This window comes from Pelodiscus sinensis, chromosome 9, assembly GCF_052426305.1.
Source record: "Pelodiscus sinensis isolate ZL-2025 chromosome 9, ASM5242630v1, whole genome shotgun sequence".
NCBI classification, from domain to species: domain Eukaryota; kingdom Metazoa; phylum Chordata; order Testudines; family Trionychidae; genus Pelodiscus; species Pelodiscus sinensis.
Window position 1 is genome coordinate 27,950,917 of NC_143060.1, and position 144,179 is coordinate 28,095,095.

Here is a 144,179-nt window from a genome sequence, read left to right on the forward strand (position 1 = left end):
GAGAAGCCAAAATGGCTGCTGACCTACTACTATACAAAGCTGTCACTGATGGATTAAATGAAACTTGAAGAAGAGGGAAAGGATTTAGAAAATGCATGATGTTCTGTACCTGAGAAAATGTATTTGAGAGGTGGGGAGGACCTATCACATATCACAAATAATAGGAACAGCACTCTAGACCAGGACTGCCAATGGTCTTTGCAAACATTTTGTGTAATTGATATAAATTGACTAAAGTTCTATAATTTAAATACTATTGATGTTTTGAATCTAAACTTTATTTTTACTGCCACTAATTTAAAGAAAGGGCTTTGAATAGAATGGTGGAGGTCCACATTATTTTGTTAATTTACTTCCCAGCAAGGATTGTTCTGTTATCAATGGTATATGTGAGCTGAAATGGCTACACATTTAGACACTTTTTATTGATTATGATTGCAGGAAAGGACAGTTGCAGGAAAGGACAGTAATTTACTATTGGCAAGGTTAGTTTCCAATATATTGGATATAAAATGGCATTTGGAATATGCAATACATCAGTCCCAAAGTGCCAATAAAATTACTGGATGGTCAGATATGGTATTAAGGAGAAAGAAACAGGCATCTCAAGAAAGCTATCTGGAATAGATAGATTATGTTCTAGGGAGCATGATGGAGGAATCTTGGATCAAAGGAACAAAATATCCATCCTTCCAGATGAAACCACTGTTCTGTGAAATATGGTAATTTATGTGGAAATTGTCAGTCCCTGAGTTCTCAATCTTTTTCTTTCTGAGGACCCACCAACATGCTATAAAAACTCAACAGTTCTCCTGTGCCATAACTAGTTTTCTGCATATAAAAGCCAGGGCCAGCATTAGGCAAGCACAGAAAAGGGAGTTACTCACCTCGTGCAGTAACGAGTGTTCTTCGAGATGTGTGTCCCCGTGGGTGCTCCACTCTAGGTGAAGGGTCGCCCTGAGCCGCAGATCGGAGCTTTTCAAAGCAGTTTTCCCCCTGTTGAGCCACGCATGCCCAGAGGGCGTCTCGAGCCCTTCCCGCCCTCTGCAGCGCGCGGCTCAACCCCCTCCCTTTCAGTTCCTCGTCTCCGCCCGAGTAGTTTAGACTCCGTGCAGAGGGGAGGAAGGGAGGGTCGTGGAGCACCCACGGGGACACACATCTCGAAGAACACTCGTTACTGCACGAGGTGAGTAACTCCCTTTTCTTCTTCGAGTAGTGTCCCCGTGGGTGCTCCACTCTAGGTGACTAAAAAGCAGTGTTCAATATATGGCTGGAGGGAGCCGGAGTCAATGTTTAGCGGTGGTAGAGAGCACCGCTGTTGCTACTGCTGAGTCCTGTGTAAGCTGCGGTAGGATTGCATAATGTCTGGCAAACGTGTGATCTGAAGACCACGTTGCTGCTCTGTAAATATCCCTTAAGGGGACATTGTTCAAAAAGGCTGTAGAAGCGGCCGTGGCTCGAGTGGAATGCGCTCTTGGGGGGCACGGTAGTGGTTTATTGCCCAAAGTATGACACTTGACTATGCATGTGGAGATCCATTTTGAGATTCGTTGTGATGACAGGGGTGTTCCCTTAGAACGCTCAGCGATTGATATAAAAAGTCTTTCGGATTTACGAAATGGTTTTGTTCTTTCCAGGAAGAAGGCAAGAGCCCTCCGAATGTCCAGGGTATGCAGAGTGGCGTCCTTCTGTGATGCATGCGGTTTCGGAAAAAAGGTAGGTAGTACGATTGGTTCATTTACATGGAATTCTGTACAGACCTTTGGCAGAAATGTTGGATGAGGTCTAAGTATGACCCTATCCTTCGTAAAAACTGTGTAGGGGGGTACTGCCATTAATGCCCCAATTTCACTCACCCGTCTAACAGACGTGATAGCCAATAAGAAACAGACTTTCATAAAGAGAAATGGGAGTGGTACTGTAGCCAGAGGCTCGAAAGGAGGTCCAGTAAGTTGGTGGAGAACAAGATTTAGGTCCCATAAGGGGGGTGGTGCCTTATGGGGTGGGTATACGTTGTGGAGCCCTTTAAGGAATCTTTTAGTGATAGGATGGGCAAATATGGAGAATCCATCAATGGAAGTATGGAACGCTGTTATTGCAGAAAGATGTACTCTTAAAGAAGAAATTGAGAGTCCTGATATTTTAAGGTCTAGAATGTAGTCCAAAATCATATGTAATGGTGCATCACGGGGTTCTATCCTGGTTCGCTGGCACCAGAGGGAAAATCGAGTCCATTTCTGTAGGTAAGTTTTTCGAGTGGACTGTCTCCTACTGTGGAGGAGGATATCTTTCACTTGTTGGGAACAGTGATTTTCTATCTCCGAGAACCAGAGAGTAGCCAAGCCTGGAGGTGTAGGGTGTGGAGCTGTGGATGCAGTATCGCTCCATTGTTCTGAGATATTAGGTCTGCCCGGTGAGGTAGCGGGTAAGGAGGGTGAACTGCTAGCCTGTACAGGTACGGGTACCAAGTTTGGCGGGCCCACGACGGGGCTATCAGGATGACTAGGGCTCCGTCTCTGCAGATCTTGCGTAAGGTTTTCGGGATTAACGGTATGGGGGGGAAGGCATAGTGAAGGGGGGCTGTCCATTTGATTAGAAAGGCATCCCCTAGGGAATGTTTGCCAAGACCTGCGCGTGAGCAGAATTGGGGGCATTTGGCATTCTGGGTAGATGCAAAAAGGTCTATGGATGGCCATCCCCAATGGTTGAAGATTGAGTTTGCGACCTCCGTGTGTAACTCCCACTCGTGATCTGAGGTGAAGTTGCGGCTGAGTGAATCTGCTCTGGTGTTGTTCACCCCGGGCAGGTAGGATGCTACCAGGGTGATCTGTTTGCGGATGCATGAGTTCCACAGGCGGATAGCCTCTGCACAGAGGGAGCGGGAGCGGGCTCCGCCTTGCTTGTTTATATAGAACATCGTGCAGATGTTGTCCGTTAGAATGCGGACCGTCTGATTGGCAATGTCGGGGGCGAAGTGTGCGCAGGCATTCCTTACTGCTCGCAGTTCGAGGAGATTGATGTGTAGTCGTGCCTCGGATGGGGACCACCTTCCCTGAACGGCTTGGTCGTTCATATGTGCTCCCCAGCCAAGGAGGGAAGCATCTGTAGTAATCTGTACAGTGGGTTCGCTCTGTTGGAATGGAACACCTGTGAGAAGGTTGTTCGGTATCGTCCACCACCGTAAGGAAGCAAGGACGTTTGGTGGAATAGTCACCGTCTTGTTGAGGGAGTGTCGTGACGGTATGTATACACTTGCTATCCAGAGTTGGAAGCATCGGAAATGCAGACGAGCATGGTGGACAACGTAGGTGGTGGAAGCCATGTGGCCCATTAGTTGGAGGCAAGTAAGAGCTGTCGTGGTAGGAGTTGTAAGCATTACACTTATAATTTCTTGTATCGTTATGAAACGTTGCCGAGGTAGGTATGCTCGGGCTGTAATTGAGTCCAGGCGCGCCCCAATGAACTCTATATTTTGAACTGGGTGCAGTGTTGATTTGCTTTCGTTGAGTAGAAGGCCTAGACGATTGAGGAGTGATGTGGTCGTACTTATCATGGAGGCAGTTTCGTCCTGTGTTGAGCCCTTCAAAAGGCAGTCGTCTAGGTAGGGGAATATGATGACATTCTGGCGTCTGAGGTATGCAGCGACGACTGCTAGTACCTTTGAAAATACCCTCGGAGCTGACGAGAGGCCGAAGGGGAGGACATTGTATTGGAAATGATCCTGGCCGAGAGTAAAGCGTAGATAGCGTCTGTGGGCGGGATGGATAGTTATATGGAAATACGCATCTTGTAGGTCGAGGGCTGCGAACCAGTCCCCTTGATCTAGCGCAGGAATGATTGTTGTAAGTGTGACCATTTTGAAGCGTTGTTTCTTGAGAAACCTGTTCAGTTTGCGGAGGTCTAATATTGGCCTCCAGCCTCCCGTTTTTTTCTCGATCAAGAAGTAGTTCGAGTAAAACCCTTTCCCGTGGAACTCTACTGGTACTTTTTCTATGGCTCCGATAGAAAGGAGGCGGTCGATCTCTTGTTTTAGTAGAGTGTCGTGAGAGGGGTCCCTGAAAAGGGATGGGGTAGGGGGAAGGGTAGGTGGAGTAGTGGTAAATGGGATAGTGTATCCTACTCGAATTATTTCTAGAACCCAACGGTCCGATGTTATGGATTCCCATTGTGGGAGGAACGGCCGCAAACGGTGGGTAAATAGGCAGCCATGCTGTGTTATTGCTAGATCGTGAGGGAGGTAGTGCAGACCCTCGACCACGACTTCAAATTTGCTGTTTGGAGGACTGGGTAGTTGGTGGGCGACCTTGATTAGGTCGTCTTCTCTGAGGTCGTTGCCTTGGCCTAGTGTCCTCATAGGGTCTCTGTGGCCGGTTGTATTGCCCATATCTATAACGATTGTACGTATTATATGGGGTGTATCGCCTGCGTTTGAAGGGCGGTGTATACATGCCTAGTGTGCGAAGTGTGGTTTTCGAGTTCTTACTATTATGTAGCATTTCATCTGTAGAAGCTGCAAATAATTTTTGTTTATCAAATGGCAAGTCTTCTACTTTTGGCTGAAGTTCTCGGGGAACTCCAGATGATTGTAACCAGGAAGTTCTGCGCATGACTATCGCAGTGGCTGTAGCTCTAGCTGCTGTGTCAGCAACATCCATTGCCGTCTGGAGGGCAGTGCGAGCGATGGTGTGGCCTTCGTGGACTATTGCTTTCAAGATGGCTCTTTTGGACTCAGGGAGATGTGGTATCAGTTCTCCGAGCTTTGAATAATTATCAAAGTCGTGATTCGCTAAGAGGGCAGAATAATTTGATATTCTTAGTTGAAGCGTAGAAGAGGAATATATTTTCTTTCCAAAGAAATCTAGCTTTCTATGTTCTTTGTCGGTACTGCCATTCTTGTATTGCGGTATCTTCGCTCTTTGCTGTGCAGATTCAACCACTAAGGAGTTTGCTTGTGGATGCGTAAAGAGGAAGTCATTGTCTTTCGGTGGAACAAAATATTTCCTATCAATCTTTTTGTTAGTCGGTTGGATGGATGCTGGTGTCTTCCACAGATCTTCAGATGTTTCCATGATTGCCTCATCAATCGGCAGGGCAATTTTACTATGCAGCGTAGGATGCAGGTTCTTTAATAAGTGATGTTGTTTCTTTTGTACTTCTTGTAGGGAGACATGCTGACTTGTTGCTACTCGCTTAAATAGCTCCTGGAACTGTTTGAGGTCATCCATCGCTACGGTATCTGATGGTATCACTGCATCGTCCTGTTGGGCAGTCAGGTCATCTGGGTGAGTGACATTTATAGATTGAATGTCGGATTCATTATCCGAAAAGCGCTCCTCCTCCTCTTCCTGCTCTGTGTGTGATGCAGGGGGTAGGGGCTGTGGATGAGGCAGACCTCTCCGAGATGGTGTGGAGTGGACTGAGGACCGGCGTCTGTACGGGTCCCATTGGTCCCAGGGCCCCCATTGGGGTGGATAAGGTGGGGGCGGGTAAGACCAGTAGGGGTGCCATGGGTTTTGTTGCGGTCCAGCCCTCTGATAATAGGAACGAGTCCCCCTTGGCGACGTCTGTCGCGAAGAATATGTCGTATGGCGGTCATCCTCTAGAAAGGGAGCGCCATGAAAGGACACTGGGGACACAGATCTGGCAGGGGAATGCCTTGCAAGGGATGTCCCTGGTGAGCAGTCAATGGGAGGGGGGCAGGGCTGCTGCTGCCTGCTGTGAGAGTCAGACGGAGTCTTAGAGAGCTCTGCAGCAGACTCTCGAAGAAGCCTCTCATTGTCTGTTGCCGGTGCCGGTGCTGAGCTCTGGTTTGTGGCCGGCTGTGTATTAGACATGCTTTGTTGCGGTGCGGGTTGTTTTAGCGGTGCCGTTCCTTTAAGCGGCACCGGGGTTTTTCGCGGTGCCGGGGCTTGCAGCGGCGCCGCGGTTTGAAGCGGCGCCGGCTTTTCTTTTCGCCCGGGTTTCTCAATGCGTTCCCGGGAGGGCTCAGAAGCAGCGCGCACCGGCGCCGATGTAGACCGGGAGGATTTTCCCTCTGCTTTATTAGCAGGGGTCCTCGGGTTTCTTTGCCCCTCTCCCTGGGTTTTGGGAGAGGAAGAAGGCGGGAGAGAGCGAGATGGTGAGGCTCTCTGCCTTGTAGGTTTCGTTGGCAGGGGAGTTTCGTGCTGCAGTTCCCCCTGCTCTGAAGGCTGCAGAGTCTTATCAAATAAAATCATCCTCAGGCGGAGCTCTCTATCTTTTCTAGCTCTCGCCGTGAGGGAAGCACAGTGTGTGCAGCTGCGGGGCGAGTGAGCTTCCCCCAAGCAGCGGATACATTTCGTATGGCCGTCAGAAGCCGGCATAGGCTCGCGGCACTGGTCGCATTTTTTAAAGCCTGAGGAGGCAGACATATCTTGCTGCTTGTTTCTTTAAAGTGTTGGTATTTCGTTTCTTTTTGTTTCATATGGTTTATGTGTTTTTCTCTGGCTGAGGAGCCAGGAGAGAGAGAGCTCCGGTTCACCCGGGGCTCCGGTCTGAAGGGAGTTTTAGTCCCCGAGGGGGGATTTTGTTGTCAGTTTCGTTCTTCTTATAAAAAAATATTTTGTTGTTATTATTTCAAAGAGAAAAATAAGGGAAACTAACTTGGAGTAACAGGGGAAAAAACTATGTAACCTAACTAATAGAAAATACAGTCTGAGAGACTGTGAGGGAGCTCCTGCTCGCTCCGTCCGCTGACGAGGGCGGTTAAAGAGGAACTGAAAGGGAGGGGGTTGAGCCGCGCGCTGCAGAGGGCGGGAAGGGCTCGAGACGCCCTCTGGGCATGCGTGGCTCAACAGGGGGAAAACTGCTTTGAAAAGCTCCGATCTGCGGCTCAGGGCGACCCTTCACCTAGAGTGGAGCACCCACGGGGACACTACTCGAAGAAGAAATTGCCTGTGTCTCCATGGCATGAGGCCCCTATGAAACTATGTTGCTCAGGGCCCCAGGCATCAGCCCCATGCGGAGGAACTTCAGCTTTCTGCCAAGGGCCCCAGTGAGTCTAATGTTACCTTGAAACCAGCTCCTAGCCCCCAAGGTCCCCCAGACACCTGGATGAGAACTACTATTTCAGAGGACAATGGCTACCCATCATACTTTATGCATCTAACCAATTATATATCATTCACCGGGGAAAAACTTCCTTCTTAATCCCTGAGGCTATTCAATATCAAGAAGCATGAAATTTAATTGTCTTTAGGTGGCATAGCTGCAAATATTACCAATTTACTGAATCTATCCACAGTACTTGAGTTGCTGATGTGAATTCTATAAACAGACTATGTGTTCTGTGAAGTAGTACTGTACTTCCTTTCACTTGTTTGACTTTACTAGACTTAATGTTACTCTGTTCTTTTAATTTGTGTAAACAGAGGCTCTGGTGAGTTTTCATGACACTGTTCCATTCAGGATACCTTGTTTTAGTCTGTGCTAATCTGGATACCTTATTTCTTTTTTGCTGGGTCATATATCGTTGTTTCTGTGTCTCTCATTCACACTAGTCCTGCAATGGGGATCTCATTGATTTCAGTGAGGGGCTGTGCATGGGTGTTTATTTGCAGAGCTGGGGGCAATGTTGTAATTCCCACTGCTGCTTTAGTCATCTTCATTGTCATTCTTGACTTTATCAACCTCTGTAGCCTGGGAGAATGGTATAATAGAATTTCTCTGGGCAAGGCTCACCAATCTGATTAGAAGGTTCTAGGTTTCATCCTGTATACCCCAGATTACATATGATTATACTTCTGGAGGTATGTCTGGGGGCCCACAACAGCGGCCACACTCACGATGAGGATAGTACCAAATTACAAGAAGTTTTATTATGACAGGTATTAAGATGGCAAACAGAACAAAGCACACAGCAATGATTACATGAATTGACTGAATCACCTCTGAGGGTAACATGAATACAAATCTGTGTATTTGTGCTTATCTAAGTATACAGAGAGAATTACCTAATATAAAAACTATACTCACATCCCCTTTTCCCAAAGGCCGAGTGTGGAAGGACCAGCTTCCCTCCCCTTATGGGACCTTGGTACTGGGAGGAGCAGGAAACTTAGAAACAGAGACTGAGAAAGAATAAATAAAGTAAAGAGCTTACAGGAAAAAATACTTGAAGTAAAAAAGATAGATATATCTCGAGCCCCAGCTTCCTTATTCCTGCAACTTTTATCCCTCTTTTTGTGTCATTACTGCCCAGCCTTTGATAACCAAAGCCGGAGTTCCATTCCCTAAGATTTTGTGAGTACACATACTTGATTGGATGATGATATTGGGACATCTTTTGAATATGCATGAATGAGACTACCTGCTACTGCCTTGGATCCAATCCCGGACATGGAAAAAAATGGGAGTTTTGTGGTTAAGTGCATCAGGACCTGCTTCCTTAATTCAAGAGGATGGTTAGCAGGGTCTGGCAGATTCTGAACTTACTTAAGTATCACAAGCTCACAAGGAACTGAGTCACACATATCCACTTATGTACTGACCCAACTGACAATTTTGCCACAGGGTCTTTTATAATTTCTAAAAAGATATTAGGAACAAATAATTTTCTAGAAGATACATTAACCTTTTCTTATCCCAGTATACTGCTAAAACCTTGTACTACTAGCATTCCTACTAAAATATATGAAAAAGAGATATGATAGGAAAAGACATAGCTTGGTAGGCTACCCTTCAACTTGCTTACTTTTATTTACTTATATTTTAAAATGTCTTACCAGACCAATGGGGAGAATCCTGACTTTTGTCTGGAACATTGAGTAAGAACTGTAGTGCATCATGGAAAAATCATGGCTAAATAGAGATAAACAAAAGTCAAGTAAGCATTTTGGTTTAAAACCAATTTCCACATTATCATTAGCTTTTTTGGTTTTTACTGTTGGTTGTGATAGAAACAATATGGTTCAAAACATTAATAAATGTTCACTGTTATTACTTCATTTTTAATGTTTGACAGTAGTTTAATTGTACCTTGTTTGCATGACTGTAACGAGCTGTGGGTGTAAGCTGGTTTAAAGTAAGAGAATAATTTATTATTGCAACTATAAATCGGTCATTTACCTTCTTACTTAACAAAGTTGGCTGTTGATGTTGTATAAGGAACAAAGAGAATGTTTATTCCTTGTCTCATGATGTTGCTATTGTTGATCTTAGCCTTAAAGCTCCTGAATCTAAGTAAAGAGAAGACCACACACTTTTTAGTTTTCAACTTCATTTGTAAATAAAATTCCCTTTCACAGAGCTGAAGAGATGGCTCCTTAAAACAATAACAAAACTGGCATTATACTGGTTGCCTTCTTGACAGTGAGCAGAGCTAAATGAATAATTCAGAGAAAATAATTTATTCAAAAAATATACCTCTTCCCCTTTTATCCTCTTTCCCTTTTTAGATTTTTCTGCTCCAGTCTGATGGAGGGAGAGGGAGATTGCCATAGGGAAGTTCTACACATAATGGCAGATCACACAGTCCTGGTCAGCTCTTCCCATCTGCAGTGTACTTGCACATACAGTTGGGCAGCACCTTTACTGCTTCTCTATGTGCATTTCTCCCTCTTGCACAATGAAACCAGTTCTCAGGGACCCAGATGAGTTATGAAGTATAGGGCTAGATTTATCCTTTATTGTCACTGGCTAGCTACGTCTACACTGGCATGATTTTCCGGAAATGCTTTTAATGGAAAAGCTTTCCGTTAAAAGCATTTTCGGAAGATCGCGTCTAGATTGGCAGGACACTTTTCCACAAAAGCACTTTTTACAGAAAAACGTCAGTGGCCAATCTAGACACGCTTTTCTGCAAAAAAGCCCCGATCGCCATTTTCGCGATCGGGGCTTTTTTGTGGAAAACAGTACTGTGCTGTTTACACCGGCCCTCTTGCGCAAACAATTTGTGCAAGAGGGATTTTGCCTGAACGGGAGCAGCACAGTATTTCCGCAAGAACACTGACGATCTTACATGAGATCGTCAGTGTTCTTGCGGAAATTCAAGCGGCCAGTGTAGACAGCTGGCAAGTTTTTCCGCAAAAGCAGATGATTTTGCGGAAAAACTTGCCAGTCTAGACACAGCTGTTTTGTTTTGAATGCTGCCAGTCACACAAGCATTGATGTCTGTATAGGTTTAGGAGCTTCAGGGGGTAGCTGAGTTAGTTTGTTACAGAAAAAAACAACAAATGGCCTGGTAGCATTTTATACTCTAATGTGGGCTGTGCCCACGAAAGCTCATGATACCATCTACATGTTTCATTAGTCTATACCAGGCCATTTGTGCTACCAGGCCATTTGTTGTTTTTTTTCTGTATGGGCTAAGGATGTTAAGTATCAGGTAACTGACTAATAGAATAGTCAATTCTAAGGATGCTAAGGGCTAAGGATGTTAAGTATCCAGTAATTGACTAATCGAATAGTCAATGCAATGACTATTCGATTAGCTGATGGGGGGCCTCTGCCTTTGAAGCATAGCAACAGCACTAGGGTTGTTGCTACATTTCAAAGGCAAAAGCACCGCGTGGAGCCCGGGGTCAGCTGGGGACTCTCCCACTGACCCTGGGCTCCGTGCAGCACTGATGCTTTGAAATGGCATGGTGGCATTTCAAAGCAGCAACGCCACATAGAGCCTGAGGTCAGCTGGGCTTCCTGTGGCATTTAAAAGAAGCAGCGCAGAAGCCTGGGGTCAGCTGGGGACTCCCCAGCTGATCCTGGGCTCCACATGGTGCTGCCGCTTTGAAACACCACATGCAGCCTGGGGACACCCCAGCTGGACCTGGGCTGCATGAGGCTTTTCAGAGTGGCTTCAAGCAGTGCTTCCACTTTGAAGTACCCCCCTTTTCTCCTCCCCCCTTAATGCCTCTATATGATAAAGGCAGTGGGGAGGGGATGCGACTAGTTGACTATCCTGTTGACTATCCAATAAGCATTTGCTTATCGGATAGTCAATTAGTCCATCACATCCCTAGTATGGGCATGTCTACATAGCAGGATAAAAGTCAAATTAAGCTACAAAACCTCAGCTACATCAACTGTGTAGCTGAAATCAAAATAGTTTAAATCGGCTTTTTGCGCTGTCTACATAGCAAGAAGTTGAAAGAAGACTCTTCCTTTGACTTCCCTTATTCCTTGTGAAATTTAAAAAAACAATGAATAGTCTAGTAGCACTTTAAAGATGAATAAAACGTGTAGGTGGTATCATGAGCTTTTATGGACAAAACCCACTTCTTCAGATGACTGGAATATAATGAGTCCAGATTCAAGGATAAGGAAGGGGGGGGGGGAGGGGAGGAGGAGAGGGGATGAAGAAAAAGAGAGATAGTGAATAGATAAAACTTAAAAAACAACAATCAGTCTAGCAGCACTCTACGGACCAACGAAATATGTAGATGATGAGTAGATAGTTCAAGTAGTTACAGGAGTCTGTTAAAGAGCCATTAGCACCTCCATTGTTTGTTTGGTTGCTTAAGCTATTAAAAGGTGGAAGATAGGGTGTGAGCCATCCAATATCCTTGTTTAGACCATTAGCATAAAAATTAAACTTGAGAATGAAGTTAAATTCCAATCCTTCTCTGTGTATTGGCTTCTGAAACAAAACAGCGACTTGAAGATCCATTAATGAGTGTCCAGGAAGATTAAAGTGTTTTCCAACAGGGTTTTGTGTGTTGCCTTTTTGGATATCTGATTTGTGTCCATTAATTCTTTCCTGTAGAGATTGTCCAGTTTGGCCAATATACATTGCAGTGGGGCATTGCTGGCATTTGATGGCATAGCTCACATTAGTGGAGTTAAATGAGCCTTTGATTTGGTGGCTGATGTCACTGGGTCCAGTGATGAAATCATTAGTATAGATGTGTGTGCAGAGTTGGCAGCAGCGCTGATTGCAGGGATGAGTTCCAGGATGGAGGTGGATTGTGTGGTTATAGGAAAGAATTTGTTTGAGGCTAGGTGTTTGTTTGTAAGCAAGAAAAGGCCTTGTGAAATGAGGGTTTTGGGAGTCAGAGTATGAAATCCTCCAGCTTGCTATTATTTTTAAATAATGACTTGTGGTATAAACACGCTCCTTGTTATTTCAGAATAACATCAGTTATTCCAAAATAATACTGCTGTGTAGACATATGTGTGCGTGTACTTGTGTGTGTGTGCGTATACGTGTGTTTGTGAGAGAGAGAAAGAGAGTCTTGTCAGCTATCTTTGGGGGCTCAGACTATCGCTTATTGAGGTATAATAAATTAGGTTAGACATAAAAGACATATCTATAGTCTCTGAATTATTGACTCATATTTCTAAGAAGGGACAGTCTTATTAGGTATGGTTTGTGAAGTATGCACTTAATATAACCACAGGGTATAGTAAAGGGATCAAATATAAGATATTACAGAGACCAGGCTACACAATGAATTTTGACACTTAAAAAGAAGGCAGGAATGTATATTGATACTAAGAAATGCATCCTTTTGATTTTGTCACTTCTGAATTAAGGAAGAATTGAATGAGTCAAACTGTTCTTCTCTAATGAATCCTATTGTATAGGATTTGCTACAGTAGCAGATGGATAAATAACCATCAGCCTTTTATATCAAGGAAGCCTGTACACACAGAAGATGGATACATGCTGAACTTTTGGTACAGGCAGTCCCCGGGTTACGTACAAGATAGGGACTATAGGTTTGTTCTTAAGTTGAATTTGTATGTAAGTCGGAACTGGCTCTAGATTCAGCCGCTGCTGCTGAAACTGACCAGGGGCTGACTACAGGAAGCTGGAGGCAGAATTGCTCTGCCCCCAGCTTCCTGGAATCAGCCACTGATCAGTTTCAACAACGGCTGAATCTCGAGCCTGGGACAGAACAGCTGGGCTGTCAGGTAGGTCCCTGCAGGACCAACCCGGCAGCACCCCAGCTGCTCTACCCCAGGGTCCACAACAAAAGCCTGGTCTCCTGGGGGGGGGGGGCACTAGCTGCGCCCCCCCGCCCAGCAGACCAGGGACATGGGGAGCAAAGCTGCAGTGGCGGCGGGGTGCTCTGGCAAAGCCTCAGAGGCGCGGGACCCGCCGCCGCTGCAGCTTTGCTCCCGGTGCCTCTGGTCTGCTGGGGACCGTCTCCAGCAGACCAGGGACACCTGGAGCAAAGCCGGGGAGGCGGAGGGGTCCCGCGCCTCCGCTGCCGCTGCGGCTTTGCTCCCGGTGTCCCTGGTCTGCTGGAGAAAGTCCCCAGCAGACCAGGGGCACCTGGAGCAGCTTTTCTCGCCCCGGAGGTCGAGGTGGCGGGACTGCTGCGCTCCTGGCGGTCCCGCTGCCTGCGAGCTCCGGGGCGAGAAAGCCCCGTTTGTAAGTGCGGATCCGACATAAGTCGGATCCACGTAACTCGGGGACTGCCTGTATTGAAACAAAATATCGTCTTCTGTAACATTTATCATGTTAACAATATGGTTCTTAACTTACTGTGTCGCAACTGGTAATATTTTCCTTTTACAGATCTTTGAAATTGCTTAACCAGATTCATGCTGCTTTTGTTTCTTCTTGATAGGTAGCAACAACCGTGTGTGATAGCAATGGTTATCTGCTTCTGCCTTTTGTCACAAGTGTTTTTGGTTGCACCATGCTGTTTAAGCAAAGTCCATGTTGCACACGAAAGGTATATCTACAGAGCAGCATTATTTCGGAATAACTGATGTTATTCCGAAATAACAAAGAATGCATCTACACAGAGAGCCAATATTTTGAAATAATGGCGAGCTGGAGGACTTCTTACTCTGACTTCTGTAACCCTCATTTCACAAGGAGTAAGGAAAGTTGAAGGAAGAGTGTTCTTCCTTCGACTTCCTGCTGTGTAGATAGCACCAAAAGCCAAATTAAGCTATTTCACCTTCAGCTACACACTTGGGCTGTGTCTACACTGGCCCCTTCTTCAGAAGAGGCATGCTAATTTAGAACTTTGGAATAGGGAAATGCGCGGGGGATTTAAATATCCCCCGCGGGATTTAAATAAACATGGCCGCCGCTTTTTTTCCGGCTTGGGGAAAAGCCGGAAAAGAGCGTCCAGACTGGCGTGATCCTCCAGAATAAAGCCCTATTCCGGACGATCTCTTATTCCTTTCCAAGCCGGAAGAAAAGCGGTGGCCATGTTTATTTAAATCCCGCAGGGGATATTTAAATCCCCCGCGCATTTCCCTATTCCAAAGTTCTAAATTAGCATGCCTCTTCCGAAGAAGGGGCCAGTGTAGACGTAGCCTTGATGTAGCTGAAGTTGCATAGCTTAATTCAACTTTTGCTCTGCTGTGTAGATGTGCCCAAAGGGGAAATGGTGAGGTGCCTATGACTTACTCTCTCTGTAATGAAAGACTTTACCTCAGTTATCTGAATTGCCTTAGATGAAGGGTTTCAGAAGAACTTCAGGAGGGTGTTTAAAATTGTAAAAAATGTAACTTGCTTAATCTCTCTATATATGTTAGAGGTTTTTATCTGTGTTGTTCTGCAAGCCTATTTGTTCAAGAACTTTCTAAATGGTAAAAGCTAGAACCACTAAATTTGGTATGCAAATTCCTTGTGTCATAACTTAAAGCAAGGTCAGGGTTTAGTTGTGCCAGGACAACTGGAAACTGCATACCAAATTTGGAAAGGGACTGTTTTCCATAACATGCAAAGGGAGGGGCTGCTATTTGGAGGGATGCAATACTGAGTGTCCACTGGGGCAGCCACACCACCAAGGAAGTGGCCAGCAGGGCTGGGGCTCCACATTCTTGCCTGCCAGCATGCTGGGTAAGTAGCCCCCGCAGCCCCAAACCTTTTCTCACCCTTCTGGCTCTTGGTCACAGCACTGGAGGGTTGGAAGAGGGGGAGGCCCCTGGTGGCTAGGGGGAACTAGGTGGGAGAGAAAATGCCCCTGGAAGCTGGAGGAGAGTCGGTGGGGGGAGGAGAATACCCCTGGTGGCCAGCACAGCTGGGGTGGGGGGGAGAAGAGAAAATGCCCCTGGCAGCCAAGACAGGGATGGGGGGAGAGAAAAGGCTGGTGACCAATGGGATACCCTACCCTGACCCCTTCTCACCCCCCAACTCATCCATACACCCATCTGCCACAGTCGCCTGACTGTCCCCCGCACATCTCCAAGGCCCTGCTCTGACTCCGGCATGCACACACGTATGCATGCACAGAGACACTGCTCTGCCCACACCATCAGTTCCCTGCCCTGAAGGATCTGGGCCATGCCAGGTAAGTTTGCTAGTGGATATAAAAAGATTGGAGGTAGAGTCAGGACCCTTTGGAATGCTTAGATTAGTAATTAGATTTTAAAATAATGTGTTAATTAAATAAGAAAACTCAGCCAGCATGGGACCATCATAGTTGCTACCTGAAGGGGCTTCCATCTCTGCCACCAAAGGGCAGTGCTTTACCTCAAATGCAGCAAGCAGCAGCAAGAAGCTGACTTTGATTATGGCAACAAATCTGACAGAGCAGAAGGACCTGTAAAGGTGCTTCAGAGGGATTTTTAAGAAGCTGTGTAAGTCTAATCTTCTTTTACTTACCATCCAAGAATATCTTTGTTTTGTGTATAAAGCTGGGTGTCTGTGGTCAGAATGAGATCTTCTTCTACCCTTTTAGTAGAGGAGTACTCTAGCCAGCACTTTCTAGAGATTTAGTGTTAAGTATTCATTGTTAGGTATTGAATGTTTAGTTGCTATATTGTTATACTGTTACATATTATAAAGTCGTAAGTGAATGATTATGTTATCAACTGAAATTGTTATTGTATTACTCTGTTTTTTATTTGCCACACCACTTCATTCCCTTATTATATCTATCTCTTTTCTTTTATTGTAACCACTCACTTGCAAATAAATATTTTTACAGTTTTCAAAGATTTACTGCTTATTTGTCTATTCTTGATCGGAGGGATATATCTATGTCTTTTCAAGGGTCAGCAAGGCTAACTTGCTTCCCTGGCAATTCCTTTAGGACAGGCCACAATGTTTTTAGGCAACATTGATATAGTGTAATTGAATCAAGAATCTTCTGGTAACATTTAGCCTTCCTTTAACCCCATTTTGCCCAAAGTTATGTTGTCATTTGTTTTGCCAACACCAAAGGAAAATATGAGTGTATTCTGCACATAATATTTGCACGGTGAAAACAACACCAACAGAAAAATAGTAAGTTGTCTGTGGCCTGGTCTTCATTATAAAGTTAGATCAACATAAGCTGCTTTGCAAAGAGCTGCCTTGCATAGAGTTTGCACCTAGTGTGTATATGCATCTACACTTATATTTGTCTCCTATTGATGTAAGCTACCCATTATGCCAACATATTAACATTGCCTCCCTGACTAGCCTTGAACCATGGTTAGAGAGCTCTGTTTGTCATGGATGTTATGGAAACCAGGGAATCTGTAAGTTCCTCCAATTTCCATGGTTTTTGCAGCAGTGTGGCGGATCTCAGGGGGCACCCAAGCAGTTGGCATGTGGACCGCACATTGGCTGCTGTTAGAGCCATTCACGTGGTTACATGGCCAGTTGCATGGGCTGCTGCTCTTTCTAAAATGATGTAAAAAAATTATATATTCTCTCTTGTTTTCCTGTCAGAGTATAGAAAAAATAACACTAACTTTTACAGAAATATCCAGGAAAAATAATACAGGTTTTCAGCATTTATATTATTTGTTACTATACAGATACATCTCAATATTTATATATTTTTTACTCCTTTCAGTAAAAACTTTCTGCTAACAATTCTAGTACCAATACAGGCAGTCCCCAGGTTACGTACAAGATAGGGACTGTAGGTTTGTTTTTAAGTTGAATTTGTATGTAAGTCGGAACTGGCTTCCAGATTCAGCCGCTGCTGAAACTGACCAGCGGCTGACTACAGGAAGCCCGAGGCAGAGTTGCTCTGCCCTGGGCTGCCTGGAATCAGCCACTGATCAGGTTTAACAGCAGCTGAATCTGGACACCTAGGACAGAGAAGCTGGGGCGCTGCCGGGTAGGTCCCCGCAGGGGCGGCGCTGCGGGGACCAACCGGGCAGCACCCCAGCTGCTCTGCCCCAGGTGTCCCCAAGTCAGCCGCTGCTGAAACTGATCAGCGGCTGATTCCAGGAAGCCCAGGGCAGAGCAACTCTGCCTCGGGCTTCCTGTAGTCAGCCGCAGATCAGTTTAAGCAGCGGCTGACTTGGGGACACCTGGGGAAGAGCAGCTGGGGTGCTGTGGGATTGGTCCAGTAGCACCGAGGAGCGGCGCTGCAGGACCAACCCAGCAGCCCCAGCTGCTCTACCCCAGGCGAGAAAAGCCTGGTCTGCTGGGGGACGCACTAGCTGCGCCCCCCAGCAGACCAGGGAAACCCGGACGGCGGGACCGCGGAGATGCGCAGCGGTTCTGCCCGCATCCTCCCCAGCTTTGCTCCGTGTCTCCCTGGTCTGCTGGGGGGTCTCCAGGAAGACGAGGAGCAAAGCTGCGGAGGGGCTCGGGCAGCGGGGCAGCCCAGGCGTGCCTGAGCCCCTCCGCGGCTTTGCAAAGCCTCGGGGGAAGCCGGCAGCGGGACAGCCCAGGCGTGCCTGGGCTGCCCCGCTGCCCGAGCCCCTCCGTGGCTTTGCTCCGCGTCTTCCTGGTCTGCAGACCAGGGAGACGCGGAGCAGCTTTTCTCGCCCCGGAGTACACAGGCGGCGGGACCACGAGGTCCCGCAGTCCGTGTCCTCCGGGGCGAGAAAAGCCCTGTTCGTAACTGCGGATCCGACATAAGTCAGATCCGCGTAAGTCGGGGACTGCCTGTATTTGGCAATTCAGCATAACCTTCAATAAAAACAAAACAAAACAATTTATTGGAAAAATACAACCTGCATACTATTATGCAAATAAAGGACCTTTATCAAGTCATCATCCAAGATAAGAGTAGTCCTGTGGCACCTTAGGTTATGTCTATACAGCAGCATGTCTTCATGGAATGACATAGTCTTCACTACAAGCCTTTATTTTGAAATAATGTCAAGCTGGAGGACTTTTTACTCCAACTCGTGGTAACCCTCATTTCATGAGGAGTAAGGGAAGTCAGACGAAGACTGTTCTTCCTTCAACTTCCTGCTGTGTAGACAACGTCAAAAGCTGAATTAGGCTCATTTGACTTAAGTTACACAATTGACATAGCTGAAGTTGCGTAGCTTAATTTGACTTTAGCCTTACTGTAGACATACTCTAAAGTGCCACAGGACTACTTGTTGTTTTTAAAGTTACAGACTAAAATGGCTACCCCTCTGAGGCTATCCAAAACAGATTCACTTGGCAGTCCCTAATGTAGAAATAAATCTGTGGCTTTTTTTGTAGTGTAACGGTGTTTTATTGGATTACTATTCTGTTTTTGGAACTATATTTGCAAATATAAAGCTTTTGTATTTATATATTCAATGTCTTTAATGTAAAAATAATATTTTGTATGGTGTGGCGTCTCTAATGACTTGACATAGCTCAGGGCCTCACAATGCAATACTCCCGCCCTGACCCCATCCTTCCTGTTTCCAGCACCCATGGTGAGCAGTGCTGCCATTCCAAGGTGTATCCTACTTAGTACTTGCAGGGTTAAATCCAGGCAGCTCCAGTTCTTCATTGGAGCCCGGATTCCCCCCACCAAACCTGCCCTCTTCAACAGTACTTTGCAGAAACTCCTTCTTTTCAAAGTCTGGCACTTTATTTTCCTGGGCGTTACCCCCGGCGGGTTCCCCGGAGCTCTGGTTCTCTCCGCCAGCAGGAGCTCACCCCCCCCCTTCTCTGACATTTCAGGGAGTTGTCCGAGCTGTGTTATTGGCGGCAAAGCGGTGACTTTCACTTTCGTTTCTTCTCTTCCCGGAGTCTCCCCGGCGGGCGCTCTCGCACGGTAAGACCCGCGCCCCCGGATCTGGGTAGAAACCCCGGAGCTCTTACAGGGCTACGGCTTGAGACAAGGGTTGGGGTTCACCTGCTGGCAGGCTGCTGTTGGGAAACCTCCCTTTCGCTGATGCGAGGCTCTAACGTGGAGCCGGGGCCAGGCGTTGCCGGATGGTCTCATCGCCCTTTGTTGCGTTTATAACTTGCACCGGCGCTTCCCTGCAGCAGTTCCTGCTATCGAACTGTGCACTGGCGCTTCAGACCCGACCTGAGACAGATAGACCAGATATCGATCCCCTTAGCCAGCGGGATGCTGCATAACCCAGACGAGGCTCCAGAAAACCAGCTGTGCTGTGCTGGCCCAAAGAGCCCGAATGAGACAAAACCGAGGAGTCCCGTGGCGCCCTAGAGACTATACTGCCAGCTACCAAAGAGGAAGAGGTGAAAATAGCATCAATCAGTTGATGTTACACAGCATCCCCGCTTAGCTAAAAGCCCTGCTTAAAAGAAATCCCCCTGAACATGTTGGCAAACATGCTCACAGAGAGATCTAGGAGGAGTTGGCATTCTGCAGAGATGGACAGTTACAGTGGCTGTTGAATAGAGAGGTTACAATGCATGTATTTTTGTAAACGTGTAACCGCGGAGTCCCCCCCCTCAGTGGTTACATGTCTATATGTAGCCGGTAGGTGAGCATGGTGCTAATGCTGTGTATTGGCTCCTGCCTGCCCTCCCTATGTGCTGCTGCCTCAGTGGGAGGCAACAGGGTGTGTGTGTGTGTGTGTGTGTGGAAGGCAGCATGCACAGAGAGCCATGTGCATCAGCTCCCGCGTCCTCCCTATTGCCTCTGATACAGGGGAGGAGGGGCTACGTGTAACTATGAGGGTTAACCAATGAGCCCGGCTCATTGGTTAACTGTGTACACAGGTACACATTCACTTTCCTACTGTTGAGTAGGGATGTGAAGGACTAGTTGACTATTCGGTATGCTTATCAGATAGTGGACATGCTTGTGCCTCTATCAGAAAGAGGCAGCTGGGGTGGTGGGGAGGAGCAGGTACTTCAAAGCGGCTGTGCCGCTTGAAGCCTGGGGCCAGACCCCGGGTTCCAGCTGGGTGTCCCCAATCTGTATGCAGCGTTTCAAAGTGGCAGCGCTGCATGGAGCCTGGAATCAGCTGGAGACTCCCCAGCTGATCCCAGGGTTCCCTGTGGTGCTGCCACTTTGAAGCATCGTGGGGAGCCCAGTGTCAGGCTCCTTGCAGCTTTCACCTTTGAAGTGTAGCAATAGGCAAAATACATAGACTGTTCGATTAGTTGCTATTTAACATCCTTACGGGTGAGTGCCTGAACATCCCATTTTGTGATATAATCATATAATGACAAGACAGATAGTAAAATACTCCCTCTACCAACACTTTAACCAATGCTCACAGAAGGGCAAAAATCTGTTCTTTAGTTATGCTGCTGTAATGATGAGAAGTTGTGTGGCACTTTAGGCTATGTTTACACAGCAGCGTTATTTCAGAATAATGAATGTTATTCGGAAATAACATTGTTTGCATCGACACACAAGCAATTATTTTGACATAATGTTGAAATAATGTCCTGCTGGAGGACTGCTTACTCCAACTTCTGTAACCTTCATTGCACGAGCAAAAAGGGAAGTAATAGGAAGAGTGCACTCTTTTGAAATAAGTGCTGTGTAGACGTACACAAATTCAGAATAAGCTATTTCAACTTAAGCTACTCAATTAGCGTAGCTCAAGTTGTGCAGCTTATTTCAAGTTTAGCCCTGCTATGTAGATGTACCCTTAGAGACTAACAGATTAAATGTGGATGCATACATGTGTATATTACGATCTTGTTCAAGTTATAACTATTGGCATGTCACAGAAATATAATGCATGATTTATTCAAAGTGATTGCATCTTTGACTCTTTAGTTATCTTGCACATTAACAGTTAATAGTGAATGTGTTATCCCAGTGTTTCTCAACTAGTGGTACAAGTACCCCTTAGGGGTACTCGAGAAAAGTCTGGGGGATACATCAACACCACTGAAATTTGGAGAAAACTTAATTTTTGTTATAAGTTTTACAGTGTTATATTATTTTTGTACTTTTTACACCCAAACATTTCATCACCTGCCCAGCTACGATTAAGTTGTTTAAACAAATGTGTTGCAATGGTAGAAACAATTTTGTGTGTCTGAAAACTGTAGGTACTGGGGGTACTTATAATGTTTTTAAAGGAGTACTTTATAAAGAAAAGGTTGAGAAACACTGTGTTAACCTAACACTAGCTCTATCTTCAGGCTGGGTGGAGAAATTCTTAAAATTTTAGTGATAATAATTGAAATCTTCATCAACTTATTCATGTCAATGTATTTAAATATCAGAAAAATTGGCTCACCATTGCAAGAGAAGTCAGTTTTCATGTATCCAAAACATGGAGTGCTGGGTCTAGTTCTTCCTGATACACAGGAAGCATAGCATATGTAGGAACCACTTCCCTACCAATAGTAGAATGTCGAGTTTCCTATTTTCTGTTACATAATTCTAATGTATTTGGAGAGAGGAATACTTTTGGAAATCTTGTGAAGAATGTTCTTTTTAAATTTTCTAAGTCTGGAGACAAGACAAGAACATACAGGGAAATATAATTGCACATTTCTGAGCAAAAACTGTGCATTGTGCCATACAGAGATTTGTTAATATGAAATCAAGCAATAAGTGGTCTTGAAAGTTCTGCATATTTACAGATAAAGGATCCAAAGAGTAAAGGACAGCTTTATTTTTCTTTATTTCTATAATGAAGAATAATAAACCATCTGACATGATACTCAAAACTTTGAAATCCAATATAGGCAGATCCAAATTGTCTAAAGGCATTCCTTATAAAAAAAAAAAGGCAAGCCCCCACCTCCCCAACCTGGCTGTACAACAAAGATTTCTTTTGACAGACTAATCAGTATGAAAAAATAGCCTCCCTCCCCCAGAAAATATTAAGAGAACTTAAAAAGAACAATTGTTATCAATCAAAACAACCACTGCAGTGAGAGAATAAATGAAATATTGCAAGGCAAGGTGAAAAACACAAATAACATTGATGTGTTCGTTAATTATTTCCACTTGTCACACAGGTTGCAGAATTATTAAACCAATCTTGTATGGTTAAGGAGTCAGTAAAAAACCCAGGAAAAATGAAGGTCTACCAATTTGTAGGAATTCACTGATATTTGTAATAAAAATCCTTAGTTTAAAAAATATAATTAAATTAAAATAATAGTGCAATATATTTTATATAGGCAGCACAACTGGTGATGGCTTTTTTAATTTTTTCTTCTTCTGTGCTTTTTAGTTTTGTATAACTATGAGCCTTGCAAACCCTATGTACTTTGCTCATGCAAGTAGCTTTCAAATTAGGGTTCGCAGGACTGGCTCTGTGCTTTCAACTGGTAGGGTTGCCAGGTGTCCGGTTTTGAACCGGACAGTCTGGTATTTGAGGGTTCTGTCTGGGAAAAAAATTAAGAAAATACCAAATATATCTGGGTCAGTCCCACTCCCCGCCGACTAATTCTTTCCCCCTGCTGTCCCCCTCAGCCAGCCCCGCTCAGTTCCCCCCCCATCCGTCCTGGCAAGCTCCACTCCCCCTGGTCCCCTCCCGGACAGACCTGCTTCACATTGGCTGTTCCCCCCCAATATCCCCCGGCCAGCCCCACTGCTCCCAACCCCCCCCGCCAGCCCTGCTTTCTGCCATGTATACCCCAAATTAAATAAAAAGCAAAGCAGATAAGTTTCACTGTGACTAAACAGCAGAATAAAAGAGGCAGTTAGAGGCAAAAAGGTATCCTATAGAAATTAGAGGTCAGATTCTAGTGAGTAAAATAGAAAGGAGGATAAACTGTGGCTAGTCAAGTATAGAAATACAATAAAGCAGGCCAAGAAAGAAATTGAAGAACAACTAGTGAAGACATAAAACAGGATTTTTTTAATACAGCAGAAGACTGCAGAATTTAATGGGGATAAATTCCATCTTTGGTGATTTGAGTTAAAATAATAATACATTCCTCTTCTTGTTGCACTTGTATTTGTGTAACATCTCTTTTGTCTTTTTAGATTAAGAAGAATGGCTGCTGTCGTATCTAGATTAACACAAGATGAAGTAAAGCAACTGCAAAATCTGTTGGGAAGCAGACACTTCACTCTTCTTTATAAGGGAAGCATACATGGCTATAATGCTTCTGTATTTCATGCCAAGTGTGATGCCCAAGGGCCAACTTTAGCTGTAGCATATAATGGAAGTGGTTATATTTTTGGAGGCTTTACATGTAAGAGCTTTAGTTCATCTGGAGTGTACATAAATGATGAGAAGGCTTTCCTCTTTAGATTAAAAGAGAAAGATGGTGTGCTCAGCCCATTGAAAATTCCTGTTAAGGCTTCAACAGGTGCTGTATATGATCATAGTTCTAATGGCCCTAATTTTGGAGGTGGAGCACTACAGTTGCTGGTCCAAAATACGGCAACAGCAGCAACAAGTTCCAACAACACCTACACATACAATGTTGCTGATTTGCATGGAAATGATGTAGGCCTTATAGAATGTGAGGTGTATCGAGTTGAAGGTAAGTTGATGTCAAAAGAGAAAATGTATGCTGAGGAAATTATAGCTGTGTACTTTTAATGTTACATGTTGCTTTCCCCCTAGATATTAGCAGTTTCCTGGAATCTCCATGGAGAAAGATTACATGGACAACTGAGTAAGTTAACTGTTGTAATCTATCACTGCAGTGATCTGTAGCCACCAAATGCTGTGGTGATGTGAGCTACTTAAGGAAATAACTACATGTTGTTAGAGTAGACAGACTTGTATTATATGAGATACTTATCTTAGGTATTAATAAGGCACCTATAACCATAGTGTCTGAGCAGTTCACAATCCGGGGATAAGTCCAAAATGATGATTTCAGAACAGGTCAAACTTGAATGGGTGATGAATGTCTGAACCAAACTAAGATACATGAAGAGCTACACTTACTCTTAGCCACACTAAGTCTGCTTTGGCAGAGACTTAAAATGATATTCCAGAGGCAGCAGTGCAGGGGAGAGAGTAGAAGAGGTGGCACCCACCTGCCGCACTGTGCTGCTGCTTCTGATACAGAGGCAGCAGTGTATGTGGGGGGCATAGACAAGTGGGAGGGCTGTTTACAACAGTGCAGGTTAATCAATGAGCCCAGACTCATTGGTTAACTATGTACACATTTACACTTTCACTTCCCTATTACAGACCATGATTAAGAAGGTAGTTACTTATCTGGGCAATTCCCAGAGTGGCATACTTATAGCGTGGCAAATAGGGTATGTCTACACTACCCTCCTAGTTCGAACTAGGAGGGTAATGTAGGCATACCGCACTTGCAAATGAAGCCCGGGATTTGAATTTCCTGGGCTTCATTTGCATAAGCGGGGAGCCGCCATTTTTAAAACCCCGCTGGTTCGAACCGCATGAGGAGTAACGGTAGTTCGAACTAGGAAGCCTAGTTCGAACTACCTAGTTCGTGCCCCGTGTAGCCGCGCTGCACGGGGTTCGAACCAGCGGGGTTTTAAAAATGGCGGCTCCCCGCTTATGCAAATGAAGCCCGGGAAATTCAAATCCCAGGCTTCATTTGCAAGTGCGGTATGCCTACATTACTCTCCTAGTTCGAACTAGCGGGGTAGTGTAGACATACCCATAGTGTTTTTGAAACATTTAGAAAACATTGTGCATCTCAGCATAGAATTATAGAAATGAGGGGCTGATAGGGACCTCAAAAAATCATTTAGTCTAGCTCTGAGGCAGAACTAAATATACCTAGACCAAGGGTTAGCAACCTATGGCATAATTTTCATTGGCACGCAAGGCAGGAGCTCAAAAAATTGAAGCCTGCTGTGGCTTCAACTGCCCCCAGATTCAACATGCCACAGCAGCAACCTGCCCACCCGCCACAATCCGGCCTCAGCCCCAGTGGCAGCTGGCCCCCCATGTGGCCCTGGCTGCCAGAGTGTCCAACTGAGCATCAACCCCGGGCCAACAAAAACAAAGTTATAGTGCACAAAAAATTCTAATCGAAACCCACCTACCTTCGCAGCAGCACTCACTTCCTCCTCCTGGAAGGTGAGTGTTGTGGCTGCTCTCGCTTATGGCGATTGGGACCAGGACAGGCCCAGGGCCGTGTTGGGGCTGGCTGCTCAGGCAGCTGCGCTAGTGGCTAGAGCCACATTGTAGGGCCAGCTGCCGTTAGGGCTGAGGCCACATTATGGGGCAGCTGCTGCCAGCATTTCAGGCCTAGAACACGTGGCAGGCGGGTGGGTTGCTGCCGCAGTGTATTGAAGGCACGACCAGGTGGGTGGCTGCCGTGGGGTGTTGAAGCCATGGCCGGGGATGGGCCAGGGATTGCTGGTCGGCTGACTCTGACAGCCAGGGCCACATTGGGGGCCAGCTGCCACTGGGGCTGAAACCGCATTGTGACAGGCGGGCAGGTTGCTCCTGTGGCATGTTGAATCTGGGGGCAGTTGAAGCCAGAGCCGGACAGGTTGCTGCCGGGGTATTGAGACTACAGGCTGGCAGGTTGCTGCTGGAGTGGGGGAGGGCTGAAGCCGCAGGAGGGCAGGTTGGAGATGGGGATGGGACCGCAGCTGCATTGGGGGGTGGCTGCTCAGGTGGCTGCTCTGGCATGCCATAGGTTGCCGAACCCTGACTCAGAGGCTTGAGTGCTGCTTAAAGTATCCAACTGTGAGCCCAAGATCAGAGAACTCAGCAAGGCAAAGCAAGGTCAAGGATCACACTAAACAGTATGATCTGCATCTTAATTTATTTATATATGAAGCTGCTGTAAGTAGGACTATTATTGACTTTAAAAAGTATCACTGGCACGCTGACCCATAAATAGATGTGAATAAGTTAAATCTTGGCATTCCACTTCTGAAAGATTGCTGACCCCTGACCTAGACCATCCCTGACAAGTGTTTCTCTAACCTGTACTTAAAACCTCCAGTGGCTGGGATTCTGCCTCCTGCCTGGGAAGCCTATGTCAGAGCATTATTATTCTTATAGTTAGAAAGGTTTCTGAATATCCTAACCTAAATCTTCCTTGCTGCAGATTAAGCCCATTACTTCTTTTCTTGCATTCAGTGGACATGGAGAGAAATTGATCACTCTCCTCTTTATAACATATTTGAAGACTGTTATCAAGTCCTCCCTCAGTCTTATTTTCTGAAGTCTAAATATGCTCAGTTTTTTTTTAGCTTTTCCTTACAGATCAGGTTTTCTAATTTTTTGATTATTTTTGTCAATTTCCTCTGGACTCTTTCCAATTTGTCAATGACTTTCTTAGATTGTACTGACCACAACTAAACCACAGTCCTCCAGCTGAGGTCTCACCAGTGCAGAGCAAAGCATGACAGTTCGCTGCATTTAATATTGTCTCTCTGAGAAACTGAAACTGCCATCTCTATGGAACTTCCTTTTCCCTTTCATTTTGTTCCAATGGGATATTATCTACCAGTTCTCGTAGTTTGATGTCTGTTGTCCTCATTCTGCTGTTTTCACTCCTTCCTTTCCTTAGAATCATGAAATCTATCATTTCACCCAAATTCCTTTACCTATTCTTCCCTGTTATTCTGAATCAATCTAAAATGATTGCTCTCTACTTCCTTCTTTCACTGTCTGAAACAAAACATGGTCTCCAATACAGTCAGAGGACTTGTTAGACATTTTTTGTTTTGCTATATTACTTTTCCAACAGATGTCGGGGTAGTTAAGCATTTTCCATGAAAAAAATGTGCTTCCCCTAACCATGTATGCTGTACAACGTTAGCTGTACAGGATGTTCTGTCAAAGATGCCACTTGTCAACAGTGTAAAAAGACATCTGTATAAAGCATGCCACAGTCCTCACTTTAAAAATCAGGAACACGAAGTCACTTGTGCCTTATGCCATCCCTCTGAGTGTAGAGAATGGCTGTTTACCTCATCCTATTCAGAAACTCTTGCTGTGTTGACAGCTGTACTCCCAGGCAACAGTCACACTCCAATGGACCTGTGCTAAATATTGGTTCAGCAGTGTCAGTTCTACCTGATTTTACTTGTTTGCGATCTTTACACAATGCACAGCCTACAAGACATAAGCTGCATTTGGTAGTTTATAGTGCCTGTACTTGGTTACCGGAATACATGTGTAAGGCATGACAAATTCTTTGCTCTCTATACATAGGTAGTAAAAACGGATTCACTCAAGCCTCTTACTATGTTTTAGTCTTCTAACACTTTTTGCTTAATAACTTTTAGTCTACTTCTAAGCTTGTTTGAATGAATGCAACTTTTCTGCATTACCTGTCACAGGGTCAGCATACAGAGATAATTTTCCCCTGTGACGTGTCAAAGCAACAGTTTTAGGCAGCATTTGTTGAATGTATTTTCAAAATTTTCAAAGTTGACCACTGATTTGGAGTATGCAGACGTGTCAAAGCAACAGTTTTAGGCAGCATTTGTTGAATGTATTTTCAAAATTTTCAAAGTTGACCACTGATTTGGAGTATGCAGACTGAGACATCAGAGGCCAGATTTTTATAGGCACAGAACACCTATAAACTCCCATTGACTTCAATAGAAACTATTGGTACTCAGCACCTTCTGAAAATCAGGCCTGAGGGTGTTTTAATTGGGCATCAACAATTAGAGGATATCATAGTTAAAGATCCATTCCATATGTAATATCAGCATAAAATCCTGAGCATAAAGTGATTTGACTCTGTGTGAAGGTCATACTCTGAGAGATCTGGTTCTTCTTCAGTTGCTCTTGCATGCTCTTTACCCATGTTATCAGGAGGCTTTCCAACATTCTATTAATGCACGGACAGGTACATGTTTTGATTCTACCTGATGCAGCTATAAGGCTGTCTCTGAAATGTGTGGATTCACAGGATTGAGCCAGATCTAGGAACTTCAGAACATGATGCCTGGTGTAACCATGGTCACTCTGGGTGTGTGTACACTGCAGCGTTTTTCCAGAAAAAAGGCCATTTTTCTGGAAAAACAATATTTGTGTCCACACTACCATGGAGTTCCTTTGACAGAAAGTTGAAAGAACAGAGGTTTTTTTCTGACAGTGGTAAACTTCATTCTACGAGGAAGAAGCCTTTTTCCGAAAAAGCTTTTTATGAAAAAGTCATGTATGGATGCAGAAAAGGGAGTTATTTCGAAAGAAGAGGCCTCCAGGAAATAAAACAGGTGCCCTGGTGCCCGTGCCATCTAGACTAATCACAACTTAAATGCGAGATAGCGTCCAATCAATGTGGACGCTATCTTTCAAAAAAGCACATCGCTTTTTTGTTGCGCATTTGCCGTGTGGACGCTTTCTTTCAAACTCAGTTTTTCTGGAAGATATCTTTTAGAAAAGCTTCCAAAAGAAGCTTGCAGTCTAGACGTAGCCTCAGGCTGGTGCAAAGTCCTCAGTAAATTGTATGTTTTATGATAGTTAAAGGTGGAGTATATGGGAGGATGTGGGGATGGAAAATATTTACAGTTTCCTGATTTCACTGTGCCTATATGCAGTGCAAAACATGTGCTGTGATTTCATGGATATTTAACACTATACAAATCTTTTTGTCTTACCAGGGAAAGAGAGAAAATAATGGAGGAAATCAGGACTTACAAACCTTATTTAAATTCAGTGCCACAGATTCGGATTTTGGTCATTGGTCCAATTGGAGCTGGGAAGTCCAGTTTTTTCAACTCTGTGAATTCTGTTTTTCGAGGTTATGTGACAAGCCAAGCCATAGCAGGATCTGATAACACTAGTGTGACTACACAGGTAAATTTTTGGTTCTAATTATATAACATCTAAACCAAACCACATTTTCTTAGTTAAAAATCAACATTTTCCCCACTAAATAGGAAATCCAGAAATAGTCCATGATTGTCCCCACTGAATTCCATGCATCTGCTTGTGAGGAGAAAGGTATTAACTCAATGTTTTCCAGCTATGTATAATTACATATTACTTCTCCCCCCTGCCCCCAATAGTACAGAACTTACCCAGTTAAAGATGGAAGAGATGGCAAGCCTCTGCCTATTATCTTCTGTGACACAATGGGAATAGAAGAAAAATCAGGAACTGGTCTGGAAATTGATGAAGTGTCCAACATAATAAAAGGCCATGTACCTGATAGATACCAGGTAGGATTTCTGCAATTCTGTGCAATTCAAATAATATCTTTAAATGTTTCTTTACATGTAAAAAAATATTACGTCTTACATTTAATTACAGTGGAACAGAGTATCTACTGTGTGTAATATATTCTTGCATATGTGGTACTATGCAGTAAAAGCTTATGAGTGTTGATCTCAAGTAAGATGCATTTGAAAAGTGATATACTATGGCAAGTTTGTGTTTAAGTCCAATTTTGCACTGGCCTGTACTTTGTGCAATCTTTTACAGTCATGCTAAGTTGATGTGTAAATTGCTGCGTGGGAACTGTTTGCCAACCATTTTATTTGGGTACAAGCAAAGGGAGAATCAGCCACAAAGTGTAGCTGGTTGAAATATTTTGAACAAAAATGTTTTAAATAGAAAAATGGATTTTAACTCCCCAAGTTTCTGGTGTCTCTTAAAATTCTTTTTTTTTTTAATTGAAAGATATTTACTAAAAATGCAATCAATTTCATTATTGAAATGATTCTCTAAATTTTTGTATTTTTTTTCCAATTGGAAACCTAATTTTCAGGAACTGAACATTTTAATTTTTGTGTGTGAAAGAATTTGAAAAATGAGGAATAGGTTAGCTTGGTTAAGCAGAAACAATCTGTCATTTTGAATATTTTGAAAACATTGTTTTAAAACATTGTAAAGAGCAACTTCCATATTCAAACTTAGTACAGTGTCTTTTGCCCTGGCTTTTTGTCTTGTCTAGTAGATGGCTGCTGCCTATATAGGCCATTCTAAATACTAACTTTTGCACTGTGCACGAGATGCAGACTTTGGCTACGACTACACTGCACCTCTCTTGTGCAAAAGCCTATGCAAATGAAGCACAGATTAGCCTATTGCTACACTTCATTTGCATAATTAATTAGGGGCCGTTTTTGCACAAGAGGCTTTAGCACATAAAAGAGCTGTGTAGACAGCTCCATTTTGCGCAAAATTCCCCTCTTGTGCAAGAGCCGTTCTTCCTGAAAAAATGAGGAAAAATGGCTTTTGCGCAAAAGTGGGGTTATATGCAAAAAGGCGCCGTCTACATAGCTCCTTTTTGCACAAAAGCCTCTTGCATAAAAATTGCCCCTAATTAATTATGAAAATGAAGCTCGGCAAGATAAGTGAGTGTGAAACTGGGAATTAGGAAATCCTAAATTTTAATCCTGACTTGACCACTGCATAGTTGAGTGTAGATGAATTATTTTATCTCTCTGTATATCAGTATTCCTCCTTCTAAAATGAATTAATAATACTTGTCTCCCTGCTCCAGAGGTGTAGTGTGGGAATCAGTATTTGTATAACCCTTTGAATATTCAGTTCTTTGGAATTATTATTTATTATTATAAAACATTTCCTTGCAGTTTAATCCAGCTGCCACACTTCGTCCGGATTCTCCAGGCTATATCAAGAATCCTTCTCTGAAGGATCAGATTCATTGTGTTGCATTTGTTATTGATGGGTGCAAAATTGAGATTCTCCCTGAAAAGCTGGAAGACAAGCTGAAACAACTTAGAAGAAAAGTGAACCAGTTTGGTATGTTTTATATATCCTAATACCACAGAACAGAATGAAATGGGCCTGCCCAGGAGGTAATCTGACTTTCAAGCCTGAGCCCATTGCATTATTAGGGGCCTGAAGTACTTCTAGGAGCCAGTGTTTATCTTTGATGTGGGAGGAGGAATTGCCACATATAGCTATTGAGGTTTACATGCTGGCTGGTTCTCTAAGCATTATTATGGTACTCTGGAGCATCAGGTCCCTCACCTGGTGAAGATACGGGCACTGCATTGAGAGAACAGAGGAATTCCTGATCACCTCCATTTTTCTTTACTGTTTAATTTTACAGTATGCCTATTGTGTTTCTGCTCCTCAGTACAATAGAGCCCACCTGGGCTACATCTATACTGCAAGGCTTTTCTGCAAGAGGAAATGCAAATGGAGCGCTCATTTGCATATGATGCGCTCACATTTGCATTTCCTCGTCAGATCTCTTTTGCGCAAGATATTTTTGTCTAAAAAAGAGCTGAGTGGATGGCTTCTTTTTGTGCAAAACCCCCCTTTTGTGCAAGAGCCGTTCTTCCTGAAAAAATGAGGAAAGGCAGCTCTTGCTCAAGAGGGGGTTTTTGCGGAAAAAGGAGCTGTCTACACAGTGCTTTTTTGCGCAAAAACCTCTTGTGCAAAAGGGATCCGAAGAAGAAATGCAAATATGAGCGCGGCATATGCAAATGAGCACTCCATTTGCACTTCCTCTTGCAGAAAAGCCTTGCAGTATAGACGTAGACCTGTTAATACAGGCCCCAAGAGAGAACTGTGGGCTTATAGTAATACATCTTACCAGGAAAAAAACCATTTTGATTTCATTAATAACTTTAAAATACATATAATCCCAGGCATTAAAACCTTTTAAAAAAAGGAGCAAAGGTAACATTGCTTCATTTAACAGTGGCACTTGAGATGGAAAGCAACAAAGAATGAAAAGAGAACTGAAGCTTGCGAATGCTGCTATGGTTATGTTTGGACCCAATAGCTGGAACCTGATTTTCTCCTCACATGATATGAGTCCCTTTCATAGGGCAGTGGACTGGGATATAACCTATGAGGGGCTGTGTCTAGACTGCATCCCTTTTTCATAAAAGGGATGCAAATTAGACATATCGCAATTGCAAATGAAACGGGGATTTAAATCTCCCCTGCTTCATTAGCATAAAAATGGCTGCCACTTTTTTCCGGCTTGGAGCTTTCATTTTAAGAGGGATAAGGGATCTTTCAGAAAAGGCTTTATTTTCCGAAAGATCTGCGTCTAGACTGGCGCTTTTTTCTGGCAAAGCTCCGAGCCGGAAAAAAGCGGCAGCCATTTTTATGCTAACGAAGCAGGGGAGATTTAAATCCCTGCTTCATTTGCAATTGCGATATGTCTAATTTGAATCCCTTTTACGAAAAAGGGATGCATTCTAGACATAGCCAGGGTGAAAACAGGCCCCAGTTGTGCTGTGGAACTTGACTAGGTATGCCGTGTTTTTTGAGACCCCTGTTTTGAGTCATTACTTAGCCCTGGCAGTCTTCCAAATTAGATGATTAAGTCTTTAAATTTAGTGATACTATACTGGAGGAATAAAAGTCATTTTGTATACAAAGCATCTTCCCACCAAGACAATTGGGGCACTGTCCAATAACTGTTTAATATTAGTTTAATAATTAATCTTTTTCTAAAGATGCTGTGCAAAAGAAAAATACTTTCACCTTATGTTAGCAGTAGTTCCAATACAGAAACGATGTAAATTAGATGTAAAATCTTACTCATTTTTTGTATAGGGGTCCCACCACTGGTTTTGCTGACGAAAGTGGATGAAATTTGTCCTGCTCTTGAAGAAGGCATCCAATGTGTGTACAAAAGTAAAGCTGTTGAGAAACAGGTGAAGTATGGCAGTGTTTAATATAGTACTAAATATAAAAAACTCAATCGCCTTGAATAAATCAAGGTATTGTAATACTCTACATCTGTAGTACTTACATACTCTCATATTCATACACACATTCTTATTCTGGTTTTGTAGGCACAAGCTGAAAATATAACTAAATTTAATACTTCAGGTTTTGGTTGAACCCACAAAATAAGACCATAAGAATGGACAATCTGGGTCAGACCTAAGGTCCATATAGCCCAGTGTCCTGTCTTCCAGTAGTGGCCAATGCCAGGTGCCGCAGAGGAAATGAACAGAACAGGTAATCATCAAGGCTACGTCTAGACTGGCCCCTTCTTCGGAAGAGGCATGCAAAGCAGGCAAGTCAGAATAGGGAAATCCGCGGGGGATTTAAATATCCCCCGCGGGATTTAAATAAACATGGCCGGCACTTTTTTTCCGGCTTGGGGAAAAGCCGGAAAAGAGCGTCTAGACTGGCACGATCCTCCGGAATAAAGCCCTTTTCCGGAGGATCTCTTATTCCTACTTGCAAGGCCATGTTTATTTAAATCCCGCGGGGGATATTTAAATCCCCCACGGATTTCCCTATTCTGACTTGCCTGCTTTGCATGCCTCTTCCGGAGAAGGGGCCAGTCTAGACGTAGCCCAAGTGTGATCCATCCACTGTTGCCCATTCCCAGCCCTGACAAACAGAGGCTAGGACACCAGCCCTGACCATCCTGGCTAATAGCCATTGATAGACCCATCCTCCATGAATTTATCTAGGTTTTTTTGCTATCCTGTTAAAGTTGGCCTTCCCAGCGTCCTCTGGCAGAGATTGCCACAGTTTGAGTGTGCATTATGTGAAGAAATACTTATGTGATTGTTTTAACACTACTGCCTGTTAAATTGCCTAGATCTTACATTATGGAAGGAGGAAATAACTTTTCCAAATTTACTTTCTCCACACCATAAAAGATTTAAGACTTGTTAAGGTGGATTCTGAAGAATAAAACTGGATAATAGGAAAAGATGGCAATACCAGAAACCTGATTAAAAATTAAGGGCCAGATTCTTTTCTCCTACCTCACTTTATATAAAATAACTGGAGTTTGGCCGTAACTGGCCAGCTGCAAATTACCCTGGTGTAAATAGGAGTAAAACTAAAAGTTAAAAAAAAAGAAAAAAGGAAAAGAAAGGAGAGCTTCAGGGGGGAGAAGAAGTAGGAAAGAGCTCTGTTCTGTTGGCTTTTTTTTAAAGCTGATGTTCTTTCAGAGAGGAAAAACACTACTGGATTATTTTTGTACAGTCCCTACATGACCAGTACATAGAATTGTCCTCTTGGGGTGTGTCTAGACTACATGACTCTGTCGACAGAGCCATGTAAAGTAGTTTACTCGACATAGTCAATGAAGCAGGGATTTAAATAATCCCCACTTCATTAAAAGAAAAATGGCTGCCGCGCTGTGCCGACAATCAGCTGATCCAGCACAGCGCGGCAGGTTAGACACGGTGCGGTCAAAAAGGGAAACCTTTCACAAGGCATACCGGAGCAATTGACAAAGGCTTCCCTTGTCGACCGTGCCGCGTCTAGACTGCTGCGCTGTGCCAGATCAGCTGATTGTTGGCACAGCGCGGCAGCCATTTTTCTTCTAATGAAGGGGGGATTATTTAAATCCCTGCTTCATTGACTGTGTCGATGGAGCCATGTAGTCTAGACACACCCTTGGACTCCTTGCCCTGTCCCATGCTGACAGAGTCTGACACAGGAGAGAATCCATAAAGGTTTAATTACCTGCAATATTTAATCTTGTATAAATATATACTTGTCATGGCTCAGTCCCCCAACCTGACACTCTGCATGCAGAGATGGGGGGCTGGCTAGCAGAATAAACTCTGTAAAACCTGTTTCTGACACTCCCAGAGACAAACTTATCCTGTCTCAGTCTTCCTGAGGTCCAAGAAAAAAAGATAAATCAAAATTCGTTGCCACCACCCAAATGTACTTAAAAAGATATAAAATAAACCCTTTTCCAGGGAAGAGCTCACTTGGGAATCCCTTCCCTAAGGCAAAGCTCTTCCTCCTGTCCCAACCTCCATTTTGTTTGGAGTTGGGAAAACAGAGGGAATCCACAGAGAACAATGGACTCTGCCCAGGTAACGAGGCATGTAAACTTCAGGACACAATTATCAACCAATACTGGTTAATCAAAACAAAAAAAGGAAAACTGATAGAATCATAGAACACTAGAACTGGAAGGGACCTCGAGGTCATTGAGTCCCTGCCCTCTTTTATTATCAAAACAAAACTACTGTTGCAAGCATAGTAAATTGACTAGGGGTAAATAGCCATGAAATTACATAGACTCAGGGAAAGTCCCTGGGTTGTAATCCTTAGTTACAAAAGAGAAAAACAATTAGCCAGCTCAGACATGGTTTCCAAACTCCCAAACAAGGAAAACAATTAATTCTAATGGACTATCTAAACTTTTCCCTACTTACGCATTTCAACAAGTCCATTCTTTGAGAGAGACCCCGTCTCCCATCTCTCTCAATACTTGGGAGAAACGGCTCTGATCTCAAAACAAAGAAGAGAGAAAGAAAAACCCCTCTGGTCTAGTTTGAAATTCTTATCTGCATTTTTATTGGCTGACTGCCCGAACCCCTTCTCTAGGTGCATCTCTAGTTGCTTAACCCTATCCTCATTCTTCAGGTAAGTCAGACTCTTCTTAGAAGCTCCTATTTATGACAATACCCCTCTGTGGAGAGCTTGTAAAATGCTTCCATTGTGCTTTGTTAGAATTTTACACCTACTCTGAACTCACATTGCACAGCCATAAATGCTAACCCAAAGTGAAAGATTGTGGAGAATCAGAGGCTGCTGGGGATTTGCAATTCCCAAATATGGGGGCAGGCCTGGAGCTATTTCTGTCTTCAGCAATCCTCAGAGGTATTTAGGCATTTAACTTCCATTGATTTCATAATTTTGAGGAATGTGGTCCAAGTGACCATGGCTACTTTCTGGCTGCTTTGTTCAACAGAAATAGTTCAAAGGGACTGGTTCAGTTTCTAGGGTAGAGTCCTGACCCTAGGCTTCATTCTGTCCTGGATCTGAAATCAGTTAATCACAAGGGAAAGGGCTGTCAGGAAGCTGAGTGGTGCTCCCTGAATCTGTGGGCTGGCTCCAGTGAAACATAGTTCCAGAGGATCCGTCTTAGAACATAAAAACAGCCATACTGGGTAAGACCAAAGGTCCATCTAGCCCAGTATCCTATCTGCTGACAGTGGTCAATACCAGATGCCCCAGAGGGAGAGATCACAATAGGATATCTTCACGTGATCCTTCCCTTGTCCCCCACCTCCAGAGAAACAGAGGCTAGGTTACCATTCCTACCCATCCTGGCTAATAGCTATTGATGGACCTAACCTCCATGAATCTTGTATCAGTTTTATACCAGTGAAGATTCACTAGAATCTTCACTGCCAAGTTATGATCAAAATCCAATGCAAAGGAGCTAGATTGGCCAATATAGTGCATTCCCCTGTATCTAGAGAGGGTAAATATGGACGTCACTGCAATAATACCAGAGATGAAAACGTAGGGGCTTCTCTCTAGATTGTTATAGTCCGGAGTCCTGGGTATCACCTCTGAGATTAAACAGAGGGTTTGGGCCTCCAGGACTTTATTCAGTCAGGCTATGTCTAGACTGCAGGCTTCTTTCAGAAGAAACTTTTCTGGAAGAGATCTTCCAAAAAAACTTCTTCCGAAAGGGAGCATCCCCATTGCCAAAGCGCATCAAAAAAGCAATCTGCTTTTTCAAAAGATAGCGTCCATTCAGTGTGGATGCTATCTCGCATTTAAGCTGTGATTACTATGGACGGAGTGGCCACCAGGGCACCTGTGCTTTTTCCTTTTTCCTCTTCTTTTGAAAAGAACTCCCTCTTTCCCATCCACAGACACCTTTTTCTGATAGAGCTCTTTTGGAAAAAGGCTTCTTCCTCATAGAAAGAGGTTTACCAATGTCAGAAACCCCCCTCTGTTCTTTCAGGGTTTTTTTTAAAGAATGCGATTGCAGTGTGGACGTAAGTGAAGTTTTTTTCAGAAAAATGGCTATTTTCCCCAAAAAACTCTGTAGTGTAGTCGTAACCTCAGTTTCTATCAGAGAATTGGCTAAAGAAGAATAAAATAAAGTAAATATGATTTTGTACTGTAGCTCCTTCAAAATGTGGTTGCCACTTCAGTTGCAGGATGGATAGAATTTCAAAATGTGTGGTAAAGTTGTTATACCTGCAAGATAAGGGGGTTTGAAAAGCTAAAATACTTTTCAAAACTTTTGCTTAGCTTCTTCAAGGAAGATTTAAAAAATAGTCAGGGTGCTCTTTAAGACAATCCATTTTGTATCTTTTCCACAGATGCGGATAACTGCAGAGAAACTTGGAATCCCTCTTGCTCAGATTTTACCTGTTAAAAACTACTGCTCTGAGTTGGATCTTTCATCCGAAGTTGACATCCTGATACTTTCTGCAGTGAGGCAGCTAATACGTTTAGCAGAAAGCTACCTTGACAATTTCCCTTTTGAGAAACCAAAAAAAGAGCTCTAACATGATGTTTACTGTGATGCTGGATATTTTATGTGCTAACCTTTTAAAAATCCTTGATACCAGAAGCCAAATTTAGTGCTGCTCTAAGCAGTGTTTCTCAAAGTGTTCTGCGAAACCACTTTGAGAAACCTGGTAACTGGCCACAGCTCTCTTTGGACCCCTTTTGAGTGTCCACACACATCTTTTTGCGCAAGAAGGAGGTTTTGTGCAAAAACCCTATAGTGTAAACATAGCCTCAATAAACACACCGGAGCATCCAGTTAGCAGGTTTCTCAGAGTGGTTTCACGGACCACTGACTTCAGAGGAATGGTACTTGATTATGTTAGTGGTGAATTTGGTCCAAAGGTTTTATATCTTGCTACTGCTTATGAAGATTAATGGTATTTTTGAATGCATCAAAGTCAGAATAGATTCTCCAGCTTTCAAGATGGGATTCCTTTATTTAAATATTCCACATTCTTACTCTGCTCCTAACCTTCCAGTCAGAAATGGCCTTTTCTACTAAAAGAATTGTTTACATAAACCTTTTAAGAAGTTGGCCCTTAATAGTCTTTGTGAGTTGCTTCTTGCTAAATCTAGTTCCTGTGCATGCCATATATTCTTTATTTTTATTCTTTTGAGTTTATTATACTATTTAGTAAAGTAGTTTTTGTACCAAAATTTTGTAGTTAAATGCACATACATGAACACGTGACATGACCTGTGTGTTCATATTTCTCACTGACACGATTATAAAGATTAGAGGATTGTATTATAAGCAAGAGTTAAATTGGTAATTTACATAACTAGTCTGGACTAGTGACGCCAACTAGGAAGTGTGAATTAGTCTAATTGTTTTGTGATTTCATCTGTTTTTCAAAAAGCTGTTTACGTTTAAAAGAATTGAAATACTAGGTTGTAAAACATTTATTAGATTAATTGGAAAATAAATTACTGCATGTACTTTTTCAAGCATTTTCTTTATCCAGGTTCAGGATTGCAGTAATTTTGCAAGAGGTTTTGTGCTTATTGAAGGAGTGGGTGGTGAGGTTCTGTAGACTCTGATGACCAAAAAAATCAGCCTAGATGGTCAAAATAGTCTTTTTTGCCCTTAAAGTCCATGAGAAGAGGTGAGACAGAGATACAAAAATACTACTTTTGCTCTTGCTTACACTGGTTAAACCCTGCAGTAACGCTATTGACATCAGCATGTACTTCAGATTTGTACTTGAGAACAGCATTTGTGTTCGATACTTCATGAGCTGTAATATCAAATGCAATGGTAGCATTAGAAAGAGTATTTCTATTATACTTTAATAGCTGTGGCTGTCCCAGAAAGAGTTGGTGTGGCTGGTACAGGTGACCTTCCCTTTCTGGCACCATTGCAACCTGACTGATCCTGGATGAGGGATTTTGCCAGACCAGGGGAGATGACTTTGGACCCCTGCTACTGGCCGCCTGTCCCGACTGCTGGCCTCCTGGCTGACTCCCCACCTCCTGCTGGCCCCTCTGCCCTGCCGACCCTAATGGGCAGCCATTGCTGCCATAGTGCCGGGACCTGCTAGGCAGCTGTGCACCATAGCTCCTTGTCCCACCAAGCTACCGTGGCTTCCAGCCCCACTGGGCAACCGTGCGCTGGGTCTCCCTGCTGGGCACTATATTGCCACTATGGGTTGGTCCCACCGTTAGCTTGCTGAGGGCAGACCACTGCCCTACCAGCCCTGCAGGGATCCTTGCCAATGGCCCTTCACCAAGACTCTCTGGTCTTGCAACATCCATGCTGGACCAGAGAATCCCGGTTAAGAGAGTTTTAACCAGTATATAGTTTCTTGCAGGTGTAATCAAGGGAAAGGGCTTTTTCTTATATGATAAACCAGACCTAAAATTGAGCAGTGCATGTTATTTAACAAGAATTCTTTTTTTTTTCATTAAATGACTTGGTCCACTTTGCCCTCTAGTGGCCAACAGTTACAAAAAACTGATTTCTGAAAAACAGTGCTAAATAAAGATGCTTTAGAAAAAGACTACAATGCAGGATTGTGAGTAAACCTCTTGCCTGACCTATGATTCACTTCTTTATTATTTTATTTTCTGTGTCCACACAACTATTTGGGGAGGAATTTTATGACTATTAAAAACATAAGAACGGCCACATGGGGTCAGACCAAAGGTCCATGTAGCCCAGTATCCTGTCTTCCAACACTGGCCAATGATAGGTGCCCCCAAAGGGAATGAACAGAACAGAACAGATAATTATCAAGTGATCCAGCCCTTGTCACCCATTCTCAGCTTCTGACAAACAGAGGCTAGGGATACCATTTCTACCCATCCTGGCTAATAGTCATTAATGGACCTAACCTCCATGAATCTATCTAGCTCTTTTTTGAACCCCGTTGAAGTCGTGGCCTTCACAACATCCTCTGGCAAGGAGGTGACTATACAGTGCGTGAAGTAGTACTTCCTTTTGTTTGTTTTAAACCTGATACTTATTAATGTCATTTGGTGATCCCAAGTTCTTATGTTATGGGAATAAGTAGATAACTTTTCCTTATTTACTTTCTCTGCACCATTCATGATTTTATAGACCTCTATCATATCCCCACTTAGTCTTGAGCCAACTCTGGTGTGAATGAGCCCAACATCCAGCCACCCTTTTTGCTAAGAAAGCAGAGTCATATAGCCAGCCTCCAGATCTCTCCACCAAAAGACAACAGTAAGTGGTGGGAGAGGTGTAGGTTACATCTCCTGATATTTTGCTGTCAGAATCTATTCATTTTGCTAAGGCATATTTTTATAGATATGTAGCTACTTTAGTCCAACTTTGTCTTCAGGATAACAATGGTAAAAGCACATTTAAAGTGTATTACATGCCACAAGTAGCACATTTTGATGCTTAGCAAAATGGAAAAACAAAATACCTGCAGAGATCTTTTGAGATAAATAAGAACCTTGGAGGGGTGTGGAGGGAAATGAAACCAAATAGCTGTCGAATTGCAATGAAGCATTTTCAGGGCTTTTATTTCACCTTTCCTCAGCCTACCATATAAAGTATTTTCCAGCTCTGGAGAATCAGACTAATGTATTAGCATTAGTATGTGTGTATTCTGTTTTTCATGCATCATTTAAAAGGACCATCTAATAGTTCTGCAGTTGGGGCTCTTGTCACTTTATAGCTCATGTGCTGAGGCTGATGAAAGAAGCTGCTGTTTGATATTTTTAGAAGTGTTAACTCTACAAAAACTGAGAGAGAAGGGGTGACTCTACAGATTGGCACTTCATAATCTGGACATAGTCCAGCACTAGCCCTGGTCCAGCATTGTCAGGGTGACCCTGTGGGATCAGGAGGATTGCCAGGCTACAGGCAGGTGATACGTGGAGTCCTGGGTGGCAGCGGGGTCACTGGGGAGAGCCCCTGGTGGCAGCGGAGTCACCAGGTGGAGAAAGGAGCCCTTCCTGGGTGACAGCAGATATGGGCTAATGTGGAGCCCTGGGTGGCAGCAGAACCATGAAGTGAGGGAGTGGAAATAGAGCCTCCTCATGGGGAGAGCAGAGCCCCAGGCAGCAGTGGGGCAGCCAGGAGGAAAAGCAGAGATGCAATGCATTGACCTTCCCTGGTCCAGCAAATTTCCAGGTCTGAGACTAGTCAGGTCCCAGGGGTTCTGGACCAGAGAGGTTCAGCCTGTAGAGCAATTATTAATGTGCTTTAGTAAGACTTATCCTGGAGATTATCATGTAGAAGCTCTCCTCAAGGGCTGATTGTGGATGAATCCCAGCTGAACTGCTGCATGTAAAACACCCAGTAGGCTAGGCCAGTTAGGTAAAATAACTCTTTGTCAAGCCTGTTTTTCTACTATCAGCAGTGCGTTAGAGTGAACTGTCTACAATATGGTACCTGTTCTACATTACAGTGTGATAACAGCCACATTGGTTGTTACAAGGGACTTCCAAAATTAATAGTGTGAGCCTCTGTAGCATGAACTAAATAGCAGTTACATAACCCACAGTATGGTGTGTGTTACACATCTCCCACTGTGCTACAAAAGATGTGAGTTTGTTGCAGCTTCCAGATGTAAATGCAAATATAGATAGTACAATGAAGAGTTCTGCTTATCATGCAGATGCAGCCAAAGTATTAAACTCATTGAGATATGTAAGGAAAGGGACAATGAATAATACAGAGAATATTATAGTATCTTTTTATCAAGAAGTGTTGTGGTCTCATCTGAAATCCTGTCACCTCATCTCAGAATGGACATTGCTGAGTTCGAGTAGATTTAGACATGAGAAGAAACAAACCCAGGCCTAGAAAAGGCTCAGAGAAAGAGAAATTAAGAAGAGTGGGATTGTTTATCTCAGAAATGAAGCAAATAAGAGGAAACATGATAAATGTATACAGGCAGTCCCCGGTTACGCGGATCTGACTTATGTCGGATCCGTACTTACAAACGGGGCTTTTCTCGCCGCGGAGGACGCGGGCGGCGGGACCGCCCAGACGCGCCGCGGTCCCGCTGCCCGGGTCCTCCGCAGCTGTGCTCCGTATCTCCCTGGTCTTCTGGGAGGGGCCGGGCACAGCTAGTGGACCCCTCCCCCCCCAAGCAGACCAGGCTTTTCTCGCAGAAGCCTGTGGTAGAGCAGCTGGGGCGCTGCTGGTTGGTCCCGCAGCGCCGCTCCTCGGCGCTACTGGACCAACCCGGCAGCACCCCAGCTGCTCTGCCCCAGGCGTCCCCAAGTCAGCCACTGCTGAAACTGACCAGCGGCTGACTACAGGAAGCCCAAGGCAGAGTTGCTCTGCCCCGGGCTTCCTGGAATCAGCCGCTGATCAGTTTCAGCAGCAGCTGACTTGGGGACACCTGGGGTAGAGCAGCTGGGGTGCTGCCGGGTTGGTCCCCGCAGCGCCGAGGTGCGGCGCTGCGGGGACCTACCCGGCAGCGCCCCAGCTGCTCTGTCCCAGGCGTCCAGATTCAGCTGCTGTTGAAACTGATCAGCAGCTGATTCCAGGAAGCCCGAGGCAGAGAAACTCTGCCTCGGGCTTCCTGTAGTCAGCCGCTGGTCAGTTTCAGCAGCGGCTGAATCTGGACGCCAGTTCCGACTTACGTACAAATTCAACTTAAGAACAAACCTACAGTCCCTATCTTGTACGTAACCCAGGGACTGCCTGTATATAATAATGTATAGTATGGAAAAGTTAAATTGGGAACTTATGTTTCATGATTGCATAACAAGCAGAGGTTACCGAAAGGCATCAAATACAAAACCAATACAAGGAAATACTTTAGCACATAACACGTAACTAGATCGTGGAGCTCATTGCCACAGGAAATTGTTGAGGCCAGGAGGACAAAGAAAACATCAAAGCAATAGCATCTTCTATTGTAGAGTTCCTCACCAGGTAAGGGAAGAGGGGGCAACCACAACAAAATAATACATAGTATTATTTTCATGTTATGGCCATAATAAAGTTGAGGTGTATGTATTTGCAAATATTTGGCGATGCAGAGTTAAAAAAAGGATGTTAAAGTACAAAAGTGGGGAGGGGGATTGGAGAGGGACTACTCAGTAACTCAAGTGTTTGCCCTCATCAGTCTATTTGAAATACATTTCATTCATCCACAAAGGTATGTGAACGTGGTTCTAGTCAGTGCTGCAATGCCTAATTCATGGGTAGACTGCTGCTGAGTGGACTCCTTATCCTCTAGCTGGACACGTAGACTATGTCTAAACTGAAAGCCTCTTTCGAAAGAGGCTTTTCTCTTAAGTATTTTTCGAAAAAGCCTCTTTCAAAAAAGAGCATCTAGACTACAACCAGTACTTTAGAAAAAGCAAGCCACTTTTCAAAAGAGAGCACCCAGGCAGCCTGGATGCTCTCTTTTGAAAAAGCAGTTTGCATTACATGGTGCCTTTTTTTGAAAGAGCACTTTCGAAAAAAGGCATTCTTCCTTGTATAACGAAGTTTTCCATGGTTGAAAAAACTGCCGCGTTCTTTCGCTTTACTTTCAAAAGAACGCTGCAGCAGTCTAGACTCGGGGAGTTTTTTCGAAAAAACCCTGTAGGCTAGATAGACCCATACAGAGGGGTGGGTAACCAAGAAAAGCATTCTCAGAAACCAGCAAACCAACTGGGAAGCCACTCAAGTTAGCAAGGGAGTGAAATGCTAAGATAAGGAGTGGTGAGAGCAGAGGGGCCTAGGCACCTAACATGTGCCGCCTAGCCACCAGGCCAGAGATAGATCCTTCCTCCATATGGGATCCTCAGTCATGAACCCTCTCCTGGATTTGTGGCTGAGCTAGCTTAGTGTCTGTGCCCTAGCAGCTGAAACAGCCTGTCTTTCACTGTCTCCTGCTTGTGCTGGGTACTGCTGTCATACCTTACATTTCCCTGTGTCCCCTGCTGCCTGCTGTACTGACCATCCATCTGTTGGGAGGGCCCAGATTCTGGTCTTTAAGCTGTGGGGTCTTACTGGGTCTTGGCGTGCTCAGAGCATACCTGAAGGATTGTCCACTAACCTGGTTTTGGGGCAGTCCAGGCTTTGGGAGATTTGTGAATGCCAATTGGCAGAAAATTAGATGCTTAGGGGACTTAGGGACCTATGGGGTTAGATGGAATCTGAGTGCAGGCTGAGAAAATAGTAGAGCTTAATGGTGTGAGTCACAAACCAATTTAGGTACCTAACACCCTTTGGGTATGTCTACACTACTATCCTAGTTCGAACTAGGGTGGTTAATGTAGTCATTTGAAGTTGCAAATGAAGACCGGGATTTAAATATCCCAGGCTTCATTTGCATCTTGCCGGGTGCCACCATTTTTAAATCCCCGGTAGTTTGGACTCCATGCCCGCGGCTACACGTGGCACGGAGTACGTAGTTCGAATAGTAGGTAGTTCGAATGAGGCTTTCTAATTCGAACTACCGTTACTCCTCGTGGAACGAGGTGTAACGGTAGTTCGAATTAGTAAGCCTCATTCGAACTACCTACTCCGTGCCGTGTGTAGCTGTGGGCACGGAGTCCGAACTACCGGGGATTTAAAAATGGCGGCACCCAGCAAGATGCAAATGAATCCCGGGATATTTAAATCCCGGGCTTCATTTGCAACTTCGAATGACTACCTTAACCACCCTAGTTCGAACTAGGGTGGTAGTGTAGACATACCCTTTGTGACTCCTCCCTTAGGAGGATCCTAAAGAGGAGGAAAGGTGCCTAAATATCGTTGAGCGTGTGGGTCTCAAAGGCAAGTGAGCCAGTTCTTCAATGTGCAAGGAGTGGTGCAGGTAAGGGAGGTAACCGAAGCAAAGTTCTGTAAGGATTTTGGTCCAGGAGGGTTAGTTTGTCTGTTGGATTAGACTGCAAGGCTTCCTCACTCAACTGCATGGCTAACAATACTGCAGATTTTGCAAATTGCAGACTGTCATTGCAAAACACCTAAGGGGAGTGTGATGGATACCCAGCCTCCCACTCCATACTTTATGAAATTGACTTAAGGACACAAATATGCATAACTGGAAGAAGATGTGGGCAAAACATCTTGGCTGTGTCTAGACTGGCAAGTTTTTCCGCAAAATCATCTGCTTTTGCAGAAAAACTTGCCAGCTGTCTACACTGGCCGCTTGAATTTCCGGAAAAGCACTGATGATCTCATGTAAAATCATCAGTGCTTTTCCGGAAAAACTATGCTGCTCCCGTTCGGGCAAAAGTCTTCTTCCGAAAGACTTTTGTGCAAAAGGGCCAGTGTAGACAGCATAGTACTGTTTTCTGCAAAAAAGCCCCGATCGTGAAAAAGGCGATTGGGGTTTTTTTTGCGGAAAAGCGCGTCTAGATTGGCCACGGACGCTTTTCCGCAAAAAGTGCTTTTGCGGAAAAGCATCCTGCCAATCTAGATGCGCTTTTCCGAAAATGCTTTTAATGGAAAACTTTTCTGTTAAAAGCATTTTCAGAAAATCATATCAGTGTAGACGTAGCCCTCATGTAACCTATCAATCTTAATGTCATAATCTGTTGGATCAGTATATCTTCTTTTGGTGTGTGTGTATAGTCTTGTATGTAAAGTTAGAATGATGGAGGATGGACGGTTTATGGTTTTAAATGACGGTGTTTCCCTCAATGTCTGGGTGATCTCCTGTGAACAGCTTCCTTTGTCCTTTAAATCTAACCTTAAATCTAACAAGGAATGGGGGGCCATAGCGGGGCAAGCCCCAGAACGCTTTCTCAGTATGAGGAGCTGGGAAAAGGAAGGATGGGGCAGCCATAAGCTATGCTGTCTGGAGCATCAGCTGGGTCTTATTGTGGTTTTTTTGCTTCTCACTTTTATGCGGCCCCCGGCTGATAACTCTGTAGGTTAGTGGTCCCTGACCCAGAAAAGGTTCCCCACCTATGGTTGGTTTTAGGAAGTCATGTGATTCCCTTCCCCCCTCAACTGGTAGGAGTTGACCAGGTAATTTTTCATGGAAGGGGAGAATGTAAAAGATAATTCCCACCTGAAAGGAAGGCTATTTAAGTTTGTCTTTCACTGGCATGTCATTCCCAAGAGAATGAACCAGAGACCCCAGGGAAAAAGGATCTTCCCTGGCTTGGATGTTTAGCTGAAATAAGAACAGTTTTAGGGTAAATTTGTGCTGAGCTTTTAGCCCTGATCAACACCAGGGAGTTATTTCGAAACAACTCCCCTTATTTTGAAAAAACAAGCAGAGCGTCCACACTACCAAGCCCATTATTTCGAAAGCATTAATTTAAAATGCTTTAAAATAACTCTTGCTTTCCATGAGGAATAATGCTTATTTCAAAGTAGTTATTTTGAAATAAAAGTGTGAGTGCTCCACTGCTATTTTGAAATAACTACTCCCTAGAGTCATTCAGAGTAATTACTCCTCATTGCTTCGTGGGGCTCTAAATTGAGGCAGCGTGTCCACATTGAGGGACCCTGCCTCAGACTAATTTCAAGGCTTCCTGTATTGTGGACATGCTATTTTGGAATAGTTATTTTGGGAGTTATTATTTCAAAATGAGTTATCTCAAAATAATTTCCTAGTGTCAACATGCCCCTAGTGTTAGAACTACCTATGCCTTTTCTGTATTTTAAATTTGTAATTCAATTTTCTCTGCCTATTTTCACTTGCAACCATTTAAATCCTACTGTTTGTACTTAGTAAAATCACTTTTATTTACTATCAAGCCCAGTGTAAATAATTGTTATGTAAGGGAGCAATCAGTGTGTGTATAGCCTCCCTTCATTGTTAAAGGGGGCTTACATGAATAATTTATTTGGAGTTCTGATCTCATTTGGGGATTGGGTTCCTGGAAGCTAGGCCCAAAACAACATTCTCCTCAGGTCTGAGGAGATTCAGTTCTTTGGAGAGGGAGTGGGAGGGGCAGTAATCTCAGCTCTGTGCCTTGGTTGAGGGAGACCAGGAGATCTGGCCCTGCAGGACAGGGTGGTGAGAAACCCCAGAGACCAAGGCATTGAGTGTCGTGGCTTTGTCAGCACACCAGGAAGCACCCCCAAAGGGTCTTCTGTGATGGCTCCCTGTAACTGAAGGAGCCTGTGGGGCTATCACTTCTTAAGGAGATGATGTGACATACAGTGGGTTTCGACACTATTCCACTGGGAAGAGTAAAGCCCCTTAGAGGAAGAATCCTAGAGGAGTAGATGTGTGATGCCAACATGCAGAACTGAACCTCAGACCTCTGGAGGTTAGAGCATGAGCCGCTATAGCTTGGGCTAAAACCTACTGGTGCTCAGTTAACTCATTCTTTCCTTCTGTAGGTGATCTCAGAGCCTCTAGCTGGGACTGATATTATATACTGATACTGATAACAGCAACAAATACTAAAATTTGGGGGAAACCCCACTGAAAATGTTGTTTTTTAAGATTTCTTATTGCCAATATTCACACTTGTTTCAAAGCCTGTAACTATGATGTCACCTATAGGTTTATGTAATAAATGTTTTCCTTTAGAAATTTTATCCCACTAACCTTATATCAGAAATGTAACTCTATCATCAAAGGACTGAGAAGGTTACACTCTGGTCTCTACTGCAGCGGAGAGATAAGCTGCAATACAATCAGAGGAAATACAGAAACACCGACAGGCTACAGTTAGGACCCCACTGTTCAAACACAGATGTGTTTTTTGCCCCCAAAAGCTTACAATTTAATTAAAGGCAAGACACAGCATGGAGATGGGAGAACAAGGAATAATAATATTGGAAGGCTACCTGGGCCAATTGGAGGCAGGGATAGTTTCTACCTTTGGGTTTGTTTTCCCTCAGTTCCATTTGAGAGCACCACTGTATCCCAGAACAGTCTGCAGAGGTCTTGTGTTGTCACAGTGTTTCTGCCTACCCTTAATCCCAACTTGGTTCCATAGCAACACTGCTCTTATGGGGCCAACCTGCCATGGACATGAAGCAGCATAAGCTTTGGTGTGGAATCTCAGGAGTGACAATGCATGGAGACTTCATGCTCCCTACTTCTGCCCCCTCCATCAACTGAGCTTCCCTTGTCCCAATCCCACTCCACATATGGGCAAGGATCTATGGAGTTTTGGAACCAGGGTGGACAATAAATTCCATAAAAACAATGTAGACCTCCCACAAGGTTGAAATTAAACAGCAATGAAAACAATTTTAATTGAATCATGGTTAGGGAGGAAAGTGAAAGGATTATGTATTCTGAAAGCTACAGGGCCAGCTACTCAGCTGTTGTGAATTGATTTAATTCTATTGAAATCACCAGCAAAGAATCTAGCCCCTCTCTCCCCCCAGCCTACATGAAGAACTGTTTACAATCATACACCAAAGGAAAGATTTTTCCAAGTGCCTAGAACATCATGAGAGTCAGAATAAGTCTACAAAATTCCAAAGGCTTTGGCAGCCAAACATTTTAACAGAGATTGACTGTAACTTTTAAGAGTTTAATGAATGGCTTCTACTTAGGAACTGGTGTAAGGTTTGAATGGCTTTATGCATAGTGTCTGTATTAGGGGCCTTCCATGCTTAGCTGCTGTCTGGTTGAAACAGCATTCAAAATTGACATTCATTGTGTCTTGGTCAGTCAAGCAGGAGAATGTGCAGTGGTAAATGAATGAAGTTAAAATAGGTTAAAAAATAGGTTTAAGATAATGTAAATATTGTACTCCTGTCTCTCTGTGAATAAAATTGCTGCTTCTTACACCCCAGCTAGAAATAATGAAGGATATCGGGACAAATGAATGCCCATTGCAAATTACAGTTAAATGAAGAGTTGGAAGAAGTAGACAAAATTCATTTTAGGTATATTTCAGATGTTAGTAGGTACCCACAAAATAACCTTCCCATGTTGATTCCAGGAAAGCCTTATGTGATGTTTTTGAACAGCTTTGGGTTTTCTAGTAAACTATTATTCCAGCCCTGTAGTATTGTAATCAGTATATTGTATTGTAACCAGCAATATTGGGAAGGAGAGTGGCACAGAGAATGTCTTTAACCACCAGAGACAATGGAAATGGTGTTTACAAAGCTCGGTACTATAATGCACTTTTACAGCGAGAGTATTTTCGAGGTTGAAATAAACTGGGCAGTAATTTACTTAAATCTTTCTGGAATAATTTTAAATGTGGAGGATTTAAACTGTTGTTAATAATCAAAAGAGTCAGTAGATGGCATGAGAGGCTTGAAAATTCAATGTAAAAAAATGAAGGCAACTACTAAGTGGTCCCTTCTTCAGCATTGTGCCTTGTCTCCTGTTTCACCACCAAACCCTCCACTCTGTGGATTCCCTGGTCTCTTATTCATTAGTTGCACTTAGTAACACATAGCACATTTGTTTTTTTAAATTTACTTAATAACCACTTACTCAAACATTGAGTGAAATCCTTGCACTATTAAGGCAAGTGGGAGTTTTGTCAGTGACTACAATGGAGCTGTAATTTCACTCATTATTTTGTAAAGATTGTATATGAAATGTAGGCATTTACTTTCCAGCAGCAACCTGATCTTAGCTATTTCTTCCTTTCCTGCCATCCTGGACCCCTTTTTTCTGTCTGCAGTACAATATTATATTTTCCCCAAATGACACCTGTTGTCCTTTCAAACTAATGAATCAACAGGAACCTAATAGAAGTGTCCAATTGGACCAAATTGTTTATCACCTTGTGGGGGAGGTCTGTGTTGTCAGGCCCCCCTGTGCTCCCCAGAGGGCCTGGCAGCACAGGACTTAAAGAAAGCCGATGGGTCCAGCTAGCCCCGCCTCACTTTTCCTTGTGTCAGGGAGTCAGCTCCTCTCTTTTCACCTGCTTACTCTGCACACTAGCCACCAGTCTACACAGGCGCCAGGGATCTGGTCACATGCCTTTGTTCACGAATGAAAGGACTCTGTTTAGATCAACCTTTTTCCTCTTTCATTTTCATTTAAGATAATTCCTTAATTTCTATCATCATGGACTGAATTGTGTAACATATACAAGAGTAAATATTGATATCTAGTATTATTAATATTGATATCTAGTAGATCAGTAGGTAGGTATTGATATCCTCAGACAAAGAAAATGAAGGTGAGAAGCCACTTCCTGTGTCAGTGTTAGTGCCATAATTAGAACTCAGGACTTCACATACTTTCAGTCCTAAAACACTCTTCCAGCCCTCCTTCCATTCAATAAGTGAAAATTAAAATAAAGCATCCAGGGGTCTAGGTGAACCCTGAAATGTCAATGGTATACTCATTACAGTTACTGCACCCTCCCCCCCCAACCAGCAAACTGAGATTCAGACTTCAAAAATTGCTAAATGTGTTGTAACAGATTCAAAAGAGAAGGAGCTAAGTACAAGGTTACAGCTTTTACGTTTACTGTTTGTTCATTGTGGGTAAAGGGAATAGAACAAAAGTCAGTCTATGATGAATAAAGCAGCAGAAAAGGCAGATGAACAAAGAAATTCACCAAGAAGCCATTAAAAGAACTGTGTGAACAACAAGAACTGTCAGCTGCTTAGAAGGAATTGGAGCTGATGGACTTCCTGCACTTACATGCCAGGAGGTGCAATGGGGGTTTCTGAGCCAAACTGAAGTCTAGAGAAATCTCTTTTTTTCCTATAGGGCTGCGTTTCTCAAACTGTGCGTCCCGACCCCCCAGGGAGGTCACAAGCAACTTAGAGGGAGATCATGAGCAACTTGGGGGGGGGGGGGGGGGTTGCAGTATTACAAAGTTTGAGAACCCCTGCTATAGGGCATAGATGAAGCAGATGGTTGGAACTGAGGTAGCAGTGATGGTGAGAGGACCAGACCTGTGGAGGCTGGAATGGAAAGGCTGCTTCTGAAGGAGAGATAGACAAAGCCTCCCCAATTCTGCCCACCCCATAGGTCAGTTATACCTTTCCCCCCATTCCTCTGCCCTAGTGGCCCAAAGACTGGAAACACTTTGTCCTGGCGCCACAGCCCCAACACCACAATGGGGAATGAGAGCTCCTCCAGTCTAAGGGCTGTTGTGGAGTGTCCAGGTGTTCAGGCTTTCTCACCATCCCTATGCATCTGTGGCAGGGAGGATGAGCGTCAGGTTCTGTGGCTTCTCCTGCCCTGCCTGCCTACCTCTTCTGGGCACTGCCTGCAGACACTGCTGCTGGGGTTCCCCTGCTGCCCCAAGCTGGATGGAGCGAGCACTCCATTTTTCTAGGGCCCCAGAGGGGTGGGACCTTAGGAGGAAGAGACAGTGAGAGGGCAAGGCTTCAGAAGTAGTGGTGGGGTTGGGGAAAGGGAGATGGAGCAGAGATGGGGCCTCAAGGGTGGTGGGGTTGGGTTTTGGACATTGGTGGCCCCCACTTCTAGGGAGCTACTGGTGCTCCCGGGGAAGAAGTGATTCTTACTTCATGGCCAATATGCCAGTATCATACTCAGGGGAGTCTATGATAATCAGGGTGAAGGTGTGCCAAGGAGAGAAAAGAAGGTTACTTCCCACTGCAAAGTAAGATGGTCAACCAGTTGATCCCATGAATGCCTGTAATGCACAAAACTGAATAGCCAGTTTGAGATATGATTATGATTACGACTGTGTGTACATACTGCAAATTCCAACTGACATCTTTAGCCTCTCAAAACAACATGGTGAAACAATTGGTCAGGGGAAAGGCTGCCTTCAAGTACCAAGCCTTTGTCCAGCCCAGGAGAAACGAGGACTCATCAATGCTTACGAGACTTGTTTGAGACTGAAATGACAACCCCGGTCTTCAAAACCTAAGAAAGGTGAGCATTGTCTCCTCTTTGAAAAGTGACTGAAGAACACCCCTTCCCCCACAAATCATTTTCAAATGGAAGAGTTTCCATCAAGAAACTGAAGGACAGGCTGGAAGCTGTCCATGAAACACTGACACATGGGGAGGGAGGTGAGGGGGGGGGGGGGGTGTTGCTGGGAAGCAGTTTAAAGGCAACTTGTATTAAAAAAGGGATTTTATTTAATGTGGAATTTAAAGCCTGAGGTTATGGCTCTGTTTATTTGCTGGGTAACTCTCATATGTTTGCTCTCTGCCTCTTACTGTTTCATCTTTGAAGCTGTGGTTTTCCTGTTAAATAAACCTTTTGTTTATTTTTAACCGTAGGCAGGTCTCTGTGGTGCAAACTATATGTAGTATGTGCACTAACGAAAACTGATAAATTGGGATGGCGGGAGGGAGAGGGATGGTGGGCTGAATTCACAGCTTTGGAGGTGCTGAACCAGAGGGGCAAAGTTAGCATTTCTGGTACTTAGGAACTTAGGAGGGGCAGATTTGGGGAGACTTTGGAAGGGCTATTAAGCCACCTGGCAAGGAGTAACCAGGTCGCTGGACTCCAGGATGAGACTTCGCGCTTGTGAGCAACTTAGGGATCTGGCCTATAGCAGCACAGTCACTCCCAGGCTGCAGGGCAGGAAGTGCCAGAGCTCCTTACTAGGGCTGCCAGTTTTGGTTGGACGTATTCCTGGAGGTTTCACCATATGACATAATCTTTAATTAAAGCTTAATCCTTAATTCCTGGAGACTTCAGGACAATGCTGGAAGGTTAGCAGCAATATCCCTTACTGGTTTGGGTACTCCCCAAAACATGATAAGGGGCTTTACCTGAAAGGTCATTTGCCTAGCTTGCAATATAATAGGGATGTTTATTATTGTTTAAAATGTTAACCTGTTAAATGCTATGTTTAATACCCCCCCATCCGCACCTGTGGCATGACATGGGTGGAGGGCTGCTCCAGTCTGGCCTGGCCTGCAGTGTTGCTGGCTGCTCTGGACAGGCTGGGCCTACCCCACCACACTACAGGCATGAACTGCTGGGGCTGGGCTAGTCCCACTGCGCCATGGGCACTCCAACTGAGGATATGTCTATACTACAGAGTTTTTTCAGAAAAACAGCCGTTTTTCTGAAAAAAACTTCAATTATATCCACAATTGCATTCTTTCAAAAGAAAATCGGAAGCACAGAGGGGTTTTTCCAGCATTGGTAATCATCTTTCTATGAGGAAGAAGCCTTTTTCCGAAAGAGCTCTTTCGGAAAAAGGTGTGTGGACAGGGAAGAGGGAGTTCTTTCGGAAGAAGAGGTAAGAGGGAAAAGCACAGGTGCCCTGGTGGCCAGTCCATCCACAGTAATCACAGTTTAAATGTGAGATATCATCCATTCAGTGTGGATGCCATCTTTCGAAAAAGCAGATCACTTTTTTGATGCGTTTTGGCAATGTGGATGCTCTCTTTCGGAAGAAGTTTTTTCGGAAGATTTCTTCTGAAAGAAGCCTGCAGTCTAGGCATAGCCTGAGCCAGGCCAGGTCCACTGCACTGCACTGTGGGTGGGGAGCTGTTCCACCTCAGCTAGGCCTCTGATTACCCAGTTATCTATAATCATCACCCAGTAAGGGTGAATCTTAGCAGGTAACTGGTTAACTGATTAACCCTTTACATGCCTACAACAAAACCAAAGTAAAAACAAAGTAATTCATATCAGTTGAGAAGCACTAATGAAGAAAAGTACATTACATACAAATCTTGACTGTTAAATATATATATTTTAATTCTCAGGAGATAATTGTACTGTTAAAATTGCTTGATAACATAGGGCAGGTCTAAAGTCCAAATGAGCTTTAAAGCTGAACTTCAGCCATCCTCTGAAATAGGTCTGAAATATTTCTGAGGTTTATTGCCCTTTTGCCACTTACAAATCGAATATTGTGCTTAATTCCTTTCCTACAATTGCTCCTTCCTCCCTTCCATCCTGGAGTTTTACTAGCTTTCATTATATTTGGATTTCACAGCGGCAGCATCAGTGGCTTCTTTCTGTCTTTTAAAGATATTCTGCTATCCCGGTATGGGGGCACTAATGAATGAGCACCATCACCTCCTGAGCAACAGACAAAAATGAAAGCGGTTCCTTAAAAATGGCAATAATCTGAGATGTGCCTACCCTCTGTCTTGAATGGAACAGAGGGATGCAGGTGTGTACTGGTTTTACTCGCTATGGCTTCCCCATGTGGTCGAAAGTGTATTCTGAGCAAAGCCTGGCTTGAGAAAGTATGAACGGCTGCCCTTCTGTGCACTTCCATAGCATCTGCTCCATCATCAACTTGTGCACACATACCTCCCAGATATCACCTTTCCTTTCATCAGGCACTTGATTGCAGTGGAGCATGCTAGCTTGTCTCTAATTAGAATATGCCTGCCTGTACTGATTGTGCCCAACTACACATATAATACAGTCCACTGCTTCCAATGGCATGGAAATAAAACAGCTACAGCATGGCAGCTGCAACGCTGAGCCACAAGAATGTAAAATGATTATATATGGAGTCTGTAGTGTTTCAAAAGCCTTTCACGGTAGGCTGAGCTAACTTCTATCTTCAGCTCCTTGGGGGCAACTCCTGCTCAAGATGGTGGGACTCATGTGAATGCAGAGCTAGGTTAAAAGGAAGTTAAAATTAGCAGCATGGTCTTCCTTCCTGTTTCTGAGCTTCAAACTCACTGCCACCTCATCATTAGCAGCCTCACCTTAGGTCAGGTGTTTGGCCAGCAGTTTATAGTAGGGCTGAACATGAAATACTCTAGGCTTCACCCTCTCCAATTTTCCTCCTGAGGCCATCAGTGGGGAATGGGGGGAATGAGCATTTATCATTTCAGCTTAGTGTGCCTAATTTAGTTAATTTTATTTAAGAGGGTGCTATACACAGGAAAATGCATTTTTACTGTTTTCCCTTTGCTGCTCTTATATATCTGAGGCTGCCACCCCTGAGACAGGGACGTGACACTCTCTGAATTTGCCATGATTTATGGCATTAATGTGTTGTCATTATGTAATGCACTGGCTTAATATATGTGATTGTGTTTTGTCTCCTGAGGGTGATTCCAATGACTATAGTAAGCTTATGTTTTTCTTATGTTTTACTTTACTAAGAAGGAGGTTTCTTTTAGCTTACATGTAAGGAGCTTTTATGTATTTTTGATGCTGCAGGTCCCACCTTGATCAATACTAATTACAATGGTATCTATATGTAGAGAGCATGGGCTATTAAAAAAAGAGTTAATTTGTATTTGGTTTTAGTTTTCCATAATATCAACTTTTGAGCATTAAAGCACCTGTTAACATTTCTGTTCACTATCTTCGGGTTTTTTGGACTGGTGTGGTGGAGGAAAATTTTCCTTTCATAAACATGTGGCTTATGGGCCCAGTAGCGAGTTCATTAAAGCCAGGCACAGGCTGCCACAAATGGCAGAGGGAAATGGCCCAGGCACAGTGGAGGAGCTGATGGTATCTCAGCCATTTTAATGGGAGGAGGAGTGCAAAAGTCTTCATCGACCTTTCTACAGTGTAATTCTACTGAGGAACTAGAAAGTAACATGGATTTGAATTGAGGAAAAGATTTTAAAGGAAGGAAAGGGAGCTGTATTCCAAATACAAATGTAGCAGAAGAACTGATGTTTTTGTTCCTAGACTGAATGCAGTTTCTGGGAAAACTGAGGGTATGTCTACACTACAAAGTTAGTTCGAACTAACGGACGTTAGTTCGAACTAACTTTCCTAGGCGCTACACTAGCGCTCCGTTAGTTCAAACTTAATTCGAACTAATGGAGCGCTTAGTTCGAACTAGGTAAACCTCATTTTACGAGGACTAACGCCTCGTTCGAACTAGCTAGTTCGAACGAAGGGCTGTGTAGCCCTTTAGTTCGAACTAGTGGGAGGCTAGCCCTCCCCAGGTTCCCCCTGGTGGCCTCTCTGGGCACAACCAGGAAAACTCTTCTCCTCTCCCCCAGCCCCGGGCCCTTAAAGGGGTAGACTCTGGCCAGACGGCACTAGAGTCAGCCAGCCCTGCCAGGAGTCTCTGCCCCGAACCAGTGGCCCCACCATGACCCAGGCGGCCAGTGCGAGTGACACGTCCCCTGCCCAGTCCCCCAGCACCCAGGGCCCAGCCAGGGGCCGAAGATGGCGCGCGGCCTCCTGGACTAGTGCGGAGGTCATGGACCTCATTGAGGTTTGGGGGCAGGCCCCCAACGTCCATGATCTCCGCACTAGGAGGAGGAATGCGGCCGTCTATGGGCGCATAGCAGCCGCCATGGCCAGCAGGGGACACAGGCGCACCCAGGAGCAGGTGCGCATTAAATTTAAAAAGCTGCGCCAGGCGTACGCCCGGGCCACAAGAGGCAGCGCCGCTGCAGGGGCTGCCACCTGCCCCTACTTCACTGCCCTCCACCAACTATTGGGGGGCAGGGCGGTCCGTGCCAGCCCGGGGGACATCGAGCCGGGACCAGAGGGCCCTGACCTGGGCACACCAGAAGGGTCACCGCCAGCAGTGTCGTCCAGGGAGACCGTACCAGGTAAGTAGTTTGAATTAAGTAGTTCGGGGGGGAGGTGGGAAGGAGACCAGGGACCGCGCGCGTGGGCCATGCCTTCCACGGATCACGCAGACACCTGTGCACGTGCGAGCACGTGCCATGCCACCCTTGGGCAGGTGGCTCCAGCTGCGTGACACCCAGGGGCCATTGTCCAATAGGCACATGCTTGTGCAAAGAGACGTGACATGCTCCCGACCCCGGGGCAGGACCCAGCAGGATGATTTCCCTTCACATGTCCCCTCTACACGGAGGCAGGGGACATCTCCCCTTCCCCACCGCCGCCCCGGCCACACTATACATGGCACAGGGACATGGGTGCGGTCTTGGGGCAGCTCCCAGTCCCGGGGAGAGCCAGACATCCTGACCATGGCCTCTGTACAAGCACAGCGGCTGTGACGGTGCAGGACATGGTCACCCTCACGTTGCGGAGTTGGGGAGGGGGCTGGGCATCATCCTCTGCGTCCCCAGGGAGAACTGACCACTTCTCTTCTTTCTCTACAGCTGCACCAGCTGCTCGTGCAGGGCGCACCACCCCGCCCGGGACATGCTCCCGCACCCGCGGCCTGCTCCGGACTGCCAGCACGGAGCAGGAATACTGGGACCAGCACCTTGGGGCCCTGCAAGCCGTGCACCGCACACTACGGTCGTGGATGCGGGAAGACCTGCAGGTCCGCCACGAGCTGCTGTCTGAGCTCCGAGGGCTGAGCACCAACCTGTAGCTCCTGCTGCAGAGCATGGTGCCCCGGGCTGATCCTGCACCAGCTGTCCCCCCAACTGCTGTCCCTCCTCCCACTCCTGCTCCCCCTCCCACCTCTCCCTCCTCAACCCCCACAACCTCTTCCTCAATGTCCACACCCCCCACCTCAACCTCCGCACCCTCCACCCCATCCCCCCGGGGACGCCGAGGCCCCCTCCCTCGCCGTACTGGGAGGCGGTCGGCCCGGCGAGACCCCCACCCCTGATCCTTCAGTTTCCCCACCCCTCCTTTCCCTTGCTTCCCTCTTTCAGCTCCCTCCTCCCAGTTTTCCCCCTCCCCTCTCCCAGCCTCTCTCTTCCCCTCTCCCACCTCCTTTTCCCAGTTTCCCCGAGTTTTGTTAAATAAACAGAGTTTCTATTTTTGAACACACGTGTCCTTTATTTTGTACATCAATAAGAAGGGGGGCTAGGGAAGGGTAAGTGGAAGGAGGTGAGGGAGGAATGGGGCACAAGCCCCCGATGGGGAGGACTGGGCTGGCTCTGCGGGCTTCTGGGGGTGGAAGCTCTCCTGCAGCCCCCCGATTGCCCCCTCTCCCCAGATGGCAGCCTGCGGCAAGTGCAGCCGGTCTGATGGCCGAGTGCTGTGATGTGCCCAGTGTGGGCACTCCGGGCACTCCAAGCCAGGACTGGTTTGTAAGCAGGGAACCCCTGAGAACTGTCTGTCCGGGGTGGGGGTCGGGACCCTTTAAGCGCAGCCCTCGGCTAGCCTGAGACAGCATCTCCACGCTCTAAGTCCTCCTCTGATGCCCTGCCGGCACTGCTTCCGGCCATCCTTAAGCCCTGTTCAGGGTCCACTCAATGTGGACTTGCTAGTTCGAATTAGCAAAACGCTAATTCGAACTAGTTTTTAGTTCTAGACGCGTTAGTTCGAATTAGCTTAGTTCGAATTAACTAATTCGAACTAAGTTAGTTCAAACTAGCGCTGTAGTGTAGACGTACCCTGAGATATTGGAGATCCATGTTAAATAGTTGTCTGAAGAAATTCTTTGGTTACCAGTATCCACATGCCAGATAGAATCTGGTCCTTACTGCTGGACTTTATTTTAGATACATAACGTGTGGATATTTTTGTCATTTGTAACATGTTTTTCTGTATTTTGTACTTGGGGCTTTACTAATTGTTTCCTAAAGTTTTTATAAGCATGAATGTACAATAGAAAATGATCAGCCAAAAAAGTTCCCTTTTTACTCTTGCAGCCTATGAACTAACATCCCCTCCATTTACATTTAAATCAAAACAGAGACTGTATCACACACACTGGCTCTCTGGAAAGCTACCATGGGGAGCCCAGCATTACAAGTTATTCCTTTGTACTGGATACTAAGACTAATGCTCTTGCTGAGAGTGAAATACTTTTCTCCAGAATCATTTTGAAGCTCAGGCTTTTCCTTTTTACTACAAAACATAAATGAAAGCAATTGTGTCCCATGTTTTTAGTATGCTAAATAATGAAATCCTTTATACAATGGAACGTTAGAGGTAGTCATAATCATGTTTTCCTCTCATCACCCAGTGAATGTAATTTTAAGAGAGGACCAGTGTAATTATATTCCAGATAAAAGGAACCACAATATCATATGTGGCTTGATTGCTTTGTTGATAAGACAAGGAAGAAAGGAGACCTGAATAGTTATGCAATAAGCAACATATTTATTATGCGTCATGTATTGTACATAATGCATTTGACTTTGCACATAATGCATTAGGCTTACCTATTTTTAAAGCATATATTTTTAATATTTTACTGCAGCTATTGCTTTCCTTTGGTCCAGCTATTCATTCATTTGTGTGAGCATGTCTATAGCACATCGTTAAAGCATTAGCTTGATCTACAATCATCAGTGCAGGAACAGTCAACATCAGCATCCACAGATTCCACAATGTCCTCGATGGCGTGTTTCCTGTCACTGCTCTTGTGCCATTCAGACAGGCTCACAGCAGAATCTGTCAGAAGAGGGAAGCCACATTAACTAATATCAAGCAAATGAACATTTGAAAATATTTCTAGTCAATATTACTTTGATGGCTGCCAACTCTTTCACCAGAGAAAGAATATGTTCCCCATCTGCCTCTGCCATGGACATCCGACTGACCTACAGATTCAGAGCAGGAGTTTCATCCATGGTATAATTACTATCATACTTCCCTCCAACAAAATGAATTGCACTTCCTGATGCACAAAGATAGAAAGCATGAGCTTGTAGAAGTGCTGGATGTGGATGCCTTTAATAAGGGCACTCTATAGAAAAACACATCAGCTATCTCTTTTCATGTTGTCTCTGCGTACAGGGCTGGCCTTACCATGAGGCAAACTAAGGCGGCTGCCTCAGGTGCCAGACTGCGGGCGAGGAGGGGGGGAGGGGGAGAGGGGGGCGTGCCACTAGGACCCAGAGTATAGAAAATTGTGTCTGCTGCTGGTGCATATGTATTCTCTCTGCTCTAGATGCACAGAGGTGGTGAAGTGCTGTGCTGGAGGAGGGAGGACACAAGAGACATAACTGGCAGGCAGGAGAAAAGGTGAGAGGGAATAACAGAAAGCAGCACGGAGCTGCAGAGAGAGAGAGGAGGAGCCTCTTATGTACCTCTTTAGCACCCCCAGGAGCCTGGACTGATTAACACCAGCTTCTCAGGGAGCTTCCTGTTTCCTGCTGCTTCCCTGAACCCATTTGAGGAGAACAGGCAGTCAGCTGAAGTAGTAGGAGCCAGGTAGGTCCTTAAGACGCTGATACCTTCCCTTATTCAGGACCTGCTACCAGCCCATTTATTTGACCCCTTCAATTGAGTGTTGAAAGCCACTATAGCTGGCACAGAACAGCAGTCATGAGTGAAAGAAGAAAACGCCCCTCTGGGGCAGCATTCAGAAAAAGAAAGAAAGCAAAGGAAGCTTTTCTATCTAAGCAGGAAGGAGCTTTCCTGAGATACATAGACACAAATGTTCACGGTGAGCCTTCTGGCCCCAGTGAGGATTTGAGTGGTGAGGAGATGCCTGATCTTCCAGTTAATCAGAGTGCAGGTGACAAGGCAGCTACTGCAGCAGCCATATCTCCATCTCAAATGGATGTAACCATGCACATCCCTGAAGAAAAGTGTACATCAGAGGAGAGTGTGGTGGAAGCACAAGGAACAGCTGCTGCTGAGTTTAGTTTCTTAAGTTTAGATGATCCAGGACTGTGGACCCACTTGAGCAGTAGCCTGAGGGACTTTCTTGTACTGCATGGAACACAGCAAATGAAAAACTTCATGTTCCCCAAAGACAATGAAAATAGAAGTTTCCATCCAACACATTACTGGCACGAAATCCCCAATGGTGACAAAGCGGAGAGATCATGGCTTGTGTACTCAAAAACCCAGAATGATGCATACTGTTTTTGTTGCAAACTCTTTCAGTCTAATGTTCCAGCCATATTGGGTTCTATAGGAACAAAGGACTGGAAAAATCTGGCTAGAAATCTGGCATGCCATGAGAAGGCAGCAAGTTACCAGAGAGCATTCCATAGGTGGAAAGAACTTGAGATGAGACTAAGGTTAAAGGCCACTATAGATGATCAGCATCAAGAAAAGATTGCATCAGAGTCTCTTTACTGGCAAAATGTTCTGGAAAGGCTCATTGCCATTGTGAGAATGCTTGCTACCTAAAACCTAGCACTCTACGCTGAAGTTAAGAAAAACACATCTATGCTCCACAATGACATAGGAGAGGATGGTCGGCCTGGCAACCACCTCAATAGAGCATGAGCTGGCCCAGACTGTGGACCTTCAGCAAGAAGTTCAAATCTTTGCAACCAAGAAGGCACGGAAAGCACCACTTTGATTATTCAAACAGATAAAAATGCCAGTGTTTACTATGCAGACAAGAAAAGTTACATTTGCTGTTCGGGCATTTGAAAGTTAAGTGTTACTTAACATTTTTGAACAAGGCATTTTAAGTTGTTAGTTCTCTTTTATTGGGGTAGGTAGCAGAGCAGTACCATGAGAGGAGTAGAACAGGAAGAAGGCAAAATTGAGACATTTCAAAGTTTTGACCCAAGCAAGAGGACATGGGGGCATCATTTGAGCTCCCCCCCTCAGGTGCCAAAATGTAGTGGGCCGGCCATGTCTGTGTATGAGGCGTGGAGGGAGTGGGTGGGCATTTCATCTCTCTATTTGTCTATATTCATTCTGAGGGATAAGCCCTTTAGAGAATTTTCAGAGGTTCATAACCTTCTATTAAAGTTTTCCATATATTCTCAAAACCAACAGAGCAACATCAGATTCAGAATTAACCTTACCAGGTTGCTTTATCAATAGCAGCTAAATATGTCATAAACCCCTGCTCCTGAAATAATCTAAATGAAATAATAATATTCATCCTCCCAATAAACATTCTGAGCTGGTTGGAGGCCTAACATTATATATGGAAGAATATTAGAACCTCCATTTAGATTGATTGTCTAACTAGCATGTGCCAAGCTTTAATGATTTTATCTGTAGTTGTTTTGTCAGACATATGGGCAATATATTTACAACATGCTATATTATACCAAGAGAAAATCCAGAACTGTTTATATGAGTTTTGGCTGCATCAGTCATCTATACTAAATGAATGAAATGTTAATGAACTAATTTGGTGGAATTACACCTTTCTGATCAACTTGACACGTTAGTTTTATGCAATAAACTATAAAACATGTTATGTCAGCATGATGCTTGAGCAGTTTGTTATTAATGATTTAATATTTGAAAACTGGAAATGAGAAACCCTGAAGAGTCTGATCTTGACAGACATTTGCTTTTGTTTAGCTTTTTCCTCCTGCTACCTTTTGTAAATGTTTGCATACCAAGGGCCCAGTCCTGCATCTCTTAGCCATCTAAGTAACTCTTATTTGTGCAAATGGTCTCAGTGGTATCAGTGCCTATCTACCTGAGTAACTATGATGCAAGTGCATCAGGGTTTGTAGGATTGCCAGATAGGCACCCATGCCACAAGTATAAACCAATGCATGTTTTTAAAGCTTGGGGAGTGAGTGCAAGAAGAGGGACTGAAGGATTTGCCTGCAGAGTTCTAGAGCATGAGGAGGAATTTCCTCCCTCAGTTCTGTACAGCAGTAATTACTCTGATATTATGCTCACCCCATGTGTGGGGGCTTCCTCCCATTGCTATCAGTGATGTGGGCTCCTCTTTTAGGAGGAACAAAGTATCAGGGCTAATATCCCTGTGTACATCTGAGGGTACATCTAGACTGCTTTCCTCTTCTGAAAGAGGAAATGCAAATGAAGTGCAGATTAGCATATTCTCACACCTCATTTACATATAATCTTCTAACCCTTTTTGCGGAAGAGGATTTTTTTCCAAAAAACACAGTCTAGATGCAGCTTGTTCACGAAAAAAACCCTTTTTCGAAAGAACCTGTAAACCTCATTTTTTGAGGAATATGGATTATTTCAATAAAGGGTTTTTTTCGTGAACAAGCCACGTCCAGACAGCATTTTTTGGCGTAAAAACCTCTTCCACAAAAAGGGTTGGAAGAGGATATGCAAATGAAGTGTGAGAATATGCTAATCAGTGCTTCATTTGCATTTCCTCTTTCAGAAGAGGAAAGCAGTCTAGATGTACCCTGAGAGAAGAATTTTGTGCTCATATACTAGTGTTCATTTTATGAATCTGGGAGAAAGGATTGTGTTTCTAGCTCTGCTTCTGTTGCTACTTATCTAGTCCGCCTACCAAAACAGAAAAGTACATCTCTTAAAGAGTTCCATTGTAATGCTGTTGATTCCCAGCCTGAGGAGAAGCATTTCTGTTACTGAAGAACACCAGTGCCATCCCCTGCCTTCTTCCTCCTCAGGAAAATAAACAACAGCAAACCCTTGACAAAAGAGGGCTCCTGTGTCTCAGGTTCAGTAGATGAACAAGAGAAGCCTGCAGTTGCTGTACAAACCATAGTAACTGTGTTGACTGATTTGTCTGATTTTCTTCTTTTATTTTGTGTGAGAATGAGACAAGATTGTTATAGTCTAGTAACTGAAATCAGTGTGTGGCTTACAATGATGACACTTCACAGATATGGAACATGGACACACACACACATGAAAATCTGCCAGACATGGACATGACAAGATTTTAGAGCTAGTATGGTGCTGAGGGTGCCTTTTCTTTGTTTAAAAGAATTCACCTAGCCACATAACATAGTGCTGTCAGTATTAATAATCTGTGTTATTCTTCTTTCTTGGTTATCTAGTTGCCAACAGAAGTGATATACCTAATATTTCCGTGAACTGCTTTGGCACACTGAGAATTCTAATAATATGAGCAAAGCATGATGATCTTCTGGAACATGTTTTCATCACTCAGGGTACGTCTACACGGCAACATTATTTCAAAATAACTAGTGCTATTTCGAAATAACTTAGTCCGCATCTATACAGCAGGCAGTTATTTTGAAATAATGTCAAAATAATGTCAAGCTGGAGGACTTCTTACTCTGACTCCTGTAACTTTCAAGCTGTGTCTACACTGCACCCCTTTTCTGGAAAAGGGATGCAGATTAGACAAGTTGGAATTGCAAATGAAGCGGGGGATTTAAATATCCCCCGCTTCATTTGTATAAACATGGCTGCCGCTTTTTTCCGGCTCGGGGCTTTGCTGGAGAAAAGCGCCAGTCTAGACGGGATCTTTCGGAAAATAAAGCCTTTTCCAAAAGACCCCTTATTCCTGATTTTAAGAGGAATAAGGGATCTTTCGGAAAAGGCTTTATTTTCCAAAAGATCCCGTCTAGACTGGCGCTTTTCTCAGGCAAAGCCCCGAGCTGGAAAAAAGCGGCAGCCATGTTTATACAAATGAAGCGGGGGATATTTAAATCCCCCGCTTCATTTGCAATTCCGACTTGTCTAATCTGCATCCCTTTTCCGGAAAAGGGGTGAAGTGTAGACACAGCCTCTCAGATAACATTAGGTTCTTCTTCTGGGGTAAATTGAGTTCTATGGAGCTATGCCAGTTTGCACCAGTTGTGGAGCTGACCCAGAAAGTTGATATGCAAAACAGAAGTGTAGTAGCAAGTACCAAAGCAGAGTTAACTTCTATGGTACATGAGGGTTGTGCGATCAGTTCCAGTACATTTAAGGATTTGGAAGTAATGCACCAGAAAATAAACTCTGAGCCATGAGGCCTGATTCTCCTCTCACTCACACTTGTGCAAATTCAGAGTATCTACTTTGCAGTCAATAGGTTGTACTTGTATCAAGCTGATATAAGTGAAAACAGAATCAGGTCCAGTCTTTTAAAAAATCAAATGTGTATGAGAGGTAAATGCCTTCAAAAGCTGTTTTCTGAATAATCTCAAGAACACTTTAACAATATGATTTTTGCTAAGGCATTGCACTAGGGCAGAGCATAACAACCTAATCACACTGCAGTCATGTCATACTACGTGACTGACTTTCAGTTGCTGTGCTCACCTTGGTCTACATGAAACAGCAGATTGGAATGGGACAGAAAGGACTTTTTGTTGCTTATCACAAGTCAATTAAACATCATGAATACACAATACATTTTTATTGGCACTGCTGCTCCTTTTACCACCCCTAAGATTTTTTTCAGGCAAATACCACATGCCAAATAATCCGCACTGGCACTCAGTTGCCCATTATTATAATTGCTTATGTCAAATGGGCATATATGAATGGGTTTAGGAAGTAACAGCTCTGAAAGCCATGTGGGCTAGTAGCAGTCTCTGTGGTGATATGCTATGTCTTGGCTAACTGATCTGACAGAGCTCTTCTGATATGTGACAAAAAGTAAAACAAAGCAAAAAAATCATACCTCTTGGGAAACAGCGGAAGCCAACCTTAACGGAGGTTTTTTCAGTTGAAGTACAGCCTTTCATACACTGCAATACTGGATCAACAGAGTAACATGTAGTTTCCTTTCCATCAATAACAGGATTTCTCTTCAGCTTCACATAGCTGCGTTGTAGTTTACACCCTAAGAGGCAAAAGAAAAGGTAGTTAACCTCAAGGAATATGAAGCTCTAATTTTTCCTTACAATAAGAAGAGTCCATATTTTCTCCTCAGCTTTTAAGTACAACTCCCCAGTGACCCATTTTCACAGCAGTAAGGGTGGCAAGATCAGGACCATAGTTAGTGGGGAAAATTGATTTTTGAAAGAGGAGTTGTGTTTAAAAACTGATGGCACAATATGGCACAAATGAAATTCTTTAGTTCACTTTTTGAGAAATAGCATCTCTTCTGTCTGAAATCTTTTAAGAATAGATACTGTAAGTACAATGACTACTGAATTGCATTAGGAAAAATGTCAGTTGTTTGCGAGTGGATAAGTAATGGCAGTGGTTGCATAATGATATCAAGGCCAATTTTTGTATTGGATAATTTTTAAAATTCTGCAATCATCAACAATAAAAGGATTATTAACATTCACAGGATCCCATGTGCCATCTTGTTTCCCGAACATGTTTATGGGTATGATCCAGCTACCGCTGAAATCAAGGGAAAAAGCCCATCTGACTCTACTAGGACTCCTTATAGAACCAAAGTCAATGAAAAATACTGCATTGTAGGGAGCAGGTCAGCATAATAGGAAATACATTATGAATATTTCCCAGCCAACATCCCCTGCTCACTCCCTATTCAGATCCTCTGATTGTGTAAAATGGAATTGAAGCCAATGTTCTAACAATCTCTGTTCTGTTAAACATACATAGCTTATTTGATTAAATTAAATCTACATATAATGAGCTGATTGAGTGCCCGCTCCTGCTCTTAAGCAAATCAGTGGTGAAACTCCCACTCAACTCAGCAGGTTGCAAGACTAGGTCTGATTTTACCAGTCATGGAGTGAGGAACCACTTATTATGAGTAAATGTGGCAGAATCAAGCCTTTAACAGTAAATTGCATGTGAGAAACAGGTCTTCACTGAAATACGAATGTGATCCAGATTCATTGGGATAGTTTTAAATAATGATTAGCTATATAAAAAGAAAAGGAATGAAAACATTTTATTTACACATAAATGTTTCTTTTTGTATTATTAGGGGAAAAATAAAATAAAAATAACATTTTCTCTATGTAGAAATTGTTTTCATATCTACTGACCTCCAGAGCAAGTTTCTTCTACCAACACCCATGAATGGACAAAAGCTGAGCAGCTGTGTGCCAGCCTATGATTGGGCATGAGCAGTTCATTTTCCTTTTGTCCATCATTATTTCCACAAACACCACAGGTTCTTCCTCTCATCCATGAAACAACAGTAACCTGTAGAGGTAAGAGAACTTTGCTGTCATTGCTACTATGTTGGCCTATTACAATGTCAAAGTGTAAAAGAGAAGAACACTAGTAATATAACAGATTCAGAAGTACCTTAAGTGTTGAGCCATCAAAAGTCACATTCTCCAGACCATGTTCTGGAGCTTCTAAGACAACTGTTGTTTCATTTCTATATATTTTAATGTGTTCTGTAAAAAAGATATGACTATTTACAGGTGGTTCCTCTAATTTTGAAATAGGAAAGAAAATACCTAATCCCAGGGCTTAATGCATGTAATGATCCATTTACAAAAACTATTTACTATTTACATCTGAATACATTGTTTGTGGACAGATGAGGGCAGAAATTAGAACTTGTTCTTTTTCTTTGCAAAATACTTCTTGTGATCTATATAGCTGTCATTGATTTTCTGTCCAGTAAAAAGTGCTAGCCTGATTTATACCAGCTGAAGATCTGGTCTTAAATATCTGGCATCTATGATAGTCATTGTCATAGCATTGCACCTACATCTAAGCAAGCATCAACATATTGAAGCAGTTTTGAATGCAGAATGCTTCACATTTCAATGAGCAAATTAATTCCTATGCATGACTGTGGCAAGCATACAATACATATCAGTACCATAATGGCCCTGATTCACTTATATTAGTGAAAATTAAAGAGTATACCAGTGGAAGTCACGTATGTCAAACCAAAATAAGTCACAGAATTATGAAGCTCACAATTTTTCTTAGTGTTGATATACAGTTATTTTTTTTACATCTAGCAGTCCTCATTACACTAGTAAAATATTTTGGTAATATTTGGATAATACTTAGTCCTGCCAGGAGTTCAGGGGCTAGACTAGATGATCTTTCGAGGACACTTTCAATTCTAAAATTCTATGATTCTATGTTCCTGTAAATGTTTAATTTCTAAATAATTCCTAGAAAGATGAAAGACACACTGTACCTTTTTTATTTTGATACAGATTGCTGTGTTTTAACACTGGTTCTTCATTGCATGTCACGAGGATAGAGGAAGATGGAGAAAGATGGAATCTGACCCGTCTTGAAAAAAGAAAACAAATATGTTGAACTGTGGGAACATTGATGTAAATGACCAACATAGAAACAGCCACAACTTCAGCATCCAGATTTTGAATGTGCCCCCTGAAGTTCATCACTAGTTGAGTTTAGGGCTCTGGTTCAATACTTCCCTAGGAATGAGAAGCCCAACAAATAACCGTGTGGGAAATAAGGTGACGTAAGTATTACCTCAGAAACTGAAGAGGGAAGCTGGAGGGCAGAAGAGGATTACTAGATTTATAATTTTAAAAATACCCATCTTTTTTTGCAATGCAACAAACTTGAAACTAACTTCCTAAAATTCTATATGGAGACTTAAGCCTTAAGAACAATTGCACTTACGATGAGGTAATGTTAATGTACACATCTCTTGAGGAAGAGCGGGGACTGTGTTTTCTTGTTGTGACAATGAATTTAGGGTGAGCTGTACAGTCTTGAGCCACTATGAGGTTGCAATCTTTATTGAATGAACATCTGTACTTCACTTTATCAAATGTTTTGAAGTTTTCTTCTTTCACTTCACATGTGGCTGAAAAACAACAATAGAAATAAATGACAGATGCAACTTTACTATGGAGATTTTGAAAGCTGCCCAAGAGGTCTGAATAGCCAATTCCCATTAAAGTCAATAGAAATTGAACATCCAAATCTGCTTGGTAGCTTTTAAAATCTCATCTTAAGTATACATACTTAAAGAAAGACTTTTAATACTGTAGTCATCTGAAGAAAGCTCATGATATCATCAACATGTTTTGTTAGTCTTTAAGGTGCTGCTAGACTATTCATTGTGTTTTAAGTTTTTCATACTTAAAAGAAAGACATGGCAGCAACATAAAATACTGCTAGGCATGCATTGCTCTTTTTGATAAGCAGCTAAAAACAAATCATCTCATGATAGTCTCATTTTAAAGACTCTATTACTACCAAATTCCTGGGAGACAAAAAGCTGAACTCATGACCAAAAATTTGCCTCTGTTTGTAATAAGTATTCATTAGAAACAGACAGACCCAGTTCTATTCAAAACCATGAAATCCCACTTCTGAGGAAAATAAATAGGGTTGGTAAACTGGTGTCCCTGTCCTATATCCACCATGTCATCCCTTTTGTGATGGGGATAACAGATTCATGGAAGGGACAGAGGACAGCACTTACAGTGCTTCTAGCCTCTTGGGATCTCTGTAGAAAACCCATGAAATCCTCACCATGTATACAAATCTGAGCCACATGTGCCCACCTTCCTACAACTGCTGAGAAGGCATCGCCTATGGGTGGGGTAACAGTCAGGGTTGCCAAGTTTCCCCAGAAGACCATGCTCAAAGCTTACAGGAGACAGAGTCACTAGAGGGGCCAAGTGTTTACTGCAAATAACCATTTCTTATCTATCAGGGTCTAGACCAATACTGAAGTAAAATTTACATTGATCTTCTCTAAATATCAGTGACATTATTTCTGGAAGGAAATTCCAAGCAGATACTTCTTGAGTCTGAGGAGCTGGAGCTGGGCTCACAGGCAAAGTCAATGGAACTGGGAGACCCTCATAATAAAAGGTTGCCTGAAAAAAAACAATGAAAATTCTTTAGGATATGTTTGGTCAATCATACAGGCAAAAAGACACCTCCCCACCCCCGTGTTAAACAATTCCCTAAAAATGTATTTCAGTAACAGGAGTCATTACAGTTCTCTCAGGATACTGTAGGCACTCAAACCTAGCATGTGTATTTTTATGAGACTGTTATTTTTGATAATCACTTGGACATTTTCTTGAGAGATGATCTTTAAATGCTCATTTAAATACTAGGGAATTAAGATGCACAGTTGATGTTTATGGCATTTACTGAGTATCTGAAAATGAAAAACCAAACTAAATAAACCACCACACTAATTAGGTCCCTGTCTCTTATCCTGTCCCATTGCAACTAGGCAAAGCAGGCTAAAAAGACATATTAGCTGACAGTTTTACAGAATGAAAGTTGGCTTGATGTTATTTTGGTTGAGCTCATATACTAGAGTGAAAGACACATTAAATATACCTAGCTAAACAGATGCGTCATTATCACATATGAAAGACCCCTGGAAAATTAAAGTAGAAGGGTAGGTTAAGGACACACTTCCCTTATGAAAATCCAAACTGCTGTAAATTTAAACCAGACCTATTTGGGGATATTTTTCATAAACATGCACGTGGATGAAGTGGACAAAGACCAATTCATCAGGAGGAGTCTGCAGTCTACAAAACTGTGCAGGCTGTGAAAACATAGCCCTTCTTGTTTGTTCAGAGGTGTGCTTCATTTGGGAGTTCCAAGGCATGATCCTGCAAATCTGTGTGCAAGAAGCACTGGGCTGTGGGACTTGAACACCAAGCAGCATACAAGATGCAAATAAGGTTAAGCACTAGCCATAATATTCCTCAATGCAGCCTTTGTAAGTCATGGGCCCCTTACTCCTGAGACCCCGGGATAAAAATCAAGCAAAATATGTGGGCAGGATGGGCATTTATGTGAGAATATCAACTTCAAAGCCATACAATTGAAGTATTTGGCTAAAAGGTTCCCCTGTGGACATCATTCTGTGGGCTGGATTGAATTGGTGGCTGTTCAGTTGAAAGCACTGGGTTCTCAAGAACTTCTGATCATGCTGATCACTTTTTTATGTTGTGCTTTATGTCACACTGCATCCATGCTGTGTAAGCCCTGGGTATTCAGGTTTTGCAATAACTCATGTAGGAAGTAAGGTTCTCAGAATCAGCCTAGATGTATTACCCAAAGCCAAACCATACAAGTAGAAAGTATATTTGGAAAACCAACCAACCAACCAACCAACCAACCAACCAACCAACCAAAAGGTCCACGTACCCAGGGAGCCTTTACGACTGTAGTAATTGTCCGTGGTGAAGTTGCAACTGCTCTTAATATAAGCTCCTGAGAAGGATTTTTCTGATACACTTCTGAGAAGCCCATCATCAATGCTATTCCAGGGACATATTCTACAGCTCTAGAGATAAACAATATATGACATGCTCAGGACCTTCATAACATCAACCAGTGTAACAAGAGCAACACATCAAATGACAAGGTATTAGACTGCATACGTTATAGTTGTCCTCTTTATCCAGGATGGAAGTTTTGCCCAAGCGAGCTTCACCTGTACGGCTGGACTCTTTGAAATTTGGCCTGTGGAAGCTCTTGCTTCAATTCTATAGTCCCGGCATTCCTTGCCCCACCTGAGCCTGGCCTTTGGGAGGAAAAGAGACATCAGAATTTTGCAAATAAAAATAACAATAAAAATCTGTCATCATGTAAAAATAAATGACTTTTTAATGAAAATTCAGTGCCATCTTCAATGCTTCTAAATATGCCTAAATATACTTCAGGAAAAGGTGCTCTGAGCAGCATAGTCAAATGCAAAATGGAACATCTTGTCTATCCAGTAGCCTAAGATTGACATGGGTACAGCTATGCTTCATACAACTTGAAGAGACAACCATCTGAAATTCACGTACAAAGGAAGGGAATGGGCCAGATCCTCAACTTGTGTAAATTGGCATTTGAGCTAGTCAAACATTTTCACATTTTCCAAATTTAGCTACAAATGTTTTTCAAATATTTTTTTTTAAAGTCACAAATTTTCTGTTTTTCTGATGGCTTATAAAAAGTGGTTGAATTTTTTCAAAAGTTCAAAATGTTGATGAAAACTGTTTGTGAAAAATTGCAGCAAAATTTGTTGTCTTTGTGTGACCATCTCTAATGAGCATAATCATCTAGTTATTTGATATCCCTGGACCTGTTAAAGGTCTCACTTGATGGAGCTAGTTGTTTCTTTACCTGTGCTTTGAAAGGCAGTATTACAGAATCAGCACACGCTTTCCAGTTAGTTTCAGCAAGCTGAACTATCACCAGTTGCACATCGACTTTGGCAGCAGCAGAGTTAATATATGCTGTGGCTTGGTAACCTTGATTTTTGTTGTCATTTCTGACTGCCCGAGCTACAATGGTGAGCCCAGGTGGAAGTACATCTCCCAGGAAATTGGTCTGAAAAACAAAACAAAAATGGCAATGCTTAAATGCACATATATATATTCAGTGGTAAACATCAGATTCCTTTTCATAGACTCATAGAGCTGGAAGAGATCTCAGGAGGTTATCAAGTCCAGTCCCCTGCCCAAGGCAGGACCAATCCCAACTAAATCAACCCAGCCAGGGCTTTGTCAAGCCGAGACCTAAAACCCTTTAGGGATAGAGATTCCACCACCTCCCTAGGTAACCTATTCCAGTGCTTTGCCACCTTCCTGGTAAAATAGCTTTTCCTAATATCCAACCTAGACCTCTCCACAGTAACTTGAGACCATTGCTCCTTGTTCTGCCATCCATCACTACTGTGAACAGCCTTTCTCCATCCTCTTTGGAACCTCCCTTCAGGAAGTTGAAGGCTGCTCCTCCCTTCTCTTCTGCAGACTAAACAAACCCAAATCCTTCAGTCTCTCCTCATAGGTCATGTGCTCCAGCCCCCTAATCATTTTGGTCGCTCTCCGCTGGACCCTCTCCAATGCATCTAAATCCTTTCTATATCAGGGGGCCCATAACTGGACACAATATTCTAGATGTAGCTTCACCAGAGACGAATAAAGGGGAATAATCACTTCTCTGGATCTGCTGGCAATGCTCCTTCTAATGCACTTCAATATGCCATTAGCCTTTTTAGCTACAAGGGCACACTGTTGACTTGTTGAGCCACACCGATAGCACCCTCACTCTTTAGCAGTATAGGACCTGGGCTGATTGACAATGAATATAATTCCAGACTCTTCTTATTATTTCACTGTAAGCTTTGGTGGGCTATTCTCTTGTTTTGTTTCAGCTCATTAAAGAATTTTTAAAATGCACAGCCGTTTTGACACAAGATCCACAACTCACTTAAGCCTTGTCAAAGAATTTAAGATTTTGTGTATTATTTTTAATATTTCTAGAAATATTAATGGATTTCTAGAACACTCATTGGATATTACCATAGCAATATATTCATTCAGAAGCAATTCTTATGAGCCATAATGAGAGTTGTGGGCTTCTTATTAATTACAGAATTCATACAATATTATGAATCCTTTGGATATTTCTCTGTGTTGTTGGGCTAGGTTGGTGTATTATTATTAAGATACATTTACTTGGAATGGATTCAGAATGCTACAAATGCACTGAAATTAAGGATCATGAACAGTCACTGTGCTAACTAGTGCTTAAGTGTATATCTCCCTATAAGTAATGCATCTGTTTTACTGAGCAGATGGCCAGATTTTCTCTCTGTTACACTAGACTTATACTGATTACTTCAGCCTCTGCTCTGGAGACTAAGCATCACAATACTAGGATTTAACATTTAAATATACACATTTTTTCATAGTTCTCAATGAATATATACATTATATAGGACATATGCCTAGGTTGTGTTTGTCAGTAGACCTGGTGGAAAATTTTACGTCAAAAGAGTTTTTGATGGAAAATATTTTATCAGTGAAATAGAAATTTTCATTAAACATTCGCATTTTTGTGTTTTCATTAAAACATTAAAAATCTTTCCATTTCTAGTCACCTAAAATAAAACAGTTCTTTGAAACTGAAAGTTTTTAATTGCTGAAAACTCCTCCACTCTTGAAAAAAGAAAAGTTAAGGCTAAAAAAAGGAACTTTATAAACCTCTGTAAAAAATTTTCACAGGAAAGAAATAATTTCTGGTTTTCAGCTTGTAAAAAAAAAAGATCGCTCTGGAGGGTGATGGTGAGTGATCACTCACAGTGGTTAATGGCTAAAGGCACAGGCTAGGCTAACAATGCCACTTTTGCAGCCTTTAATTCCTAGACAAAGACAAAATTTCACCTCATGTGCAAAGCTAGAATCGCTGCTGCTGCTGCTGCTGCTGCTGCTGCTACTGCTGCTGCTACTGCTGCTGCTGCTACTGCTGTTCCTGCTGCTACTTTCTTGGCTGCTGCTGCTGCTACTCTTTCGGCGGCTGCTGCTGCTGCTGCTTCTTGACTGAGGGGAAGATGATGATGGTGATGACGATGATGACGATGATGATGATGAGCTGCTTGATGATGATGGACTTCGACTCTGAGAAGAGAAATAGGTAAAAAACTGCAGAATAGGTATCTGGCTAAATCCAGTTCTTATCACGAAAACACTCTCTCCTAAATGGAAGCAACTTGTTTCAATAATCAGGTACTATGTCCCCCAGAGTCACCTACGCATTGTAATATATCATTATAAAACTAGCTCTGGGTAAAATATATTTTTAAAAGGGCAAGGGTTTTTTTTCATTACAAATCAATTTTCTTGTTTTGTGACCTGTCCTCACAGCAAGAACTTTACAGGAAGAACCCATAAAGCTACTACATGATCCTCTCCTTTTACTAACTCCTCAAAACTCACCTCTGCTGTGATGCACACAGAATCTGCCTTCTGATAAGGTTTAGGCAGGTTGCAAGCTCTTATTACTGCTATTGATTGTCTAAGAATTCTGCTCATAGCTAGTCTCTGCTAAAATATCTTATTATTTTGTTACTTTCCCCTCTCTCCCCCACTTTGTGTCTGTTTGTAATTTACTATATAATTCTATACCACTTCACTCAACATAGCCTTGATCTTGTTGAGGCTTCTGTGTATGACAGAAGTATGCAGGTATACTACTACTACTACTAAATAATTAATATGATTACCATTTCACTGTGGATGCTCTAGATAACACCATAGTATTCTTCTCACATTCTGACACTGGATATCAAATTATTTGGAGTCCGCATGAAATGAACATAAATGTCAATTTTCTCCTCCCATTTTCCCAGTAACTCATGTTAAAGTGGAACAATCAATAAAAGAATCATTTTCCTTGCTTTAATCCCATCAATTTAAGTCTGTTCTACAAGTTCTCTCCCTCCAAAGTGCTGTGTTGAATGCCATATCCCCTATCACATCCCAAGCAAATGTCATCCTTTATGACATCCCACACCTTCTGCTTGTGTCAGCCTCTCCGTCTCTTTCCTTCAATCTTGATCTGTTGGACTCTTTTACTGGTACAATTGTCAAGACTGTCCTTTACATGATCAAATCAACTGAACTTACACTCCCTCATTTTTTTCATTTGCAAGTGTTGCTTTGAGAATGTCTCAAACATACACAGTCCTCGTGTGGTCTTTCTTACTTGCGCCACTCATCCATCTCAACATTCATATTTTTCTGTGGAGCATATCATTTGCTCATATTTCTTTTTTGATGCTCAGTTGTCAGTGCCACATCTTTCCTCTGCTTATTCTGAGTCCACCTCTCTCCTACACACCTCTCTATTTATAAAGATCCTATACTAGGCTATCTTCTCACTGTGTAGAATGACATCATCTGCAAACAACATGTACCAAAGTGTCTCCATCTTTTGCATGGATATCCAGGATGAGGATAAACAAGAAAAGGCACAACGATGACCCCTAGTGTACCTTTATCACCACTAGGGAGTTCTGATAGCTGACATTGCCCTTGCATACATGGCTTGAAGAAGCTTCATACTAAGGTCTGTATCATTTTTCCCCCCACATGCCTTCAGATGACTTTCCTGGGAACTTGGGCAAAGATCAATGGACTCTATATGAATAATTTTTCTTTTCTCTCTGCATTTTTATCACAAGCTTCCTCAGTGCAAAACCAGCGTCTATTGTCAATCTCTCTGGCACAGAGCCATATGGTTTTGTGCTAATATCTGCTTCACTTCTTAGTTTAATGATAATTAAATTAAACACTTTACTGTTGGACCTACCGAATGAGACTTGAAGCTGAGTCGGTACATTTCTGGAAGTTGCTTTTCCTGAAAAATTCCAAACAAATGATTGTCTTCAGTAATTTAACAAGAATAATATCACATTCAACTATGTATGACACATTAAAAACAGTTACCCAGTCTACAGATGAATCATAACTGCTGCGACTGGTGTCCTGAGACTTATCATGTTTCCTCTCATCTTTTTGACCAGGTTTGCTGAAAGGATATGACTCCTTGGAACGCCTCTTGGCATCATAGCGAGCTTTAGCAGCATTTTTGCTGCTGCTGCTGCTGCTGCTGCTACTGCTGCTGCTGCTGCTGCTGCTACTGCTGGGTCTATTGGTGGTGGTTTCACTGCTGCTGCTGCTGCTGCTGCTGCTGCTGCTGCTGCTGCTACTAGACCTGCTTGGCTGTTTGCGTGCAGCCTTGGAATGCTTCTTCTCATGAAAACCTCTCTCTTCAGGAGCACTAGTAGCGTGTACAGGAAGTGGTTTCTTAGAATGTGACTTAGCTGGATGTTTTCCTGCAACAACTTTGCTGCTTCTGCTGCCGCTGCTGCTGCTGCTGCTGCTGCTACTGCCGCTGCTGCTACTGCTGCTGCTGCTACTGCTGCTTTTTCCAAATGGAGATAACTTCTTTGCTTTGGTTTTCGAAGGCCCTTTGCTGTGTGGCACTTTCTGATCATGTCCTTTATGCCCTTTTTGCTGTTTCTTATCTGATGGGGCCAATGAATCGACAAATGAAGCTGCATCTTTCTTCTTGAGTCTTATCTGGTTACCTGCCTTTGTGGTTCTATGCCGAGAATCGCTGCTAGACTCGCTGCTGGATGAACTGGAGCTACTGTTGCTACTTCTGCTGCTACTGCTGCTGCTAGAGCTGGATAATGCTTTTTTGATGCTGATGTTGAATGATTCTCCCTAGTAGAAGATGCGAGCAGAGAGACAATTATTATTTTGTTCCACTGAGGAAGTTTTTACATAAAATGTTTTATTGAGAGAAAGAAGTATTTCTGCTGTCTTCCAGAAAGCCAGATCTAGTTCCCAAATAGAGTCTTCATCTCTGTTTATAACTTATTTTAGTGATGATCACATGGGGATGTGCTCTTAACCAATACATTTAGATGAGTATGTGTAGTAGTTATAATGCATGGAATTACGCATGAATTTAATATTATTTCCTAATTATCCAAAGTAACAATTGCCTTGTTATTGTCATTTTATTTACTATGAAGATTGTACCATGTAGGTATATATTGTTTCCCACAAGTCTAGAAGTATACATTATAAACTTACCTGGATCTGGATTGTGGGATCATCAAGGATTTTCTTCAGTTTTTTAATTGCCTTTTTTCCAGAAGTTAGTTCTGTTTCTGTGTCTTCAAATGTCACTAAGCGCACCATTTTTGCAGCAGCTTGATCACCTGCTTGAATTGTCACTTGTATTTTCTCAATTGGCGAGTCTGTATGGACTGACATTACATGGCAATTAATGTCACTGTTACTGTTTATTGTAATTAATAGCAGTAGAAGATAACAATAGCCCAGAACGTGCTAATTTCTGCTTTTATATTATATGTGGGAGATAAAGAAATATTTTTGCAGTTATTTTTGCATTTGATGAAAATGGCTATTTCTGGTATTTAGTAACTTTGATAGTGTGTCATGAAAATTGAACTTACATACATTTTCAACAGCACTGAGCATAATGCTGGATTCATTTCAAGTGAATAAAAAATGGCATAATCCAGTCAGCAGACCCAGGTCTCTGGAATATATTTATTGACCAGAGTTTATTAGTGGTGCCTTATTTGGCAACAGCTCTGATCAGGGATTTGTTATCATATCAGCCTTGAGAAATTAACATACATTTCTGTGTTTATATATTCATTGATTAGATATTGCATTTGCCTCTAGGCTCTTAAAGGATGATCCAGAATTTAGGCTGCTAGCCTGGGACTTGAGAAACCTTTGTTTAATATCGTTTTCTGCCAAAGATTTCCCGTATGATCATGGGTATTAATTTAGTCTTTTGGGGGTGTATTGTGAAAATACACATATTAAAGATTGTAAAGTGCTGAATTCTATGGTAAAGGGGGTCATGAACTGCCTATGGATAGAAAGACAAATATTTATTAATTTCTCTCAAGACAGTAGTATTTACCTGGTTTGAAGGAAACTTTAAAAGTATGATCCCCAACCATGTAATAGAGAGGAGCATTTCTGATAAATGCAGCATTTATACTTCTTCCTTCTGCGCAGACTTCAACTCCAAATGTACTTGCATTGAAACACATGGAACGAACAGATGGTACTTTCTGTTGGGATGACTGTCCAGCTGAATAGACTTTTTCTGTTGAAATGATTTCTGAAGAGAATCTACCCTATTTCATAACAAACACATGCCGATGTTAGAATCTGTGATACTGATAATAAAAATAATAGAATCAAATTATTAAGTCTCCTGTTTTAAGAACAGATTCCTGTATTTTATGAAGAGGTGATATAATGACTTGTTGAATTTTATGTAATCGCTGAAATTCTGGTAGGCTGACCCTGTTGTCAGCTGGCCAAACTGTCATCCCCAGTTTAGGATATCTATTTAGAATAGAAGGGGAATGGACATCAGGGTTTAAGACTAAAAAATGTAATTCCACCTAATAGCGCTAATTATTTTATTTTGCTTTTTTTGCTGAATGAGTCGAGCTGTGTTCACTGAATCCCAGTATTTCGATAAGCCTATAATTACTGTAGAGGTTCTAGACAAAAATAAATGTATAATAGAGAATTCTAGCCTACAAAAGACATTGAGCCAAATTGCGGAGCCATTACTCATTAAACCCTTATCAAGGCAAAAGTCCCACTAGGGACTATAGTCTTCATCAGCTAAGAAAGTCATAAAGATCTCCTAAGATGGCCAAAGTGGATTATATTAGAAAGTGCTTGCCCTAAGTACTGTGTATATGACAAACAATGGTTCCAGAGGACCCACTGAGGTAGAAACCAAATCTGTTCAATGAGATTTATTATTTCCCTGAGCAAGGAGGCTAACAGCTAAAGAAACAGAACTACAAGTTTCCACTAGCTGGGTTCATGGTGCCTCTTAATATTGTAAAAGGTTTACATTCAATTTTACTTTTTCAGAAATGAGTAAATACTTCACATTTTTGTGGATTGCCTTACAAGATTCCGGAGGCATACTCCACAAATAGAACTTTTAATGGTAGCTCTTTCTTTTGTTAGTAAATTCCTACTCTTTTGGGAATTGTTCAAGATGGGGGTCATTGTTTAGTTGCTGTTCATTTAGCCTCACTTCAGCAGTAAGGGCCAAATTCTGTGCTGCTATTGTCAGTGGATGCAGCAGAGAGGCACTTGTGAAGATTAGGATTGAGCTTGTTTCAGTGCCACAGCTCTACTTTATAGCAGCCTCTCCATGATTGTCTATGGATTTTTCTATAGCAGAGCACTATGGCTATGCCCCTTGTTACCTCTATCCCAACCATGAATGAATGGCCAGTATGCCCCTCTGGTAGGGACTGTGAGGGGGACAGGACAGTCCTGTGCATGCCATCCCATCTTGCTCTTACATTGGCGGGGGGATGGAGAGGGCTAGGATATTCTATATGACCATTGTGTCTCCTATATGTTACTAGAGTATCACAAAGATGTTGGAATAGGAAGCCCAAACTGAAAACTGTGTCCCAAAAATGCAATTATATTCAGCCATTTGACTTAACACAAAAACTGACATTCATCCCTGAATCAGAAATGCCCCATTCCACAGCATTACATTTCAATTCTACCTATTGAATAATCCAGCCACCTCATGGAACGTTTTATAACCTTCTGTTAACTTACTTTGAATTAAACAAGAAGGCTGCATGACAGTTACAATGCATTTAAAGGTTGTGGGCCTTTCCCAGAGGAAATTGCTAAAATTAATTATTCAGGACAATGTTATAGTTTCTAAAAACAATTCTGTTAGCCTGACACTCTGATTAAATTTCAGATTTTTGTTATAGCACCACTATTGGGTTATTTTTGCCCCAGGTTTGTACATGACTCATTTTGAAAAAAAATAACACCGGTCAGAAATCATTAATACAAATTCTCTTATGGATAAAGGAGATAATCTTATACTGATTAAAAAACAAAAGGAGTGTTCAAAATCCAATATATGTTACCCTTATTTTATCACTCTCGCCTGACGCAGAACCTGAATCGAAGGACAGCTTCATTATGTCAGGGACTGCCTGAGGTAAAAGAACTGGAGTCATCTTAGCTGCTGCTAAATCTTCAACATTTCGTGTAACAGCATATGTCTTAGACCTGTAGAATAAATATGACGGGTAATGTTGTATCGACAAGCACTTCTGAAGAATTATATCATGTGGCATGTACTTAGCAACAAACATCCTACCTTACAAATTACTTCACAGATTTTCACAGCAGTCATCCTGCTAGTGAGATTGTCAAGCTCTGTAAAAGCTGCACAGAAATGCAGACCAACATTTTCAAAGTTGGATGCAAAAATTTAGGCACTTCTATGCATACTTAGGCTCTTAAATATGTGGCTTGATTTTCTGAAATTCTGCACACTTGCCTGCAAGAATCATTGAAATCAATGGGATCTGTACAAGTAAGCACACTGAAAAATGGGGCCACTTAGTCTGGTACCTGGCTATGTATTTAATTGCTTAACTTTTGGCTGCCATATTTGACAATTATGGCCTTATTTTTAATTTTCAAAATTTTACATAGCCTAGAAAGGCTAATTTTTGGAATGCTTGTCTCTAAATTATTACTTTATCTTGAAAAACATTTAAAAAAAAAACCCCAGGAAAATAGGCCATGAAATGTAGATTCTTTTGTTACATATATTAAAAATGCCTTTGAAGAAAGGCATTGAGAGTACCTGAGTAAGACACCTGCAACTTGCTGCATTTTTGGTAGATCTGTTTTTCCCAGAGCAAGAAAGTTGAATATTCATATAGTAATATTCAGTACAGCGGTTCCTAAGCTGTGGTCGGTGAACTGCTGGTGGTCCAAGTGCACTTGAATAAGGTACTGTTAACGTGGGGTGAGATTTTGTATTGTACCTCTAAGAGCTCAGAATGAGAGGACGGCTGAGGTGGCTTTAAGCCCAGTTATGTCTTCTCCATCTTGAGCTGCTCTATGGCCTGGAGAATTCTTCCCCACCCAGATGTGGAGCTTCTAAAGTCCCTTTTTACCTCTCCAACCCTTTTCCTTGGTATAAGAAGGCCCGTGCAGAGATGAGGATCTTGGCTCTTGTGCTTGCTCTTTATTTCCAGCTCTGTTAATTGCATTAAAATACAACTAAAAATACCTTATATACTCTCCTAATGCTTCCTTTTCATGTCAGCAATTGCTGTAGCTACCACAGCGTTGTTATGGGACTGTGAATGAGAGGAGGTGGCCTGCCTGACCGCGAATGGGGAGATGGCCTATGAGATGATCTCTATTATAATGAGGTCCACACTGTGCACAAGTCTGAGAGCTCTCAATCTCCCCTATATGAAAGGTGAATTTGTATTCATTTGATGGTGCTCTCTTCCTCTTGAAGACTCTTGCCATGCTGCGTGCACTGTAAAGCACACAATTGCACTTCATGTGGAACACCGCAATAAAACACGTGTCTCCCAGGGGGGCTTTGTTTGCTTTTCCTGTTCTCCCATTTTAGATAAGGACATGACAGCAACGCTACATGCTGAGCATGAGTAGAACCTTGAAGAACAGAAATATTCTTCCTAACAAACTGAGTGGATAAAAGAAAATACAAATCAACATGCATTTCAGATGGCTCATCTGGGTAAGGGAGACAAAGAAAAAAGCAAATGGCTTTTATTTCAGTCCCATTCAATAATTTAAATGACCACCGAACAGCAGGCTGGGTCTCCAGGCACAAAGCTCTCCTATTCCTTTTTTCTTTTAGTATTATTTTTTTATGCCAATAGACTACTTCTGCCACCTAATGAAAGCGGAGGATCAATTCCTCCCTGTTGTGCTCAGAGAGCTGACAATGTAGCTGCATCAGAGGTGACACATGTCAATGTCTGCAGAATCACACGGCACAGTAAAAATAGGCTGCAAGAGCCAGCTCTGGCTCTTTAACAAGAAAAAAACAGTTACAAAGAGGCCTAAAGCTATGGTATGAAAGAATCTGTTCTCTGTGATCCCCACACAAGGGAGAAAATAAAAGGGAGATTTTCCAATACATGTATTAGTGTATTTCTTGGATAAGAGAAGAAGCTGTTCATATATTTGTGATACAATACCAGCCAAATTCTATGTGTATGTGTGCATGTGCACCCGTGTATGTCGGTAAATCAGTTGAACTGGGCCTCTTTATGTCAGCAGTGAGTATTATCCCAAGTACTTAGCAGAAACAAAAAACTACCTATGTATGACTCTTCATTATTTAAAATAAGGCTTTATTCATTTTAAAACAGGAAACGACCTACACCAATGTAGTATGCAAGTAATAACCCGATGTCCAAAATCTGATCACATATGCACCAATAAAAAGCCAAACAACCTTCATTGAAATCTACAGAATTATTCCTGATTAATACCAGCGAGAATAAATTTATAATCTGGCACAAAAATGTTACAAAAATAAAGTCTTGAACTGGTATGGCACTTCTCTCCCACACATCCACACTGTATCTCCCTAACAATTACATGTACCACGCACAGGCACACTTTTGTGCTCCTTTCTAGGAGAGTGAAATTATCTCATGTCACACAACATTCTGCAATTGTGTCATTAATCTTATTTATAAGAGGCTCCTGTGAAGCAATTTCTGCCAGGCCAACCTGCAATTTTTTAAAAACTGGGACACAAGCACCATTCAAGTGTAATGTATATATTTCAATAGCTTGTCATTATGAATGAGAGACACATTTTCAAAGTGTGTAGTGCATTCTCTGGCATCTCTCCATATATATACTTTAATCACAAGGCTCTGATTTTCCCTAAAGCTTATGTACATTTCTTTCTGTAAATGATATAGGGAAAATACGTTTTTAAGAGGCCATCTGTTGGCAAGCTGAATATAATACCAATAAATATGCAAAACTCAATAAGAGGGTGAAAAAGGTTTTTAAAATACCTAGGATTTGTATTGTTTTAGAAATTCAGTTTAGCTTTGATAGGATTGCATTGAAACAAAAGCTTTGTATTTTTCATGTAGTATTATTAGTGGGTAGCTGTGTTGAAAAGGGAGTCTGAGTCCTCATTGTGCTGTCCTGTCTTGAGCCTCTGTCTTTGTCATCGACACTTTAAATCAGTTCTTCAAAACTCAGTGATTTTTTACCTGGTTTTTATTTGCTACTGGAAACTGGTGTATCTCACCAGTCTCACAGATATGATGTCCCAGCCTAAATAATATTGATTTTTTAGGTTTTAATCACAATACCATCCTCACTGAAGTCTGATCGCTCTCAAAGCTAGCTCTCCCATGCAGCCAACTATCTTCCCACTATCTGTAATGTCACTGTAAGCTGGACCAGGTGTCCTTTTAAGGTCTCTTTCAGCTCTGTGTTTCTACAATTCCTAGGTAGCTCTCTGATTGTGACAAACATAAAGGCTCAGTCAAAGGGCCACATTGTAAAATACAGTTTCATTATGAAGGTTGCTCAAAAATGGCTCTACAAAGCAAATGCCTCCAACTTCACAGCTTCCCGGCAGAACCAGCTCACAGACATTTACCTCTCTTCCCCCCCCCCCCCCGTATCCCCCTTCTGTTCTGAAATTTTATTTGTCTTTTTCATATGTGTTCATTTATTTTAATTGTATCCTTTGGTATATATGGTTGTGACTATTTTCTTCCACTATTTGATCTGAGGAAGTGGGTCTGGCCCACGAAAGCTCATCATCTAATAAACCACCTTGTTAGTCTTTAAAGTGCTACATAGTCCTGTATTTTGTTTCAGCTACACCAGACTAACACGGCTACATTTCTATCACCAATCCCAGTGGTTTCTTTAACAGAAGATGCAAAGCTAACTAGGTAAACTGTGTTAAAGCATTTCCAAAACATTGACTCCAATAGATTTCTCATGCCTTAACAGGAAGCACTGAACTATTCAAAATATCATTCCAAACAAATCCATATTAAATTAAGCTTTCCTGCTGATTCTCCCCATATTGGCTTAATATTTTTCCTCTTACATTTAAGATTGTATTTACTTGTCCCAGAAGTGCCCTGGTGACCTGGTTCAATGTTTGGTTCTCTAGTCAATTCCCCTTATCTGCACCTTGTTTCACTCTGAGTGCATATGTCATTACTCATTTGTTTTGTAGCCTAGATTTGAAATGCTTGTATAAGCAGATAAAACTTAGCAAAGATGAGCAACGTTTTATCATCATCAATAAGAAAAACTGATGGCAATAAAATGTTGCTCATCTTTGCTAGAATTTATATCGTTAGTTTACATGCTTGATAAGGCATTATCTAATTATATCTGTCTAAGATGATTCCAAGTGTTATTTCACAAAGGGTATGTCTACACACAGTGTTATTTCAGAATAACTGACATTTTGAAATAACAAAATGCACGTCTACACAGCAAGCCTGTTATTTTGAAATAATTTCAAAATAATGAGCTTCTTACTCTGACTTCTGTAACTCTCATTTTACAAGGTGTAAGGGAAGTTGAAGGAAGAGTGTTCTATGAATCTATGATTCATTCAACTTCCTACTCTGTAGTCAGCACCAAAAGCTGAGTTAAGCTACGTTGACTTCAGCTATGCAATTGAAGCTGACGTAGCTGAAGTTGCGTATCTTAAGTCGACTTTTTCCCTGTTGTGTAGATGTGCCCTTGGTATGCTTCGATACATGAAAGAACTTGGGAGGTGAACAAGAGGATGTGGTTTGAATAGGAAGGGTGGGATTCCTGGGTTCTAATCACACAGTTTTAATGCTGGCTCACTTTCTGACCGGAGACAAGTCATTTAATATTTCTGTGACTCAGTTTCCTTTTCTGACAGACAAGGAAAATAAGTTTTACTTGCTATGCAGGAGTGTTGTACAGTAGTTAAAGTTTGTATAACAATTTGGAGCTCCAAATACATACTCATTATTATTATTATTATTATTACTACTACTACTACTACTACTACTATTAATTCCTTACTCTTTCCTTTTACATGTCCCACTCTGGGATCCAGTGAGAGCAGCTGGCATAAATATTCATTTCAAGCTCATTTCAGGAATGGTTGTGTGGTTCATTCAAGAAACAACAAACAACTCTGGGCTTGCACAAATAATTGATGCTCTGTCAACTGTGGAAGAAGCTAGTCCCCCTGTTTAAGTTTCCAACAATGCTTCTGGAGCACTGGAATCCCCAATGTCAATGTGGAGAAGCTAATTATGATCACCCTAGAGAGAGTGAAGGATTCATTGTTGGAGGAGGGTGTAATATAAAATGCCTAATAGGACAGTTTGCAACCATAAGCTGGAAGGGTGACTTTTAAGGGTGAGTAATAATCAGCCTCCTTGGCTGCTAAACTGAAGAAGCCTTTCAGAGCTTCCAGGAGACAGTTAGCATGAATGCTAACTTCAGATGGGTCAAACATTGAATTCGTTCATTGCTGCCATATTCCCTAGAACAGAAGCTTGTTAACATCTCTAGACATTGTAGATTTCTATTGTGGCTGGCAATTTTTGTATGTGATGACCTTGATTTTCTGTGTATTTTGTGTGTGAAGATTTCCCTAAGCATTACTCTCTTCCATCCTAACCCAGCCTCTCTTTGTGCTGGTATTTCTATCTATTTTTGCTTCTTTGGCATCTGGCTGCAACAGTTTTCCAGAGTGTTTTGCAGTTGCTCACAATGGTAGTAAATCAAGTAGATTAGGCTAGAAGATCAAATGCCTGCCCCAGGAAAACCTGATAAACACACAAGATATGCTGAATGCTGTACAATTTCAAAACACTGATTGTATGTGTGTGTGTTCATTTTGCTTAAACCTAACCTATACTTTAAAATGCAAACTTTTAAATTCATTTATATTGTGTAAAATGAACAAGTAGTCGTGTGGCAACTTAGGGTGCAGCTACACAGCACCCTTATCTCAAAATAAGCTACATAATTTGTGCTATGCAAATTGCATAGCTTATTTCAATGTTATTTCAAAATAAGGAGCTATTTTGAAACGTCCCTTAACCCTCGTACAATGAGGTTTACAGGGACGTTGGAATAGCGAGCCAGTTATATTTTGATATAATGGACTTGCTCTTAAGACATGGAATACCTATTTCGGGATACCAGAGATATCCCAAAATAGCTCCGCTGTGTAAATATAGCCTTAGGGTGGATCTACACAGCAGGGTTTAACTCAAAATAAGCTATGCAAATTAAGCAACATCAATTGTGTAGCTTATTTCAAAATAGGCTATTTTGAAATTGGGAGCATCTACACAGCACTTATTTTGAAATAGAGCACTCTTCCTCTGACTCCCCTTACTCCTCGTACAATGAGGGTTACAGGGGTTGGAGTAAGAAGTCCTTCAGCTTGACAGTATTTCAACATTATTTCAAAATAACTGCCTGCTGTGTACTAAGTTATTTCGAAATAATGTTGCTGTGTAGATGTCCCCTTAGGGTGTGTCTAGACTACAGTGTTTTTTCGGAGGAAAAAAAAAAGGCCTTTTTTGGAAAAAACTTCCCCTAAGTCTAGACTGCTGCTGTGTTCTTTCTAAATTAAATCGAAAGAATGCTGTGGTTTTTTCGACCGCGGTAAACCTCATTTTATGAGGAAGAATGCCTTTTTTTGAAAGTGCTCTTTCGAAAAAAGGCATTCTTGAATGCAAACATGGGTTTTTAGACAGAGAACATCCAGACTGCTCACTTTTTCAAAAGATGTGGTTGCAGTCTAGACGCCCTCTTTTGAAAGAGGCTTTTAGTCTAGACGTACCCTTAGAGACTAACAAAAATATATAGAATCATGAGCTTTCATGGGTAAAACCCACTCCATCAGATGAACTGGAGTGGAGTATATATGAATATAATATATATTTAAATGAATTAATGAATATAATTAAATGAATGTTATAAACAGTTTGGGCCTAAAAGTGGTTTAAAAGAGAAAAGCACGTGAAGACCATTGGAGAGAAGTGGTGTTCATTTAAGCATAATTTTTTATTCAATATATTCACTTTATTGACAAGTGAGTTATTCCAGACAGTGCCAGTGAGCCAAATTGTTTGCATGGGATGATTCCTAAAAAGGGAATGCATTCTATTTTTGAAATATTCCTTTCTGCATTGCCACATAGGAAGATAATATAATACCTTCCAAAGTATCACAACATGACTGATACAAATGGATATGAGAAAGTTTAGAAATCCCACTCATAAAACAGGTACTACTTACCTTACAGTAAGAACATCCATTTCTTGGCTGCAGGGTGGGATTTCCAATTTGAAATTCTTATCCTTAATATTCACAGTAGCTGCAACATTCACAGGGAGATTTAGATTTATTTTAGAATGTGCCTCCAATCCAACTTGGAACATGCGATTATTAGTTCCCATAACAAAGATCATATCCTTCACCATGCTGAAAAATTAGAACAAAATGGTAAAGTTGCATGCATGTAGTAAACAGCTGATAGATATTTACAACTGCACTGTGCATTTGGAGATATGAACATGGTATTTTGTACTAAGTGTTTACCTTACAGTCAGCTTTGATCGCACTTTAATATTGGCATTAAGTAAGTCGGGCAGTCTGAAATCGGAACTTGGTGCTGGTGAAATCTGTGCTTGAACTATTGAAAAGAAAGAGAAGAATATGAATAAGTGTGAAAAATGCCTTGCAGTGCTTCATACCATTTGATGTTCAGTTTGCCTTACCACTTCCTGAAACATGTGTGAAAGAAGCATGATACAAGCTTGTTTCCATTGCGAGTCCAATACACGTAGGCACAACGTGACGGATTTCTGAAGACAACAACGCTTTCGACCACTGGGTCCCTACACCACTTTGAAGATTATTTATGAGTTTCTTTATTGAGGGAAGTTTTTCCTCTGGTCCATACAATGCCTGCAATTATAGATTTTCTCTGTTTAAATAAGTTGAACTTGAATATCATAGTCCATGTCATAAATTATGCTCTAGGAGAAAGTCTGCCAGAGGTGATAATAACTACTGTTGATCAAAGTTTGAACTTATTGTACATGATCAGATCCTTACAGCAAAACATCTCATGAGTGTCAGGGAGAGGGGAGAAAGAGAGAGTGAAAAAAGAAACAATATTTTAAGCCTTTTGATCATGTGTCTGATGATGCTATCAAAGAGCTACCTGCAATGTTGTTTGCATGGAATTCTTATCAAGTTCACCAAAGAAGATTTCTTGTTCCAACATCTTCACATAGCCTGTTACAAGAGGTTTATCACTGGGCACTGCCTTCCAATCAGAGAGCTGTGTGGCAAGAGGAAGTTTGTCAGAATGTTCCTGGCATTGGTAGGATTAACCCCTCACTGCATTTTTTTTCTTGTGAACATACCGTTTTTAGAACTTCCCTCACATCAAATGCACTGTCAGAATCACTGTCAGGTGAGTGTCTTTTTGCCATCATCTCTTGCAGTCTTTCAGTTCTCAGTCCCAACTGTGTAAAGAAGTAAAACATACATGAAAAAAAAAGGAGGGATAAAAGGCCCGTGATAAAAATAGAAAAGTTGCCCATTTACCTCCAAGGGTTCAGCAATGTGTCCAACCAAATGGGTCCTGAATTTGGACAATACTGCTGTTGGGATTATGCTGCCAATATTATTCAGTGCCAGAAACTGGGCTGACATTCCCATCATAAGAGGATCTAAAGAGAAAGGAAAATATACAGCAAAACGCAAGCTCAGTTAGTTTTTAAAACCACAGAGTGCAGACAGTATCAATTTACTAATTGCATAATATGAGCAATACAGCATGACATGAGAGAGGCCAGAAATCCCAGTCATAAAACTGATGTCATAAAACTGTCATATACAGAATATTCTGCATATTTGAACTATTAATGGACAAAATTACAACTCCCCTGCTCGTTGCATAGCAATTAGGCCATTTTTTCAATTGCTTCTGCTATATCATTTACATCCGGTCAGATTCTGTAACATCAGCTTATGAGATGCATTTATGAGACATCATTCAGTATAACCTGGCAAAAGGGATCAGGAATTGAAACAGATTTCCCATCCTTTGCTAACAGTTCAGGGAAAGTGTTATCGATGTCCTATAAGGACAGATGGTGAGGTGTAGATGTGTCTCCCAAATTACTCTAAGGCAGTTAAATACATCCAGTAGTAAATGCTGCAACTCCTTACATTAAGAGGCACTAAGTACGCTGTAATTATTAACTATAAAGTAAATACAGAGCAATGCAATTTCTATGTATTTTCCAGTCTTTAGTATTATCATGCACAATGGGGCAGATCGTACGGTATAGTTAACCTGTACAGAACACCTCAGATGGACTTGCACTAAAATGGTTTAAAGCTCATCTTTGCTCTCCCTTGATCTTCATGCAGCTCTAGTGAAAACAGCTTCAAGGCTCCTCTAAGAAAACTTTAGGGGCTTTAAGAGCAACAAGACCAAAACCACATGTGAGAATCGCCATATCACAAAGGCATCCTTACCTTTCCCCCAGCTATGCTTCCTCTTCTCTGGTTACATTAGCTGCAGCTAATGTGAGTGGCTGAAGAAACTGTATGTTAGATCTCTGCACTGGATGATCATTCTTACTTTGGAATTACACTTCACATGCTGCTTAAACTGGTTTCAGGCTCAGACTATACCATCTATGTAGTACCTAAGTTGAATAAACTTTACTGAGAACCTATATTGCCCCAATCAGATACATTATATAACACAGGAATCTAATGGAAAAAGGACAGGTGGCAACTGACTATGCTAGCGGGATCTATAATTTTCATACAGTTCCCAATATAGCTGAGAGATGCCATTTTCATGTAAGATGATGCCATATTGAGTCACCTACTAGGGGGAGAACCTAAGGGATTTGAACACCAGTAGTGCAAGACTTCACCACTTGAGATAGCTCTATTAGCTAGTAGCATTATCCTTATATGAAACAGCCACTAACACAGGACATGACACTTAGGCAGTATGTTACAGGTGCATGTTGTCTACATTCTAGGCCATGAAGTCTTGTGGTTAATCCAAACATTGTATCTACTGACACTTAATAAGAAATTATGCTTGTAAATTATTAGGTGATTAACCAAAATGCTTTAATTTGAACAGAGAAAGGACATTTTCCATTGCTATGTGCTAGTAATTCATTCTTCTTGAGCATCAAATATTTTTAGTGTTCTGAAAAAATATTTATCAGTGGAAAATTGTGGTGGCACATTCATATGATGCATTGTAGCTATTATATCTGGAAAGATGTGGCAGTATCTAAATATATCTGACTAGATGATACATTTCATGGAAAAAAACAGTGCTAGGAAAATGCAGTATTAAGAAACCCTAAAATATTAATACATATATTTTAATTGATTCTGTAATAATTTTGAGGATATTTAGTGCCAGATCTTTTTTTCCCGAAAAACCTCTGTAGTGTAGACATAGCCACAGTGAATGTTATTAGAATCAGAATTTGCATCCCTAGGAAGCTGTGGTAACCAAATAATCTTTCTGTGTCTGGTATAATACTAGATGCTGCATTACTATTGTCATTATAATAATTCCTCTAGGATAAAGTCATTGAAATGTTTTTCACCGGTGACCTACTGCTGGTAAATCCATTCTGAAAGCTAGGCACTGGATTCTCCTCTAACTCCAATATAATATAGGAATAACTCTGTTTGGGGCAATTGAGTTACCTATATTTAAAATTAGCATGTGTGCGAAAAGAATAAGGCCTCCTGTCTCTGGAAGTAAAAACTTTACACACTAAATTCAGTGTCTCTCCAAACTCTTGGCACTTGTACTTATTGGATAAAGCTGTAGCATTTACTGTTTGACTGCAATTACTGGCTGCAACCAGGAAAAAATGAATCCATTCTCACAGAACACATTCACTTGCTACAGCCCCCCACTCTTTACACCCCACTTTGCTACATTGTGGCTGCTCACAAAAATATATTTTAAAGGGAAAAACAAGTTGTGGAAATGAATGTCTAAAACTAGAAACATACAACTGCATATTACTGGAAAATATGTATCCCCCTCACGGCATTTTAAAAGGTACAAAAGTTCATATAGCACATATTAGTGATTGTATTTCTTTAGGCTCGCTCTCTCTCCATCTCCAAGGTAGCAAGCATATGTATCATATATTACTGTGGGCACTGTAGTATGTACTATCCTTATGTTTATTGCAGAGCAGATTAAATGGTCATGAAAAATCCATGAAATAAAGGTAGAACGATAACAAGATGTATTATGTCTTTGTAAAAACAATAATAAATAAGTACATCTATATTTGGCATGGCAGGTTGAGAATATTTCAAGGACTTGTTTTTCCTTGATTTCTTACATAAGTGTCTTTAAATATCTTGATGAGTCACACAAGTGATGAAAACATCCATATGCAGAGGGATCATGTTTATAAATAGAATTCTCCTAGGGCTCTGCATGGGGGGAAATGAGTACACTTTACTGAGGCCCAGAGACCCTAGTGGCCCCATTCTAGGCTGCAAATTGTAGTGTGTATGTATGAGGGGGGGTCATTTTACAATTTTGTACTGGGCCCAAAAACATGTTTGGGCCCTTCTAGCTACATATGCCACATTTTTGAGGCTGTCATGGTCATTTGTATGGGGCAGCCACTTAAATAATCATTATTTTAAAAAATAACTTGCATGAAAATAGTTTGAATTTGGTTGAGCAATCATGTGGCTTCTTCTCAGGCCCTCTCTTCAGACAACTTGTCCATTCACTGCCTATGACCTGTGCATGAAACTCAGATTGACAGGAATGGGATATCAATAAGATCCCATGCATTGATCTACGATATTGTACAGAAAAATTAAGGGTAAGATGGTGCAAGCAAAACCTATGGATGTAAATCTGAGTTAGTTGCTCATTGGAAAAGGAAATGTTTGTGTCTGAATATTTTCAAAGCTGAATGCTTAAAGATGGATACCTATTTTCTGGCGTGTTGGACATTCACAGCTGCAATGGAATTTAGGGGGCATTGCGAAGGGGGCTTAGCACTTTTAGAAATCAGGCCACTTACATTCAGTTTTGGTGCCCCACTATGATTTGAGAAGTTGGCCTATGTCTTCATTGTTCCTAGCATCCATGTTGGGCTGCCAGCATAGAATGTACAATGTAAATCACTTTAAAAGAAAGATGCTTAAGATATGGCATTATGTCCCTGATGATAGAAAAATTTACAGGTACACTGTACAATTGATAAGCAGTCACGAATCTATGGATAGAACAAGACCCATTACCCTGTATAATTTTCCCTACTTTTAACATATGTGTATTTTATTGCAAAGTCTATAGGGGTATATCTACACTACCCTGCTAGTTCGAACTAGCGGGGGTAATGTAGTCATCCGCACTTGCAAATGAAGCCCAGGATTTGAATTTCCCGGGCTTCATTTGCATGAAGCCGGCTGGCACCATTTTTAAATGCCAGCAGTTCGAACCCCGTGCCACGCGGCTACACACGGCATGGAGTAGCTAGTTCGGATTAGGCTTCCTCGTGGAACGAGGTGTACAGCTAGTTCGGATTAGGAAGCCTAATCCGAACTAGCTACTCCATGCCGTGTGTAGCCGCGTGGCACGGGGTTCGAACTGCTGGCATTTAAAAATGGTGCCAGCCGGCTTCATGCAAATGAAGCCCGGGAAATTCAAATCCTGGGCTTCATTTGCAAGTGCGGATGACTACATTACCCCCGCTAGTTCGAACTAGCGGGGTAGTGTAGACATACCCTAGGTGATTAATATAGATGGAGAAATTTGAGCCTTACCTTTAAACATACTCATTCTGAAAACTCTGCTAAGTCGATAGTTAGATCTCTCAAATTTGGGGCTGAGTATTCTGATGGCCATTCTGCAGGCAGAAGCCCTGAAAGAGTAAGTGAATCGTACCATATTAGCATCTTCCCTGCAGTTTGGAGCAAAACAAGTTTTTCTTTTAGAGAAATAATGTATAGTGGGTGCCCTTACACGACTTGGAGATCTGGAGCTGCACTTCTGCTCAGAGTCCTCAGGGAAGTAAAAATGAAGCTTGCCACTTGCATGCTAGGTTCTCTTGACATAGCATTAGCTAAAGTCATCAAGATAGGAAGACCTGGTTTGGTTTGAAGCAGAACAAAGGCAGCAATCATTCGGACTTCGGGATCAATCTTGTGGTTTAGGAATATCTCCTGGGTAATGTCTTGCACCTGAAAATAGTAAATAAAATTTTAAGCTATTGTACATTTGAACATTTGCAATCAGGGGAGCCAACATCCTTGCCAGGCCCCTGCGCAAAGTGTGGAGGTGGTTCGGAGCTCCCAGAAGGGGCGGGGCTTCAAGCGGAAGGATGAGGGCTGTGCTATGGCACCCATAGGCAGCTCTCAGAACTGCCCTTATTACAGCAGCTGACGTAGCCAAAACCCCAGGCTCATTTGAATCATCGGGCCCCGGGGCATCTGCCAGTAGGCCTGTGTGCAACTATTTGTTTTTTTCCCACCCTTTACCACAATTGTAGTCCAAATCTTATGTTAGAAGCAAAACCCATGCTTTATTTTTTCCATTTAATTCATGAAAGTAATGTGGTAACAAAGTTCATAATTTTTAATTCAAAAGGGACCATTATGACCATCTAGTCTGACCTCAGAGGACCAAAGGATACTTTTCTCATGAAATCTAGAACTTCTGTTCTTTTAAAAAGCTAAAGTCTTAGCTTTGTCTAGCTTCAACTTCCAATGACTGGATCCCTCTATAGCATTGTCTGCTAGACTGAGCAGCTTTCTACTATCAGAAATCTCTCCCCCCACATCGATACTTACAGATTCTTCTCCAGCCACCTCAAGTTTACACATAAATTTAGCTGCACACTGTTATGTGTGACAAATATAGTTTGGTCTGTAAAATACTTAGCAACGTATACCCCCATGCTATGCAGCATAAGGGCTCAATCCAAAATATTTCAGTGGGCTTTGGATGAAGCGCTATCTGACTTGGGTGTTAATTCAATGTTGTGGATTAGCAGATGTTAAAATAAAGGTAGACTGCAAGGATGCAAATATTTCCAAACAGTACATGACTATTTCAAATTAAACAATGAAATGAAAGCCCACTTAGGTAGGACTGATTAGTGCAAATTTGACTGTGCAGTAAATCACAAACCCCAGTCACGGGCATTAAAATACTGCAGCATAGTTTTTCCAAGAAGTGCATAGTAAATGTAATGAAATAAATGCCTGTGCCACATGAAGAGTGTTGGGCTCAGGGGCAATTGTAGCCATACTACTGCTTTGAAACACCCTAGCAGGTTTTTACTTTCCTCTGAAGAAACCATGGCTCACCTCCCATATCCCTGCTTATACATCTTATGAAGCCTAAAAGCTGTTTTTCTTATTTTTTCTGCTAAAAACACACTCTGGAGTGGCTTATCTTGGAGCCAATATATAGGATTAAGACAACTTCTACAAAAAGTGGGTATAATAGAAGCCTAAATAAAATCCCAGTGTAATGCTGTGAATTAAGCTGATGTAAAAATTAATTAGTATCATCTCACTAATTTTCTGGTAAATAAAGAAAACAATATTCCTATCTGAGTGATTAAAAAAGGAACTTTGAAAATAAGTTAAACCTTAAAAGAATAAGGTTTCTGCTTTACAATAAGACTGTTTTCAGGTGAGGAGAGCATTAAACCCAGATTTGTGGAGTAAGAGATTATTTTGCTCATAATGTAATTCAAAGACAAAAGTCACATTCAATAAATGTTCCATTTATAGCTTAAACACACTCAAAAAGCCTATAAATTCATAATTAGGATTCAAATCTGCAATATCTATGAGATATCAATATCTATCTAAGATATGGTCCTGATTTATGATTAGTTGTGACACTTAGTCTATATTTAATATACATCTTTGGAAACTGCTGCTTCATGGGTTCTCCCTCACACCAATGTTGATGTTGCACTAAATGCACTTTGATCAGTAACTTATCTCTCATGTGTCTTTGGAAAATAAGATTTTAAAATGGAAAAAATGCTGACAGCCAACCACAGAATAATGAACGTATCCTTATACTAAGCTATTCTGTGTGTTCTGAAATACTGAATATGAATGTCAATAAGAATGTTACAAGGAATTGGAGGCTCTCGCTCATTAATATTGGATTAATTTAAAGAAAACCACCAGAAGTATGTATGAAATACCTCACATGTCTCACAATAAATTGAAAAAACATGTTGAGCTTATAGCATGTGCTCAAGAGGGATTCTTTGTTTCCTTACCCGTCGTGGGTCTCTCTTGGCCATGTTTCTCAGGGCCATCACTGCAGTAATTTGAACCCTGACTGAGAGATCAGAAGCACTAGGTGCATATCCTGGCATAAATTTCATCATGCGCTTTAGGGCAGCTGGATGTCCTAAATTCCCAAGAGTCTTCAGGGCCAGGACTATTTCATCTTCTTTGCCCTTGCTGGATGCTTCAGCTGCATAATCATATAGTGGCTGAAAAAATGAAAAAGGGGGTTTAAATTGCAATTTTGTTTTGTAGACATTCCCTGGGGATGCGGTTGTGCGGTTTTAGTTTGTTCAAATAACTTAATGAAAGTATGTTCAGGTACATTTAGTGCTCCTGGAAATTGCAGGAATTTTAGCTCTGAAGACTGAAGTTGTGAATTTGTTTTTGAAGCAAATATAGCCTAGACCCCCTAGCAATGCAGTTCCTCACCAATGGACCTTAAACATGATGGGTTAGAGGTATAAAGGCACAAATGGTAGGAAGGACCCAATTCTCATTGATTTTCAATGAGAGTCAGGAACCTGGCATTAGAGTATTTGGAAATCTTTTCTGACATGTTTAAGGACCTTCATTGATGCATAAAGACAGACCAGTCTTTGGACCCATTCTATCATTGGTCTTTTATATGAGATGGTTAATAAGGATTCCAGCCTCTGCCAGCTGGACTGGTAATTTTTTTAGCATGGACTTCTAGGGCAACCAGCAGACCATTTCATTCTGCTGCTTGTGAAACAAGCAAATTTTAACATTGTTTAGTCACTGGGCAGAATTTGTACTTGTGGTCTAAACAGCTGTCATTTTTAATGTGTGTCTAGAACTGACTTTTGCAAGGTAGATGACTCCTCTGACTGTATAAACAAAGGCCCCATGAAAAGAGTCAAAATATCATAGAATATCTTCAATACATAGAAGGTGCATTGACATAGCACCCTAAATTCAAAATAAGATATGCAATTTGTGCTATACAAATTGCATAGCTTATTTCGTGTCTTTGAAATAAGCTATTTCTACCCAGCACCAAATTTCAAAACAACATGCTATTTCGAACCATCCCTTAACCCTAGTGCAACGAGGTTTACAGGGATGGTGCAATAGTGCACCCATTATTTCTGAAAATATTTTGAAATAAAGGGCACATTTATAAGACTTGGGGTAGCTATTTTGGGATACCTTGGTATCCCGAAATATCTCCACTATGTAGACCTACCCAGAGTGGCCTAAAGAGCAACATTTTGCTTTTTAAGATACCGCATTTTGATCTATCAATCAAAAGATTGTACTAACAAGCAAATCCAAATTTAAAACATATCCTTTCTGTCTCTTCCTTTTGTCTCCCTTTCTCCCAATAATATTTGTCTTAAACATCCAGGGGACAGTGTAGCCTAGTGGAGGAAGACTGCTGCACTGAGTTTCAGGACAGCTGGGTTACACTCCTGCTCTATGCTTGGTTTGCTGGATGACCTTGTACAAGTCCCTTTAGCTCTCTGTTCTTCTGTTTGTTAAAGTGAAAAATGGGGAAAATGATACTTACCACTTTTGCAAAGCACTTTTAAGATCTATTGAGGAAAAGCCCTGTATAAGAGCCGGATAGTTTTGTTATTAGTGGGCAGTGTAGTCTATTTGTGTAAGTAGATGACTGGGAGTCAAGATTTCCAGGTTCTATTCTTAGCTCTACAACTGACTCACTGCATGACTTTAGGCAAGGAATTAATACTTGTACATCTTAATTTGTACATCTCTTAAATGGTTATATTTAAAAGTAGCATGCAAGTGTGTCATGAGACTTCAATATCAAACATTTCAAGATCCTCAGATAAAAGGTGTCATGAAATCATGAAGAATGAAATGGTTTGTCCTGCCAACCTTAATTATCTAAATCACAATTTTTCCATTAAAAAATAAAAGAAGTTCGGGTTTTGTACCTGGAGAGCTGACTCAGGGCAGGAGTCTGAAAGGGAGCAGTACTTGTGAAGCAATGATCCAAAGGTTAGATAGGTGATTTTGTGCAGTAAAGTACCTGAGCGTGGATGAATCTTTTTCAGGATGAGCTAGAGAGAAAACAATTGGGCATTATCACATAGCAAGAAATAATGTACTTTTTATTTTGCATATATGCATATTTTATATAAACCTGCAGGCAGGAAAAGGAAAATTCAACTGATATTTCCTGAAAGTCTGGCTGCTTAGTTGATATAGCTGTTACTGTATTTCACATAGTGACTACATGCTCTCTCTGAGGCTATGTCTACACTACACGTCTTTTTCATAAAAAGGTGTGCAAAATGCATTCCGCAATTTGAGTACCTTTTCCTGATTGTTTTTTTGGAAGAGGCTTTTCTAAAATGTGGCCCATCTACACAGGGCCAAATTTCAGAAAAACCTCTGCTTTTGGAAGAGCCTTCTTCCTCATGAAACAAGGTTTACAGGGCCTCCAAAAGAGCGCATCTGCTCTTCTGCAAAAAAGTGTCGAAAGAGCAGATGCGTTCCCTGGTACCAGTGGTATCCCGAAAAAACTCCGTGGTGTAGACATAGCCTGATTTTGATTTGGGTATTAAGTTCTTGTAATCCAAAGGGTGAGTTGAACTGTATTCATAAAATGGAGTGTTCTTTGTCATTTTATAATTGCGTGCTTTATAGGAAGAAAAAATGAAGACGGGAATGTTTAGCATGAAAGCATATGTTACCATCAGACTTGAATCCATCACTTTCTGTGCTACATGTGAACATACTAATAATTGGTCTGTGCTGGTCTGGACATACATAGAGGGCCAAGTTTTGCTCTTAGAGGCATGGCTCTCACTGAAACTAAAAGGAAATGAATAAATGCCTCTGAGAGCAGAATCTGACCCACAGAATATGTACAAAATTGTATAATAAGCCTGATTCTATTCTCTCTCACATACCAAGTTCCACACTGGCATAATTCCCTTGCCTCCATCAGAATTACTCTGATTTATAACAGTCCTGAGTAGGACAATCAGACCCAATATATTCTGATAAAGCAAAACATGTAGATCTTTTTGTTTAGTTGTCATAGTGTCCCTCAGTTACAGAGCCATTCTTGATCTGACTATAAAGTTAATTTGGATGAAAGAATTCCGGAAATCAAATTTGAAGCATTAAAACTACATCACTTAAGAATATTCCACTGTTTCATTCTGGCTTCATTTATGTCCCTTTGCTTCCTTCTGCATTTCTGACACAGTCAGGAAATAAACTCTTTTCAACCTCACTAGCAGATATAAAAGCTTTGTATTTTCAAAGCCTTTGCAATCTCGCCAAAGGAGTAAATACAAAGGATGCTAGAATTGGTGACGAAAGATTAGAGAGTGTGGAAAGCATCTTACCACAGCTTCATCTATCACTTCACGGGTTGGTGTACTTAGATGCAGGCCTATAAGCACTGCTTGAGCTGATTCCATGTCACTGAGCTCTTGCCTTTCAATTTTGTGCCTTAAGAACCTGATTGCCTCATGTTTGGAAACGGCAGGCATTATATCCAAAATCAAGCGCCTGCAATAGGAAAGAGTGATTATCCCCCAGATCTGCATCTGAACACATTCATTTCAGATATTCAATCATAGTTGAAAGAATTAAAGTTACTATTACCTGTATGCAGGCCGGCTAGAAAACTGTTTCCAAACTGACTCATAGATAACTTCTCCTGCAGCCCGGAAAAGCTGTACAAGCAGCAAGAATTTTGCTGGAGCATCCCCGGGAACCCGCTCGTGTGTGTGCTCTACCAGATAGCGCAGGTTTTCCACTATCTGCAAGATAATTAAAATGCACAGCAAGATCACATATATTCCCTTTCCTGTATGTGTTGGCACCCAATTACAGCAAAATATTTACTTCCGGCAGTTGATTTTACCTGACTCTCCAAGTTTTTGGTTTTGAATAACTGCATCGCAATTGGAAGCAATTCACTGCCAAAATGGAACCGAAGTGATCCACGTTTCTGGAAATCTACTGATGGGATTTCTGGGGCATGTTTCTGCATATTAGTCAGGATCAGCTTCTGGCTGCAGTGGGAAAACCCAGTTAAAGAACATAACAAGAAGCAGCATGACAAATAAAGAAATATTCTGCTCCTCATATAATTATGTATTTTTTACAAAAGTGTTTTGTTATCGAGTTGCAACTTTATTCACAAACATATTCACCGGAAACCAGAAAGAGGGTCTGATCCTGAGAGAACCTCAACTTCCAATAATCAGCTCTTCTCAGGATCAGATCTAGTCTTTAGTCCCCTTTCAGATGAAAGAATAAATTTTTTTAATCCCTGTAGGATTAAAGAAATACCTGGGGAAGGGAAACTGGGGCAGGATGTGTATGGGTGAGAAGGTGGGTGATTGATAAATAAGATTACAAGAAAAGTGTGTCTTGAAGTTCAAGTAAAAATAACTGACTTGAACCTTCATCCAAAATCATCACTGAATTTTGAGTCTTTCTAGAGGCTCCTGAGAGTTTTTACATACCTCTGCACTTTCTGATTTCAAATGGAAATGAAAAAAGTGAGATACTACAAAAAAATGTTACCGTCTTTTCTTGAATTATTACTGACCCACTGTAAGCAGAATGTCCTAGGGATTTCATAAGATGAAATATTCTCATGAGGTTTCTAGCCTGATTTCTCAAGTAAAGAGATTCAGATTCTTTGGAAAAACATCCAAACGTCTGGAAGCTTTTCAAACTGAGCCAAACCATCAACCGACATCATCAAGAAAATTTAATGAAAGGGTGTATTTGTAAACATTTCTTATCCTTGCCATATTTGTGGCTACAGTGATTTATCCTATCTGCCAATTGCATTTAAATATACTATTCAGGGCAATAAAATACTTTTAGGCATTTGTATTGAACATCTGTGAATATTTCAGTAAAAATAAGATTGCACTTAATAAACTCTAAAATTGACATCTCTATGTTGGAATCTTTTGAAATATTCCATGAACTGTAAGAATTTCATAACATCTTTGCAAAATATTATTGAAATACTCTACTGACAATCCAATAGGTGCTGAATACAGGGGTTTACAAAATCATTTGAGATTTTTCCTCTTCAGAAAAATTATACCATATTACTCAAAGGGAACTGGGTTCAGGAAGTATAATGTCAAATACACTCAGAGATATCTCGCCCTTCCAAGACACGCAAAATGTATTATATACCTTCAGCTCTGATGTATCAGGAAGAGACATATGTGCAGAAAAGAGAGGGGAAAATATTGTATTCAGCTATATAGGAAAATTAATATTAAAACTTGGTCTACACTTAATCTTATATCAACATATAAGGTTTAGAAGATAAAATAAAAAAAGAACAAGTTAAAAATCACCTAGAAAAGTTAGATGCCTGCAAGTCACCAGGGCCTGATGAAATGCATCCTAGAATACTCAAGGATCTGATAGAGGAGGTATCTGAGCCTCTAGCTATCATCTTTGGAAAATCATGGAAGACAGGAGAGATTCCAGAAGACTGGAAAAGGGCAACTATATTGCCCATTTATAAAAAGGGAAATAAGAACAACCCAGGAAACTACAGACCAGTTAGTTTATACTCTGTGCCAGAGAAGATAATGGAGCAATTAACTAAGGAAATCATCTGTAAACACTAGGGGTATGTCTACACTACTCTCCTAATTCGAACTACGAGGGTAATGTAGGCATACCGCACTTGCAAATGAAACCCGGGATTTGAATTTCCTGGGCTTCATTTGCATAAGCCGGGCGCCGCCATTTTTAAATCCCTGCTTGTTCGAACCCTGTGCCGCGCAGCTACACGCGGCACGGACTAGGTAGTTCGAACTAGGCTTCCTGTCCAAACTACCGTTACTCCTCGTGGAATGAGAACATGACCTGTTAAGGAAGGCTGAAAGAATTGGGTTTGTTTAGTTTAGAAAAGAAAAGACTGAGGGGGGGACATGATAGCCGTTTTCAGGTATCTAAAAGGGTGTCATAGGGTATGTCTACACTACCCCGCTAGTTCGAACTAGCGGGGGTAATGTAGTCATCAGCAGTTGCAAATGAAGCCCGGGATTTGAATTTCCCGGGCTTCATTTGCATGAAGCCGGCCGGTGCCATTTTTAAATGCCGGCTAGTTGGAACCCTGTGCCGTGCGGCTACACGTGGCACGGAGTAGCTAGTTCGGATTAGGCTTCTAACTAATCGAGGAGTACAGCAATTTTTGAATTAGGAAGCCTAATCCAAACTAGCTACTCCGTGCCGCGTGTAGCCGCGCGGCACGCGGTTCGAACTAGCAGGCATTTAAAAATGGCGCTGGCCAGCTTCATGCAAATGAAGCCCGGGAAATTCAAATCCTGGGCTTCATTTGCAACTGCGGATGACTACATTACCCCCGCTAGTTCGAACTAGCGGGGTAGTGTAGACATACCCATAAAGAGGAGGGAGAAAACTTGTTCATCTTGGCCTCTGAGGATAGAACGAGAAGCAATGGGTTTAAACTGCAGCAAGGGAGGTTTAGGGTGGACATTAGGAAAAAGTTCCTAACTGTCAGGGTAGTTAAACACTGGAATAAATTGCCCAGGGAGGTTGTGGAATCCCCATCTCTGGAGATATTTAAGAGTAGGTTAGATAAATGTGTATCAGGGATGGTCTAGACAGTATTTGGTCCTGCCATGGGGGCAGGGGACTGGACTTGATGACCTCTCAAGGTCCCTTCCAGTCCTAGTATTCTATGATTCTATAATTCATAGCTATGTCAGCTGGGAATGTGAAAAGAGAAATAAATCTAGTGATATGCCAACAAATCACCCTCATGCAAACGCACTCTTCTTTGTCATTAGCTAATGCTGTTTCAGGAGATGATACTGTGAGAACAGTATCGAAAGAACACCTCTGTCTGTTGGCAGACACTGAATCTGCATTGGGGACTAGGTTGGAATATGCTTTGTAATGTTGCCATAGCCTAAGGATTGGGTTAAATGGTAAAACTTCCCAAAGTTCAATGGGAGCAGTGAACAATTAATGGAGCAATGCTAGTTGATATAAGCTAGGATCTGGCTTGAGATGAAATAAATGCAAAGTAATAAAAAAACCCTCTTTTTCCTATTCTGTAATATGACGTCTCTGTATATAATGCTCATCACTAGAGCTGACAACAAAATAGTTTCTGTGGAAAATTTTTTGAAATTGAAAAAAATATTCATAAAAAAACTGACCCTTTTTTGGATTTCAGCTGAAAACTGGAAAGTTTAAATTAAATTTTCAGCCAAATATTTTCATGTTTGGGCCAAAATGTTTTTGACATAAATTCAAAATTTTCCATAAAGAGTAAACACTTTTCATGTAACATTTCATTGGCTAAAACCACAGTTACTTATCAAAAGCAGTTATGATGGAAAATTTTCAATCTGCCATATACATAACTGCATTGGCAACACATCAAATTTCAAACTACTATCCTGTTTTCCTGTGAACTATCCACATGGGTCTTTTTCAGTGACGGTTTTCCAGAGATCTTCCTTTCAGTGAGCCACTCTATGGCAGAGTATTTTATTACAAATACATTAGTTTGCATTTTTTTTTCAGATCAAATCACATTTTTCTTGGCTTTTGAGACATAAACCAAATAACCAAGAGAAATAAACTCATCAAACACTGCCAACTTGGGCTAGAAAAATGTGGGTAGTAAAGCACATGTTTCAGATTTATGACCAACAGTGAAGGATTTTTTTTTATTATTATCTGGTTGAAGTTTCATATAATGAAATATTTCCAATCAACATTTGGCAGGTGCAAAGTTCTCATTTCAGTTACAAAATCTGACTTGATTACTTAGATGCTGAATTAGTAAAGAGATATGTATTTTTGGATCATGAAGATGTACAGTACCTTGCTTCAGCTATAACATCCCCTCCAGTGACCTCATGGAATGGTGTGAACTGATGGATTTCTTGGACTTCGATTTGTTGAATTAAAGCATCCTCTCGGGTCGATTTGATTTTGTAATAATAAGTAGTGGTTGCCCGGGAATACTTATTTTTCTTCAGAATGAAAGATATTTAATTTAAAATCAGTGGATTCATAGATATTAGGCTCAGAAAACACCACGTATTGCATCCAATGTGACCCACTTGTTTGCAGGGCTACTCTCTATAATATTCCCATGATTGTCTTATGTGAACTCTACTTGCATATTTATATAATGGAGTTCAAGTCCATTGCTCATACTGCTAAGAATTTTAAGCATCAACTTTTCTTAATTTTAAGTAACGGAACATTATTTTGAGAGGGTAGAATATTATTCTGACTAAAGACAGCATAAGATACTGCACCCCTATTCTGAGGATATTATGTGATACAGAGGCTTTGCATTGGCCAGAACACAAGAATATCAAGCAGAGAGCAAATAGTGATAATTAGATATAACAATCCTAATTTGCCTTCCGAGCAAAGTAATATAAGTGAGGAACCAATACAGTTAAATGGTCCCCAAACCAGTGCAAGTGAGAGAAGAATCAGCCCCACAAGATGTTTAAACATAGATCCATCTTACTTACTTCTCTGCAGGCAGGGCATTGGCAAGTATATGCAGTACCAGTAACCATCTGAACTCTCTCATCACAACTGTTTAGGTCCTTGGATTTTGTCACATACATTTGATTTGCTTTCTTGTTTTCTTGAATCACATAGGTTGTATTGCAGACACCATCAATCCCAGCCTGCCAAAAATTAGAACTCATTAGAATTGCTAGATGCCTAACATGGAGCTCTACTATGCTCTGACTATATGCTTAAAAAATTTTATATGTGATAAAGGGGCCAAAACAGAGGTTCCACTGAAAGCACTGAAAATTCCCATTGACTTCCATGGGATAAAAATTTGGCCAGTGATAGGATTGTATTAATTTCCAATTAGGAACTATAGAATATGAGATATATTTTGGAAAAATTAATAAATGTGTTGAAATAATTTGATCAGTCAGAATTAAAGTTCAAAAGCAAGAGGTTTTAGAGCTGTGGCTGATACTTTGCCCTTATAAATCCCATTATACCTAATCTCCAGCTCATACATTCTGCTATTAGAGGCTTCAGAATAATGGATAATCTGACACACAATGTGAGCAGCAATAATTATACATTAGATTAAGAATAGTGGAGATTTAATTGTGGATTTTCTTGCATTTGAAGGTTTAACTCAGATGTTTAATACTACTATAAGATTGTGTATGTATAAAGCACATTGATTTTCTTCAGTCTGTCAACAGGACTTGTACTAATTTTGTACGAAAGGAGATAACTGAATGCATTTTTTTGGGGCGGGGAGTAGATTTCCTGACTTTTTATTGTCAATGGTAGTGTACAGTTGCTCCAGGGACAATCCCTGGAGCAAATGAATCCTACCATTAACATAAAAAAAAACAAGCAATCAACCATTTCTCCTATAGTAGCATAGGACCTAATCTTGCAGTCTTCAATTAAAACTCCCATTAATTAAGTGATCTGTTGCAAGTCATTCTAATTCTGCATAGCATAGATACCCCCAAGCTCTTATTTAACTCACTGGGAGAACATCTAGACTACAGCCCTTTGTCAACAAAGAGTCTAGATTACAGCCAGTTCTGTTGACAAAGCAAGCTGCTTTTTCAACAGAGAGTCTAGACGCTCTCTTTTGAAAAAGCACAGTGTGGATGCAATAGTGCCTTTTGTCAACAGAACTGTCGACAAAAGGCGTTATTCCTCGTAGTATGAAGTTTAATGCCGTCAACAAAACTTCCGCGTTTTGTCGACTTACTGTCGACAGAACTCGGCGGTAGTATAGATGCAGGTATAGTTTTCTTGACAAAAGTCCACTTTTGTCGACAAAATCCTGTAGTCTAGACACACCCTAGGAGCTTAGGAGGCTCCTAAGATACAGTATCACACTCTATGTATGTCTACACTGCAGAGTTTTTCTGGAACAACGGCTGTTTTTCTGGAAAAACTATACTAACGCCCACACTGGAATTCCAACAGTGGTAAATCTCTTTCTATGAGGAATGAAGCCTTCTTCCGAAAGAGCTCTTTTGGGAAAAGGCCTGTGTGGACAGGGAAGAGTGGGTTTCTTTCGAAAGAAGAGGCCTCTAGGAAAAAGCACAGGTGCCCTGTTGCCACTCCATCCATAGTAATCGCAAATTAAATGAGAGATAGCATCCAGTCATTGCTGTCAACAGTCATTGTGGGTGCTATCTTTCGAAAAAGCAGATCACTTTTTCAATGTGCTTTTGCTGTGTGGACGCTCTCTTTTGAAAGAAGTTTTTCCAAAAGATCTCTTCCAGAAAAGCTTCTTCTGAAAGAATCCTGCAGTTTAGACATCGCCTCTGAAGCTCAAATTCACCTTTGTATTGGGACCTGTCATGCCTATCTTCCTTTGTAAAGTACTTTGAGTGTTCCTTTATAAAGATGCTAATTTTTTAAATCAGTGAATGACTGAGTAAAACGAAAACTTGGAGAAGATTTCAGTAGCTAAACTGGCATAGACGTCATGCATAGAGTGGCAACAGAACTACCACATGTAACCAATTCATTTAGAAGTAATAAAGATGTGAAACTGGGCATTGCAAAATAATGCATATGTTACAGCTGCAATGTCTCAATATGATGCTGCAGGGGGAACAAAAATTGTGAAAAATAAGAGATCTGGAAGCTCAGTTCTTGACCTTACTCTGATCATATCAAGTATTTCAGTTTTCTTAAATTAAAGCGGTTTGGCCTACATTTGAAATAAAAATAATTTGGAAGAACAATAATATCAATAAAAGGAAAACCATGTAAATATATTTATGCAAAACAAAGTAAACTGCAATCTGTGTGCTGAATTTTAATGTGGGTGATTTTAAAAAGTATGAAAACTCATAAAACAGTGGAAATTCCAACAGAACATCAAGTACAGCTGTCAATGTTATTATAATAATACAACAGCATATGTACTATATTCCTTTTCAAATAGAAGCTAAAGGAGATTAAAGTATACATGATATCAAATTGCTATTATTTCTAGCTGAAATGTTAATAATAATGCTAAGGATTTAAGGCTATTTAAATGTATTGTTCACATTTTGATAGGCTAACATTATAGCTTTCTGAGTGGTTTCCTTTTGCTTGAGACAAAAATCATGTTTACTTGGTTTCTCATGTTGTTAATGCACTCCTGAAAACATTTATTAATTAGATTAAACAGCTATATATTTCTCATGACCATTAAGGCATAGATCTATCAGTGATGGTACAGAATAAATGAACAACTTCCCTCTGAGTTTAGATGTTGTTCACTAGGAAATATACCCTTAACACTGAATTCAGATAAATATGTTAGAAGAACAAGAAGTGTATGCTTATTCAAACTAGACCACAAACATAACTACCAAAACAAAGTGCTCACCTCCTGCAAGTTATATATGTTCTGTGACTTCTTCATGGTGAGTTCCAGCACATTGATAACTCCTCGATAGAAGTTAAGACCATCATCTGAGAGATTATCTGGAGCCATAAGATTTCCAACACGGCCACCACTGTATTCAAATTGGACGGGGCTTCTGAGTTGTGCTGAAAGAGCCTGGCTCATTTTTGGTGACCGTGTGAATGTTGCCATAGGCCAGATACCATTGTATTCTGCTGCTTCGAGTGAATGAATCTGCAAGAGAAGGGGAAATAGATTTTTCTTTTCTTCCTAGGATTTTAGGAAACAACTCTCAAGATAAAGCCATGATAGGGACTTGTGGATGTGAAAACTGGCTGAATGGGATGTTACCACACATCCCATACTTTGCCTAGATTCACAGATTATCTGTCTGGTCAAAAGGTTGGCCCGTGTACAAAAATGAGCTAGAGAAGAGCCACACGAAGCCATATTCTACTCCCAGAACTGTTGAAGACCTGCTATAATATGTGGGGAAAATAGGGTTCAATGAAGCAGCATTTAACCTAGTTGCCCTTGCTATGATCCCCCTAGCTGAAGTTACCAAGTACAGCCAAGGACCAAGAGCTAATAGCGACAAGGCTGCTGAGCTATTTTTAGAGTCTCAGTTAGTATGGGCTGGAGAGCAGAGTGGAGGAATTGTCCCTCCCGATAAATTTTTCGGGGTCAGAAGCATAGATAGCTGCAGATCTATCTTCTCTACTTCATATTCTAGCCCAGCTACAGTGCAAAACTCCTCCTCCACCTTCCAACATGCAGCCCTTTCAGTGTGCTTCTGCTGTTTTGTCTCTAGGACCATTTCAGTAGTTAGGCTCTCAACAGAGACTGCCAACATGGGCGAGAGTTAAGCTGGTGGTTTTGTGATGAAGATACGTGCTGAATGGGAATGAGTCTGAGACCATTAATTTTGATTGGAAGTGGATATGAACCAGTGGCCAGAAGTGAAAGGTACATTTCCTGTGCCATTCATGCCTTCAAAACCATGTGCTTTAAATTTAACAGCATAAAAATTAACTTCCCCTATAGCTGAAATGTCATGTCATGTTACAACTAAAGAGAGAAATTTCTTTATTAGCTTTCATTATATCCTATAGAAATATACATCAGCAGATAGCCACTTCAGTTGGAAAGTTCATGCACTTTTCAGGCACTGATTAGGACACAATCCCAAATTTTTCCTATATATAATTTAAATTTGCCAAGTGAAATCTTTAAAAAGTTGTTTTCTTCCATGCACACACAAGACTAAATGCAATCAATCCAGATCAATAAAGTGGTATGTTTCCATACATTCATTGGACACACACATACAGTAAAGGCCAAAATCATTTTCATATAATCAGAAGTTGTTAGTAATTACTCAGAAATTTTAATGTCAGCATGAAATGAGGGAATACAATATCAGTGTAGCACAACATGTCATTCCCCCACTGAAGTGAAAGAAACAGCCGGGAAAAAAAATACTTCTGCCAAATATTGAATGACATCCAGCTGCTATAATATGTTTATTTCTGTTTGTTTGCTAGTTGCAAAATCAGTTGATTAAATAATCTTAGGTTGTACAGTTTGGGAACAATTGAATTCATCCAATAATAAATTATTATGTATTTGAAATTACATTCTGTTGTCTCCCTGACCACAAAGCAGAAGAAATCCTTCAAGCCCAAGGTTGGCTTGAGCTGAGAATTACCTGGCAAAGTGCAAATAGAATATAGGGAACCGCATAAAAAAATAACAGCATCAGTTACATTCTGCCTGAGTAAGTAAAACATATGATGAAACTTAATTATTTTCCCAAAGTTTGAAAAAAAAAGTCATATAGGAAGATAATTTCAGCTTTCATATTGGATACATTTTCTTACCCTAATAAGACAAAGTTTTGGCTGAATACGAGTAATTTCCACTTTGCATTTTATTTTCATTCCAGCTCTTGCAAGTCCTCTGTCTGGAAGTCCACTGAAAAAATCAGTTTCATAATCATATGTATAAACTGTGTTTGGTTTGTAATCAGGTTCTGTAAAGAAATAATACCCAGTAAACATTATAGAGAATGTAATATATTTTGTTCCAAATAGCAAAGATCAATTTGTTCATTTTGATATTACTTCTGAAGCACATTAGCTGCTGTAAAACATAATGAAACATTCATATACCTTTCAAATTATATTTCAGTTGCACTAATTAGGATAATATCATTTGACAAAAAAAAAATACTTACGGTTAAGATGCTGACTCCCTGAAAGAGAAAAAATATTGAAATTAAGACAAAATTTTTACCTCAGTCTGTGCAGTACAAACAGCCTAATGATTTCCAGTTAATTCTGTTGATTTTTAAACACAGTTGTTTTATTATAAGATCAGAATATATCCAAACTATTCTGCTCTAAATCATGGAAAATTTGCTTTCAGGTATTCTTGTCCACTTATGCACCTCTGAAGTTTATATTTCTAAATGAACAACAATTAGTATCTTAAACCTTATTCAAAAAAGTCTCTGCTATCTAAATAGACAAGGTACTTACTTACCCACAAGGGTTAGAGTCAGGGATAGAATTAAGACCTTCATTATGAAGGATAAGGTAAAGGTGAATGTTCAGGGATCTCTTTTATACAGGCACAGTGTACCACATGATTATTTTGGAACTTCACTTTGATGAATAAGCATATTTCAGAATCAGTATTGATCAATCAAAAAACAAACATGTCTTGGAGTAGGAATGCTGTTAATGCAAATCTATTGGATAATTTGGACCAACTGTATCTTTTATTTTGAAATATGGAATCTATTTCTGATATTTCTTGTTTTTCACCCTGTTTTCCATTTCTCCACGCACATTTATACAATAATCCCAAAACTGGCAATACATATTCAGGCTTACTTTTAAAACAGTGGGGCCAGATTCACAGATGATGTTACTCAATATAGCTCCATTGTATTCAGTGAAGTTATGCTGATTTACACCTCCTTTGTGCCTATGTCAGAAAGGAAGATTTGTGTATGATTTAATCTTGCAGTGACTAACATTGCTGCATGTTGTTTTAGGTCAAAATCCTCCAGAGAAAATTATGAAAATGCAGAGCCCCATGGAAGTCCATGCGGCTCTATGACTGTACTTGGCTCCCCCTGAATAGTTCTCTTTGCACAAGTGAGGCCTTATTACAGACTTGTGTGACAGAATCCCCTCAGATTCTGTTACCAGTTATACAAGTGTCAATCCAGAATACATGGGCCATCCATTTAGATCAATGACATAACTCTAGGTTTACACCATAAAAATGAGAGGAAAATTCACCATTTTCATGGAAGCAAAAGCATATCACAGGGCTTGGAGGAATCTCCAGAGGTTGTGAAGTCCAGACCTGTCTGCTGAGGCAGAAACATATATCTGCAAAGTCAACAGACCCAGATCATCAGCAGGAGAGTTTGAACCTTATGGGGTAAAACTATGTATTTCTACTGCATGAGCTAAACTAAGCCTGTAGAGCAGACTTTACTCTCCATTTCTTAGTGGTCTCAGGGCCACTGTGTTACATATATTTATTGGGCAAGTGATCCTGTTTTGCTGTACAATGTCTTAAGAGGACACTGTAAGAAAAGGCAATGGGTAAATTTTTTTAAGAATGTTACATCTCACTGAATTTGAAAGCAATGGTCACTAAAGTGCTTTTGAAGATGTTCCCCAGTACCTCCAATTCTATAACTTTTTAATGCCCAACTTGTTGTAACAATGACATTTATTTTAATCTTCCATTGGAAAAAGTTCACAATGTGTTGCAAATCCAATTTCTCCCAAAACTAAGAAAACCTCAGTTATGCACTTGATATGTTTAAGTCTAGAGCTCTCTGCGTGGATACAAAATTTTGTATCCACATCTGTATCTGTATCGGCCAAAATAAGCTGCAGCTGTCTGCATTGACACCTGAGGATATAAAGAGTATAACTGCAAATTTGCAGGGGTCTAGATACAACATTTGTATTTGCATCCACATCTGCAAGAACAAGCTGCGGATAACTGCATCTGCATCCTTGAACATGGACACCCACAGATATAAGGTGGATATTTGCAGGGCTCTACTCACCTCTATTTTGAATTTAACCTTGTTTTAATGGCAAATGTTTTATGTAAATTACATAGCAAATAAAAAACATCATTTTAGAGTCTGGGTGCTAAAGTTGTTGTGTGGTGAGGGGAGGAGAACTTAAAATGTATGTCTAGTATTTATTTGAGAAAGAAAGCATTTCTGGGAAAGGTAAAAAAGTGCTTGCATGCAGGCAGCTAAAATACATCCTTAAGGGAAGAAAAATATTTCCTCTGATTGCTACTTCATTGAGAGTAAGAAAAATGAAAAATGGTGTGGCATTCCTAAGACTGATTCTGGGCCTAAAATCTGTTCTGTGAAGGCCCCGCTGAACAGTCCCCTCTCTACCATAATGATATTATTCATTGACTTGAGTAGTGCTACCTGAATGTAGGAATAACAGACTAGTGCTGTTCCAGAGGATCTGAGAAGCAGTCTTTGGTTGGAGTTCATGGAATAGTTAACTATATAGAATAACCTGATGCAGAGAGGGACATCTAACCCTTTAGAAATTACTAGCCTAAAAGAACATCTCCTTCTGCTTTTCCAAGTATCAACATCTTTCCCAACTCACATGTTCTGTCCACTTAGTATTCCCCCGTCAAAGATGAAATCTGCATAACGTGGGGAAAGAAAAAGAAACGTTGCACAGATCTCAACAGAATGCTATAAAAATGTATTAATGAGGTGGTTGTGACTCAAGCAGATCTTTGAGCCCAGGAGTTCTAATATCAAATGTATAAGCACGTACTCTCTCACTAACTTTCTTTTAAGAAATCCTCATTTAATTTCAATCTGATTCAACCTAATTCAGTTACTTCTAATGAGAAAAGTGTGAGACATTCACTGACTGTATAGTTTTCTTACTGCTTTGCCTTTGTTGATTTGGATGTTAAGTATACAATGACTGTTGAAAATATTTGATAAGATGCAATTCTATTTTTTGTGAAGGAAATGCTTACTTTTTCTGTAGCCCCATCATTTGCAGACTTTGAAAATGGCTATATGTATAGTGACAACAAAACAGTATCTGAGTGATAACAACTAGAATTCTGCTACTTCTGTTCCTGTTCTTTTGTTCTACTGTAATCAGAGATATAGCTTGATGGCTGCAGTAATATTGTGCTATCATGATGAACTGGCTGGGCTTGCAGAATACAAAGTGTTGAAACACTGTAAGTAGGACTATTAATCTGAGGCGATTACACAGCATTGGAATAACAGGCATTCAGATATTTTAATATGGCACTTGAAGATGTTTCTATTTTAACAATAGGTTTTATAGTTCAGGTAGTCTTGTTCTAGCCTGACAGAGCAACACTTGCATAACTTTAAGGATGGCCAAGCCTTAAAAGGACCAAAGTTTGTGATCAGCTTGAATGAGCACCAAAATTTTAGATGCTGAAAGTATATCTACACTGCATTCAGAAGGGATGGTTGCAGGCCCTGTAGACATATATGACATAGTCTGGTCCTGATAGGGCTCTGCATACACATTCAAGTGGCTGCCACCCATTCTGCTGAAGCATTGTTACTGTTATTCAAGCTGGGTTTGAATTAGGTAGTTCAAAGCTACCTCAGGTACATCTCATGTGTTGAATTCACACCTCCTGACTGTAGTAGAGAGATAACTGAATCTACATAGCTCTCCTCTGTCCCATTCACCATAGGTCCCACCTGAGTTTGTTTTCTTGTTTTTCAGGAAGAAAAGGGTACAGAAATTTGTTACATCTTACATTATTTTCAAGGAGTAGCACAGTGTACCAGTCCCCACCCCACACAAATTCACTGGCAGCTAAAAAGTCTCAGAGGGTTAGCTGTGTTAGTCTGTAACTGAAAAAAACTTTAAAAACAACAGCACCTTAGAGACTATCAAAAAGTGAGTTGTGTCCATGAAAGCTCATGATACCATCTATAGTTTTTGTTAGTCTCTAAAGTGCTGCAGAACTATTGGTAGCTGAAAGACAGCCCTAGAGATTTTCCACTATCTTTGAGCACTGGGCCCTAATCTAGCTTTTCCCCAAAACATGAGGTCAGAAGGAATTCACAAGCTATCACTTTAAGAAATCAGAATAAAAGGAAAACACAAAGGGTGCGTCTAGACTGGCAAGATTTTGCACAAAAGCAGCTGCTTTTGCGCAAAAACTTGCCAGCTGTCTACACTGGCCGCTTGAATGTGCGCAAGAGCACTGACTTTGTAATGTACAAAATCAGTGCTTCTTGCGCAAATACTTTCATGCTCCCGCTCAGGAAAAAGCCCTTTTGCACAAGAATACTTGCGCAAGAGGGCCAGTGTAGACAAGGAAGAACTGTTTTGCGCAAAAAAGCCCCGATGGCTAAAATGGCGATTGGGGCTTTCTTGCGCAAAATCGTGTCTAGACTGGCCATGGATACTTTTGTGCAAAAGCACTTTTTGTGCAAAAGCATCTGTGCCAATCTAGACACGCTTTTGCGGAAATACTTTTAATGGAAAAACTTTTCCGTTAAAAGTATTTCTGCAAAATCATGCCAGTTTAGATGCAGCCAAGTATTATACCCAGATGAAATACACCTCAAATAAATACAATTAGCTCCCCCCTACAATAACGAGCTAGTGGGTGCATACTTTCATGAAGGAATTGTCTGGCCACAGATTTCATTTGCAGACTTTAAAGGTATTGCTAAAATGCAAACAATAAATACAACATAATTTTTTAAATGATGGGAACATCTTACAAAAAAGCAAGTGAAAGAAGTTCGCAGTGCTACTATTCTATGCCATTTCCACAGCAACACTTGTAATAAGGACTACCATGTGGACTATTTCAACATGTGTTATAAAGGGCACAATGGCAGCATATACTTACAAGGGCTGCAGTATGATAAGGTAGGATGCTTTGAATTTACAGGGTACTAGCGCCATTAATGAAACATGAATATAGGCTAATTAACCCAATTAGAACTATTTCTTCCATGGTGTCATCGTCTTTCATAACATAGTCTATTCAGGTAACAGAGCCTGCTGCCGAAAGCCCCACACTCTCCTTATTCTGTGTTCGTGTTGTTAAATTATGGTGCACTGATGCCATTTTCATCCTGCCAATGTATTGCCTAACAACAAAGAAGAGATTAGCAAAACAACTCTCAAGCAATCACTGTAGGTTAAAATTGTTGTAATTGGGTGGCTAAGGCTTTTCTTTCCAATTTTATACAGCTTCTATAGTTGCAGAAGGGTTAAAATGACCAATGAATCTAACATGCAGTCACTGAGAAATGTATAAAAATATTAAATTGCCACTTTAACAATGTGGGTTACAAGACATATTTTGCACTCCCTCTGCTGGCTCTGGGACAGTGGATAACTAACAAGGAATGTATCCTAGGTTGGGCCAGACTGTCGGAGACTATTGTCCATAATGCACAAAGGAGACTTTACTACATCATCTTTATTTAAAAGAGAACAAAAGCCCTGACAATTCAATCCAATGTCCTAGAGATAAAGCAGCAAAGCCAATTTCCTATAATATTACCCCACTTTAACACTGGTCAGCACCACTGATTTCAGCAGTCATACCCGTGGAACCAGACACAGTACCATCACAATTACATCGATGGCAAAATGATTTATTATTGCTGTCTTTCTTTTGGCATATGCAAAAATTAAAGCAGGGAAGGTCTATCTAAAACCCTCAGTAGATCTGCTTGGAACATTTTCAGTTAAATGGCTTTTCACTGAAATATGCTGTTTTGCTGAAGCTAAAATCGTTCATGCAGAGATACCAGTTTTAATGATCTTTTCAACAGGAAAGCATCTGAGATCCATGGTAGACTCTTTCGTGATTTCTAGAGAGAGAAAGAGAAAGAGAGAACCCTGAATCAAAACTTGGCCTTTTTGAAATGGGTGTTTGAACACAATTCTTTGTCACAAAATTATTTGAAAGTTTTTGTTTTCATTCCAATAGGAAACAAAAATAAATTTCAAAATCCCAGATATTGTCCAGCCAGCTCTCATCTTCTGCTCTCCTGAACAAATGATACTTCAGCTCATAAGAACAAATGATACTCGTTATTGGCTCGCCCTGCAACAGGCAACAAAACTCCACCCCCACAGAAAACCTACCTTGAAACAAAATTGTATTTCGTTTTATTTTTGAGCTTCTACAATGGGATTAATGATAAAAAATTAAAATGTATTTTTGAAAAGAGGTTAATTATTAAATTAGCTGTAATTATGTGAATTATATATCTGCAGAAAGGGAAGGCACAGATTTATCATCGTCATCCTCATCCGTCAGGCTAATTACTTTACTTCAGCTCTTTTTTTTTTTTACCTGAGGTGGGAAGTCCTTGGATAGGGAAAATATCAGTCAACTTGATGTTAGAGTCAGTTCACATCCAAGGCTATGTCTAGACTGCAGGCTTCTTTCAAAAGAGGCTCTTTCGAAAGCATCTTTCGAAAGAGCCTCTTTCGAAAGAGAGCATCTAGACTGCACGGAGAAATTTCAAAAAAGCGGCTTGCTTTTTCGAAAGAAAGCATCCAGTGAGTCTGGATGCTCTCTTTTGAAGAAGCCCTATTTACATTGAAGAACGCCTTCTTTCGAAAGAGGAACTTTCGAAAGAAGGCGTTCTTCCTCGTGAAATGAGGTTTACCGCCATCGAAAGAAAAGCCGCCTTCTTTCGAATTAATTTCGAAAGAACGCGGCTTGAGTCTGGACGCAGGGGAAGTTTTTTCGAAAAAAGGCTACTTTTTTCGAAAAAACCCCTGAGTCTGGACACAGCCCAAGTGCTAGCAGATATCTGCTATAAGTTCACCTTGCCCTACTTCAGATTTCATGGTCAGGCAGCTCTTAATTTATGTGGCATTGGAATCCAGACACAACATCAACCAGTACTGCAATTTAGCCTTTGCATGAAAATATGACTTCACTTAAGAGGAAACAATCGCTGTATAAACTGGATACTCAAGAGTTAGAACCAGACTGTGTACCTAACTGCCAAACAAACATTGCTCATATATAATGTGCATGTATAGTGGTTGTGTTCCTGGTTCTGGTCACAGTGGAAAATAAATAAGGAAATAAATGCCAGTATAATATTTTATTCTGATAGACTTTGGATGGACAATATGTTGATGCTTTATTATGCTCTTTTACCACCATGACCCTCTGTAGCTAGATAGGTATAGGGTTGTGGAGATGTTTTGTCTACTTTAACAAGATCATCAGATGAGTACATGACAGAATGGCCATTTTTGTAACAACAAGGAGTTCTGTGGCACCATAAAGACTAAGGGTATGTCTACACTAATTTGAACTAACAGCCGTTAGTTCGAATTAACTTTGATAGGCTCTACACATGCAAACCGCTAGTTCAAACTTAATTCGAACTAGCAGAGCGCTTAATTCGAACAAGGTAAACCTCATTGTACGAGGACTAACGCCTAGTTCGAATTAAGTAGTTCGAATTAAGGGCTGTGTAGCCACTTAATTTGAACTAGTGGGAGGCTAGGCCTCCCCAGCTTGCCCTGGTGGCCACTCTGGGCACCACCAGGGAAACTCTTCTGCCCCCCTCCCGGTCCCAGAGCCCTTAAAGGGGCACGGTCTGGCTACGGTGCCCGTGCCAGGTGCAAGCCTGCCAGCACCCAGCCAGTAGACCCTGCACCTGGCATGGCATGAACCAGCCACCCGCTGCCACCCAGCCCTCTGCCTCTTCCCGGGACCAGGCTGGCGGCTCCCAGGACACTTCCCGGGGCCGCAAGAGGCGGGCGCCCGCCTGGTCTAGTGCAGAGATCATGGACCTCATCCATGACCTCCGCACTAGGCACAGGATAGCTGACAGCCTTGCCACCCAGGAGCAGGTTTGCATGAAAATCAAGGTGGTCCAGTGAGACCCCCGACCCTGAGCCCTGAGCTTAGAATGGCCGTACTGGGTCAGACCAAAGGTCCATCTAGCCCAGTAGCCTGTCTGCCAACAGTGGCCAATACTAGGGACCCTGGAGGGGATGGAACGAAGACAATGACCAAGCCATTTGTCTCGTGCCATCCATCTCCAGCCTTCCACAAACAGAGGCCAGGGACACCATTTCTACCCCCTGGCTAATAGCACTCCATGGACCCAACCTCCATGACTTTATCTAACTTCTCTTTAAACTCTGTTATAGTTCTAGCCTTCACAGCCTACTGCAGGAAGGAGTTCCACAGGTTGACTATTTGCTTTGTGAAGAAGAACTTTCTGTTATTAGTTTGAAGCCTGCTACCCATTCACTTCATCTGGTGTCCTCTAGTCCTTCTATTATGGGAACTAATGAAGAACTTTTCTTTATGCATCCTCTCCACACCACTCATGCTTTTATAGACCTCTATCATATCCCCCCTCAGTCTCCTCTTTTCTAAGCTGAAAAGTCCCAGTCTCTTTAGCCTCTCTTCATATGGGACCTGTTCCAAACCCCTGATCATTGTAGTTGCCCTCCCCTCTCCCACCCTCTCCCTTCCCCTCTCCCACCTCCTTTTCCCAGTCTCCCCAACTTTTGTTCAATAAAGAGAGTTTCTATTTTTGACCACACGTATCCTTTATTTTGTACATCAGGAAGGCGAGCTAGGGACGGGTAAGTGGAAGAAGGTGAGGGAGGAATGGGGTACGAGCCCCTGATGGGGAGGACTGGGGTGGCTCTGCAGGCTCCTCGGGGTGAAAACTCACCTGCAGCCCCCCGATTGACCTGCCCAGATGGCAGCCTGTGGCAAGTGCAGCGGGTTGATGGCCGAGTGCTGTTATGTGCCAAGTATGGCACTCAGGGCACTCCAAGCCAGGACTGCTTTGCAAGCGGGGAACCCCTGAGAACTGTCTGTCTGGGGTGGGGGTTGGGTCCCTTTAAGCACAGCCCTCGGGTAGCCTGAGACAGCAGCTCCATGCTCTAAGTCCTAATCTGATGCCCTGCTGGCACTGCTTCCTGCCATCCTTAACCTCGGTTCAGGGTCCACTCAATGTGGACATGCTAGTTCGAATTAGCAAAATGCTAATTCAACCTAGTTTTTAGGTTTAGATGCACTAATTCGAATTAGCTTAGTTCGAATTAACTAATTTGAATTAAGTTAGTTCGAATTAGTGCTGTAGTATAGACATACCCTAACAGATTTATTTGGGTATAAGCTTCTGTGGGCAAAGATCCATTTTGTCAGGTACATGGAGTGGGAATTACAGAGGTAGGTATAAACATACTAGCATATAAGAAGGAGTCCTGTGGCACCTTAAAGACAGGGAGTATGTCTACACAGCAAAGTTATTTTGAAATAACAGCCCTTATTTCAAAATAACTTTCCTAGCATCTACACAGCCAAACTGCTATTTTGAAATAGCAGCATAGCGCTTATTTTGAATTTGGTAAACCTCATTGTGTGAGGAATAATGCTAAATTCAAAATAGCTATTTAGAATTAAGTGCTGTGTAGACACTTATTTCGAAATAGGGGGGCCTCCAGCCTCCCCAGGGAGCCCTGGTAGCCACTCTAGCCTCAACCAAGGACATTCCACTCCCTCCCACCTCCCTGGAGCCCTTAAAGGTGTAGACTCTTGTCACAGTGCCTGTGCCAGCTCCAAGCCTGGCACCCCAGAGCCAGCAGTCACTGCCCCTGACCCAGTGGCCCCAAAACATGAGCCAGCAAGTCACTGACAGCGAGTCCTCCACCGCTCCCCAGGAGCAGTCTGCCAGCTCCCAGGAGCAGCCAGAGCCTGGAGAAGGCCAGTCCAGGGTGGAGATCATGGACCTTATTCAGGTTTGGGGGGGAGTGCCCCCAATGTCCATGATCTTCACACTAGATGGAGGAACGAAGCTGTCTATGGCAGGATAGCTGCCAGCCTGCCACCAAAGGCAACATTCGAACCCAGGAGCAGGATTGCCTGAAAATCAAGTTGGTCCAGCAAGACCCCCAGTCCTGAGCCCTAAGCTTCCCTTCCCCCTTCTTCCCCTTGCTTTCCCCTTCCAGCTCCCTCCTCCCAGGTTTCCCCCTCTCCTCTCCCACCCTCTCTTTTCCCCTCTCATGCTTCCTTTCCCCAGTCTCACCAGAGTTTCATTTCCTCCCCCCCAGTTTTGTTAAATAAAGAGAGTTTGTGTTCATGAAAATACGTGTATTTTATTTGACATCAGGAAGGGAGTTAGGGAGGGGTAAGTGGAAGGACGTGAGGGAGGAATGAGTCACAAGCCCCTAATAGGACCAGGGAGGTTCTTAGTGATCCTCAGGGTGGAAGCTCTCCCGCATGGCCTCCTGGATACTGACAGACCCCAGATGGACCTCCCGGATGACAGCCTACAGAAAGTGCAGCCAAGCTCTCAGCAATGCATCCAAGAGAAACACCAAAGTGCCCAGGGGCAGCTCTGGCTTCATGTTGGTGTCCTGAGTGAGGACAACCAGAGCACGCAGAGACAAAATGCTTTGCTGTCTCTCATGGAGGTAGACAAGCAAGCAGGGAAACCTGAGAACTGGCTGTCTGGGAGTGGGGAGATGTCCCTTTAAGCACAGACCTCAGATAGCCTCAGGCAGCAGCCCCACACAGTAAGTCCTGACCTGGTGCCCTGCCAGAACTGGTTCCGGCCAGCCTTACATGTGATTTAGCGTCCATTCAATGTGGACCTGTTATTTCAAAATAGCAAAATGTTATTTCAAAATGCATTTTGTGTGTAGATGCGTTAATTCGAAATAAGCTATTTCAAAATAACTATTTCGAAATAACACTGTAGTGTAGACATACCCTGAGCTACTTATAACCTTTCACTGAGAAGTGCTCTGCACCCTGCACATTTACTTTAATCTAGTAGTCAATGTAGAAGGGAGCTCAGGTTCCTCGATAATCTGCCACCTTCCTCAAGTTGCAGATTTTGACTCTCTCTTGTGCTCTCTGGGAGCACAAGTACTGAGACCCTTGCAGAAGTGCTTAAGAGGTCTCCATGCACCCCTCTCTCCTCCGTTATATCCCATGGAAGGCCACCCACAATCTGGCACTAGCCTTTAAGTTCGCCTAGGCAAAGAATTGATCTCACATGTTTTTGAAAAGCACCATGTACTTTATTACATGTGTTTATTACATTTATGTCGTGGTTCCACGTAAAATGTGCTAAGCATTTTCCAAATGCAGAGGAAACTATTGCCACTAGTCCAGAGAGCCTACAAAAAACAATAGTATTTTTCACGTATTGCAGACTTCTTTGTTTTATAGACCCAGAGTTTGATTCTCCCTTCAGCTATGCTGTAAAACCAGGGTAACAGAGTGGGGAATCAGGCTCATCCAGTTGCCATAAAATTGTAAGAACATTCCTGTATTATTGACAGCAAAAGAAATTTATGATAACAGGCTACAAGTTCAATATAAACTCTCTTAGGGGCAGAACATATGAAGAGCAGGATGCCTTCATTTCATAGAACTAGGTCACTGTGACATCAGGTCGTAGGCCAGATAAGATAAGCAGTTTGTAACTCCCAAGAAATAAACACTTTCTGCCAATGCAAATAATGGACATTGACTTTACCCTAAAAAAAAAAAAAGCAAAATCAACTATCATTATTTGATTAACGACTTTGACATTGGAAGATTCGGGGATGTAATCATACAAAAACATGAAAGCAATTCAGACTAACACAGTTTAGTTTTAAAACTAATCTAATGACTATTTCAGTAATGAATTAAATACCTTATATGTCATTAATTTGGAAAAACTTTGTTAAACTTTATAAAATGGATATTTCTGCTATATTTTAAGGATCATTATTCCTTCTTCTGGCATATATAATTTCACTTTAGACTATTAGATGGAGAAGTGATGTTTATATTGATTAATCAACTTAAACCCACCTGGACATGGTGGATAGCCCCAAAGCTTTGAATTGTAACTGAATGTGGATGGGCTGAATGCACAGGGTTGGTTCCAAGTTCTGAGATTCCCTGTAACATTTTGTGATATGACAAAAAGTGTACTACTTGTGAACCATTTGGGACAATTTTACTTTTGATTCTAATTCATGGACTCACCCAGGCTGAGATGATGAAATATGAATTGATTCTATGTTTGTAAGAAAAGGGTCTAAATAACCTTCACAGATTTGTGTGTTTTGGTATCAGGAATGAAATCCAGATCTACATTTCACAGTTGCCTCTGGCTGAAATTTTTCATATCTTGTGTCCAGGCCCTTTTACATTCCTCTTATACTGCAGGGCATTCTTTTTCATTACAGTGGATGCCACAGAACAATGTGAGGTACTTGTAGAAAAGATCTTCCTTTCTTACAGGACAGGAGTTCTTTTACATATCCAGCCTTGTACATTTCCCTGCCTGCAGTATGTTGTACACAAAATGCATATTTTTGCATGCAAATTGAGTGGTCTAGCCACTGGAATTGTATTTGAATGATCACATTCTATTTTATGCATATGTAAAAGTTAAGGACCAGACTCTGGCAGTCCCATCCATAAAGCTCAATGCCTGGAGTTATTTCTTTCACTTTAATGGGAGTGGATCAAACACCTACTGAGCAGTACTTTTCTCCATGAGTAGTTATTTTAATTTTCACAGGAATAAAATACTACTTTGTCTAATAGTGCTAACAACATCTGGCCCTAACTCACAAAGCATTTCAACACATTTTTACAGGTCCCTTAATGCTGGCCCTTATTTCAGCAGCCATCCAGTTTCTTAGTTTTTGGTACACAGTACCTGTGATGTGTAAATTCATTTCCTTTTTTTCATCTCTGGGGGAAGTACTAGTAGAATTACTCTTTTCTTGGCCTTTACAGAAAAATTACTAGGAAAGAAACTTCTGAATTGTTTTGTATCAGCTCTTGCACTGATCAATAAATAAAAATATTCATTCTTGAAAGCAAAGTGTGACATAATTACCAAACTAAACAATTCTGCATGGCCTATAGTGGAATAAAAGAAACACGGGGAGATGCCCTGCAAATACAAGATTTATATGCTTTATGATTCTTGCTTTTTCCTTCATGTTTAATAATAGTATCTACTATTTATTGTATGAATCAGTCTGAGCTACATTTCAGCTGGGATAACCTGGCAGCACTCCATCCAAGTCTATGAACTTATGCAGATTTACTGCAGCTGACTAACTAATTTTTCTAATCTCCCACTCAGGAAGCTCTTAATTATTATAATTTATTTTAATTAATTTTTTCCAGTAGGATCTATACCAATCACCTGTGATCTCTGTGAGTGGGAAATTAAAAATACTGCATGAAATTAGAAATACTGTGGTGTGTTGTGAACAAGACATGAAAAGTCATTCTTCTGCTCTACTCTGCACTTATTAGGCCTCAGTTGGAGTATTATGTCCAGTTCTGGGCACCACATTTCAAGAAAGATATGGAGAAAATGGAGAAGGTCCAGAGAAGAGCAACAAGAATGATTAAATGACTAGAGAAAATGAACTATGAAAGAAGACTGAAAGAATTGGGGTGGTTTAGTTTGGAAAAGAGAAGATTGTGAGGGGACATGATAGCGGTTTTCAGGTATGTAAAAGGGTGTCACAAGGAGGAGGGAGAAAAATTGTTCTTCTTGGCCTCTGAGGATAGAACAAGAAGCAATGGGCTTAAACTGCAGGAAGGGAGGTTTAGGTTGGACATTAGGAAAAAGTTCCTAACTGTTATGATTGTTAAACACTGGAATAAATTGTCTAGGGAGTTTGTGGGATCTCCATCTCTAGAGATATTTCAGAGTAAGTTAGATAAATGTCTATCAGGGATGATCTAGACAGTACTGGGTCCTGACAGTAGGGAAGGGGACTGGACTCAATGATCTCTCAAGGTCCTTTCCAGTCCTAGTATTCTATGATTCAATGAATCTCATGCATATACTCTAGACATCAAAACAAACAAACAAACAAACAAAAAAGAAGATGGAATACACAAAAAGCTTCAATATCTTCCATTACATTTTTGTTAGATTCTTAAGTTCTGTCCCAGAATCTTTGGACATTGTGACTTTAAAAACTAGAAATACAAGAAATAAAGGAAATCGGAAATTTGACATCTCACTCATTTAAAGCTAGATCCTGAATTTCTCACGTTTTATGATAAATTTACTCTGAGGTCTTCCACATTTTTACAAAGTCCTCATACCCAATAAAACCACTCACATTTACACTTTCTTTTGTAAAAACGTAAAACATGGAATTTTCCATCTCTACTCACTAGCTAAATATGCAGTACAGTTATCAAAAGTTGACATTGAATAAGAAATTATAAAGTCATCTTGGTATGGACACTGTTCTATTGCTCCTCTGAGCTATCTCATCACATGATTGTCTAATGATAATGCTGTTACCCATTGACTATTGGCACTGGGTTTGTCTTCAGTGACATGGAGATCAACGCTTTAGCAGTCGATCTTCTGGTGTTCGATTTATCAGGTGACTGCGGTGGGAGTGTTTCTCTTGTTGATTTCCCACTGTGGGGCTTACATTGATGTAAGGTACATCGACTCCAGCTACACAATTGTAGTAGCTGGAATTGAGTATCTTACATCCATTTTCTCTGCCAGTGCAGACTGTCCACTGTCTCACAACACTCTTAGGGTATGTCTACACTACCCCCCTAGTTCGAACTAGGAGGGTAATGTATGCATACCGCACTTGCTAATGAAGCCCGGGATTTGAATTTCCCGGGCTTCATTAGCATAAGCGGGGAGCCGCCATTTTTAAATCCCCGCTGCTTCGAACCCCGTGCAGCGCGGCTACACGGGGCTCGAACTAGGTAGTTCGGACTAGGGTGCCTATTCCGAACTACCGGTACACCTCGTTTCATGATAGCACATGCACCGTTACTTTGTTTATGTCTGGAGAAAGAGTAAAAATATGGTATGGTGATGAAGCATGGTAAAAATACTGATCTCAGACCACAGCTGGGAAAGCCAGACCAGGCACCCGGGAAACAAGAAAAAAGGAAAAACAAGCAAATAGGCTAACTGGTTAAGACTCACTAAATAGTCACTAGATAAAGCAAACCATTTTACCTGCAAGTTATGGCCAATGGACTCTAAAAATATAAAACTGTCCATATTGTCATTGAATGTGATTCAGCCTTAGACTCTAGATAATAGTTACTGGAGTAGCAGGTAGCAGGGGAAACTAGCATACTTGAAATGTAGAGTATATTGAAATTAACAATATTCCACAAATTTCTAAACATTCCAACACAAAGGAAAGATTTGGTGCTGATCTTGGACCTGTGCTGCTATCCCACCTTGGCCTCCAAAGATACAAAAAGCAGGGCTAGCTATTAACTAGAGGTTTCTGACAACCTCTTGAAGAGGCGGGAAATTAGTATACAGAAAGTCTGATTTTCAAAGAAACAAGATGGTGCTAAGGATCACCCATGAACCAAAAAGGAGGGACCACTTCTCTTAGGCATGATAAGGGAGGGGTCATGCCAGTGGTGTAGCAAGAAGGGCCCACTTGGGTGAACTCCGATTTCTGGTGGGTGGACAATGCTGGGAGGAGGTGTGGATGGAGCATAACAGCCTGAGGAGGGAATCTTGGACAGGGGACCTATGGATGCACCTGGAAAGTGGGATCTGTACACAGGACCTGGTCCTGTTCCAGTGCCTGCCAAGTGCTCCAGCCTGCAAGCGGGTGTTCCAGTGCAAGTTCTAGTCCTACTATTCCTGCATCCTGGCTGGATCACCAGGATGGAGCAGGGTAAACCCTCATGTCACAGGCCTTCTCCCTGGTTGGAATGCCAGGAGGCTGGCGAGGAGGACAAACACTGGGGCAGGAGGAGAGCTGTGGGATGCTGCAGGGACGTGCCTGGATGCAAAGTGGGTGGGCTGCAGCCCACTCATACCCACCTGTGGCTCTGCCCCTGGGTAGTACTAGTGTTGATTGAAAAATTATAGTTGTACATGGGGGCCAAGGAATAGACAGGGGAATTGTGTGGAGAGGTTTCTTAAAAGGTTTGTCTAATTTGGATAAAATTTAGATAAGCATCCCAACTTTTTAACCTTATTCAGCCTAAACACTGAACCTTTCTAGATTTGCCAGTCCCTGATTTTGAGGAGGTTAGCTGGAAATCACATACTATATGATGGTGATGGAGACAAGCCAGGTTGTCCAGTTGCCTGAGGGCAGGGACAAGCCACTCATAGAGCCCCAGGAAGGTGGCCTTCTGCATGTGGAAGTTCTGCAACCAATGCTGGTTGTCCCATTGCTGCAGGACGATGAGGTCCCACCAGTCCAAGCTTGTCTCCAACTGCCAGAAGTTCCACGGTGTCCCGGTGACTGAGGGGCATGCAGAGCAGCAGGAGTGCCAGGACCTGGGTGAACAGGGGCTGCGGTCCAGGCTGGTCCTCATCTTGCTGGCAGTTTGGAAGTACTGCCCCATGTGGCACAGCAGGAGGCCTGTGAGTCTGGCACTGCTTTGCAGCAGCTCTGGCTCCTTGTTGTGAGTCCTGTGGCATCCACACTGCATCCATTTTGTATCCTGTGAAGGGGGAGGCAATGGACAAGAGGTGTGCGAGATGCGGCCATAAAGCAGAGTCTCTGGAAGCATGCAACACAGCTTGCTTGACAAAGCATCCACAGGAAGTCTCTGCCTTCCTGGTGCCCTCCCCAAAGCTTCCAGGGGCTCTAAGTCTGAGGCAGGCTCCAATCAGTGCGGACACACTATTTCAAAATAATTCTGACTAATTTCATTGTTGACTAATTTCGTAGTGGGGGACACTACTTTGTTAATTTGGGCATTATGATGTCTATTTTAGTTATTTTTAAATAATTTCCTAGTGTAGACATGCCTCTAGAAAGAATGTAAGAAGGGTCAAGAGGTGGAAAAAAGTCAAGAGGTGGAAAAAAAGTGATCAAGTTCCAGCACCTATGTCACAGCCTGTGTTGTGACATGATGAGGCACGGGTTATCTCTGGTCTTCACGCTATGTTCCTTCTGCAGTTTGGTTTATTTGGCTTTGGGAACTGTACCTGGATTCTGACCACAAGTGAAGCAACAGGTGAAAACATAAAAAAGAATGTCTCTTCCCAGGGAAGTACCAAAAGAAAATGTCCCACAAAACATTTCCTTTGTCTCTTAAATAGGTTATTCCATGATCTTCCAGTCACTTCCAGTAGTTCTAGATTGTGCCAGGTAAGTATTTGTGTGATGAATGGGGTGGATTTTCTCTGTCCAGATAAACATGGAAAAAGATTAATTCATCCCTGAGCAGGGCAGGGGCAGGAGGAGCACAAGGTCTGTACCATCCTTTAGGATAATGCTATCATCTCTTGCTGGGGTACTCAGACCATTCCACTGATGAGGGAAAGAAGGTTTTTTCTCCTTCCCCACCCCCTTGGGCTGATGTGCCCTTCTTAACCCTCCTAATGGGAAAACATTGCTCCAAACTTCGAGTTCTGGCATTTTAATTTAACAAATTAAAAATGATTTGAATACAAAAATATTGATTTTTGTTTTTCATTAATTTCCACTTATTTTATTGGTATCTGAATAAAATACATGAACAGGCCACTGGAAACCTGCTACGCTTTTCACCTCCTTAACTCTTAGGTCCAAAATAGATTCTAAAAAGCACAAAGCAGCTACACAGCATGACACAGTGAGAGACTGTGCATGTGAGACAGTGTGAGAGAACAGACCGTGTGCATTAAAAAATAGTCCAAGGATCTGATTCCCTTGCTGTAGGATACAAGTAACTTCACTGGGAATAATTTATATCCTGTGGTGGGAGGATAGGTTTCCAAAGAGCATATATAGGGGGAGGGAAAAAAACCCAGAATGTTCTCTATATACAGCAAGTGGCTCACTTCTTATACATTAAAGTTGCTGTGTGCTTGCAAAGTACAAGAGGTAGCCACACTTAAAGCATACATGTGTAGGGCAGGTTAACGGGGAGCCATTTCATCCTACATTTCTTTATCTTTCTCGTGTCATTAGGCAAGAACTCTTCTGCAACAGTTATACCAATCTCATTACTCACCATGCAATCTTGGGGATGGCTTTCTATACAGCCTCTTCCCCCAACTGTTCATGATCAAGAAGGACAAAGTTCACAGTTTCCTCTTTCCCCAATTTTAATAAAAGCTTGTGATAAGTAATGAACATTCATTTCTATGAGTACATTGAACAGCATCTATGTGATGGTTACGGGAGAGCTTCATAGTCCTTTTACATTCTATAGTATAGAAGTGAGCCTTTGGGGCACCTCAAAAAAAAAAAGTTTTAAAACACTTGATTTCATTCAGGGAAGAATCAAAGAGTTTCAGGAGGAGAAATTGTCTTTGCACACATAAAAATGAAGGGTCTTTTAGCTAGATGACAGCAAATCTGCGTTCTCTAATCCCGCAGGGGTTCTTTTAATAAGTCTCTGAAAAGTTCCATTTGACGAGTTAAACCTTCATTTTTTTTCATACTTATTATAGCCAAGGAGGTGCTAACCTAGTACAATGGGCAAGGGGGAGTTAACACATTACAATACACCACACAGAGTTAGTACAATACTGGGCAATAAGGGATCTTAGTACAATGAGTGAAAGAGGCAGTGTCTGCAACACAAAAAATTGTATTTTAGAACAGAATGCTTTAGGCTGAGTATCGGTTATTTTATAGCTACCAGTACAAACAAATGAAATTAGTTCAATTTCTAATATATAAAGGAGAATGTTTGTACAGCCGGTCCCTGAGTTGCGAACGGTCGAGTTACGACCGTTTGCATTTACGACCAAAGTTCCCATAGAGCGGTCATATAAGCGGTCCCCGAGTTATGAATGCGACCTGCGCTTACGAACAGCGCGGTCGCTATGTAACTCAATGGGGTCCGAGTTACGAACAGATTGAGTTACAGCCAAGTGTTTGATCTGTAACCTGTTGGTAACTCGGGGAGAGGCTGTATGTTTGTGCTCTGATAACTTGGACACTATAAGAGCTACTGCAACCAAACTTTGCATGGGATAACCTTACATCCAGGAGAAGGTTTTAAGGTACTTTTGGAACTAATCGGGCCTGAGCTCAAGCTGTAAAAATCACCCTAGGCTCCATGCCCACTGCCCGTGGCCCCCAGCATCATCCGGGACTCGCTCCCTCCCGCCCGCGAGGTTACATAAGCGACCCTCTTTCCCTCCCCTCCTGTGCTGGCATGTAGTGCCTCGACCCCCACGTGCACAACGGCTCGCCCTGCTCCCCCCATGGTACTTGCAGCCCCGGACAGGAGCTGTGGCGCCCCTCCCGCGTGTAACCTCCCATTCCACCCGGCGTCACACCCTTCTCCCCCTCCAGGGATGAGGTGCACCAACATTTTAATCCCTATAGAAATCAGTGCAACTTTTCTACCATTCAAAAAAAAGATAACGGACTACTGCTTTTATATATTTTGTTCGTCCGGTTTCCCAAGCAACGCCGGGTAACTCCAGCTAGTATTTAAATATTTCCCTAGTTTTTTAAACCAAATGCCTGATTCATAGGTTCATAGGCCTGAAAGGACCATTATCATTATCCAGAATAACACAGGCCAGAGATTTTACCCATTGATTTCTGTACCAAATTAGAGTTTGACAAATTTTTTTGGACAAAAGGTTTATTCAGTAAAAATGCTGTTTAGATTTATATATACATGGAAATGGCCCCAGAAAAAATCTAGTATTTCAACTTCTCTTTTCAAAATGATGTTTTGTTCTGAAAGTATAAAGACTTATTTAAAAAAGGTTAGAAAACCCCTAAAAATGAACAAAAACCCTCAAAAAAATCAGTTTTTGTTATATTAAATATATTATTTGATCTAACATAAAATTTCATTGATGTTTTGGAGAGAAAAAAATACTCTCTTGTGTGGATCTAAAATTAAAAGTTTGTCCAGTTTTTCAGTTTAGCTACGTATTTACTCTGCCTTTAATTCAACAAATTGGAGTTATAGAGATGAAGTTAATATAGGAATTAATTTGTCCCAATAAATCAGATACCATAGAGATGAAAACCAAATGAACACTTAGCCAGACAGATTAATAGCTAGATGTAGATGCGAATACAGCAATATTGTTGCGGGTCGTATCTGACTCTATCTGAATGCAAGTTACATAAATTAAAGTCACTTCATCTGTAATCAGTTTTTTTCACAAGCAAAGCAAGGGTCCAATGTTTCCCTGATTATCTCCTGGCCCATCAATTCTCTTGCTTCCATTCATATTCTCTTCCCATTTCATGCCTAACTCTCACAGAATAAGCTGGACACATCAGCCATAAATTAGTGAAGAAAGAAAGAAAGAAAGAAAGAAAGAAAGAAAGAAAGAAAGAAAGAAAGAAAGTATTGCCATCTGTCGCTTCATTGTAAGGCTCAATCTGGGCACAGTCTTCTCAAAAGAAATTCACAACATGCACTATGTAAATTTTCATAGGTATTCAGCAAACTAAATTCTGCAAATGTATGTGACCTACTTTATTTCAGACTATTTAACACCTAACAGTATCCCTGCTGCCAATCAAAATGACAACTTCAAATGTTATATATGCCCTTGATCTGAGAAGAACTGAGCTGTTGATGGATGACTTGAATAAGACTCATGAAAGGCAAAGGAGAAAATGAGATGTGTAAGAACGAGATTTTACAGCACTGTTGCACAGATGCATTTGCTGGGGAAAAAGAACTGTGCATTCTGTTGACATGTGGCCAGAATGAGACATAAGAGTTAGTGTGGGAATGGTGCCTCTGAGCATAAATTCATCATACGGAGTTACAATTTAAGATCATTTTATTATTCATATTAAGGGCAGCTGAGAATCCAGGTAATGCCATTTCTGAATGATTACAAAAAATCCTAATAGCAAAGCTTCATACAAAATGCTGAGGTGCTGAGAAATAACTGTCAGCTAGCATAATGTACGATGCACACTAATTTTATGGATGCAGATGCAAAGAGAAGAGAACCCAAATGCTTTTGGAGTTAGCTAATGCTGTGATCTCAGTACTGTTTAAAGAGGTCTGATGACAGGATGTGATTTCAATGGCTTTGTATCAAAGAAAGTGGGCCTTGTTTTCTAGTATATGCAAGTTGCTTAGTGGCATGTAAGCATGAATTTAGTAGCTAGAACTCATTGAAAAAAATGCAAAATATAGTTTGAGACTTGGGGTCAGCATTTATCAGTGGATATGTATTAATGTATAGGGAAGTGAGGAAGTATTTCTGGATCTCTTTTGACACCTCTGTTGCGATTGAGGAAGAGGAATGCTAGATTTGTTGTTGAGGTTCTGGCCAGAGACTGAGGAGAACAAGGACTGAAAGATCTAGTGATGAAGGCTGCAAGGATCAGTTCCTGGTCCATTGACTGCCATGTAGGTTTACCATTGGCTTCAATGGAACCACAGCTTGGTCCTTTGAGTTGTGTTTTTTTTATTCAGTGTTTTGGATGGAGAAGATACAGGTCAATCTATGGCCTGTACTCAGATATTACTGTCTCCAGTCTATGGACTATATGCAATATTCTTACCCCTCACTTGACAGTCTTTAGGGTGTTATGTGATGTGGAGAAAGATGATGATTAGTTTACTCTGTCCAGAATTTACATATGAAGGTGGAAAGTACAGTAGTCCCCATCTTTATTTGTAAGGAGGAAGGTAACTTGACATTCATTTTACATGCTTTCTAGTAAATCTCTCAACTCTTTATATCTCAGAATGCTTTAAAAAATCTAAAAAATACAGGTTTGCAAAAGTATAGAACAAAAGAGCAACTTTTCCAGCTTCTTATCCATTAATAAATGTTACCTATATGTGGCAGCTCAATCTTTCTCTTAGTTAACAGTTGTCAAACACTGTCTAGTGTGCTTAATCATATCATTTTTCAAATATAAAACAGGACTAATTGGTGTCTAATCTGAAAACAATTCTCACAGTTTAAGCCTTCTATCTCTCTTTTGGGAGAATACTTGTGTGTTTTTAAACAGGAGTCGATTGCCTGGGAGTGAATTATTTTATTCTTCTGCATTAACAGTTCATGAACGATGCCAATAGCTGCAACATGATCTTCTTTTCCCTGTCTCACCCATAACCTCTGCTGAGTCCTGGAGGGTAAACTTATGCCACATCAATCAACGGTCTTCATGGTTTGTAATACAGACATGTGAATTGTGGCTTACACTATGTTCTCTCTGGATTTGTGGGAGTTGGGGCTGTGCAGAAATGAATTAAGAACTACAAAATTTTCCACCATCCTGCTGTTTATATGATTTGTGAATTACATTGCTAAAAAGAAAAAGGAATTATGGGCTTTCAAAGTGTGGGCAGAGATGGTACTGGCCTATTGGAACCTCTCAGATAACACATACTTAAAAAGTGAATGGGGGGCCCGTGGAGCTGCTGTGGGCCCTAAGCAATTGCTTTATTTGCTTATTTCTAGAACTGGTGCTGGCCAGGTGACAGGGAGTCACCACAAGTATGGCCATTCCCTGTTGCCCATTGATAGGTGTAAGTGGGTTGCCTGCAGGGAGGGGTGGCTCCCCCTGGTGGTCAGTGGGCAGCCACCCTGGACCACTATGTTTTCCACTGTCAGTTGGGGAATTAGCAGAGGCTGCGAGGCTGTGAGTAGGTCGTCCGATTGGGCAAGTGGCAACCCAGCATTTAGACCCGACTGCAGTCTAGGGCAAGTAGCAAATAGACAGTTCACAGGCCCGGCCTCAGTTCAGGGTGGGCAACAAATAAGCAATTCTTAAACCTGGCCTCAGTTCATGGTAAGCAACACCAGTTTCAGCGCCTGGCCTCGGTTCGGGGCGGGCAGCAATTAAGCAAAGAGTTCAAACCCTGGCCCTAGTTCAGGGCATGGCAGCTGGCAAACAAACAGCAAAGATTTCAGAACCAAGCCCTGGTTCAGGGCATGGCAGCAGTGGGTGTCAGCTGCAACTCAGGTATAGCCAAGGGTGGAGTCTGCCACCTGAGAAAGGGGTGACGGGGGGATGCGGGCCCACCTACACCACTGCTTCCCAGCCTAGGGCCCTGGTCCCAGCAGAGCAGTCTGCTGCTGCGTCAGTGGGGATCCGTTCTGTCTAAGCTAACAAAGTGTCATCTTTCCCTGGGCTACTTCCAAACTCCCTTAAGGCTGTACCTGCGTTCCGGGAGAGTCTTCAGGGCTCCAGTGTGTTGGCAGCTTGGGCCAGGCAGGAAGTCCATCTGGAGCAGCAGGCCCAGTGGCCCAGGCCAGTTCTCTGCTTCTGCAGGGTCTTGCTCCTCCAGGGATTTCAGACCTCCTTGGCAGGCCTTTTGTCTCCCTGGCCCCACCTCCTGATTGATAGTCAGTGCTTCGTTAGGTTCAGCCGTCGCCCATCAAGGCTCGGGGAAAGATGGCTCACCCTCATGGTCAATGGCCGGCCACTCCGATCCACTACAATTGGGATATCCTAGAAAAGCCAGAAGGACAGTATGGGGAATCTTCCTAGTATTGGAAAATTTCAGAATTGCTGGATTAGAAAGTGAAAGAGCAGTTGAAGGGGTCAAATTTTCAAACCAGACCCTGGATAAAGTTGCACCAAGGAATTTGCACAGTTCATTTCTGTACATGAAGAAAGGGCATTAAATTACGTACACATGCACCCCACTGGGTAAACAAACCTGATTGGGAAAAAAACCCCAACCAAAAGCAAGATTATATGCAGACAAAAATTGTATGCTCAGATTGGAAGGTATAAATTTAGGCCTTGATCTTGACCTGAAGTATGTACTGCAGGTTGCTGACAGGAGACGGAGCAAAGGGGGAATGTTGAGTCAAAGAGGCCCAGAGCTCCTGGCAATGGCCGTTATATTGGGACTTGTGACACCAAGAGCCCCTGGCCCTTTAAATCACTGCCAGAGTGCCACGTAGTGCACACCAGAGTCCTATGTGGCATGCTCCAGATGGCACTGAGGGTTTGGGTGTAGGTGGTGCTGAGGGTTCACGTGAAATGAGGAGTAATGGTAGTTCGAACTAGGAAGCCTAGTTCGAACTACCTAGTTCGTGCCCCGTGTAGCCGCGCTGCACGGGGTTCGAACCAGCGGGGTTTTAAAAATGGCGGCTCCCGGCTTATGCAAATGAAGCCCGGGAAATTCAAATCCCGGGCTTCATTTGCAAGTGCAGTATGCCTACATTACCCTCCTAGTTCGAACTAGGAGGGTAGTGTAGACATACCCTTTGACTATAAGGTGCTACAGGACTCCTTGTTACTTTTACAGATCCAGACTAACATGGCTACCCCTCTGATACGATACACATATTGCGGGACTCTTAGGTTTCCTATATACATAATAAGTCTGTTCAACAGACAATTTTTCCCAGTTCTGTTTCATGATTGTCTTTCGTATGGATACTTGAATGGTTAGCAACAGTGGGGTAAACACTGTGATTTAGAAAAAATAATCTTTTTTATGCCTTTCATTAAAAATAACATTGTTGATAACCAGAGTATCTGTAATAAGACTTGACAAACAAAAGGTAACTTTGGTTACCAGAAAAAAAGAATGAAGAGGCAAACAAGTGAAGCTAGTTTTAACAAAAGCCACTCTGGTCTTTGATATGAAACATTTGATCTCTCTGGGGAGGGAGGAGATTCAATCTATCAAAAACATGTTTTGTAAGCTAGCAAGTTATATATCTGAAAATACAAAATCTGAGTCGACTCCTCTTACAAATGATCTTGGGAGAAGAAGAGCATGAAGACAGAGTAGCTATAAACAAAGGACAAAATGAAAGCACTGGCAGAACTGTAGGGCATATGGATAAAGAGGTAGGAAGATCATCAAAAGGGAGTAGGAGAAAAAATATCTGTCAATGGAATGGGTAAGCCAGGGTAAAGGGTAGACAGCCTCAAAAACTAAAGCCAACTTTCTTGAACATCTTAGCTCTTAATGTTGCAGAGCATGATCCTGTTTTTGCTTTTCTATTCATAGCCCTCATCCTCTATTCATGTATATTCTGATTTTACATTTAGTTTTTTCTCTTTCTACTTATATTGTCTTCTGTTTCTATTACAATAATTAGAGAGCTTGTACAATAAGAAGAAAACTAGTTCCGCTCAGGCCTAGAGTATGTCTAGAGTGTATGTGCTTAGAAGCCTTTTCCCTATCATCATGATTAAAGGACATTCAGGTGTATTCTGTATTCTAACATAGTTCAATCACATTTTAATTAAATTCTTATTGTTTAATAAGTTATAGTGGTGCTAAAGATCACAACAGAGATCAGAGTCCCTCTTGCCCCTGATGTCTTAGGCAGAGTACAAACGTATAGGTAGATATAGTCCCTGAGTTTGAGAACATAAAGCAGCGGTTCCAAACCTTTTCCAGATGGGGACCCATTTTGAGAATTCAGGAAGACTTGGTGACCCAAGGCAATTAAAAAATGGGGGTGGCTGGAGGTGTGGGGGAGGGGGAAGGAGCAGTGCTATAACTAGCTAATTTTGTGCCTCAGGCAAGAATATAAAATTGTGCCCCCTCCTGTTTATATATTCATAGTAGTTATTTCACAGAAAAACTTAGAATACATTAATAAAATAATAACACTACATTTATTTGAGTTGTGGTGGGGGTAAGACACTCATCCGCAAACCGCTCCCCCTCAGCTTAAACCCCACACTCAGAAGCTGAAGGAGTCACACCCAGGGGCTGGAGGGGCTGGGAGTCTCACAGTCAGGGGTCTGTGGGCACACTCACTCAGGAACCTGAGAGTCACACTCAGGGGCTGGAGGGGCTGGGAGTCACACTTGGAGTCACACTCAGGGGCTGGGAGTCAGGGCCTGGGAGGCACACTCTGGGCTTGGGAGTCTCACACACGGGTGTTATAAAAATATTAGAATCATAATACACATTACTGAAAAAAACAAGAAAAATGTAGTATTTTACCAAACAGTTTCACCTGAACTTAAATTAATGGGATGGTTGAGCTTGTGTTTGCTTTGCTAACTGTTGTATCCTTGGAATTGTTATGGCACCACCCAGCATAGTCCCAGCCTCTCCCCCCAGGCTCCCAAACACAGTCCCAGCCACTACCCCAACCCCCCCCTCCCCCCGAGGAAGCCAGCTAGGACTCTGCCCTGGCTGGCCAATGTCAGCCATGGGAACCCTGGCCGAGGCAGCTGGAAACCTCTCAACTGGACACCCGGACACCTGGCCCTCCACCCCCAACCTACCTGAGCTGGGTGCTGCTTCTTCTCTGCGTTCCCTGGCATTCTAACTTCTTTCCCCCAATGTCCAGGGATATTTTCTTACTTCAGTGGTCACCAACCAGTAAATCGGGATCTACTGGTAGATCTTGGAGCCTCTGACAGGTGATCCCGACTGGTTTGGCCAAGAGGCTGTCAGGTGCCGGTATGTCAGCTGCCCCTCCCCCCCGCTGAGCACCTCCTGCCCTTTGCCTGACAGCTTCCCCCCACCCCCTGGGAGTCTCCTGCTTGTGGTACAGATCAGGAAAGAGGGGTGATGATGTCAGAGTGCCCCTTCTTCCACCCTGTATTCTATCTCCACAGAACAGGAGAAGGGGGACAACAGGGCCTGGGATGGAAGGAGTTTGCTGGATGCTTTTGGGAATGGTGCAGGGCCAGGGCAGAGTGAGCCTGCCTTAGCCCCACAGCACCATCACCCAAGAGTCACCTGTGGTAAGCAGTGTCCATTTGGAGCCAGCTCCGAACCCCTGCTCCAGTCATGTATCCCCCTCTACACCCCCAACTCCCTGCCCCAGGCTCAGCTCAGAGCTCCCTCACATGCCAAATCCCTTAGCCCAAGACTAGAGCCTATGACCCAGCCCTCTGCCCCTGCCTGGTGAAAGGGAGGGAGAATGGGAGTATGCAGGGGCAGGGCCTCAGAGAAGGGGCACAAAGGAGGCAGGGCGAGGGTATTTGGGTTTAAGGTATATCCTCCTGGATTGCACTTAAATTCAAAAAGCCATCTTCTACTTAAAAAGGCTGGATACCCCTGCCTTATTCTGCGGTGAGTCACTGAAATGGTATTCAATTCAATTGATTGGTTTAAGTGCCTGAAGGTTGTTAAACCAATTAAGCTGAGAACCACTTCAGGTGAATGGCTCTTTAAGACTAAGCCAGCTGTGGAGCTGACCAGCCAGAGACCTTTTCAAATGTGTGAATGGCTCCTTAAGAGCACCACCTGGGGAGACACTTGGCGACCCTTTTGAAATGTAATGGCTACCCGTATTTGGGTTGCAACCCATAGGTTGGGAAACCCTGACACAGAGTATCTAAGGGTGCATCTACACAGCAGGGCCTAACTCGAAATAAGTTATGCAAATTGAGCTACATCAATTGCGTGGCTTATTTCAAAACAGCTTATTTCTAAATTGGGAGTGTCTACACAGCACTTATTTTGAAATAGAGCACTCTTCCTTCCACTTCCTTTACTCCTCATATAATGAGGGTTACAGGAGAGGGAGTAAGAAGTCCTCCAGCTTGACAGTATTTCAACATTATTTTGAAATAACTGCCTGCTGTGTAGTTGCGGACTAAGTTGTTTCAAAATAACGCTAGTTATTTCAAAATAATATGGCTCTGTAGACATACCCTAAGGCTACGTCTACACTGACGGCTTCTTGCGCAAGAACATCTTGTGCAAGGGTTCTTGGGCAAGAAGTCTTGCACAAGAAAATGTCCACACTGACATGTGCGAACTGTGCTTTTGCGCAAGAGCATCCATGGCAGTGTGGACACTCTCTTGCGCAAGAAAGCTCTGATGGCCATTTTAGCCATAGCGGTTTCTTGTGCAAGAAATCCCTGCCGAGCCTCCGCACTACCCTCTTGCACAAGAGCTGCTGCACAAGAGGGCTTACACCTGTTAAAAAAGAGCTTAGCTCTTATGCAAGAAGCCCTCTCTTACTGCGCCTTACTGTAAATTTCTTTGCGCAAGAGCAGGCGGGCAGTGTGGGCGCTCTACGGATTCTTGCGCAAGAATGGCAGTACTGCACAAGAAGCCGCGAGTGTAGACATAGCTCCCATGTTCAAGATAGACTCACATTGAAAGGGAGCTGGGAAACAGCTACACAGGAATTAAGAGACTTGCCTAGATTAACAAAGAAGGTCAGATTGCTTACATCTCAGTCCAATGTCTCTTCTGAAAGACATTCTACAGCACATATTATATCAATTTTCCATGCTAACTCACTTTGCTCACATCACTTTGTTATCCTAGAGCCCACAAAATCATTCTGCATATTGGAGTCAGCAAGGCAAACTTCTCCACACTAGCACATCAGTTGCTAGGACTGATCATTTCGTCTCAGGACAGGACTATTCTTCTTGTTTTCATGATGGCACATGAATTAACTTCAGGTCACTGTGGTCTCAGTGACCCACTGGTCTAATGTTCTGTGGCATGACCCCCTTCTATCTATGGTACCCTGGGCTGAAATCCTGCTGCAAGTTCTGGAACAGTTGTTAATGGTTTGCAAAATCCAGTTGTGATATTGCTGAAGTCAGTTTCCAATGTATTTTAAGTTGAGTATACACATTTTGCATTTTTTCATGTACTTGTGCTATGAATAGATCAAATGGTAAGATACACATAATGCTTGATTCATGTTGAAGGATTTAAATGCCACCTGGAATGCATAGCCAGCTTGAAAGGAACCCTTGCCACATCACATTCCATGTGCATCACTTGAAGAAAACTCCCTTTGTCTACACAGTCCCGGCACAGAGATACCACAAAGGCAATCGAAACAACAAGATTCTTGTTTCAAGATTTCTGTGGCATGAAATTACACATGAACATGCAAGGAAGTGTACATCCGAACTGTGCCCATATCAGTACTAAACTGTGCCAAAAATATTACTGTGGGCCAAAGAATTATTAAGTATATGATGGGAGAGTTCTATTAGATTCTATGTTTACTTTCAGGGCAACCATACATTTCCAGTCTACATTACTTAGTTTAAGGGAAAAGGGGTTTTCAAAGATGAAGAGTTATTTTTAGCCACACAGCTTTCAGTAATTTCAAATCTCAGTGTGGGTGCACACATCACCTTTGTAACAGATTACATCTGAACTGAACACAAAATGGTAGCTGCCTCCAGCAGACAACATAAACCTAGATGCTGGTACACAGAAACAAAATCATATATGCTGCAGCAGGGGGGTGGGATAGTAAGTCTTTTCTAGCATTGATTTATATGATTGTATGAAAACAATGGTTAAGGGCTGTTTGCATATTGATTTGTGTGTATAGATCCCATGAGCATTAATAGGAGTTTGTGTATCAAATAAAGAATACACTTTATGCTGGCGCAGATATTGGAGAGTGCTTCAGTTTTAATGGCAGAAAGCTGTTTGGTCTGGTGTCCTGGGTTATTTCAAAATGCACATTCTCTTTAGCTTTTTTGTGGTCGCTGTTTATACCTTCAGCTCTTATTCTCCTTGAACAGCTTTGCACAGTTATAAAAGTAAACTATTTAAATATGACTCAAATGAGTAAACAAACCCTTACCCTGCAATTGTTCTAGGCACAGCGAAAAAGCAAACAATTATTTTGACAGGTAGACAGGAGACAGGTCAGAGTGGTCTGCTGAAAGTTTGCTTTCGACAGAGGTCAGCAATGTAAAGCTTTTTGTATTGCACGATGACCCACCAGCATTCATGGATACAGACTTCATTCCCAGACAAAATGTTTGATTTCTCATATGCAGTTGTTGGTGTGTCCGTATTTTTTCAATGGTCTTTTTGTGTGATAAAAGCACACATATGTTTCTGAATCATGCTGAAAAATCATCACCAGTATGAAAATCATGCTTAAAATAAATCCTTACTCATTTTTTATGTGGTTTCAATTTGGATAATTAAACAGGCAAAACATGTTCACTTTGTATTCATAAGCTTCAGGGGATAGCAGAGTTAGTCTGTAAAGAAAAAAAACAACAAATGGTCTGGTAGCACTTTATAGACTAACAAAACATGTAGATGATATCATCTACATGTTTTGTTAGTCTATAAAGTGCTACCAGACCATTTTTTTTTAATATTCATAGTCAGTTTCATTTTCTGCTTCTCATTGTTGCACTTGCAGCTACAGAACTGCAGCTCTGCCAACCTCAAGCCTTCAGAAATCACATCTAATTCTCCACAAAATCACACAGTTGGCTTAAAAATAACCCACTTCGGCTTCTTTTTTATTTGTCTTCTGGTATTTGAGGCTTTCATGGGCACTTGAAAATCATGTGGCCAAGGAGTTTATTTTTTTTAAATGAACACTGAGATTTTTCTGCATTCACATGGTTCCAGCAGCCTTAAACAGTTCACCAAATATCATAAGAGTTGGCAATACTGAAACTTCAGGGGAATATTGGAATGTCAACAAAATAGTTTTCATTCAAAATATTGTGTGGGATGAGCCAAAGTCGCTGAAAAATTAGTTTTGTCCCTGTGTTCTGGTCCCTGTACAAAGAATGGTATCTTGGTCCTGTTACTATAGAACCCCTTCCTGCACAGACTGGTCACTTGCAAGAGCCACTGAGCAGCTGAGCCAGTGAAACTGACAGAGTGAGCAAGAATGAGAATGAGTGGAGACAAAACAGCAGCAGCTACAGAGGAGATAAAACAAAATAGAAATTAAAACATCCCTGCCCAAAAAGGGAGGAAATGGAGCAATCATAACAGGGGGATTATAATTATAAATGGTGCTGGCTGGAGAGCTGATAGGGTGAGCCTCCTGACTCAGCACCTTCTCCAGTGCAAGGCTGCTCAATGCCCACAGAGAAGGGTTAGATACACACAGAGCTCCCTCCATACACAGTTCTTGAAGACTTGTTCTTACCCACTGAAATGAGCTACCTACAGCGCACAGGCTGGATTATTCTCTTTATCTCCAGATTGCTGATGTATTACCTTCCCCAATTTCCTTTTAAAAGGGCTGTAGAAGCAGCTTGCTCTAATGGAGAAGGCCCTTGTTAGTGCAAGTCCATTGGAGAAGCAGGTTGTGAAGCACACAGCACAGCAGTAAGTTCCTTACAGTTAACCTTTCACTTTAGTTAGGTAGTGATGCACAGAGCCCTTGTTCCTTAACGAGGTAGAAAATCCACTTGCTTTCTAAGGGCCTGATCCAAAGTCCATTAAAGTCAATTAAAATACTCCCCTTGACTTTAATTGACTTTGAATCAGGCCCTACAGTCAAAGCAGCAACTAAGTCCCTAACATGACATATATAAGACTTTCCTGTGAAGGAATGTATTGTCTGCAGAGAGCCTTGAATTATAAAGTTCATAGGAATGCAAGGATGCAGGAGATTCTTTAATGTCTCATACCACACAGTAGCTCTTCATTAGCAAATATTCTTCCCTTTGAAGATAAAGAAATACACAAAAGGCCAGTTCCCTGGCTTGTGTAAATCATTGGAACTCCATTAAATTCAGGGTTTAAAATACTCTTTTCGGGAGCCACAATACACAGAAGGACAAACTCATTTTTAGTGTAATTTGGGACACTATTTCTTGCATTTCTTTATGAGACAGGTGGGTCCTCAGGTGCTATTTAAATATCTAGAGGGCTTTGCATGCCAGTTCAGATAAAGCAAAGCTTGTTCCAATTTTATATTTTAGTTGCTTTGCTAGATGAGTTCAAGTAAGCCCTCTTTAGATACACTATCATTAAACAGCAAATTACAAGTGTACTTTGGTAATTCATGGATACAGTTAGAATTGCAGTTCTTGGTTTAGGATGACACTAATACAGCAATGCAGGGAAATAAGGTAAGTCAAATTTCCTTCCCTTGCACAGCATCCGAGAGAGAGAGAGAAAGAGAGAGAGAGAGAGAGAGACTGTCTACACTACAGAGTTTTTTTTTTCCGGAAAAATGGCTGTTTTTCTGACATTAGTAATGTCGAGGGGGTTTCCCAACATTAATAATCCTCATTCTATGAGGAAGAAGACTTTTGGAAAAAGGCATGTGTGGATGGGGAAGAGTGAGTTCTTTAGAAAGAAGAGGAAAGAGGGAAAAGCACAGGTGCCCTGGTGACCACTCCATCCATAGTAATCATAGCTTACATACGAGATAGTGTCCACACTGAATGGATGCTATCTTTGAAAAAGCAGAACACTTTTTCGATGCGCTTTGGCAGTGTGGACGCTCTCTTTCGGAAGAAGTTTTTTCAGAAGATCAAGTCTGGAAAAACTTCTTCCGAAAGAAGCCTGCAGTCTAGACATAGCCAGAGAGGAGGAGGAAATCTGTGTGGCCTTTACTCCTTCATTTCATGTGACCAAGAAAGCAGGGAAGTGAGGAACTTTGACTGCCCTCACAATGGAGCACCAAAGTAAAAAGTGACACGAATTACTTTTGTTATGGATTTCACCGTCCCTTCTCTTCTATGCCACCTCACACACAGGGCATCAAGGAAAGACTCAGTCTAACTCTTAGGGTATGTCTACACTACAGCGCTAATTCGAACTAACTTAGTTCAAATTAGTTAATTCGAACTAAGCTAATTCGAACGAACGCATCCAGACTAAAAAACTAGTTCGAATTAGCGTTTTGCTAATTCGAACTAGCATGTCCACATTAAGTGGACCCTGAACCGAGGTTAAGGATGGCCAGAAGCAGTGCCGGCAGGGCATCAGATGAGGACTTAGAGCGTGGAGCTGCTGCCTCAGGCTAGCCGAGGGCTGTGCTTAAAGGGATCCGACCCCCACCCCGGACAGACAGTTCTCAGGGGTGCCCCGCTTGCAAAGCAGTCCTGGCTTGGAGTGCCCTGAGTGCCCACACTGGGCACATCACAGCACTCAGCCATCAGCCCGGCTGCACTTGCCGCAGGCTGCCATCTGGGAACAGGAGGCAATTGGGGGGCTGCAGGGGAGCTTCCACCCCCAGAAGCCCGCAGAGCCAGCCCAGTCCTCCCCATCGGGGGCTCGTACCCCATTCCTCCCTCACCTTCCACTTACCCTTCCCTAGCCCCCCTTCCTGATGTACAAAATAAAGAAAACGTGTGGTCAAAAATAGAATATCTCTTTATTGAACAAAACTTGGGGAGACTGGGAAAAGGAGGTGGGAGAGGGGAAGAGAGAGGGTGGGAGAGGGAAGGGCAACTAAAATGATCAGAGGTTTGGAACAGGTCCCATATGAAGAGAGGCTAAAGAGACTGGGACTTTTCAGATTGCATTGAGCAGCCTTGCACTGAGGGGGGATAGGATAGAGGACTATGAAAGCATGAGTGGGGTGGAGAGGATGCATAAAGAAAAGTTCTTCATTAGTTCCCATAATAGAAGGACTAGAGGACACCAAAGGAAAGGAATGGGTAGCAGGCTTCAAACTAGTAATAGAAAGTTGTTCTTCACAAAGCAAAGAGTCAACCTGTGGAACTCCTTGCTGCAGGAGGCTGTGAAGGCTAGAACTAGAACAGAGTTTAAAGAGAAGTTAGATCAAGTCATGGAGGTTGGGTCCATGGAGTGGTATTAGCCAAGGGGTAGGAGTGGTGTCTCTGCCCAAAGTTTGTGGAAGGCTGGAGATGGATGGCATGAGACAAATGGCTTGGTCACTGTCTTCGGTCCATCCCCTCCAGAGTCCCTAGTGTTGGCCGCTGTCGGCAGACAGGCTACTGGGCTAGATGGACCTTTGGTCTGACCCAGTACGGCCATTGTAAGCTCAGGGCTCAGGGTCGGGGGTCTCAGTGGACCACCTTGATTTTCATGCACACCTGCTCCTGGGTGGCCAGGCTGGCAGCTCTCCTGCCCTAGACGGCCACTTTCCTGTGCCTAGTGCGGAGGTCATGGACGAGGTCCACGATGTCCGCACTAGACCAGGCGGGTGCCCGCCTCTTGCGGTCCCGGGCAAGCTCCCGGGAGCCGCCAGCCTGGTCCCGGGAAGAGGGGGAGAGCTGGGGGGCATCGGGTGGCTGGCTCGAGCTGTGCCAGGTGCAGGGTCTGCTAGCTGGGTGCTGGCAGGCTTGCACCTGGCACGGGCACTGTAGCCCCGTGCCCCTTTAATGGGTCCGGGGCCGGGAGGGGGCAATAGAGTTTCCCTGGTGTTGGCCAGAGTGGCCACCAGGGAAAGCTGGGGAGGGCTAGCCTCCCACTAGTTCGAATTAAGGGGCTACACACCCCTTAATTCGAACTAGGAAGTTCGAACTAGGCTTAGTCCTCGTAGAATGAGGTTTACCTAGTTCGAACTAAGCGCTCCGCTAGTTCGAATTAAGTTTGAACTAGCGGAGCGCTAGTGTAGCGCCTATCAAAGTTAATTCGAACTAACATCCGTTAGTTCGAATTAACTTTGTAGTGTAGACATACCCTTACTGATGAGTCTCAGAGGGGTAGCGTGTTAATCTTTATCTGTTAAAACAACCAGGAGTTCTGTGGCACCTTAGGGCATGTCTACACTAGGAAATTAATTATTTCAAAATTACTAAAATCAAACTAATAACTCCCAAAATAACAAAATCAAAAAAGTCAAAATTATTTCTAAATAGTACGTCCACACGGATTGCAGCCTGCCTTGGACTTAAAGTCCCTGGAAGCACTCTAGGGAGGGCACCTGCCAAGCGTATTTTCAGGGGCTCCTCTCCATGGCCGCATCTCACACTCCACTCCTCCACTACCTTCCCCTACCTCCCGTGGGACACAAAATGGATGCAGTGTGCTTTGGTTGTCCTTGCAAATGCCACAGCAGTCACAACATAGAGCTGGAGCTGCTGCAAAGCAGTGTCAGACTCACAGGTCTTGTGCTGCGCCTCATGGTGCAGTACTTACAAACTGTCCTCATGCTGCTCCAGCAGAACGATGACCAGCCCAGATTGCAGGTCCTGTTCACCTAGATCCTGGCACTTCTGCTGCTGCAAATGCCCCTCAATTCCCTGGACACTGTGTAATGCTGCTTCTGGTGTAGGAATACCAGTCCCAGCTGGTGGGACTGCATCGTCCTGCAGCAATGGCATGACCAGCAGTGGCTGCAGAACTTCCAAATGTGGAAGGCCACCTTCCTGGAGCTCTGTGAGTGGCTCGCCCCTGTCCTCAGGTGACAGGACATCCTCATGAGACCCGCCATCCCCATCAAGAAGCACATCGGCATCGCTCTGTGGAAGCTTGCCACATTGGACCACTCCATCAGGAACCAGTTCAGCATGGGGAAATCCACAGTCGGGACCATGCTCCTGCAGGTAGACAAGGCCATCAAGCAAGTGCTGCTATGAAGGGTCATCACTCTAGGGAACATGGACACCATCATGGATGGCTTTGCCACCATGGGCTTCCCCAACTGTGGGGTCGGGTTGGGGTGGAGGGGGGGGTGCGCGGCTATACATGGCACTCGTATCCCCATCCTAGCTGCTGACCACTGTGTCTCGGACTACATCAACAGAAAGGGGTATTTCTCTATGTTGCTGCAGGTCCTCATGGGACACTTCACCAACATCACTGTTGGGTGGTTGGGGAAGGTGCACGATGCCCGTATCTTGTCTGTTCCAAAAGGTGCACACTGGCACTTTTTTCCCTAACTGCACCATAGAATTGGGGCAGTGTATATGCCTATCTTCATCCTGGGTGTTGCAGCCTACTCCATGCTCCCCTGAAGCCCTACACGGGCAGCCTGAATCCACCAAGGAGCATTTCAATGCCAGACTGAGTAGGTGCCGCAGCCAGGCCAGGAGCCTGTGGGCAGGAGGGGGTGGCTCAGCTTCCTTCTCTATCTTGCACATGCTGGGTCCAGCACTGGCAGTGTCCTGCAAAGAGAAAAATTCTATCCCTGCCCTTGAAGGGGAGGGGAGTGTTGTTGTTGCGGGAAATGTGTGTGAGTAGTAGACGCCGCTTGGCAGAGAGAGTGGTACTGGGGTACCATCCTCTTTCTCCCCCACCAGCAGGTTCCCATGGATCTGTCTCCTATGCATCCCCACGCTTGACCGGAAGCGGGTGTTGCCTGAGTGTGAGCATGACCCTGAGCCATGTGCAGCACTTCAGTGTGGCTCCATGTCCCCACCCTCTTTAGTGGTGGCTTCTTGTGGAAAGGTGTTTCACCATGGAGGCCAGAATAAGGCAGGCCTCTCCAGGAACCTTGTGAGAAGGAATGAGGGGTTCTTGTGTGGGAGTGTCACGGGGCTGAGTACTCCGGACGGGTGGTCCGTGTGCACCCATGTGTACAGGCTGTTGTACAACACCCCCTGGCTGAGTAGACTGAGGGTATGTCTACACTACCACCCTAGTTCGAACCAGGGTGGTTAATGTAGGCAACCGAAGTTGCAAATGAAACCCGGGATTTAAATATCCCGGGCTTCATTTGCATCTTGCCGGGCGCCGCCATTTTTAAAGCCCCGCTAGTTTGGACTCCGTGCCCGCGGCTACACGCGGCACGGAGTAGGTAGTTCGGATTAGGCTTCCTATTCCGAACTACCGGTACTCCTCGTGGAACGAACTAGTCTGAACTAGCGGGGCTTTAAAAATTAGGAAGCCTAATCCGAACTACCTACGCCGTGCCGCGTGTAGCCGCGGGCATGGAGTCCGAACTAGTGGGGCTTTAAAAATGGCAGCATCCGGCAAGATGCAAATGAAGCCTGGGATGTTTAAATCCCGGGCTTCATTTGC

The 144,179-nt window shown here is 42.2% G+C and overlaps 2 protein-coding genes across 2 annotated transcripts; one reads left to right on the top strand and one right to left on the bottom strand.

Moving 5' to 3' along the window:
• The first annotated feature begins 18,593 nt into the window (after positions 1-18,593).
• On the top strand, positions 18,594-38,022 carry LOC102458960 (interferon-induced protein 44-like). Its single transcript, XM_075936327.2, has 8 exons — positions 18,594-18,854; positions 22,962-23,467; positions 23,551-23,602; positions 28,497-28,692; positions 28,905-29,057; positions 30,435-30,606; positions 32,386-32,486; positions 36,888-38,022. Exons 2-8 carry the CDS (start codon positions 22,972-22,974, stop codon positions 37,074-37,076), a joined length of 1,359 nt encoding a protein of 452 aa, XP_075792442.2. The 5' UTR covers positions 18,594-18,854; positions 22,962-22,971; the 3' UTR covers positions 37,077-38,022.
• Positions 38,023-58,242: 20,220 nt separating this feature from the next.
• On the bottom strand, positions 58,243-108,261 carry LOC102459916 (vitellogenin-1). Its single transcript, XM_075936328.2, has 35 exons — positions 108,150-108,261; positions 107,842-107,859; positions 107,486-107,637; positions 105,588-105,839; positions 102,727-102,888; positions 102,059-102,210; positions 98,076-98,226; positions 97,814-97,971; positions 97,552-97,717; positions 96,127-96,252; positions 94,192-94,410; positions 91,908-92,125; positions 91,709-91,806; positions 87,455-87,579; positions 87,271-87,372; positions 87,066-87,185; positions 86,617-86,806; positions 86,438-86,531; positions 86,135-86,320; positions 78,919-79,063; positions 76,899-77,118; positions 76,031-76,206; positions 74,873-75,655; positions 74,736-74,783; positions 72,809-73,042; positions 70,764-70,970; positions 70,031-70,173; positions 69,795-69,933; positions 68,359-68,494; positions 67,284-67,470; positions 66,826-66,923; positions 65,967-66,061; positions 65,702-65,861; positions 64,411-64,572; positions 58,243-58,559 (listed from the first exon to the last, which is right to left on the bottom strand). The coding sequence occupies exons 1-35, from the start codon at positions 108,187-108,189 to the stop codon at positions 58,435-58,437; spliced, it is 5,787 nt and encodes a 1,928-aa protein (XP_075792443.2). The 5' UTR covers positions 108,190-108,261; the 3' UTR covers positions 58,243-58,434.
• Between the last annotated feature and the right edge of the window lie 35,918 nt (positions 108,262-144,179).

Excerpts from the sequence above, each read along its gene's own strand:
- LOC102459916 (XM_075936328.2), bottom strand. The coding sequence starts at position 108,189 with ATGAAGGTCTTAATTCTATCCCTGACTCTAACCCTTGTGG. Across the intron at positions 97,972-98,075 it reads CCAAAAACTTGGAGAGTCAG|ATAGTGGAAAACCTGCGCTA; the intron begins GTAAAATCAACT and ends ATTATCTTGCAG. Across the intron at positions 86,321-86,437 it reads CGATCAAAGCTGACTGTAAG|CATGGTGAAGGATATGATCT; the intron begins GTAAACACTTAG and ends CTAATTTTTCAG.
- LOC102458960 (XM_075936327.2), top strand. The coding sequence starts at position 22,972 with ATGGCTGCTGTCGTATCTAGATTAACACAAGATGAAGTAAAGCAACTG. Across the intron at positions 23,468-23,550 it reads TGAGGTGTATCGAGTTGAAG|ATATTAGCAGTTTCCTGGAA; the intron begins GTAAGTTGATGT and ends CTTTCCCCCTAG. Across the intron at positions 29,058-30,434 it reads ATGTACCTGATAGATACCAG|TTTAATCCAGCTGCCACACT; the intron begins GTAGGATTTCTG and ends ATTTCCTTGCAG.